At 40.0% G+C, this 144,179-nt stretch overlaps 1 protein-coding gene across 8 annotated transcripts; it reads right to left on the bottom strand.

The window, feature by feature from the left end:
• Nucleotides 1-5,327: 5,327 nt before the first annotated feature.
• Nucleotides 5,328-118,064, bottom strand: SLC36A4 (solute carrier family 36 member 4). Of its 8 annotated transcripts, XR_013926076.1 has the most exons (13): nucleotides 117,903-118,064; nucleotides 104,600-104,723; nucleotides 103,709-103,799; nucleotides 102,531-102,619; nucleotides 101,118-101,213; nucleotides 99,413-99,497; nucleotides 91,028-91,255; nucleotides 89,100-89,198; nucleotides 70,256-70,425; nucleotides 63,151-63,320; nucleotides 27,821-27,937; nucleotides 27,467-27,567; nucleotides 17,987-26,561 (listed from the first exon to the last, which is right to left on the bottom strand). XR_013926076.1 is itself a non-coding variant. In XM_080375611.1 (11 exons), exons 1-11 carry the CDS (start codon nucleotides 117,928-117,930, stop codon nucleotides 9,835-9,837), a joined length of 1,488 nt encoding a protein of 495 aa, XP_080231737.1. In that variant the 5' UTR covers nucleotides 117,931-118,064; the 3' UTR covers nucleotides 5,328-9,834. The 8 variants fall into 8 exon arrangements, 6 of the variants coding, with proteins under 6 accessions (XP_080231737.1, XP_080231738.1, XP_080231739.1 ...); XR_013926075.1 differs by lacking the exons at nucleotides 17,987-26,561; nucleotides 27,467-27,567; nucleotides 27,821-27,937 and adding exons at nucleotides 5,328-8,743; nucleotides 8,795-10,142; XM_080375611.1 differs by lacking the exons at nucleotides 17,987-26,561; nucleotides 27,467-27,567; nucleotides 27,821-27,937 and adding an exon at nucleotides 5,328-10,142.
• Nucleotides 118,065-144,179: the final 26,115 nt, after the last annotated feature.

The following is a 144,179-nucleotide window of genomic DNA, read 5'->3' on the forward strand; positions in this document are numbered from 1 at the left end:
CTAATGTATATGCAGGAAACCCCACATACTATGTACTCTTTCAAGGGTGGCTTGTTAGACCAACAGGGGGAAAGAGGCCAAGTTCTCACTTGACAGACTTACTCCGGGTGTGCAGCTGAGTCATATTTAGTCACTTTAGTGCTAATGAGCTTGCTGAGCCCTAGGCTGACACCCTCCAGAGCCTGCCCAGCTGTGGCAGCAAATGGATCCTCTCCCTTGTGTGCCAGGAGAATTGCTTCAATACTTTACATCAATGTGAACCCATTAACAGTAATGGTGTCATGGGCTTTGAAGAAGATGGTGTAGCAGGTAATCTTCTCAATGATTTTATTAGCCATGACAAAGTATGAAAAACAGAGCACTGGGCTTGGTTTCCCAGGACTATCAAGTTTCTCAGGCCTGGCAGCTGAAAACGATAAAAAGTGTTCTGTTCTGCAAAGCAATTGTATTAGATATGAAAACAGCAAAAAAAAAAACAACAAACCACAAACCAAAACAAAACAAAAAAAAAAAAAAAAACAAAACAAGAAAAAAACCCAAAAAACCCAAAACCCAATAAACTCTGAACTATCCAATGGCATTTTTATGTCAACATTTAGAGGAATGGATATGTGAAAAATATAATTTCTATGAATTTTGGAGCATTTACAATACCATTTTGGAAAGCTGCTGAAAACTAAAATACAGAACAATCAGCTCTCCCTAAGTATCTACACGTGAATACAGACGGGAGCGCTCCCAAAATAAAACTTTGTTTGAGTCCATATGTTAGAACAGAACTGAAAGGACTTCACCAGCTTCAGTAGTTTGAGGTCACTCATTAAAGTCAAGTAAATCCATCGGGCCAGGAGTCAAGGATTGTCCAGCATAAATTATCCACAGAAGTCATGAAAAGCACTTCACAAAATTCCACATCCACAAATTTAAAAAAATGATGGAGCTGTTGAAAAAACACTGAAGAAGCTATTATCTGAAGAAAATGTGTGCTGGGGGGGTGGGGGGGTGGGATATGTACCATCTACTGCAAAATCAGAGAAAGGCCAAAACTGAGCAGTATCAGGTAATGAGACTGATCCCCGGGAGGATCTAGTTTTCTCAGGGAATATGAGTGGGGCCTGTTAGGAGCTGCCAAAGCTGGTAGCAGAAAGGAGGTGAGGCTGCCACAGCTCCATGTCCCAGGTCCAGCCTGCAGGAGGCTGAGCACCAAAGATCAACGCAGAGAACGCAGTGCTGTCACACTCACAAACAGCACCAATGGCCTGATCCTGTTCCCCTCTCTGGCTGATCAGGATGAAAGGCTGTTAACGAAAAAAATATAAATACATACCTATATGTACACATATACATATATAGAGAGACAAAATATGGACCTCTCCAGTTTCTGGTTTTAGACATGCAGTCTCCAGCTGCTGACACCAAAGAAGACAGCTAGTACATGAAGTTTAGTGAGAAGATAGGAGACTGCAATGGTCAGGCACAGGGCATGGACCAACAGACACCTGTACTGATCATCCCCTGCTCACATGTGATTGACTAGACCCTTTTACCGCTACGTTCACAGAATCGTAGAATCAAAAAATTCCTCTGTTTTTCCCAAAACGCTTTGAAACCTTCCTTTTCCCACCTTTGGTTCCTACCCTAAATGTGTATAACATGTCCTGTACAATCCCAAAATACGCTTCCTACATGTCCCGCAGGGTGTCCCCTACCCCTGTAAGCTGTAACGCCCTCAATCTGTGGGGTGATCCTGGGAAAGCCTCTCCAACTGACCCATTTTGATGGTTTTCACACCTGGACCATGGGCTGATTGCTGTCCTGTGACAGCCCTGAGAGCAGCTGTCAAGAGCTCCGTTTCTCTGATGAGGTTATTGGGGCTCCCCTGCTCTTTTGTATTGTCTTATCCTGCAGGAATGAAAAAAAGGGTAAATTTGAAGTGGGGTTCATCCACCCATGGTCATGCCTCTGTGCTCCTTCATGTCTGTGGAGATGAGCCCACTGCCATACAAACTTGTAGATTCTCTTTCTGTAATTTGAGAGGCATCTCCTTTTGCACGCACTGAAACTTCTGCTGAACCCAAACTTAATGTCTATATGGTGCTTTCTACACCCCAGCTATTACCTGCATGGACTGAGTCTACGGAATTATAAATTTTATTTATTTTTTTTTATTTATTTAAAAAAATAAATTGTAAAAAAAAAAAAGTAGAAAAAAATGTCAATTCTTAATTGTTAATACAAATATTTTAGGAAAAACAAATTAAGAATAATAAAATGACCACTACCAGATGGTATTCACCCAGGTGTTCTAGGATAACTCAAATATGAAACCACTGAGCTACTAATAGTGATTATAAACTAATATTTAAACCAGTTTCGGTACATAAGCCCAGGATGTGGTCAGCTCATAGACCTATATTATACTAGTCAGTACCATACTGGAGCGTAGAGGGTAACTTGGCTAACTTTGGGCTTGATTCAGCTTCTCATGCCATGTAAGATGGTCCAGGGTAACCAAGACATCTGCAGGAGGCCTCTAGATTATAAACAACTGGGAATGCATGAGAGCATGAAGACATCCATGTGTGATTAGCAGATACGACAAAATATCTGAGTCCTTCTTGATCAGCAGTAGGAGACAGGGCAAGACAGAGTGGTAAACCATCAGTAGCATTTCAGAGTTACGTACTTCTATTCCCACAGCAAGCAGCATACTTTTGGGGCTATTCAGATCTAGATTAATTTAGGTTGCATAGCACAGACATGGATGCCCATATGTGACCTGAGCGTCTAAGCTCCTATACTGGTCACTGAAGCCTCGACAGCAAGTCAGTGCACTTGAGATGCATAAAAATGGGTCAAGTTCAAACCTCAAGACAGGCATTTAGTATCATTTGTAATGCCACAGTATTCCTGGGACATTTGCATGGAGGTGTCACATCTCACCTGTGAGAAGGGGAGAGTGACTCAGATGCACAAATCCCCTCAGGGTGGACTAAGGTGAGGTGACATTCAAGGTCCGTACATAAACATCAGCTTTAATGGAACAAACACACAGTAAATTACCCTTTCACAATTATATCCAACCAACCTATGCAACATTATGAGAAGCTGAGTTAGACCTTCTATTACCTAACAACTTTAAGAGAAAAAGAGGAGAGGGGAGTGAGGAGAAAGAGAGAGGGGGCTCACCAGTCCTGGATCCAGTGTTGGACCTGCCAGTTTGGTGTAGAGATCACCCCAGAGGCTTCCACGTGCCCCTATTTATTGGCCCCAGGCCCTGGACTTCTGGAACCTTCTCTTGTCCCTGTGTTCCAGGAGTGGTTGAGACATCAGTCAGTCAAGGGTAGGGGGGCCTGGTGTCACTTCCCTTGACTGCCTGTTGCTACCTCTGGAACCTTCTCTCGGTGCATTGCCGGGGCTCACAACACAGTCACTTGGGCCTCGTCCCTGACAGGTGGTGCACAGATACCTCCAAAGATACGACACGGGAAACCCGTGCTTTCCTGGAGCAACACCTGAAGACGACACAAGGTGCTGTTTAGCCAGATGCGTACGCCCATAGTGGCTGGGCCGCTCAGTTACTCTAAGCTCCATGACCTACATGTCCAAGGCTCGGTCTGGCCCAGCACAGGCACGCACCGCCCTTGGCATGCCCTGGTGTACCTTGTCTTGTCTCCTGCTGCTGCCAGGAAGGGCCCAGATCTCTTGTCATATATCTGCAAAACCACAGATGGATGTCTAGAGGCTCTCATGCATCTCAAACGGCACCAAAACCTACGTTTAACCAATTTACTGGAGCCCTAGGTTAATTTTAAAAGTTTGTACTGATATTTTCTAAGATCATGACTCACGTACCTAACCACAGCTGCCTACTGCTGTTTGAAGTGCCTAAGATATCCATAATTACAGAAGAGGTCAATATGGTGCAGGATCTACAGGAGGCCCAAGCCTTCCTTGGACAACAGCAGGTCAATGCTACACAAGATACTCCACAGTGACTAAAATGACAAGATACGCTTGTGTGTGGGCAACATATCCTATGCCTGAATATTCATATTGACACCCAAGTCCAGATCGACAAGAGTTCACTATTTTGTGTATATACATCAAGTTCATTGCAAGATCAGGGATTGAAACTGGAGAGGGGTAAAAACGATTAAATTATCTTACTCAATACTAATTGCTGCTTCATTCACTTGCCCAAACCCCTCACAGATGCCTTTCATATCTTGAAAACTAATTTCCTTCCCATACTACAATTTATAAGTATTCGTTTTCAGCCTAATAAACATGAGAATTTGAAAAAGGAAAATGACATTTGTGCATTCGTTTAGGAACTGAAAACTCAGGTTAAAATGACTTGGACTCAGAAGCAGGAGTGCTGCTGAAAATCCACTTGTAAAAGTACGTAGCCCTAAACAGATCCATGAGGGAATTTGACCATACTTGTGATTTTGCTCCTCCTTTAGGGAGATAAGGATTCAAATTCTTCTTGGCTCCCAGGAGACCGAAATGCATCTTTCCAGTCTAACAGCTACAGTCTCTCTGCTGGTGTTAGAGGACTTTCAGACCATTCTAAGTTTCTTACTTATAACACAGGTTTTTGGTGGGTCACTCTCAAGGACATTTGTATACTACTTCTGTCTAAATTGTATTTATACAGGCAACTCTGTAATGGGTCGAGTGTTTCTGGATGCCTCACTGAGCATACCTTCAAAGGGCCTTGTATTAAAATGGGGAATACAAGTACTTCTGTAAAATTAGATCTCCAAATGTGTATCCAATAACTGGTGAGAACATGAAAGATTATGCTGCCATTTTTGTTTCCAACTATTAATCAAATTTAGACAGAAACTCCAGAACTTTCATATCAGTTCCTCCATATCTAATTATCCAACACTCCATACTTAAAGGCCAAGTCCATACCAAGTATGTAAAAGCTTACCCAATTTTTAAAAGTCTGCCATTTTCTTTGCAGTTCTCCAGATGGGAACTGGAATTTCAGTGGAAACTCCTGGATCCTTTTGCACATTTAGAAATTAACTCATTTACTAAAGCACCTCTAAAAAGATGCAGTAAGCCTGACTTTAACTGTGTCATCATGAAAAACCTTGGGGTGGAGGTGGGATTTTTCGGGAGCGACTATGTGACTTTGAAACTAGATTTATTATCAATGACAAGTCAGTTCTTGAGCTTGTCTGACAGTCTCAATTCAATCGCTTGCCATTCCTTGGAAAACTTCAAAGACAAATTCTGCATTAAGACAGCTATTTCTTCTACTGATGTAGTAGTGGCGTGACAGGCAGGATAACAGTGAGTTAGCAGGGTAATATTATTGTAGTCTTTATTGATACAGATAACTTAAGTTACAGAACATTAGGCAAACCCACCCTCTTATTTGCCCAATATTTGAGGATGAAAAGTTACAGACAAGAAAATGATCCAGTTACTTATAGTGCAGCTAAAGATTAAATTACATTAAAACAGTTATCAATATTATATTGTAAAATATAAGTGTGTGTACTTATATATATATACAATAGCTTTCTGTCCCTTGTCAGGAACATAAGCCACTCACTCATATTTTTCAGTTGAATTTAGCTTATGCTAAAGTACATTTCCATCTTAAATATATATTAATGTAAACCATACCTATTAAATCTCTCAGTTTCACTTACATTGTGATTTATATTACGGTACTTCAAAAGCTGAATGAAGACTCTTATTCAGAAGAGGTTTCTGACAGAATTTCCTATCTTTTACATCTTTGGCAATGTTTCACAGGAACACTGTTACTATTCAGACTTAGTAGTTTTTTACTACATGATATTTTCATCTTATTCGAAGGAAGATACTCTGATTCCTGACTCTTTCTGTTTGAAAGAGCAGGCCACACAAATTCACTGCGTGGGTGTTAACATAACAAAAATCCTACCCTATAGAGGAAGATCAGCATTGTGCAAAATATACCAATAAACATTTTAAAGATTCAAAAGACACAGTGTTGTAAGACATGGCAACGCTGGCCCATTGCATAAACACATTACTTCATACCTGCTCAGTCAGTGGCAATACATCAGTCCGGAAAGCTGCTCCTTGACAGGCTGCTCCCTGGTCAGACACGGCAGTAAGATGTGTAAGGGTTTGTATTCGGGCCAGGTTATCCAGAGTTTGATGGCTAAGATTAGATTCCTCAAACCTGTTGAGCGTCTAAACGAGCTGCCTGACTTTCAAAAAGATATGCTGCCTTTACCTGGGTACCAAAACTCCCTGTTTAGATCCGAGGTACCCAGTTCAGCAAACCTTCATTCATAGTACTAGACCAGTATTCACTTGCACCAGCCAAAAATCACCACCAAACTCTGAACGGGTCAAGTCCTCCTGCACCCTGGCAGAAGCACCTTCCCAGAGCTGCTCTCTAGGACACAATGCAGAGTAGATGACATGAATGGACTTGACAGTTCTTCATTCTCCAAACATACATGGGTTAGAAAGATGCAAAACTAACAGGAAAAATAACTTGCATTTAAATCCTCCGGTCCTATTAAAAATGTTCCATGCAGAAGTATTTAATGTCAAGTAAAATATGCTGCACATAAATATATTCTATCAGTGTGTAGTGTATGGCTTAGGTAAACATTCATTATGAATCAGATGGAAACACTTAGATTCGATATCTTTTAAAAGAGCTTAAAGACTAAAAAACCTTTAGGATAAAAAGCTGGTTACCTTTTGCCTCTCTGCTAACCACCTAGGTTTGCTCCTCTGTGGCACTTTCAGAAGAAAGGTTAATTTTGTAGTATTGTAACTGCAGAGACTCAGCCCTTTAGAGTGCCTGCCAAGTATTTAACTTTGTCCATACTAAAAACAAAGTAAGAGCATTATGCAGAACTCTTGCTTGAACAAATACATGCAGTTTGAACTATATACTACAATGGAATGCCCTCATCAATATAGAGATGAAAGTGCTCAAATACAGTCATCGCATGGTATATGACTAGCGAAATATTCTGAAGATAAAATATAAGTACAGATATATCTAGCAGTATATGACTCTAGCACTGTAGTGCCAAATAGTAGATTACCAAATGTTAGATTTCTGAGGAATTTACTGAAGGCAAGCAATATGAATATATGTATGAATATAGTAGAGAGGTTTTAGCATACCCTAACTCCTGGGGGAATACTGTAATTAAAAATATTCCTTAGAAAAAGGAGTTTCTTGATAATAAGAATGAATATATAAATACAGTTCTATTACTGTACAAAATATAGAACGTTTTTAGAAAACAAAACCAAAAATATAGATTTAGCATTTGGAGTGAAAGTAATCTATGAAGCGTAAGCCAGAAGGTCAAATACAAACCCTAAAAATCAGGATTCTGGCTGGGGACTCAGCACGCAGTCTTGCTGAACAAAATTAATTTCTACCCAACTTATCAACTTGTTCTTTTTTTCTTCTAAAATAGACAAAAAGCAAAAATCCATCAAAGGCGTGTTAGATCCTATTTAAGGCAGGACAGAAGAATGCGAAAATAATTATTATATGTTCCAACAGAAATACAGATAGGCAGTCTACAGGCTTCTAGCAACAGGTTAAAAAGCTTACAGTATTTTGATACAAATACATTTATATTGATATAAATACATTTGTATACTTGAAATCAAGGATAAAGAAATGGTCTAAAAAATGGGTCAGGACAGCGGTTACCAAAAAGTACAAAAATAAACGGCTTGTCATTTGTGGTGTTGAATGGTTTTGCATCACAAATGTAATATTGCTCTGATAAACAACATCCTGTAACTTTTCATTCAAAATCCAAACAGGATATATGATTACTTTCTAAAAAAAATATCCTATTCTCACATGTATACCCTACGTCTCATATGAACTGTACCTACAAAGTACCAGTAGCTGAAAGCAAGTCCTGAGTCACTTCTTCAGACAACCTCCAGGCAGGTGGTGCGCTTGAGGAGGAAAGGGCTTCAAAACAGACATCCTCGGTGCTCCTCCCCAGCTCACAGTGCTGTGAAATCACAATTTCTTTCACAAATAACCCCCAGCTTCTATGTATGAATGTATGGGACAAGCTCCACTCTAGAAAGTAGTGTTGCATCCTTTCCTTCCTCCTACAGAAATTAACATCATGAATCTTTAAGCTGCTCTGGACAGTCAGACCTTTGTGGCTCTACTGAGCATCACAGTTGCCATTTCCCAGTAGCAGGGGTCTGGCCATGCTGAACAGCTCACGTATGGGAACATATAGTAACAGATCATATAAGATGGCAAGAACACTCCTAACTAGCTACCTTTTGGTCTAATAAAAGATGCAGCCTTTACCTCTAAACCTTACCTTACAGTCTTGCCCATTTGTCAGCTTAAATCTTAAGATGGTCAGCATGAAAAAATGCTTTTGTACTTACTGACATGGAGCCCACCACCAGCAGTGGTCTGCTGTAGTAACCAGGGAGGGCTTGGTCCTTCCAATTGCTTGAAGAACGCCCCTTGGAGCCAGTGTGAAAAGACTGAGTAAGTGTGTCCTGGTTTCAGCTGGGACAGAGTTAATTTTCTTGTTAGTAGCTGGTGCAGTGCTGTGTTTTGGATTTGGTGTGAGAGCAGCGTTGGTAGCACACTGATGGTTTTGGTTGTTGCTGGGTGATGTTTATACTCAGTCAAGGACTTTCCAGTTTCTCAGCCCTGCCAGCGAGAGGGCTGGAGGGGGGGCGGGGGGAGCACGGGAAACTGGGAGGGGACACAGCCAGGACAAGTGACCTGAACTAGCCAAAGGGTGACCTGAACTAGGAAAAGATACCATGGGGCATCATGCTCAGTATATAAATGGGGTGGGTGGGGTGGGTGGCTGTTGGCTGGGCATGGGTCAGCGGGTGGTGAGCAGCTGTATTGTGCGTCACTTGTTTTCTTTCCTCCCTTCCCTCTGGATTTCATTCCCCTGCCAGCCTCCCTCCTTTTCATTATAACTGTCATTGTTAATATTATTATTGTTCTTTTGGTTCCATTTTATTTCAATTGCTAAATTGTTCCTATCTCAACCCCTGAATTTTACATTCCTTTCCGATTCCCCTCCCCATCCCTCTGGGTGAGCGGGGAGTGACTGAGCAGCGGCGTGGTATTCAATGGCCAGCTGGGGTTAAATCACAACAGAGGGTCACAGGTTCTGCGCAGAGCACTCCGATCCCAGACACACTGACTCCCAGGAACCAGAGCCAGGCAACTGCAACTACCCAAACACTTCTCCATGGCAAACGTCTAGGTTCCCACAACAGAAATTAAAAACACAGCTGCCCTTTTTTAAAATGAAAGCATCTCTGTTCACTGGGGTGCAATTCCCCCTGTCAGAGACAGCCAAGAGAAGGCCTATGCATCGCCGAGCTCCCACTCCAACCCCTACAACGGAGTTGGAGGGAAAACAGCAGTGACTTCACAGACTTGCTGCCTGGTTATGATGAATGGACTGGCTTCCACCTCTTCTGAAGAGGAAAGCATCTTGACTTTTTTATCTTTGTAAGAATTCTTCTTTTTTTCTTGTAAATAACTTACAATCATATTTCCTTCCTATATTCATGTACATATTTTAAATCCTGACATCAACTCAGTTTTTCACTAGATAAGGCAGAGGTTGAGAGCACATGGGGTTATTAATTCAGGTAGCAATGGGAAGGAATGAAGGAAAGAACAAACAACAGAATGAGGAAGGGCTGCATGTTATCTTTCAAAAATTTATGTAAAATACACTGGAATATGTCCCACACATAGGTCTGCCATCCATCTAAGAATTCCTATCAAGGAACAAAATAGCTCACAGCACCCAGTTATTACTTTAAACCAGTCACCAAGTCTGTAGCATTTAAACCCACAGAGATGCTCTCTGTTGAATTAACTAGAACTGTGGATGCAGGATAAATTATTTCTTCAACCGTCACATACGTCCCTGTTAAAAATCCAACAACTCCAATGACAGCTATAAAAATGTCTTTAAATATCATCCATAAACTTAAGTTTTCCTTGTAGAAAGTGAGAATTTCAACCAGAGGCGGCAGAATCAGTGCCAGAGTGCTGCTGCTGACAGCTCCGACAAAAGAAATCACCAGGTCTAGGCGTGGGATCAAAATCGCTACAGCACCTAAAACACAAAAGTAACAGTGGCTTCAGATTTAATATCCTCATGAAAAACAAAACTGTAACACACGCATAATCTAGTGGCTCAGGCTTTTTAAAAAGTTCTATCATTCACTAGTTTTCCAGCTATAAGTGGCATCCTCTATACAGATCAATGCATGTATTTGTAAGATACACCTTCGTACTCATGTGAGATACTCAGTTTTGATTCTGAATTTTTACACAAGCTGGCAGAGCTTCAAGCTAAGGTGTTCTTGTACTTAGCAGGTAAAAAATTCTGGTGCACAAATTGTAGAGAAATGAGAAATATGAAACTGTATGGAGCCGTTTCAGTTTTTTAGTAGTTGTCGGGTTTTTAAGATGAAAGAATAAAGTTGAGGAAGAGCAGGGCAAGGGGCTGTTGCATGCTGCCTAGGAGACAGTGGACAAAAACGCATCCCTATTAATTATTATATATTACTAATAATCTAAAAGTGACATAAAATTATTCAAAATGAACCAAACTTGTTGGTCACTTGGCAGTCTCATAATCATTTAAATCACTTTTACCTACAAACTTGCCTCTTGAGAAATCTTGGTCTATACAATTGCATTCAGTTTCTAAATGCTACTATAAGAGTTGCCCACTTAACTAAATGAGAATTTAGCTCTTCCAAGAGATGAGTCTGAACACAAGACCCACTAAGCCTTTTAGCATGGTATGGCTGGTCTCACCACCTGGAACTGTACCATTCATAGAAACAGAATCCACCATGCTGGGCAACAACCACTTCTGGTTTTAACCCCTTCAGCCGGAAAGCCTAGGCAAGGGACCCTGCTATTAACTCAGATACACCAGCTGACATGTATGTTTTGAGTCCTTTATTAGAAACCAGCTTTCAAAGGTTAACTGAGCCCATGTCTCCATATGATTCACGGTACGTCATAGAATCACAGAGTGGTCAGGGTTGGAAGGGACCTCTGGAAGTCATCTTGTCCAACCCCTGCTAAAGCAGGGTCACCCAGAGCAGGCTGCACAGGATCACGCCCAGGCAAGTTCCGAATGTCTCCAGAGCAGGAGACCCCACAGCATCTCTGGGCAGCCTGTGCAGGGCTCTGTCACCCTCAAGGAAAAGAAGCTAGTCAGGTAGAACCTGTTGTGCGTGCCCATTACCTGTCGCTGGGCGCCACTGAAAAGAGCCTGGCCTCGTCCTCTTGACTCTCACCCTTAAGATACTTGTAGACATTGATGAGATCCCCTCTCAGCCGTCTCTTCTCCAGGCTGGAGAAGAGATCCCCTACCTTTTAGAGCCCTAACCCAAGGAAATGTCTTTTTTCCCTTCCATGAATATATCACCCTCTAGCTGTCAGACATTAGCGTAAACATCCGCAGCATCTGCCTGCTTGCCATTTTCTATCGGTTCTCATCAAGACAAGGAAGGAAGCAATCAGGAAGAACGCCATCCAAGCCATGAAAGCAGGCACCGTGAATGCCCAAACAATATGGGATGAGTGCTCAGACCAGAACGACTGGCTAGCATGCTTGATATTTGTACAGCAATGCACAGTCCATAAGTAATTGAAAAGTGCAGCTGAAGTATTTTGGCAATGACTGGTAAGACTCTCAGCTAATGAATATGTTGAACATGTTCTTCTGAAGTAAAAGGGAGGGCTGCACATTTATTATCTTGCCAGTTTAATAGATGTAGTGGGTGTATGCATTAAATATAGTTTTTTCAACTTCTGTAATAGACTCTTTCAATTCTACATATGTCGTGAATTTAGAAGGTACTCATTAATTTATACTTCATAGTTTTGTTTGAAACATCCTGCTTTAATACAAATAATGAGAATATTTTTCATATTTTTTTAATTGGACCCCCCCTGCAGTTCATAATTGCTTCAGGTTACAGAAAAGCAAAATGCTGAGTATTGGTTTGGATCTCATCAAATGTTTGCCTGGCTCATATAAATTTATATGAATCTGGATATTGCTGTGGGAGGAAGGTTGGAAACGTGTTTCAAGGTTTTAGTTAGAGTCTTATTTATCCTCTAATAAACAAGAGAAATACAACTCATGTTTATTACCTACCAAAACATGTCCTCAAGAGTTAAGAAAGAGTTACCCAGTCCCTAGAAGTAAACAAGGGGCATTGCTGCAGGTAAGGAGCCTGATTTTCCCTGTCCTGCATGGGTTTTAAAAATACAGTGTCAAGAAGGAATTCTGAACCTTTATCAACAGTCATGAAACCTTCTGGTTCATAAGCTCTGCGAATCTCAACTGAAGAAATAAGCTACACAATATTAATAGTGTAAAAAATTACTTTCCAGATAGGTAAAATCTAAAATCTGGTACTAAGTATTCAAACATAATTCTGACAAAAAAAACCCCAACAGGTCAGCAGTATTTAAACATGTACCTCAGAAGAAAGGAAGTAATAGGTATGTTACCAGATCAGTAGTATGGCCCAAGCAAATTGTCCTAACAGCAGATTTTATAAATATGCATGGTCAAAAAGACCAAGGGTTTCTTAAGTATGAGAAATATTGGCTATTACTAGGAAGTGGCAATTTCAAATAGTTGAAGAGCAACATAACTGTCTCAAGCAGTTTTCTTCAAAGGCAGTGACAGTGTTGAAGAGGTCCCTGTTCTGCAGGAAGTCAGCGTGTCTTTTTGTCCAGTCAAGATTTGTCCAGAGTCAGATTTGTCCACTCTTCCAGGACCAAATCAGATGACTGGAGCATTGATATATTAAAGATGGGTGTCCGACACACATACAACTTTCCAAAAGCATAAACCAAAATTGTATTTTAAAGAGGCAGATGCCTACAACAAGAAGAGAGTCCCTTCCAGGAAGAAAAAACGCCTCCAACAAGACATTTGCCAAAGAATCCTGTCTGTAGGCAAAACGGCACTTCAAAATGCCAGCCCGAATCCTCCTTCCTCTTCTCGTATCCCAGGCTATGCTCTCTGTCCATCCTTCCCTACTGCAGCAGCCAGTCAAACCGGCATCCTCTTCCGTTCTCCCTACTGCATTGTCTCCTGGATCCCCTCCCCTGCTGCAGCACCTCCCCGTTTTCCTCCAACTCACCTCTCCTTTTCCACAACACTCTCCTCCACATTGCCCGCTATTTTTTTTTCCTTTACCTGCTAAGAGAATAGAAAACCATTTCTCTGCTACAGACTACTCCAGACGGCTTAGCAGCTTTGGGTGCAAGGAGTTTATGCGTGCAGGCTGGGCAACTAGAAAGTCAATATAGCTATGTCTTCTCAAGTGGCCATTTGAGCAGGGGATCCGTGTTGTGTTTTCTGTGTAACTGTATTTCCATGCTCTGCACAAGAGTCATATCTTCCACCTTGACTTGCAGGCAGACAAAACAGTGCGGGCTATACTTCAGACATCAGCTGGACATTGCAGACTTACTTAAAAGAACCACAATAAATCATTTATCTCTTTCATAAAGGTAACATGTTACACCACAATTTAAAAAAAACCCACATTTTAAAAACGAATAACAAAATCTTAAAAAATTTAGTATTTCAATAAAAAGCTGTTCGTTTAAATAAGTAACAAAAAATAATGCCTTCTCTGAGAGGTCCACAGTGAAAACTAAACTGTGTATTGATACATAAGTACAAAGGACTATGAGACCTGTAGATATCTGTAGTAGATACTAATCTGAAAATAAACTAATGCAAATAATCACTTAAGAGCATTTGTGAATAATTTACAGAGCTTTGCACACAGGTAGAAAGGAATCTACATATTGATGGATGCAGTTTAAAAAAAAAGGATTTTGGATAAAGACCCTGATACTATGTAATTGTGAATTAGAAAATTATTTTTTCTGGCTAGAAAAGGCTAATTAACATAGGGTTTGAGTTGGTGTTTGTTTTAGCTATTAAGACATCAAAAGACTGTAAGATACATACAGAGGATAATTTAGTTAAAAATTATTTAGAGTCAGTCTTGACCAAAAATAGTTTTCTTAACCCTGTTTCTTAAAAAGCATGCTTTTAAATACCAGCTCAATCTCAAAACTAAAACTGAACAGAAAAAGGAACAAAGCAGAAGATAAACTGCAGTTATACTACGAAGTGACAAATTCTGCTTTCACACTGGAGAGAAAAAGGGATACAGCTTGCATGCAGGACAGCCATATACATCATATGGCTTGGTTTTATTCCCTTTGGAATGAAAATCTCTTTTTATCATCATCTTCCTGCAACATACTGAATGCAAAGACAGAAACTACTTCACATCATTTGCCCTCACGCTACAACTCACCGTTTATGAGTGCTTTGTCCTGTTAGTGGAAAAAAAAACTAGAAAGACCAGACTCATACAGGAGAAGATGGTTTAAATATCCTCACCCTTCACAGTGAGAGGTAATCCAGGACTCTGCCCCGACACGCAGCAGAGCCCTAATAACCAGTTAGGGAATGGGCAGATCCATCCCTTCCCAGAGCCCTCTGTTACCGGTTTCTCAAAAATGCGTAAGTAAATTCTGTTTTTACAGCAAGCACTTTGCATCAGAGATTTCAAAGCTATTTACAAAAGGGTTTGCATTTAGTCTTTTTATTCCTTATGCAGAAAGATGCATAAAGAATGACATCAGACAAAACAGCAATTTAATGGGGGCACCGAGTCCAGTTTTCTTAACAGATTACCTAAAATACCAACAGTCAAGGCTAAGGATTGGTTAATGCCACTGGTATGAGAGCCCCCTTCCACAACAGTGCTCCCCCCCTGCTCCACTAATACATCTCTCCCCAGTAGCTGTCTGTGTTTTACACAATCTCAAAATTCAGGTAGTGTAATTTGTTCAGGCTTCAGTTTCCAGGACCCGCACCCATTTTAAGCAGAATTCAGTGTCACAACAATCCCGTGCAGGAGGCGGCTGCATGAGCAGTTACAAATTTACAGGGACAAGGACGGAGTAGCAGTGACGGGGCTATAAGGCGATTCTTCCCCCCGCTCACCTCCTCAGGACTACTAAGCATGACTTGCTCACTCCTAGTCAAACGTCAAAGTGGTAGTTACTAAACTGCTTGGCCTCCTCTTCCTGTTCTTTCTGCCCCCCATCAGATCTTCAGAATTAATGCCTTTTTACTAAGCATGCTTCTTGGATGCTTAGTAAACGCACACAGCAAACCAGGCAGCGAGACGCTACGGAAACTCATCACGCTGCAGGTTGCCTGGAGCTGCAACACCAGGTGATCTTCATAACACCAGCAAGCACAGGTACGTGGCACAGCACATGCTGGATTATGTGCAAATGCGGGTCACCGTTTAATTAACTACAAACCGTGGGCTCACAAATGACATCAGGTTGGACTGTTACATTTGAAACATTGTATTTATCCATTTGTCTCTGCAGTAGACTTATTTGAGCTTTCCTACCAATACTTTTTCATAGAAATTTTTTTAAACATACTTCCACGAAGTAATGTAAATAACTGCTATATGGAGCTAGATTCAACAAATGAATGTAAAGCACACAGCAAAACTCATTAATATTGAGCTCCAAATGGATGATCCTAAACCATTACAGTACTGACACTGTTGACACCACCACTGGCTCTCCTTCAGACATGTGAATCTATGGACCCACCAGAAAGGAGTCTGCAATTAAACTTCTGTACTCTTTGTCTCAGTCTCTTAAAATAAATTGCAACTCTGACACAGCTGAAGGCCTCCCAAAAGCACAAGCAAAAACTGCTATTTGCTCACCCAAGGACAAGACTGGTTTTGCTACCGGGAGCAGAGGTGAAGTAAAATGTTGAGAGCAGCAGCTAAACCTTGAGGAGCCAGCCATGCTGCTTCTGATGCTGCTGGAAAGTCATCTGTCGCTCCACTTAGTGTAATCACTCTATACTCCCCAATCGTTCTCTTGGATGCACTATGTATATCAAACTATGTCACAGGAAGGTAGGCAAGTGAGCCATGGCTACTTTGTTGTCTCATAACAAAAACAAGACTCAAGCAATAACAAGTTAAAATAATTTTATATAAAAAGTTTGTCTTGCCCTCACCCTCGAAAATAAAAATAACTCATTATATACCTTTTATGTATATATCATATATTTACAGTGAACAAAAATGTCATTAAGATTACATTGAACATACTTAGCTTCAATCTGAAGCTACTGTACTTAGCTCCATAAACACTAAACATGTATGAGTATGTAGCTCCATAAATACTAAACATAAATACTAAACCTATAAAGGAGAAACATTGCCAAAGACACCTTTAAGAGTCCTATTTCATAATTAAATTTTGCATTTCTTTATTAAAGATGATTAAAGGAACAGCTGATTAAAATGACAATAAATATCTATGTTACTGGAAACCTTTTGTCAAAGTAGAATCCATCAGGATGCCATAAATCGTAACAATTATCTCAGATAAATTATCCTCTCTAATTATCATCTAAGGACTAAATATTTATTAAACAACAGACAGTTAGCTCACCCTCCTCCCCCCATGTTTTAAATAAATTACAGAACAAAGAGATTCTGTTCTGGATACCTTTAATAAAACTTCTGAGCTAAGAGGCTCTAACCTGTGTTTGGGTGGGGTTGTATGTGCTACAACTTCCATTAGCAAGAACACATTAATTCGCAAAATTTCAAAACAAGAAAATGTATCAGACCAGCTTGCCTCAGGAGGGAAGTCATGACAAAGCTCTAACCTAAAAAGAATCAGCACAGAGGATATGGAAGCAGGGATATGCTACAGAAGAGAAATTTAGAGATATCACATGGACGTATCTGGATGGTCTCAGGAAAGCTGAAATTCAGATGAAGCCAAGGGATGCCAAAGGCAGTAAGAAGAACTTTTAGAAGTTCTTGGTAATTGGTAATTAAAGGACATTGGTAATAAAAGGCTGAAGGACAGCGTGAGCCTGCTGCTGAATGGGGTGTAGGGCTTGGTGGCAGCACACACAGGTGAAGCTGAGGTACTCAGTGCTGCCTTTGCCTCAGTCAGCGTCCCAGCCCCTGCCATCAGTGAGAGATCAATAATTGCCATCAGTGGAGGAGGACTGAATCAGCAAATACTTGAGAAAACTCAAACCATAAAGGTATACAGAACATGACAGGCTGCATTCAAGAGTGTTGAAGAGAACGAGCCAGTGTCCTTCTAACACCGCTCTATGTTGTCTTTGAAAGGTCATGGAAACTGGGGGAGCTCCCTGGTGACTGGGGGAAAGGAAATGTCAAGAAAGGGCGAAAGAATAACCCAGGGTAATCCAGGCAAGCTAGCTTCAATTTGGTCCCTGGAAGAATCATGGAGCAAGTCATCTTGGAGCACTTTCCGGGCATGTGAAGGAGAAAAGGGTGTCTGGGAACAGAAAATGGATGTAGGCAGGATAAGTCATGCTTGACCATCCAGATTTTCTTCTCTGGTCAATGACTGGGTTTATGAATGAGGGGAAAGCAGTAAATACCATTTACCGCAACTTCAGAAGTCTTTGACACTGCCACAATACTCTTGCATCTGGATGGAGGGAAAGCAGATGAGTATAAAACTTACTGGACAAAAAGAACAGTGGTTAATGGCTTATAGTCTACCTGGAGGCTGGTAAAAATCCTATGGCTAGTAAGGAAAGTAAAAGTTTCCTGTCATTGATAAAAACATGAAATGATCACTTAAGATGACAGGAATGATGTTCTTTAAGCCTAGAAAATAAGAATGCCCTTACTACAATACAAATGTCTCACAAAAACATCCCTGTAGCACAAAGTCGTAGTGCTGAAAGTGGGCTGACAACACATTTAAGTCCAAATTAACTTAAATCATTGATATTTAATCATGATTCAAAGCTGGATTAAACTGATATTTTAACACTGATACTTCACAGGGTATTTTTTTTTTTACAATAGCTTAAAAATGTATCCATTGTTTCTTATTTAAATAATAGCAGTGCTAAGTATCTTACAAATCAAATACTTTAGTCCTCAGAGAACTTCTAGCCACTTTCAAAGGGGAAGTCATGCTCTAATTTCATACAATGTTAAAATCTTTTCATAATAAGCAAATGCTTGGATTTTCACGTAGTTTTTAAGTATCTGAGTTGGCCTGCTTATTTTGGGCTGCAAAACCACAGAGCTTTTTGGTATGATCAGTACCTATTGCATATGACACGTACTATATTATTACCAACATGCTAATAAATAACTTTAGAATTTACTGCAACATATCAAAAGTAAATTAAAAGATAATGCCCACAGGGAGATAACAACAATGCTGTGTTGGGATGACCAATGCATTTCCAAAATAATGCTTTGCAACAGCTGGTGTCACAGGCATGAGTTAGCTGCAGCCTGCTGTGTTGATTGATGATACCGTAAAAACAAGCTGCCAAGTGCCTTGGCTTCCCAGAGAGAATCACGTGCAGTAGCTAGTTGAGGTTCAGCTCCCTGTGTTGACAGGCTTAGGCAGATTAAATACTGAATTATGGTCTGCAGTCCAAATCCATAAAAAAAAAAAAAAAAAAAAGAAAAAGAAAAAGAAAAAAGTGGTCATCTGCAGATGTTTTTAATCTTAATTTGTTGACATTTCACCTTGCAAAGTGAAGTTGGGAGAGAGCAGCTTGTTTTGTCACATAGGAAAACTCAACTGCCGATTGCTTAGTGGCTTCCAGCTCAGCAGAGGGAATTTCAGGCACACATGTGTCTGAAGCACCGTCTTCTCTCAACGTCAAGCCAGCTGCACTTGCTGCAGGGCTGGGGCTTGCTGCACTGGACACTTTGCCAGATGTCTGGAAACACCCGCTGTGTGCTATGCATGCCCAGGAGAAGGGATCATCCTCCTTAGCACTCATTCTTCATTTTCTGTGACCCAAGTGATTCAATACCCAACATAAATATGTGACTGCATATCATAAACCTGTACTGCCACATACTGTCCTTTAGCCGTCATTTTCAAAGAGCTCACCATCATCTTTCCAGCTTGATGGGAGAGGGAAAACAATCACCTAGTGGTTACACCGGGATAGGTGGACTCAGGTTTGATGTTCTCCTCAAGGGATTGAAGTTTAAATCCAACTTCCAGTGCCCCAGACGCTGGGTTTGTAGGTGAAAACTATAAAATTACCTTTCAAATTTTTTTTCCTAAACATAATGCTGTTAATTATGTCACCCGAAGAAATCTGCCAAAAATTTTATTTTATTCTTGATTCAGAAGATTACTCAAGCTATGTCAGTTTTGGTTTAGGGGGGGGGGGGGGTTGTTTCTTTTTTAAAAGATCCCCGAATTGCTGATTTACTGAAGTTCTGTCAGAATTCTCAGAATTTCTGCAGGGTATTAAAACACAACTCCATTTCAACACTTCTGAAGAAAAGAACACACTTATAAACCTGTGTGTGTTGCCAACATACAAATGATATAGCTGTAAGTGTCATTATGGCTTCTAAGGAAGCAGTTTTCTGAAATGAACATGTTTTCTACTGTTCCTAAGTTCAGTAAACTGAAGTTATATTTCAAATTGACTTTTTACTTAAGGATGAAACAGTTTAATTTCCTGCCCTATAACAGTCAACATAAAACAGAAGGCAGCCTTCATGTCATGAAATTTTCTCTTAAAACCAGTACTTGTGAGGGCCAGTAATTTGACAGATCTGCACAGGCTGTAGTCACAGGCTGTAGCTTGGTCAGAAACAGCAGCACACCAAATAAGCACTTATCTGAGAAGGAAAGACAGCAAAGGAGCACAAAGCATCTTGATGGACTACAGGCTGAAAATTAACATTTTCACAGTCCATCAGGGGAAACCAGTGCAGCTAGTTTAAAGAAATGGTCAATGAAAGTTATTTTCAACACTCTGTTGAAAGTCGATTCAACATCAGAACAAGATGATCTCTCAAACAGCTTATAAATCCCCCACGGTTCTAATGTTTGGGATTGTAGGTCCTGTAATTTTGTATCTCCATAAGCAAAGGGAACGCACCATATCCTTAGAAATAAAGCTTTTAATCTGTGCACAGGAAACCTGTTTTCAGTATGCTTCACTTGCACTGGGTTGTTCAGTAGCTTTGGGCATATCACGATGGCAACAACAGTGAGTTCCTTTGTAAGGCCCTTCATCAGTGACAGATAAAAACAATATGAAAATAATAATAATAAACTTTAGCATAACTGCAGTACCTGTTAGAGCTTTAATACTTATGCTGGAACTCTGATACCAAAGAGCTCTACTCTGGCTTGTCCATGTACCTACACAATAAATGGTAAATAAGAAACTGAGCTTGTGTTACATCATCAGGCACCTTTTTTTTTTTTTGGCTAACCTCAAATGCTCTGCATTCTATTTTTGGGGTAGTTTTCTTCCTATACCAAACTCTACCATAATCTTTTGGTGATGCTTTTAAGTGGACAGTGAAATGATTATGTGTAAATAATACTTTATAAAGCAGCATGGACTCCCACAGGATAAAAGGCAATACTAAATATCAAACATAAGCTATTACTGCACTATAACGCTATTTTTTAACTAGCAGGCATTACCACCACCGCTGCCAACACCCTTGAAAGCAGCGGTAACCCAAAATAAAAATGGTGCCTGCTGGGAGCATTCCAAATAAAGATGCAAAAATCTGGTAAGTCAAGCGAGTATGCTTCCAGTTATAGCTCATCGGAGATGAGTGTGAAGCATGGCACTGATGTCTATCCTACAGCTCTGTAGATAATCATTATCTAATTGTCTGCAAGGGGGGAAAAAAAACCCATAAGTTTTTTTGCCCAACAGTTACTATTGAGTTAATATTTAAACTCAATGTCCCTATCATTCTCAAAAAAAAAAAAAAAAAGTGTTTAAAAGTAAGATTTCAGATAAAAGTCATTAAATAAACTTTAATTTATAGTAGGTATTATTATTTTACTTAGCGGTATAATTAAACAATTATCGATTAAGATAATAGGATTTTCTTTTTTATTGTATAAACTGTTCTGTTACCCTGAAGTTCAATATCAACATAAAAGGACATGTGAAAGGAGACACAGAACATAGGCATTGGCTTCAATTCACCTGTTTCAGCATGGGCTCATATTAGACATAGCTTTTAGAGAACATTCTCCCTTGAACTTCGGAAAAAATACCATGTTTCAGTACTGCAGGAAAAATGGCTTTATGAGAAAGCCTCATCCCTCTGAAGAACATAAGCCAATTCAGACAGTCCCTCAAAACCACCATGCTTCTTTTCAATTAGCACGAGCTATGTGATGGTGACACCCAGGGATAGCATCACTCATGGTGCGATCCTGGCCGTCTGGGACAAAGGCCCACTATGGAGCTGGTTTGCTGCTACACACATCCACAAGTACTATCACAGCAGCTAAGCTGAGCACCTAAAATCCCACTACTCACATGAATCTCTTTGGGACCCTAAATTTCATATCTCCATGTTTACGCCCCTTCCAGACCTTGAAACAAAGATCTATTTTGGTGGTGCTTAATATTTTCTTGTAAAGATGAGTCCAGCCCAATATCCACATCTCAGAGAAGTCAAGCTTGCCAGCTCCCATTGCTCAGGACAGTGTTAAGCATCAAGCTAGAAAAGAGTCTGGAAAATAAGTATCATCTACCCTCTTTTTAAACCTGTGCCCGAGAAAATACAAAGGGTATAAGATCAAAATGATTCCCTAGCCAAGTCCCCTGATGTCCTAGGCCATACGTTAGATGTTGACATTTTACTGACAGATGCAACACAAATGAAATTACACTACACACTTATTTATACAACATTGTACATACATGTACCTACACTTGAGTCACCTAAAACAGAGAGCCCCTTACAGACCTAAACACCGTCCCTGCTGGGAGCATACACTACCTCCACAGGTGAGCAACCTCTGTGGCCAAGTACCCTTGACACTAGAAGTTTGTGTTTTCTAATATGAATTTGTGCGATGCTAACCTCCAGACAAGAAACCTTTGCTGTCTGGCCTTGGTGATTAAAGCTCTATCCACTATCAGAAGTCACTTAACCATTTCTTTGGTAAAGACAATAAGCTGAGTTTTGTAATCCTCCTTCGATCAAGCCTACTTTCCATCATCTTTTTTTGTTGTAGACTGTTATTAATGTATGACACTCCTCTGCCTAAAAAACATCAGTACTATGTCCTTTCCTCAGTCACACCACCATACATTGAGTTCAGGATCAAATACTTATTTCCCTCGTTATCCTCCCTTTCTTCTTAGAATGCCATCTTCCCACAAATATATAAAACATTATTCAAAATGCTTGTGTGTTATGTGTTCATCATTATTGTTGTGTTGCTCTTTGTATTGTCTGTGCAGTCTACCAGCTTTAACTCTAATTTTCAGATGATGGGCAAAAACACCAACTAGTGTCACATTTAGTACTGATTCCACTAGACAGTTCTTTAAAAATAGCCTGAATTCTGTATCTGGCCTCAATGACAGCTTCTTTATGAGATATAATCACTACTTATTTAATCTGAAATGGTTACTTTACAATGATAAATTACCATAATTTTGTGTGATGATAACCTAAATTTAAATCTGTCTCTTTATAAATTATTTTAAATCTAGTAATCCCACAGAAATAAGTAATCACATTTAATTGGAAAGATCAAGTTTGCATAAAACTATTTTGATTGCCAGCAATCATATATTCATCTTTTTCTTCTAGCTAACAGACTTCCCAAATAATGTCCTTTTTGCATGACTGTTAACACTTGTCACTTCCTAACAGCAATAAAAGCAAATTTCATTGTCACATCATTGCTAAGATTTATTTTACTTCTGATAAGCCCCAAATTAGCTGTCTTAATTAGATCAACTAACAAAGACAACAAGAAATCTTGAGAGTATGTAATACCATCTCCATACTCTGATACAAATGCTTGCATTACCTAAAATTTATTGGAATGTTCTTGTGGAAATTACTATGTACATTGGCTGTCTGTGGTCTTTGCATTACTAAAGATAGTGTAAACTAACACAAAAAAGTGAATTACAGTATGTTTGAAATTCATCAAACCCCTAACTTTTTACTGTCAAAAACATTGCTGCATTGACTTCATTGTTACCTCTGGATCACACTGCATTTACAATATAATAAACAAATTTAGAGTGCTTTTGTTAAACAAAACTAACCTCGTGGGGTAAGTACAGGAAAGATCTTACACTGCTTTTTGTTCCCAAAACATTGATGTGGATGCTGGAGCACTGCTTTACTCTCAAATTGAGGGAGCAGTTTATTTCTTGCCAAGAGCTTTCTAGACACTGATTTAAGGATGTGATTATAACCATGGAGTTAGAATATTGATCTACCCATTGTCAGTACAAGAATTAATTTAGAAAACAAGTGAATTATTAAGAACATAAAATTCCCAGAAGTTTTTTCAATTAGAAGAGATGATAGTGCTGTTTATAGATCAGATGGGGAAGAATTTACTCTCATTAGTTTTCCTCTAAAGAAGTCAGGAAAGAAACAAGAAAAAGGAATTATGAAAACTCACAGAAGAATGGTAATATCAAACTATACATAGAATGGACTAAGAGGATTTTCCAACGTAAGACAAAGAAAAAGGATGAAAAAATATAGTAGATGTGAATCTAACTAAAAGGGGCTTATGGCAAGGTAAATCAGTATCGACTGTTGCTTTTGCGGATAAACAAAAAAAAATATGGTTGGATTAATTTTGAATATAAACAGCATGTCACAGAAATTCATTATTTTATAGGTTAGGCATAGCTGAACACCGCAGAGCACTGTGTAGGAGTGTTAAATGTGGTCAGAAAACACAGTAGGTCAAAATTTTGTTCTCAGCCCCAGTAGCGAATATCTGTACCTCAGTGGTAATGCTCTGTATTTGTGTAAATACAAAATTTAGCGTGTACCCCATGGACTAATTTACCCAGTATGTTTATTGGGTAATTATAACTAATTATTAAAGTGTTATGTATTTTTGAAAGTATTTTTGAAATTTGCATGTTATATAATGTAGATTATTATATAAAAAACCCCTAACTTCTGTTACTGCAAAAAGGTATAGCAAGAAATATGTACTTAATTGCAGTGAATATGGACAGATTAGGCACAAATTCAAGACTGGATTGCTTTTACAGACTTCATCTCAGTGAGGTGTATGAGATGCTCTCCCAAAGACCTTGAAGGATCTGTTACAAATGAAATTAAGAACCGTTTTTGTACTAAGGATGCTCAGATTTTTATCCCTCTCTTTTGTTATCACAAAGTATCTTACCCACTTCCAAGGTAAGTGATTCTTTTTGGATTAAGAAAGCCCTTCAATGAGGAGAAAGAGTGAATGACAAGGTCCTATCCAGCCTTTCTGCTTATGTCATGAATTGATCAAGTATATCCACATGAGCAGAGCATACAGCCATTCGTTCATAAGCATCTTCCCCTTTCACAGTGAGTTGCAGTGTTTCAATAAAGCAGGGAAAGGAAAATCCCATAAAAAGAAAATAAAACAGTAATGTGAAAATGCAACACTGCAAGGATGTAATTCATTTAAATATGCTATACATTCTTACTTGATTTTGCTCTGACGTTTTAAGGCTATGTACTGCTGTTATGACAAGTGATCTTTAAAGTCCCAAGTCATAATGAAGTCATGAAGGACTTAATTCTCATACTGTTCCATCTGTGTCTCAAAATTTCAAGTCAACTTTGCTGCCCGTTACACACAGTAAGTGTAGAGGAAACAAAATAAATATGTAAAAATTGCTAATTTTTAATGACAGCGGTTCAGAAGACACAAGAAGCTGCTATCACCCAGCCATTGCTCTCCAATGCTTTATAAAACAAGACAGACATCTGAAAAACAGTTGTGAGGATCAACTTATCAAGCCACCAATCTTGAATAACACTAAGACATCATTAATATTTTAGCTTTTGTGCTTATTTGAAGCACTAAGCAAAGAAAATGCCTGGAGTGATTCATTCCAGCTATGAAATATTTTTTTTAAGAAACAATTTAAAGCAAAGAAATGTTTCACTTCTCTTGAAAAGAAAAAGAAGCACTAGGATGCCTGTATACAAACTAGCAGAAAAGTTGTACTTCAATGGCCCTGAGTATTTTCTTTATTGCTAATTGTTTTCAATATACAGTGAAAAAGCTCTCAAATATTTTTCAAGAAATGCTTTCCCTACCTTTACCCACTGCAATCTTCAAAAGGCTTACTTGCAACCTATCTATCATTCCTAGGGTCTTGACAGAAAAACTGCACATTTGACTCTCTGCAAAACGATCTATCAGTGCATGAGGAAAAAAAATTTCCACCATCTATATAAATTAGGAAATTATTTTTTAAATAAAAACCTTTTCTAATTAGAAGTCTGCATTCAGGACCTCCTGCTAGTTGCAACCCCACCTTAGCAGCAGATGTCCTGCTGGGGCTCATTTCAAGAGACTTCCAATTGATTTCTGAATTTTTTTCTCTCCATATCCATTAAATATGGTATTTCACTATTCAAACTTTAAATCCTCTCTCATGTTAACCTAGCAATACAGACGGGAAAGAACAGTTTTCACTCATTTTTTACATAAGCTCACACAACACTGCTGTCCCTCGGAGGTGCTGACTGGACTTTCCCCGCCTTCTCCAGGAAAACGGTCTGCTCCCACCAAGCAGCGCTGCTGGAGGAATGCAACCGCTGACTCCCTGGCACTCTCAAACGTGGACCAAATCTTACCTAAGTATCCCTTGTCGGTTCAGTGATACTCAGAGTGCTGCACGCACGTAATGCACAGAAGGTGTGTGTCAGTTCTTGCGGTGGGCTGACCCTGGCTTGTTGTCTAGCAGCTATTTTCCCTGCTCTTCTCAAGCCCTTCTCCCCGCGGCATTGCCCCTGGAGCCGGCTGGCATTGGCTCTGGCAGCCATGGGGGGAGCTGCCCCCCAGCCCACCAGTACTGACACCCGGCCACGCAGACCCGGTGCAACTCTCCAGTGACCCTTCTGCATGGACAGCATCCATAGCAGGGAATCCACTGGACCACAGTTTGCCTCTACTTGAGTCACAGTTGAGTATCTTGCCAGTCTACTTACAGGTAGGAAAAATAATCACCACTAGAAAATTAAAACTACATGTCAACAACTTGTAAATACAAAATGTATCCAGATCTTCTTCCTTCTTGTTCAGGAGTGAAATCTTTCATGTGCTGCATGTAGCTAAGACATTAAAACGTGTGTCCATCAGTGCTTGAAACATTTTCCCAATCAGTTAGCTGTACCAGTTCAGACCATTTCCTTCGAGCTTATTGTAAGGACAGCGTAAAGAGAAATGAAATTCCATAGACCATAGCTGGCTAGTGATTCTCTTCTCATCTTGTTTCCTTCTTTGAGTTAGAAAGCAATCCTCCAAAGGACAAATGGTTTCTGTATGTAAGTTGCAAAGACTGGTAACAGCATCTCGTAGCGTTTTGCTCCACATTTTACATACATTCCTGAAGCGAAACAAACACTCTCAATGTTTTTTGACAATACTTTTCAAATTTCTTTCCTCACAGAATTACTTTGCTCCCCAGCCATATTTGTTCCCTTGCTTTGTGGCTTGCTTGATAGTTCTTATTTATAGCATATATCTGAAAACAACCCAGAATTGTATCTAAATTGCTATCAAAAGTATATTAAGTAACAGCATAAGTCTCCCTATTAAGTACTCGATAGACTTCATTGTCAGTTACTCAGAGGAATTTATTTGAGCAAATACTGCTCAGCTGGTGTTCCTGAACATTTCTGTACTTACTTTTTCCCAAAGCTGAACTACTCTTTAACTAAAATGTTTAACTTTACTGAGCTACCTCCTCAACAGGAGAGGACAATGTTCAGCATCTTCCAACTTACTAATTAGCTTTCATATCTCTATTGGCTACATAAATATTCTGCTTGCGAAGAGGAAAATTAATTAAGGGATTCATTGGCTATGCCATCCTTCTTTAAAGCCAGAGCCACAGGGAAGACCACTTGACCGAACACTCATGTCACTCTGGGCTGACTGAATGACACTGAAAATACAGATACAACTTTGCAAGAAAGGGAAAACAGTTTGTGACAAATCCCAATGAAACGAGGGAGAAGTAAGTATGAAAGTTAGGCTTCCCTTTCCTTAACCCATATTCATAAGGGGATACCACAAGAAATACAGATCCATTCAGCAGCACAAGTCTGACATGATAAAGATGTATGAGATACAAGAATTTTGCCTAGGGCTGCTGTATCTAAAATTCCTGGGACTTTACTGAGTAAATTCTTCAGACTTCATTATTTCCTATGCAGAGAAATGTAAATAAATAGAAACACCAGAAATTTATGCTTTCTTTAACGAGACAGCTTAAAAAAGTAGACTTACTTATTTAGCGCTCTAAAACAGAGAACTCATCTCCGTGGGCCTCATTTGTTCTTTTGCTGCAAACTGGCTTCCATGAAGAGACAGGCACATTCTGTGAACATCTATTTTCAGTCATAAAAGTAAGGGTTTTTTTTAAGAATTTCTAACATGTAAGCTGTAACCTACCACTGAAAGGACAACAAAACAGTGATACGCTGAAAATCAGTAACAATGCAAAGCAAAACAAAACCTAAAGGAGAGCTTCAGCCATGATAAAAGCCAGCAATTCAGCTGGCTGCTCATACAGCAAGACAAAGAGATTTTACTAAAAGATTACTGTTGTAATTTTCTAGTTTAATTTTCTTCAAATATTACCCCTTAAAAATCTTCTTCAAAGCTTCTCCATCAGAAGACTGAAGACTTTTGTTTTATCTTTAACTCCCATACCAAAACCAGTTCCGCACAACTTCCTCCTGAGCTGTGTTAACTCCGCTAAATACCAAAAAAAAAAAAAAAGAAAAAAAAAAGAAAAAAAGGCTCAGAATGGCTTAAACCTCTGCTACAATGTTTAAGATGTTTTCTTTAATTAATGACAACTTAACATTGTACAATTACTTATAATTTTGGTAGATTAAAAAAACCACAACACCCCAGTATCACAAACCAACAGATTCTGTATGATTTTCCCCACCTGTACAATTACTTATAATTTTGGTAGATTAAAAAAACCACAACACCCCAGTATCACAAACCAACAGATTCTGTATGATTTTCCCCACCTGGTCTTTAGAAAACTCTGAAGTTTCTAGAACAGTGCATCTACTCAATGCTAAGACCCACTATACTTTTAACTAGAACAGAAGCCTCAGATCCCCAGTGCTGGTGCTAGTTACAGAATGTTACATGGTGCCCAAGAGCAGCGACTGCGAGAAGTACCTATAGGTGACATGGTATAGGAGAGCAGTGACTCTGCAAAGTACCTATAGGTGAAGTGCTGCAGGAGAGTAGTGACCCTACAAAGTACCTATAGGTGACACAGTGCAGGGGAGCAGCATGCCTGGGAAGTACCTACAGGTGACATGGTGCAGGAGAGCAGCAACTGTGAGAAGTACCTGCAAGTTAAACTGAGCAAGTAACTCAGGAGCAAGCACTAGTAATACTATGGTGAAAGGGCTACTACACTCACTGGAGATGTACATGTAAAGTCAGGACAGAAAAAGTTGTGTTATTTATGTGCACAACACAACTGAGACTAGGAAAGGGGGAACTGGGCACAGAAGAGTTCTGTAAACTAATTACAACTGATACAAATAAAACCGACTGCAAGAAGTAAAGGCCAGACATATCTAGAAAACACTTTATAATACAGTATTTCCCTCTTGTCTTCAGTTTAAGACTGCATGTTAGTCTAACAAATGTAGTAAAGCATAACACTGACTACTTCTGGTGTAATGTCTAGAGTCAGGAATGCAAAGAAGTCATTTATATCAAGAGATAAAAATAAGAACTTGAGGTTTTAAGAAAAAAGTCTACTAAGAATGAACAAAATCAGATAAAACAGAAATAAAACGTCATGGTTTTTAAGCCATTAGCTTTTGACTTTCCTGAATTATAAGTGTTCATACTTGCAGCCAGATATTCCTTAAAATAAAGTTAACTGTGGTAAAAGCAGTATTTTTAATTAGACTAGCTGACGTAATTGGAGAAAATAGGAAAGTTTGGAAGATTGGACTTGGTTATCATTTGTCACTCGACAGAGGGATTCTAATTTGGAACCTGAGCTACATAACTGACAACAGTAACTGTGAACAACCTTTACAGAACTTAGTCCCAGAAGCTTCCGTTTATTTTTCTACATAAACAAAAGTAATACAGTTTGAGACACCCCCGTATTATATATGCCAGTTCAGGCCAACAGATCATGCTAGAAGTTCTATTACTACAGGGCCATATTTATGCTTTTTTCCTGGCCCAAGCGAGGAGTTCAGCAGTTCTTTCCCTAAAGGACAATATGCCAGTCATCCTTCAGAAGAGTTTTTCCTGTTCTTCATCACCAAGATGAAGAGTGGCTTTCATGCACAAAGCATTTCAGAAGGGATGAGAGGAGGTTCTTACTCAAGCGCTTAAAAAAATCAGTAGATGGTCTGCAGAAACCCTGCAGTCCACCAGATCTGTTGACAAGCTGCGACCTAATGGCCCAGGCTTTAATAAAAGGACTAACGGGGCACACAACTACTCGAAAGCTATGAGGTTTTTTTAATAAAAAGTGCTGCGGTCCCATGCAGGAATCTCAACAGAAATCCCCATTAGCTGCTTATTCACATTGATTTGGCATCTTATTCTCAGTTGTCACGCTGCAAATAAAATTACAACTTTCCAACAGGAAATGTAGAGAAAACACCCATTTTTAGATACAAAATCATCAGTGCCTTACAGTTTCAATAAGACAGAAAAGTTGCACTAGGCTTCTGACATAGCAGCCTAATTTCCAAAGGGAGGTACACCCACTCAAGTTAAGAGGTGGTCAACAGTGTCTTTGTTGGCTGATGTAAGAAACTGAAATTACGACAAATCTCTGCCTGCAATTTAAAAATGTATGAAGCAACACACAACTAAGGAATGGAACACAACTCACTGTCAAAGACATTTTGGCAAAAGAGAGACTTAATTACTTATGGGCTGCATTATTCCATCTACAATCCTTTGTCTCTATGATGTCAAAAGGAAGTAAATAAATTCCAGATTTTCTTGTAATCTTATTACTGATTTTACTAAATAAAATAAAACAACTTTTGTTCTAACTTTCCTTCTGAAGGAAGTTAATAAATTACATTTTAAAAACGTCTTTGACAAATCAGCTTAAATTTTCAAAGAAAATGTAAGGAAATGTGATAAAAAGGCATGGTTTAATTTCCTCCCTAGAAATACGCCAACAAAAGAAGCAGAGAGGAGAAACCACCTGAGGAGGGGTTGCAGAAGCAGCAAGATGGTGCACACAGCCTGTCAAGTGCTGTATCATGCAGTTCTACCGCAGTTTAAATGGCTTTCTGCTCACATTTTCTCAATGTTGGTAAAGAAACATATTTCACTTTTTGATCTGAGCAGACACCGCTTTTGCTACTGGCAAACTTGTTGCTCTCACTTCAAGGGACTGAATGTCAAACAGTTACAAAGCTGCACCAGCGTGAGTAGTTGAAAACAACAGTGCACCGACTGATTCAGATCCTTGCAATAGTAATGCTTTTCTGGAAGCCCTGAATTAGCTGCAGTGAAAGAAATGGAGATGGAAAGAAGTGAAACAAAAGAGAAAGTAATGATTCTCAACAAAAGAAATTATTAGAGTGATGATGAATGCAATAAGGTAAGACACTGTGATGATTTAATATATGGACACCTATAGTATCACTATGGCAGGAGCTCACTGTTCTAAATGCCATATAAAACCATGATCAATTGTATTTCATACAGCTGTTTCCTTACAGAACAATCTCTCATGCCTTCAGGTGCACAAGAATGTCACTTTTGACATCAGCACAATTTTCTTGTAAATAGATATCAACAAACATGGAAAGGCTGCAAGGAGGAGTTAATTTTCTTTTTAATCCTACCATAGAATAAAACTGATGCAGTATCATGCTATTTTTTACAAGCTGCTTTATACTTATTGCATGTAAGTCCCTGCCCTGTAGAATCTATAATCGAACGAAAAGCTAAATATAAGACGCAGTAGTTGCACATCAGGACAAAAATAGCTGCCTACTTTAATGCTAAGCATCTTCATGTTTTGTTAGACTTGTATTATAGTGTCAGAGATAAAAAGGTAGTCTACTCTAGATAAAAAAGTAGTCTACTCTACCTTATTGTTCAACTGCCCACAAAATACTACACTAAAAATGAAAATTGTCAGAAATTACATTGAAAAGCATCCAAAACAACTTCATTTCTCCATTCGAGAAAACAAAAATAAATTTAAAGAAAATCCTTTCCTGTATAATACTATAGCTTAATATGGTATAAAATAGAAACTTCTGAAATTTAGTGGTGTTGCTGGAGGCTCATACTTTTAGAAAATACCTACTTCAGTTAAGTACAGAGGAGCAGCCTGAAGCGCCTGACAAGCTGTAATCAGTATCGTAGCACTGCTTAGTTATGCCTTAACTATGCACTGTGTGACGTAGCAGCTGCAGAATGGTGACAATCAAACACTATCCAAATAAGCACACTTTTTACATCAGAAGTGTTGGCACAGGAACACTTTGTAAAAATAGTTTTATTTTTTTTGTATTTAGAAAACCTCTTTGTAAAAACACAGTACAGTAGAACTTGCAAGTTCTGGCCATTATTCAAGATTCTACCATGCTAAAGACAGGAAAAAAACCCACACGTGCTACCAATGTAAAGGCCAAGAAGTTTGATTTTCTGCTTCACAGTTGCCACTGACGGATACTGAACTAACTGCAGAAAGACTAACTGAAATCAATGCAACATAATTTCATCCCCCAGATTTGCTGTGGCCGAATTTTCAAACACGGGTCCTCAAAAATATTCAATATGAAATCTTCCCAGTATTCTATCTCTGCACCATGGCATCTAAATACACTGCCTGCTTTCCTCACAGCCTGATCACCTGCAGCAGCGTAAGACAAAACCACTGAAATCAATCTTAATGGCACATTGCACTAAAATATCGGCTGTGTATATGTGAACATCAGAGTGTTTCCAGACAGTCAAAGCTAAATACCACTTTGGCACCTCATCAGATCATAAATTGCTTCTTACCGATGAGCAGAAATTTAAAATTATTTACATATATTAGCCAAGAATAATTCAAGACAAGTGTCTTAATGGCAGCATTTAACCTAAGTATCAGACACAGAGCAGCGTGACTTGAAGAACAAAAATAAATCCTCAGGGATTTGCAATATCCTAGGATAGCAACAGGAAAACACCTGAAAAAAACACCTGTCTCATAAGCATCTAAACTTTCTCAAATCTAAGTGCTTTAATACTTGAAATTTTTAGACCTGGAATACTTTCGGAGATCAATTTTTAAGTTATATTTTCCCAGTTCTACAGGGTTGAATCTTTGGCTGCCAAGAAGTGAAAGAACTTCAGCATCTTGTTCAGCATTAATGAAGTCGACACTTGAATGCCAAAGTAGAGATGGTGAAAATTGGAATAACAGAGTTTATTAAGATGCAGATCAGAAGGAAAAGCAGGCATGGGAATGATTTAAAAACTGATCAGATTAGTCTGTGCTAGGAGAACAGAAAATGTAGAAATACAGTTAGATTTTGTGGAGGATGTTTCAAAAATTCAATAGCTAAAAGCCAGACTGAGTTGGAAAGGAAGTGAAAAATAAAGCTTGACAGACTATTTATTTTGGCTCATAAGCCTTTGCTTGAAAAGAATACAGTATCTTACTCAGATATCTGTGACTTTGATTTGGGCTAAGGTATCCATCCTGTTCAACGAAAGATATTTCAATAAATGCTAAATACGGTCTTAGGAGACAAAAGTCCTCCCTACATTAGCTGTACCAGGGACAGACAAAGACACTCTAAACTGTAGGAGCTCAAAATAAAGCAAGGACTATATTCTGCATCCTTATTATACAGATGTATTTTTAAGGCCCTGGTCTTGACAAGCATAATATAGAAGAGTTAGTGCTGTTGTTTTCACTGCCCTAGTGGCCTATTTACGAGTAGGAGTTCTTACTTTAGATTTCTAATATAAATGCTTTTCCCAAATCTTTAGCAACCTGAAGAGTATGTAGGCATAAATAATGTGTATGACATTATACAAACGTATATATTTCTATATTGGTTTAGTCTGGGATGGAGTTAATGATCTTCTCAGGAGCTATTGCGGGGCTGGGTTTTGGCTTTGATGGGGCTTTCCAGTTCCTCAGGCTTCGCCAGCAAAAAGGCTGGAGGGGCGCAAGGAACTGGGAGGGGACACAGCCAGGACAGCTGACGCGAACGAGCCAAAGAGGCATTCCATAGCACGGGGATCATGCCTGGTATATATACCTGGGGGTGGCCAGGGCAGGTGGATCATCGCCCAGGGACTGGCTGGGCATCGGTCAGCGGGCGGTGAGCAGTTGTCTTCTGCACCATGTGCTCCTTCCTTCTGTTCCCTCTGGATTTTATTCCTTCCCTTCCCCTGTTCATTGTAACTGTTATTGCCATCACTGTTATTATCGGTCTTCCATTTTTATTCTGTAACAATTATTAAATTGTTCTTATTTCAACCCTTAAGTTTTACATTCCTTTCCAACTCTCCTCCCCATCCCTCGGGGTGAGGGGGGTGTGAGCCAGCAGCTGTGTGGTGCTTAATTACCGGCTGGGGTTAAACCACAACACAGATACAAAATGTTGTATGCTCTTTAGATAATAGGAAGGGTTAAGACTGTACAGACAACCTTGATTTTATGGTTTCTTGATGTCAAAGCTTCGTAGCAAGGCCAAGGAATTGTACAAGGTATCACAACTGGAGACTGACTTGAACACAAAAGTGCATGCTGCTTATTGAATATGCTTGACTTTTAAAAAATAATGGCAACTTTTCCAGATAGAAATCCATTCAATTTTTCATCACTCATGCCATCATGGACATATGAAAAACATATAATCTATGAATGTTTGGTATCACCCACACAAATGTATTTAATCAACAGAAAAAAGGCTGCACAACACCAGTAACAAGAAAAAAAAAATCCTAAGTTTTATTGTGGTAAATGTTGATTTTCTAGTTGTTTGATTTGATTAAAACATAAGAACCCCATATTTAACACATTTTTCTTTTCCTCTCTTCTCTGTTTCAACAAAAAACTAAAATCACATACCCCATCTTCAACTTAAGTAAGCACCTACACTGACAGACCCCATCATCACACTCAGGTGTTTTCTGCTCACACTACCTTTAAATAACTTCCTCATCAGCCTCATAAAGTTTAACAGTACTTATTTCATGGGCACAATTTAAATGCAGAATTTCCATGTAGTTTGTTTTAACTGGAATAGTAAAGCCATTCAATTAAAGCAGCACAGATAAACAGCAGGGAGAAACTCAACCTCACTTACAGCCTTTAAAAAAAACATGCCACAAACTTGTGCTTCACTTGCTCTAAGTCACCACTTCAAATGTTTCAACCAATATTTGTGAGCGCTTTTTCTAAACCGGATTAGGGAAGCAATCTATTTATCACCTTCTACTGCAATTATCTGGCAACCTGTCAATGCAACACAATTCATTAAAGCTACATATTACACAAACCATCAAGTGCTCCACAAGGCTAGGTGTATCACTGAAGCTCCTCCAGTTTCTCCAGCTGAGGTCAGAGTAGTAGCCAAGGTTTCTGATTCTACAACAGCCTTAAGCTTTCCCTTAGGCGTGATAATTCTGCAACCGACTCACGGAAATCCTGACAGTTGATCAAACAAAATTAAGACCTGAAGCCTAGAAGGAATGGCCAATTGTGCCTCAAAACAGCCCTTCAGATTGAAAAATGTTATCCATGATGCATGATGATTCTCTGCTTTCCTCCAGGAAGAGTCAAGAGTTACTGCTAACGACGGACAGGGACTGCCCCTTCAAGCAGCCAGTTTCTTTCTTTTCTTCTATTTTTCTTAATCTAGCTATCACAAATGGCAGCCAAGGCATTACACAGTGTTTTAAGGTCAATCAAGTAAATACCATGGTTGTATTCCATTTCTAAAAGCCACAGGTACACTGTCTTTAAGCACATTTAAAAACTATAACCGCTAAATCCTACTCCCCAACACACTTTGTCCCACAGGATTTCCAAGTGATCAGCACCAGAAATGCACAAAAATCCTTCACCAGGCCCACCAGGTATTTCCAATAGGTTTTGCCTTCCATGAGTACCTTGAGAAGCCAGTGCTAAGGGCAATCAGGGATTCTCTGCTGTTCCAGGTATGAGAGGAATGAAGTTTCCACAATGTTTTCCAATGTAAATGGAAGCCTCCTGAAGAACTTGATTTAAACCAATGCAGTGATAATTAATACGGAAATGATACACATCTGTTCCCTTAGGATGTCACAATTCTTTTGTTGTTTGGTTATTTGTGGGGGTTTTGTCCTCAATAGTAATGTCCTGGATGTGAAGTATACTGAATCTATTTCTGTTTTTCATTTTTTTCTTCTACAAAAACCACCCAAGAAGTGTCTCTGCGTTCAAAAACATTTATATTAGCAAGGACTAGTGTAGATATGCATCACCTGTTTCTTTCATCCCTTTATTTGCTCCTTTTGTCTACCAACTCACAAAACTTCACAGAATCAGTTTTCTTTGCTCCTCTGAAGATGGAGAAGGTACGAAAATTATTTTGGTTTTATTATTTGGTTTCATATGTGGATATTTCTTTTTGTGCAGAAAAGAACTGGACATCATTTCTTCAATGTCACAGGTGTCCTCCTTTATCAGCTGAAGTAGATATGCTTAAGAATCATTATTAATTATCAGTAAGAAAATCCTGAGGAAGATTTTCAGCTTCATTCATTGGTTTAAGAAGCCTGAATTTAAAAAATGCAGCAATGATGCCACGGCTGTAATGTACATAATACATGTCTTGCTGCATAATCATTTCTAACTTGAGCGCAATGAAACATCTCACAAATACTCTTTAATAAGAACTTGTGCATGGTATAGGTGATACCAATGAAGATTTCATGACATTAAAAATCACACTACTATGAAATTTTACAATGCCATGTAAAGAACAAGGTTTTGAAGCGAACAGTTTTAGAAAAATGCTGAAAAATCTCTCCCCAGATATAGAAAAATGCTGAAAAAAATCTCTCCCCAGATAACTGCGCTCCCCTTGATAATCCATTCTGCTCCTGACACTCACAATACAGCTCGGTTCCAGCATTGTTAAACATCTTGCTTCTCTACTTCCCCTTCTTCTACACGTTCTTACAAATTGAACAATGTGGTGTAAATCATCACTGCACTAGATATTTGTGCCAAGTTTTGTTCTAACTTTTAAACAATGTGCTGTAAGCTATTTTACTTCCTTGGCTGCAACAAATTGTTTCCTTTACAGAGAGTTCATATATCACACTTTTTTTTTTTTTTTTCCTCTAGACATATTCACAGTATATGATCACAGGTATTTTCATTATACCATTGCTCTATTTAAACCAAATGTTAATTTCAGATATGCATGAATGTGGATGCAAAATGAGTGGCTTAGTACAGCATGACATTTTAGGACAAGTTTGTGGTAACCGAGTAATCAACATCATTATATGTTTCAAGTGTTACTGTTTTCTGAAGGCAGTCAAACCTGCAAGCCCAATAGCATTTTACAAATACTTATCTACTGTAAGAGCAATGTTTACCTAACTAATGTTTGCAAGGCGCCCTACAGACACGATGCCTGCATGTGAAACACCCACATCAATTGTACACATTGGAAATGCCTTTGGAAAATAATTTCATCACATTATTGCAGAAATAATTACAGAGAACTCTGTGACCTGTGACTGAGGCATTCCAACATATACCACTTTAGCAAGACAATTCTCCTGCATTTTTCTCAGGACCACTTTAAAAAAAAACAACAGTAACTGTTAGAAGAATTAAAATGGGAACATTCACTTCACTAAAAAAAAAAGAAAATAGCAGAATTGACTCTCCATGCAATGAAAAGTGGAGCACATTAAGATCTAGTCACATAATATATAAAAACAAGCATAAAATGAAAGGAAAAAAAAAAAGTTTTCACATGCCTGATAGTACATTCCTGTACAGAGTTTTAATTGGGCTGAATTTGGAAGATTGAATCACCATCAAGAAGCACCTATACACACTATCTGCCTCATCATCAGATATTTCAACAACATGAGATATGCTTATATAGAGAAAAAAATCTTGGTAATGTTTTAGATGTATTTTTAAAATGAAATGATTGTGTATTTTTTCTGCCTGCAGTCATGTAGTTCACTAATTATTACCTGTTTCTCAAACTTTTTGCTACACCCGCTACTTTGCCTGAGTACCTATGACCTACCACAGCCCTCAAAGCAGAAGCCAGCCCCTCTAGGATTTGAAGTTGCATTCATAACCTCCCATGGGAATTTGACAGCACTGACACTCCTGATTTTAGCATGAGAGGTAGGTGTCTAGCATCAAGCCAAATGAGTGTGGTCTTGTGATTTAAACTAGCTAGGGTAGATCTGTGTGACTCAGGGAAAAAAAAAAAAAAACAACCAAACATAAGATAAAACATTATGCAGTTCTACCACAGACCAAAACAGCCCATTTTGAAAAGTTTTGAAGTCTGCAATTTTGAGTCTTTCCTGAATGGTAACAGGCAACTCCTGAGGAGGCTACAAATTTTTTTGGTAGTAAAGAGATTCCCAGTTCATTCCTGCAACACCATTCCCATTGCCTACATAAACAAGAACTAACAAGTACAGCTGTAGGAACAATTTTTGCCTATCTAGGTCTCAAGACAACAGGAACCAGCAGTTAGAGAAGAAAAATGCTATGGGAAAGGGGAAAGCCCTATACTCTTCAACAGGCTGGGAGAAAGAGCAGCCTAGAGCAGGGCAGGACAACGGAGTTTCAGGTCCTGCTTGATGGCACAGGAAGGTACAGACAGCCACTCTTCACTGCTAGGAACTACTCAGAAACTACAAGTATTTGTAAAACATGACAGACATGATTCCAACAGCTACAACCAATGTACAAGAGCTATGTCCTTTTATCACCTCTGCTGTTCAGTGTATGTATTGATTTTAAAAACATTTTCAAATGACTACAAAGCTGAAGGATTACATCTGTCTTCTTGGCTAGGGGGAGATGTTCCAAATTTGCTGGATAATCTCACAGTAATAACAAAACAAAACTAAAAAGAATAAGGAAAGACATTTCCTCCTTCCTCTCTGACAGATATCAGGAACTAAACTATGAAATCCCTATTCGAACATCTGCTGGATGTCAGAAATGCCAACCACCAAACAACTACCACTTTTCTTCAGTTAAATTTGTTGGGTGGCTCAGCACTTCAGACACATCAGGGAAATTTCTGGATTTAGACTGTATTACTTGTAGGCTTTCATTCCTTAAAATATTGTCCACCTTATAAACCTAGAGAATAAATACAGAAATATAAAGAATTTAGACGCATTCTACCGTGTTGAATACTTAGTATTTGGCTGGCCATAAATATAAAAAAAAAAATTATGTTTAGATGATAAGTTCTCTGTTATAATGAAAAAGGAGTTTTAGGAACTGGCTACATGTCAGGTACCAGACCTCCCTAATCAAGGTGTAATTTTCTAAGGGGTTATATGTTTATTTATATATCTATTGTTCCACTGGGTTGTGGTTCACAGTCTTATACAGGAAATATTACTCCTTTTTCAACTAAAACTCATACGGGTGCTCATAAGTGTAAATGTGAGTTTTACCCTTCTGATCCTATCTTCTTAAACATTCTCTATTTTAAATGCCTCAGAGCGTTAGGCTGAGTTTTCAAAGTGCTGAAGTAGCTTGGAGAACAAGCAGATCTGAAATCTGAAGAAAAAATGCTTTTAAAATACTTAAATGCATTTTAAAATGGTATTTTTAGATCCAAAGGACATACATTTGCATAGTTTACAAACATACTGCTATGTGTTTGACAAAGGGCCACAAAGATGAGTAAGGGATTGGAGCATTTTTCATGAGAGGAGAGGCTCAGAGAGCAGGGACTGTTCAGCCTGGAGATGTCTCAGGAGGATCTTGCCAATACGTACACACAGCTGATGGGAGGAAGTAAAGAATATTGAGTCAGCGTCTTCACAGTGGTGCTGCCCTGCAACAGGACACGAGGCAGTAGGCACAAACTGAAATAAAATGATTTCTTTTTGGAGAGGAGAAAACATCTTCCCTGTGAGGGTCAAACACTAGAACTGGTCATCCAGAGGGGCTGCACAGTCTCCATCCTTGGAGGTATTCAAAATCTGCCTGGACACAGCCTGGAGCAGCCTGTTCTTGCTGGCCCTGCTCTGAGCAGAGGACCAGGGCTGGCAGTTTCCATGGGTGCCTTCCTACCTCCAATGCTGTGCGATTCTGTATTTGTTTTCATGTTGTAGAAGAATGATTTTGTCATTTAATTGTATAATGGAACCACTTATATACAAGTGCTATACATCTCAGTTTTTTTCCAGCTTTTTCCTTTTCCCCCCTTGTTGGAAATAGGGCCTGGAAAGGGGCATAAAATAACATAGACATACACGAACACTTAGAAGATCAGTATTTTCAAAAGCAAAGTAAAGTGTTGGCTTAGAATAAAAATAACTTGACCATATGAAGTATATAGAGTTGCGCAGACAGATTAGAAGAGCACAAGTAATTTAAATGGTAACAGTGAACCCAAAGTAAGAGAGAAGAAAGGTTAACTTTATAAAGCATGAACTGAAAAGCACAGGAAGTACTTGCATTAACTCAGTAATATAAGCATTTACCTTTTTCAGTGTAGCATGATAGCTAACGAAGGTTTAACAGGCTGCATATTTCTCTACTCTGATTTTTGTATACTTCTAAAACAAACTGAGTGAAAGGAATATAACATACAGACTTTAAAAACTTACATGGTTGTAATGTACGTACCAGCTTTATTAACAACATAAAAATCCATGGTTTATACTAACCTAGACACCCTGTGTCTAATAATCTCAATACAAAAATTCTTTGTAAATGATCTAAGTGTGTCCCTTTGTTTCTACAGTCTGAACCGTTCAACTAGCAACAGGAAAAGGGGGGATCTACCGCACAGCAAGCAAAACCAGAGTACATGTAATGAGTCCTGTGTGCTAAATGGCACTGATTATCTAGAATTCCAAAGTACATAATAATTAGGATATCTCTTGAGAGTGCTTGGACAAATAAGTAGGTTGCAGGAACCTCAGATGGTAACAAAGGAACATCTACTTTTTTGCAGTATGTATCTGCACCACCAGCTCAGTGGCCATCCCCTACAAAGCAGACAAGGCACAATGAAGACAGTGTAAGTACCATGTTTTACATCTCCTCTACACAAAAAAAAACTCAACCCAACACCAAAAAAAAAGCCCATAAACCACCTCTAACAAAAACCCCAACAAACTAGCTTTGCTACTTTACAAGTGAAAGATGCTATTGATGTAGAACAGGGAAAACAGAAATAACTGTTTTTCCACATAAAAAAAAACTGAATGAGATTTAACATTCATGAAGCCTCAAAACCAACATCTGGTTTCCAACAGTAGAATGTAATGTTCAGTTCTTCCATGAATATGTCATATCCCAACTGAATATTGTAGTATGAGAACATGGGAGAACATTTTACAAGTCAGGAAATGATGAAGTGAAGGTTTCTCATCTAAGCAAAGATTCTGTTGCTACAGAAAGATGGTACAGAATTGTGTTGTGGATAAACAGAAATATTCAGCCTTTAAAATCTCTGATACATTTAAAGCAACCTTTTTCCAACAGTTTTGCATGCAATTGGTTAGCATCCATAACTATATTTTACAATACAATTTAATTAAACATGTAAGCCATTAAATACAATTTTGCTACAACCAGAAAAACTCCACAGGCTTTGTGCACACCTAACAGCACAGGGTGACTGGACTTGTCTGGACCTATATTAGCCTGAGCTGACTTTAGCTTGTTTTAACTGTGAGAGCAATTCTCCAGCCATCAAGCAGTCAACTTTTTTTTTTTTTGCCTAACTTGTTCCAGCTTAGATCTGTAACTGCAAGGTATGTTAACAATCTAGCAACTCGTGTACCTACTGAGTAACCCTACATTGTGTATAGCAACTTCACATTGTATATAACTTTTCTGTAATAATTCATTTGGACTATGAGCATTAATATCATTATAACGACTAATAACAAATGCATTGTATTTTAATTATATTCTTAAAATATTAGACAATTAATAAATCCTTGCACCTGTGTACAATGTGTTCTTAGTCCAAAGCAAAATTTTGAGTGTAAAAAAGAATGAAATTTAGGAATAATTTCTAATGGAGACTTGAGGCAACTGTATGTATCATCACGTGCTCTGCTATTGTATCACAATAAAGAAGATATTACTGATTACAGAACTTCAGTCTTAATACAATATATGTTGGTTTCACAAAGCTAAAATAGCAAGTTTCAGAATAAACTTCAGATAATTTAATTCAGATCAACAGCATTTTGCCATTGGTACTAGTCTGATTCCACACCTGTACTTACAGTAGCTGTTACATATTTTTCTTTCTAACATACCACCTCAGACACACTAAGACTTTTGTCCCTTCATAACAATTAATATCTTTCTCCTCTCTAAAATAAGGATTCATCTTTTTCCATTCCTCCCGTGGGAACTGCTACAGCTCCCAGATTTATTCACCCACCTTATGCCTCAGGATCTATAAAAACCACACATGAAGACTCAGTTCCAAACCCTTTGTTCAGTTCACAGGCTTGGGATTGCACCAATAACTAGGAAGATTATTTTCGCTAAACTACTAAGTAAAACTTTCATTTATGCTATTTTACTATCTACTGATAAGCATCCACATTTACGGAACAGAAAAATCTTATAACTACATTATAGTTTTCATCTTTCTCATACATGAAGTTCACTGGAAAGAAATGGAAACTGAAAGATAGCTGCAACTCAATCCGTAAGACATGACTGCTATTCCATTATATAGCATTTCAGTATAAACACAGGGTAAGCAAACAAGACTTAATTCAGATGCTGCAGCAACTCTGCCACTGCCAGCAGCGTGCAATGAGCCCGGTTTTGAATGATTTTGCTGTCTTCACCTCTGTATTGTGAAGGCATCATCTTTAAGAGAACTCTGTATTTGATACTGAAATAGACTTTTTTGTCAAATAATTGATCTTTTTATCATTTTTAAACCATACTTTCATGTGTCCTCTCTTGTAGTAGAAGCAAGCCACTTACAGACAAACTTTAGGAGAGAATGAAGCCCAGCACTAAAAAGCCAGGGATGCACACAGTACTGTTGAGGACCATAAACGAGTCAAGACTTGTGCCCTGGTCCTAGTGCATTTTCTTTTAACTGTAAGTATATGGAGTGGTTTTAGTCCAACACTGCTATACCACTTGACATTTCTAAACAGAAGCTGAAAACCACTATACGTACATATCCTATGATCAACCTGGAATGGCTCTGATAGCATAAGGCCTGAAAGAAATGTGCAAAATCGTAGAAAGCTGGGAGAAAAAAAAAAAAAAAAAAAAAAAAAAAAAAAAAAAAAAAAGGTTCCTTATACGAATCTCTGCATTACACACTTCGGAAAGGAATTCTAGTACACAAAATCTAATCATATTCCCAACACGAGCAGTTGAAAAATCAGTTCAAATGCCTATTACAAGGAAAACGATTGCTTAGTTTTGAATCCTCTGCTGTTTCTTCAAAGGGTAAGAAGCTCCTGCCTGTACCTGTAAATCTAGTTATTTTAAAAGAGCAACTGCTCATCACAGAGGTTTAACCATCATTTACACTACTGCAGAATGTTTTCAACTCAAGGAAAGCTCAGACCCTGAAGCCTACACTTTTAAATGAGGCAACCAATTGCAAAATGTAAAGTCCAAATTTGTTTGTCCCCAAAAGCATAAGCACAATATTGAAGTAGACTTATGCAATTTGTCTCAATTTCTACATAAACATAGCAAAAAATGCAACTAAATTTTGGAATGTAGAAGCAAAAAAAAAAAAAATATTTTTTGCTCAGAACAACCAAGATTTGAACTTGTAAATAAAGAAGCTTAATACATCTAAGATAATCAGTTCATGCATTGAACAGATTAGCATATACAACACTAACAGTTACATTGAACTGCTTTGGTCTCTCCCTGTGTGAACAGCAGTAGATTACAAGGGAAAAGAGTTCCTTGGGACCAGAAAGAAATATTCCCAGCACCATCAACACTTCCCCACTCCTGGAGGCAACAAGTCTCTAGGAAAGAATGAAGGTACCATCTTTTTCCTGCCATTCAACCATCTGCCCCCACTTCTCTGTGCATAACCTTTCATCATAAAACATTCCTTCCCTACCTGAGCTCCAGAAATTCCCAAAGCCCCAACAGCCTGTTTTAATCTTTACCATCATCTCTCTTCTCACTGAGTCAGAGGTCAGGCAAATAAATCACCTGCTTTGTAGCAGTGCTGCAGTCAATACCAGTACCCACTATTAGAAAGCAAAAAAATCACCAGCATTTTTCCAAAATCTTGCTCTTTTGCATTATAGCTTCCTCCATTACAGCTCTACACTGACTAAAACGGTTGTGATCAAGACCAAAGTGTAATCATCTGAGAAGGCTATGGAATTATAAAATTAAGGGAACTACAATTATATACTCAATTACCCAGTTTCATTATTTAAAAAAAGCTATTATGTCATAAGAAACGCAGTTCTACATTATAACCTGTAGTAAACCACTTCACTGTATGTTCTATATCAATTCAAGGTCAAACTAATTTACATTTTAAGTAATTCATTGTTTTTTCACTGTAAACAAGTCCCAAGATTCTGGTGCAACCTTAGAGTTCAAGAAATAACTAACCACATAATGAAATCATCAACCTCAAAAAGTTCACATTAGTCTACAAACAAGAGATTATCACTCCAATCAAAACAATTCCTTTGCTCCAAAATTTAAATAGTACCCTCTGTGCAAAAATACCCCAATATAAAAGTAAATCAACACAGAAGGACTTCTACCAAAATGGAGAAAAGCAAAAAGAGTTAAGTTTAGCTTTATGAACTTACAGCTACTAAATATGAAAGAATTACTTAGATACAGAAGTTGAAAATTATGTTTGTTTCTATAAATTCCCATGTTCTCAAAACATGTACTTATTACCAATGATTCAGTCCCAATATTTCTGCAAGTAAAACACCTATAAATATTAAAACAGTCTCCTTCAAAATTACTTTTTCCCACACTTTTTTATTTTAACACTATATACGGTGGAATTTTTTTAGAAAGCATTGTAGTTTTATATATTAGGAAACTGTAATTAGGTAACCACTTATGTGAAACTCCAAATTTTCCATGGTTTCATGCACACGCAAGAAATGAAAAAGGATTTTAAACTGTTGTGTGGTGCAGGAATTTCAAACAAATTAACCTTCTGACCACAAAAAGAAAGGCAAAAGAAAAAATAGAAATTGGTAATAAGAGACCTTGAAAGGACATACAAGCACAGTCTCTTCCAAACCCTCTCAATACATGCTAGTAGCCAGATGAAATATTTAATAGCCTGGGCAACACTGGAGATCACAGCACAAGTGAGTTGCAAGGAGAGGACAACAACAGTATAACAGCTTTTTTTAAAAGAGCAGGTGTTTTCATGCAGAAAAGAACAGTAACAGTAGATCTTCCCTACCTTTTCGTTTTCTGTAGTCCAGTGAATTGCATCAAACACAGATAATACTTTCCTAATATTAAATATCTTCGTGCAGGAGTTACTCTTTCGCACTCAAAGAAGAGTTAAGTGATTCTTGAAGGAATTATTGACACCTCATGTACATTATCCAACTCTTGAAAATATGCACTGTCCTTCTTTGGTTATACCGTCAGCCACGAGCTTCTGTAAAGTCTCTTCAGGGTCCTCTAATTTCAGAGTTATTTGAAGTTTATACACAACAAGCACAGTATCAGGATTTTCAATGATTCCTGGTTCAACCAAGGAATCACCACCACCGAGGGACACATTTTTCTCATGAGCCTGTCTGCCTAGGAGGAGAGACTCCTGGTATCAGACTGTGTTATTGGCAGATTTTTTAAAGTAAATTTTACAATTTCACTGTAACCTCATAGACCACCTTTGCAGAAACTCTGTCACTAGGCACTGGCATGCAGCTGAACTGTGCTCTGTGAAGACTTAAGCAGCAGAACATATACTTCTTAACCCATTTTCCTCAAAGTACTTCTGGCACCATCATCACTGCAGCCAGGAATTTCTCAATAAACAGACTCTGCTAATGGTATACAGACAAATTCTGGCCTTCAATGACCAATTCTCAGGTAGTCACTTAATCATTTGTTTTCTTGCCTGATTTTGTTTGTTTTCTATTGAGATCAAAAGTCTTTACTGACAGGGATACATGTTTTTCTCTGTGCATAAAACATCTAGTCCGTTCACACATCAATTACCGTTTATAATGGCACATGCTTTGTCCTTCATCACACTTTACAGATTAACATACACACCAACTCTGGCCACATCTTTCAAAGGGTACAACCCCCCAGTTATTAATAAACAATATTAACTTATTTGTGCTAGTATTTTACTCTGCTTAAATTTTTTTCTTTAACTTACAATAGCTATCTTTTCCAGTACCCACTGTCCAATATCCATTAATGTTGCACCATTTCTAAGGACAATGAATTTATGAAAGGAGAGAGAGATATCACAAAGTGCTTTTTGTTGAAGAACGGAAAAAGCTATTTGTATTCCTTTAGATAACAATAATGAAACTAAAATTACATGTTAGGTATTTTCATGACTCCAAATATGTGTCAGATGTCTTTGCTCCCTATTATCTAACTGTTTCCCCTCTTTTACACACACACACACACACACATATATATATATATATCAATACATGCACCATCTAAACTCTTCAGTATCAGATAAAAATATTATTGGTATCTCAGCAAGCAGTTTGGTTGACGTTTATTAATAAAAATACTACAGATTTTAAGTGGATCAAGGAAAAGTGGTCTGAAGGTAGGAGAAAGACACTTAGTGGAAGAGAAACACAGAAACTGCCTTGGTATTTTAGTGCATGAAATGCTGCTATGCAAGCATACCACCAATTAGGGGGAAAGGTTAATATATTAGCCATTACGTATGATTTTGATACCAGCTGTTATTGCAGAATTATAGTCTTAGTCTATACACTAAAGACTATAGCCTATAGCGTAAGAAATGCTCATCTACACTCTACTGCTGTGTGACAGAATCCATGAACCTGGCTTTATACATGAGTGGTTAGTCTGCTCCATAAATTTTCTCTCCCTCATGTTTTGTAGCCTGAATGAGAAAGAGACACATATATCTGAATATATGCAACAAAACAACTACTACATACTGTATTTTCCGATTGTTTTCACTGTGATATCATTAGAGAAAATTGTTTTGATTCTCAGCTCGTAGGATAACTACAGTTGTACATAACCCCCAGGCAGCTTCACAGAAAAGCTAACCCCCTTCAAAATGTCCTGTTTTGGAATAGCAAATAGTAATTATATCCTAAATAGAAACTCCTTCTCCAGTTCTCTCTGAAGCATAAAAAGAGATTCAGCTAACACAACACACAGAAAATCAGCCTTATATGAATTATGCTGAATACAGATCAGTTTTTCTAGAATCTTCTCATTTGCAAAGTGTAGCTATTCCAAGTGACAGAGCTGAAGTAGTATGTTATAAAAAATTTAGCCATAATTTCTCTGCTCCCTTTTATTTCAGAAAGTAAATGAAAATAATATATTATCTTCTGATCCTTCTGCTAATCACCAAAGAAACTGTAACAGTAACGTGAAAAAATAGTTCTGTGCAAAAATAAGTAATACAGTAGCTATCAGATTCTTTTTTTTTTCTTTTCCTTTTTTTTTTTTCTCCCAAGGAATGGCTTTGAAATATATACTTACCAGCATGTATTAATAAGACACTGAATCTCCAGGAGCTAAATCTGGGCTGAAGTCAGAGAATACTTGCTTTTCTAGATATACTCTCTCTTACCCCAGTACTTTCTTGTCAAAATAGAGACCAGAACTGCACTGACACTTAAAGCCACGGGAAGCCAAGTTTTATATGGCAGCAAAGTTATATCCTGTGTCTCCTTCTCTGACAATTTCATTGGCCTTTTTGCTGCCAGTGGACACTGAGCTAATGGCTTCAGAAACATCTTGACAATGACTGCAAGATCCCTTCCCAAGTTTTAGTGGGTTCTTCTAAGCCCAGCACTATTGTAAACACAATTCAGATTACTTCCCCCTTTATGTGTTACCTAACAATTTATCTAAAATGAATTTCATCTGCCAGCCATTTGCAAACTTCTCAGCTTTGCAAGCTCCTTCAACAGTTCTTTACCACTGGTGTGGTATTCTACTGCCCACGAAGTCTCCATCCCCACTAGACCTTTTTTTAAATATGCCAAAATTATATTGACAGGCTGTCAGTCCTATGGTACAAAGGCTGTTTATAGTATTAGTTCACACACAGTTTTGCATCTTAGTACTAAGTTCCTTCAGGGCTCTTGGGTAAATAAAGTTAACAGAGGAAAACAAGAATATTAAAGAAACTAGTTCACCTCTTACCATGGAAAAAATCTATACAAATATAAAAAAATAGGATTGAATTATTCTCACCTAAATCCAGATGCCTACAGACAAGCTACTTGTGTAGACTCCGTTATATTAGGTAAAGACCACGTTAACATTGTAAATTAAATTTTAGGTACAAGTCACCTAACCAAATATGAAATTCTTCAACCCCTTACACTCCACCGACCACATGGTTTAAAACTTACTTCACGGTAGAGGGAGCCAACACAACTAATTTTGATGTAAATTGGGGGTCATGAGAACCGAACTAGAGCATTGTACACCATCCTCCTGTTGTGAGTTTAAGGTTGTTTTTATTTCCTATGAGCACAAGTGTTGCACACATGCATCAGATATGTGAGTGAGACAGTATGTGAGAACTTACCCACCAAACAAAACACAACAAAAGGACTAAAAGTTGCCAATGGGAGAACAAATATCTGAATACCTAGTACAATCCATACAGTATAGTGTGTACATATATATACACATACATATGCTGGTTAAGCTATCACAAAGCGTGACTTTTATTCTGTGTATTTATTTTGTTATATATATTTTAAAAAAACCATAGGATATAACTATTAAAAATAGGTCTAGTAACTCTCAGCTAAGATGCACTCCTACTAAAAGGAGTGCCAACAGATTGTAGAGATGGAAGAGTAACCAAAAAGGTAATGACTAGCTCTGCAGATTTAGCTAGCGCTCCTCATCTGCCACACTCACAAAAGCATTACGAAGGCAAAAAGATGCAGAGAGACCCCACTCTTCTCTGTTCTCAGAAATGGCAGCCTCCAGTAAGTGGCCTACACGCAGTATTTCTGTTATTGAGGCACAAGCTAGATCTGTTCAGATACCACGATTCAGAACACGGTATAATCAATCACATAAATAAGACCTACCCAGAGAAAAAACGTCCCTATCTCCCCCCTTTCCCACGCTCCTTCCCCCCAGCAGGGATAAGCCTGCTTCAGAAGCCAAATTTACCATGCTTTGATCTTTGGATAAAACAAGTTATTTAACCCTATGAAACATTTTCCCTTGTTAAGATGTTTTTGTTCAACTGTAAGTTTCTCATTGGTTTACTTGATATTGAAATTAATCTGTTTCATGAAAATATTTGCATAGGAGGCAGTATTAGGACTGTCTGTTGTTGAGTCTAATAACATGGTGCAGCGCGCTTACAGCCGCTTTCAACAGGCCTCCTGAAAACAATGCATAGCCGTTCCTTGCAGGAACGGCCGTACAGGCTGAGTTTTCCATATATGCCTGAGTAACCCAAAATGAAATGTGCTGTCTCAGTGTTTTCCTCAAAGGAGATTCTGCTAGTGTTGCCACTCAACTTTCTCCTGGAAATTGCCTCCCACAATTTCTCTTCCACATGTCCCTACTGCCCTCCCAACAGCATTATACTTTACCAGCAGGCAGAGTTGAGCATTCAGGCTAAACATCTAATGCTGAACAGAATACACAACATTAAACTCTACCCATCTTTCCAGCTGTGGAAATGCCTGGTTCTCATACTTAGGGTTTATGAAAGATTTGTATTAATTCAATCATTATTCAGACCACCAGCCTCCTTTCAGAAGTGGTTGAAAAGGTTGAGTTTAGGCTAACTTTGAGCACAAGGTTAGACTAGATGACTTTCAAGGGTCTCTTCCAATCTTAAATCCTTCTATTATTTCATGATTTTAAAAGCTACTTTTGGGGGGTACATTGATAGCACAATTGTATATGCCTAATTCCTTCAGAAACCTGACTTCGAACCAAATAGTCTCCAGTAGCAGAAATTATGTTTTAAACTAATCAGTCAATGTTTGTAGCTAAATATCTTATTTGATTAGACACAGATTCCTTGAATACTTTTAATTAATTTTTATTAAACTGTTTCACAGAGTGAAGGCAATAAAGCCAAAATATAAGTAACACATTAGAGCTGGGGCAAGTGATTCTACAAGAAGAAATCACTTAGCAGTTTTTCTGTCCTGGATTCTTCTTTACAATACAAAACAACCTTGGCATTTGGTACATCCTTCTACTTTTCCCTTATTTTTATAAGCTACTAATGTGCCTGAACGTAATACCTGTACGTTAAGTAGAACAAAACTGGGAAAGAGTCTCTTAATTATCTTGGCATATCACTTACATTTACAAGCTTACAAAATTTTCAGTTTAAGAAAAAAAGAACAAAAGAACAAACAGAAATGTTACTTTTAAAAGAAAATATTGAATATATATTGAAAATACTGAAATATTGACTAACACTGCAAAAGGTGTTTAGCCTCTCAAAACTGAAACAAAAGTATTTGTGGATCTAGATATAAAAATTCTCTTTTACGTTATACAAATGTAACATTACTGCAAGTAACTGCTTGTCAAGTGGTCTGATAATGCATGTGCACCCTGTGCCACTGAAAGGACAGTAAACAGCTGGAATAATTTAAGGCAAAAAATAGGCACAGCACAGTAATTCAACTCTCATTTCAAACAGGTATTGGATTATATTTAGTAGTAACATTTATTTGATATGGAACTTTTCACTGGTAAGGAATTATTTTTCTGTATGTTTCCTTAGAAACAATACATCCATACTGATTCTAATGGAAGAGATTCTTGAAATTCAGCTCCCTCGTGTATGTATACTTTCCTTGTCCTTGAAAGACTTAATTATCTGGCCAGAGTCTGTTGAGCTAGAATAGACCAGAGGAAACCAAGACAGAACTACTGCACAGATCATAACAAATTTTCAGCCATTTCAGAGCTGAATAAATGTGTGCACTCCTCTTTACTATGCTTAGACAAATCACTTCATTGTTTCCACAGGAAATAAAGGAAATTTATTTTTTCTTTTATTTAGGAAATTTATTCAAAGGAAATAAAACAGAGTATAAAAATACCAACAACCAATTAAAAGAACTGTGATGCACACACTGTTCAAGATAATGATTCAAGATTGTCTTACTCAACAATCGCATCGGTGGTCGTGGTAGTCATGGAGAATTGATTCCGAATACCAAAGGTCTCACAATGCCCAAGAGCTATAGCCAAAATGGTAATTTGTACAATTCCCTGACCTGCTTCAAACCCTACAATTACATAACATGCATTATAATGTATCTTAGCACTTGCGAGAAGACAAGAGGATACCTCTGTCCTGAAAGCCAACAATTTTTTTGATTCAAACTGCAGAAATCCGTTTGCCATCTTTCACTGATTCTCTTTAGGAACCACGCGCTGTAAAAACAACTACACAGCCATGCTACTCATGCTAACTGAAGTAATTTAATTTCTTTAAATTCATTCATAAATTCATAAATAAAAAAAGATTCATTACTTTTATAGAACTGGTCTGAAATCTGGTAAAGCTACTTGGTAATCTGGACAATTACCAAGATGAAAATAGGAGACTACCTAAGGGAATTTTAAAACTTACTTGCTCTAAGAGAACACAGAAATAAAAAGAAGCAATATGTACTTTTCTAGCCTCATATCCCAAACTGCTGTTCTTCTCTTTTTTTTTTACATTCTATGGGACATGGTAACAGAACTCTTCCCCTATGGTTAGCAATGCCATTATCTGCAATTACAGAACATACTGTATACCAACATAAGCATGACAGACACCTTATGAGATTCAGCTGGAGGACAAAGCTTCTGAAGATTACAACAACAACAAAAATCAAAAGAACAATTTTAGTCTTACTGCAACTCCTTATTGGCAGCAGTAGAGAACAACCATAAAGCCCCATCCATCAAGGAAGGTGAGTAAATGTACACAGACTTTTTCCTCAGCCAGTCAGGACTGGGGTGAACAGAAGTCATCACATCAATTCTGCTGTAATCTGAAAATTTGTCTACATATTTATTTGCTAGAAAAGTGTCTTTGATAATAAACAGCAATTTTTAGCACAGCATAGACATACTTCTGATGTCCTTTTCATTTAAGCCCTCTTCCTAGAGTATGTCTGAAACATTGCCCCAAAAATTAGCCAAAACAGTACGCAAATTAAGGCAGCCCAACCTTAATGCAGAAGCAAAGCATCCCGTATGTCTTCTGTACTCAGGTATCTTGGCAAAACTGCCCTCTGAGAACACGGAGTCTCAGTAGGTAGGGCGTTAAGCTGAAACAATGTGGAATATACAGAACTTCAAAAGTAGCCTATTGCAATTTTCAAGCTTATAATTAAAAAGGGACAGCCTGATATTGTATGATTATCAGTTACATATGCTTTGTTTTACCCCAAAAAAATTGTTGCTAATAAGGTACTAGTTTATCAGACAGTAACTTTTTTAAAGATTTTTTTTTACTGAAGAACTACAGTCTAGATAACCTTACCAGAAAAGCCCATGTGAAATAAAAACACAATTTGACTTTGAAGAACAAGACACAGAAATTTTATTTTTCTGTGTTACAGAACAGATTTATCAATAAGCAATTAGTGTAAGTCAAAACACAATATATTCCATCACTTGCTGAACTGAAAAATACACAAACAGTTAAACACAGAACATGGGGGTTTGTGCTGATTAGTGATTCCAGTCTGCTCTTCTCTGATGAATGCCAGAGCCAGCATGAGAAATATGGGATTACATACCACAGTAAGATAAAGAAAAACAGAGATAAGAGAAGATACACTACATTTGTAAGCAGTAAGCTGTTCATTCAACTTGGGTATCATCAAATTGTAAAGATATTCCTTTTCCTCCCTCCATATCCTAAACTCTAGAACACAGCTCTTCTGGTTGTACCAGGACAAAGTTCTGGGGGTCACAGTGCAAGTCAGATCAAAGAAAAGTTTCAGGTTAAAAAAAAAAAAAAAAAAAAAAAGAAAAGGAAAAGGAAAAAAGAGAGATTAAAAAAAAGAGAGATAAATAAAAAAAATAGAGAAAGGAAGACGTTTACAGGATGCAACAGGAAAGAACAAACTACTGAATCCTTGAACATGATGTTGAAAACAAAGATTAAAAACTGAATGGGGTATCACTTGTGCTACAGCTCCCTTAGACTTTCTCTAACTGTAAATTAGTGTTGCTCCTTATCAATACTTCTACACTGCAATTTTATCAAGTGAAAAAAGTACAGACGAATATTCATACTATTCAGCTCAGATAAACCAAGTAAGCACAGCAAGGCATCCTACTACTTTTGGTATTCCCATTAACACAGTATACCTTTTCAACTCTGTGATGGTGTGTTTCAAAAGGGAGGAAGACCTATGCCATTTAACAATGCCAAGCAACATTATCTATTTCCTCTTAACTGGGTACTAGGAAAAACGGACGGTTTTCCAACTGCCTCCTCCTTTACTTCCCCTTTAGGAATCTTTGGATCTTACAGAAATTCCAAGTCTATGAACCACTGCATAGATGTAAAATGCATAAGGAGTACATGCAAAAATAACCGCTCCACTCAATAAGCATGACACAAAATCATGGATTTGTGTATGGCATTTAAAAAAAGCACCCCATAAATGACCTTCTCTAAGCTAGTTCATGCATAGAAATATAATGCGCCAAAATAACAGAGAGCTACGAAGTCATGAACATATTACAAAGTTCACTTTCCATGAGTTAGATGATACATATATTTTTTTGTTATTTGGACAAAGAATTTTCATATTGACATTTCATTATATTTGTACACATACAGATTGAAAATACAAAGTGGAACAAAAAATAAAAGCAGGCTTCATTAGTTTTACAATTATTGTTATAAAGGAAAGGCGGGATTGAATTACAGGCAACCGAGCATCATTCAGCATCACTTCTCACTCTGCCTGAGAATGTTTCATCATACCAAATACTAGATATATTTCTGACCTATACTCCTTCAAATAGCCCTCAGAAGGCAACAAGCACTCCTTTGGCCCAGTTCAACTCATCCAGAAGAAAATATGTAAAACAGGTCAGACAAATTGTGCCCTTACCAGCACCTGTTTCTCTCTCTTGCTTACAAGGAGTCTAGCTAGGATGACCACTGCGGGTGTAGAGGTCCAGACAAAGACTTCTGCATGCTAAACTAGATGACTCATTCTTAAGCCACATAGCACTTTGCAACTTATGCAATGTGTCACCTAAAGTCTTCAGAGCACAGAGTGCCATGTAGGTTTACAATGTGAATGGTATCATGAATCTTCAACTTCCACTTCACAATAAGTGAATAAATTTTGTAAAGGAGCCTGTAAAAGGAACCATAAATTTAACAAAAACAACACAAACAAAAAAAAGGCTCTACTTTAATCCAATTTTCAATTAAAATACCATAATGCTTTTCAACAAGAATTGCTGCAGAGTTGTAAAATATATATTTAATGCAAACACTAAACTGTGGCAAATAATAAGGTCTGTACACTAGGAAATAATTACTGCCCTGGAATAGGACTATTTCAGAGTATATAAAGGCATTATTACACTATCTATTCTTAAGCTCCTTTTTTTTTTTTAAATAATAAAACAAATGCCTCAAAAAGAAAAAGCAAGCAAATTTTATGACAAAAACATTGCTGTTATTTTAAATTATTTTAAAATTCTTTTATTCCAAATCTTAAAAAAAATTCTAATTTTTGCCTCAATCATAAAGCCCGTACTTTTCTTCCTTTCCCATAAACACAAAAAAGTTTTGGAAAACAGCTGCACTTCAAAATCTGAATTTATTCACAGAATCTTAATTAACAACTCAATAGAAGTCCAGCCTTAAACAGCAGTAATTAAAAAAAAAAAAAAAAAAAAGCAAGACATGTTTTGACTTTTTAGGAATTTAGTTTACAACCTTAACTTTCCGTACAAGGTTTAAAAAATATAATCATTTGCAAGTAATATCTTGTTTGGGTCCATATCAGAGTCACTGTTAAAGAAGATCTGACATCAGCTGAAGCAATGGACCAAAAGGAAGAACTAAACCAGATGGCTTCATAAGGCTTTGATAAATATTAACATTAGACAATTCTGCTGGACCTTATGCTTATTTCTGGAGCAGTGCTAGTTTTAGAAAGAAAATCCCTAAACCATTGTGTCATACAACTTATACTCACAAGTTAACATCTCTAGAACAACCAGGAATAAGAAACACTACCAGCACCATTCAAATAATCCACAACATCTAACCATTAATCGTAATCCATAGACCTTCAGTATCCATCTGTTAAAATCTGATTTTAAAAGTTTAACATTTGTACTTTAAGAATGTGTTATTACACATATATAAAATGACGCCTACACCAACAGCAACTCTTAAGGTGCGCCATAATTCACAACGGCCCAGCAAAAGAAAGAAACCATAATCAGTATATAACCGATATTAAGAGATCCATTCTTCTTGCAAAGATACTAAAAAAGGTTGGAAGAAGCTGGATTTCCTATTTCTTATGCCTAAACATACACAAAACACCCAACAGTGCTTGTTCTCATCTCTCAACTGAAAACCACAGCACAGTATCTTCTACTAGGAAACAAGAATTATGGCCATCAGTCACTCAGATTAAAAAAAAAAAAAAAACAACAAACAAAAAAAACCAAAAAAACAAACCCACACTAAAAAAAATTAATTCATTGAATATTTCACTTTATTCCTCTGATAATTCATGAACAATTATTTTGTGTTCAAGCCCACATTGAGGGGCCTGTTAACAGTCCACACAAATATTCTAAATCCCATTTGGAATTTTTTTTTTTTAAATCACCAAGGTAGCTACTCAATTTATCTGTCATTAACATTACCCTTCAAAATGAACAAGCTCTTTTAACAAAAATTCTGTGTCTAATGACTGATACACAAATTACTTTTATATAAATGATTATCCCTTAATCCTAAAAGCATGTGTTATAATCTACACAGATCTTAAAATTCCTTCATGTTACCTCTGCTGCTGCTACTCTAAGCAAGTATTTTATTGGCACAACATTATTAAACAGTGTAAGATATCTGGTAAACATCATGTTATCTTGTGTCTAATTGTTCAGCATCAAGAACTGTTCTTTCCTAACCCGTTACAGTTAAAGTGGGGAAATATTAAGACAAGCATCACTGATAAATTCAACTAAATAATGCATTTATTCTCTTGGTAAAATTACACACTCAGATCAGGCTAATTTATTTTTTTAATGGAAAGCAGCTCACTAACAGCTCAGTTCATGCTCAGCTGGATCAGCCATTCAATTAAGCTTGTTTCATTTCAGGCTAACAATCAAAACAGCTGACAACTCAACCAGTATCTGCACAGCCACAGTCAAACACAGTATTGCTTAATTTTCATTTTAACAGAAGCCCCATGGCTGCAGAAATATAGCCCAAAATTAAGCTATTTTTTAAAAATAAATAAATAAAATATATATTTCTTGTGTGGATGGAAGATGCTATTAACTTCCAACTCCAGTTTTCTCCATTATATTTGCTGATGCTCTTCAGCAGCTTTTACCAATTCACAGAAAAAAATTTGTTCACTACTATCTTGAAACTAATAAATTAAACACAACTTATTCTTTAAAAACTAAAGTACTGCTTAAATTGTTCTTTTCTATTTTATTACTTCATGGATTTGCTGCCACCATTCAGATGAAAACTATTTTCTCAACTTTTTTTTTTTTTTTTTTAATTCTTCCAACACCTCAACCAAGTACAACTTAATTGTAATGCCCTTCTGGCAGAGGGCATGAGTAAGCCTTTGTTAGACAGCAGGCCAGAAATTTACATTCTTGTCCCACGTTAAATTTTTTAACTACAATTTTGCCTGAGAGGCATCAACAGAAATTAATACATTCAACACTATTAGCATTAATATTGACTAATGCTTGGCAGTTGGAGCTGATGATCTCCAGATCTCTCAGTCTCCATGTGCTCAGCATATTTTGAAGTTATTACATAGAATTAACTGTTTAGGCTCAATAAAACCTCTCCAAACTCTCCCCTTCCAGAATCACCGTGGTCTCAGTGCCAGGTAAACAGGGAAGAGTAAAAAAAAATCCAACCTCTCATAGTGTAATGGCAGGTTATTTCAGGCAATGCACTAAACAGGACTCAAATGAGTAGAAGGTTTTTTTCTTGTCCTCCCAGACAAATGGGTGTCTTAAAAGATAGAACTTACACTGTGATCTATGTAAAAATATTAACAAAGGTTTTAAAAATTCACCCAGGATGGTCCAGTTCCTTCAGAAGCAAAAAATCTCACACTAAAATAGTTAATCCCGACATGCAGTAGTTACAACCCCATCATGTAACGGGCTCAGCTAAGGGCAACCATGGGCACAGTGCCCAAACTTTATCCAAGCAGATGCAGCAAGCACTGATACAAACTGGTTTTGTAACATATTAAAGTTAGGGTAAATACTTTCAACATTAAAAAAAAACCAACACCTTGACAAATATTTCCAAGCACTGCAGTTATCTGACAATCAAATGCCACAAACACAAAGTTAAATCTGTCAGAAAAATAAACTTCATATAAAAAAAAACCCACTTCAAAAAAAATGCATACGCAACAGTAACAGAACCTACTGAAACTGTAAGGATGTGGCTGTCCTATCTGGGCACAATCAGAGAGATTTCCTGTCCTCTTACATATTACAACAAGCTGAACCGACCCACCAAAGATGGCAAGTTATCAGGCAGAGGCTGCAACACCAGCAGCTGCTGTTGATCTGGAGATCTTTACACTCACATATAGAGGTCTGTAGTGATGAACTTCAAGCACGACCTTCATGTGTTCTCAGTGCTTTCAACATCCTATGGTGGCTCTCATCCTATTCCTTCTGTTTGTATGTGTTGTTAATTTCCAACTTTGCCCACCACAGTGATGCTAGTGTAGCTTTCAATTATATTTCTGCCTAGCTAGCTACAAGACTAGCTCCCACCTGCTTTCAACAATTACCAAACTCTGTCTCCAGCTCTAGTCTGAACTTCCAACACAAGCCTAGCTCATCTCTCCAGTCACTGCACACAGTGTTCATCTGAGTTTGTGAAACAGCTTAGTGTTGTGATTTCTGAAGTACAGTGTGATCTTCCAACACGCTACACCAAACACTGTGAAATCCAACCAAAGATGAAGAGATGAATGTCTCTTACAAATGAAGTGTTCAATATCAAATAAAGTGGAAACTCCCACTCTCCCTCTTTTTTCTTAAAATTCAAAAGTGTCTGACTTGCATTTTTACCTATGCAATGCTAAGATGCTATTTTAACACCAACCTAAAATGGAAGAAGGGAGAAAAGTATTAGGAAATAAGCTCTGTTGAGTCATTTGCACTCACTGTCTCCTGGTTCAAAAAGTACAAACAAGGAGTTATAACCAAAGGAAGAACAAGCTTTTGCAAGTCTAGCACTCTCCCAGCAGAAATACTACTTGGTATTTGACTTTACCTTGAATAATAGCATGTCAAGAGTCCTGAAAGGACAGAAGTACAAGGATGATTAGGGAAAACATGGGCCCACTGCTGAATGAGGTGGGTGCCCTGGTGACAAAGGACACTGAGAAGGCAGTTACTAAATGACTTGTTTGCTTCAGGCTTCACTGCCAAGGACAGCCCTCAGGTTTTCCAGACACTGAAGGCAAAAGGGGAAGTCTGGAGAAGGAAAGATATTTCCTTGGTCAAGGAGGATCATGCTAGAGATCACTTAAGCAAACCTGACACCCACAAATCCAAGGGCCCTGATAGGATGTGCCCCCGAGTGCTGAGGGATCTGGTAGATGTTATTGCCAAGCCACTCTCCATCATCTTTGGAAGGTCATGGAGGACAGGAGAGGTGCCTGAGGACTGGAGGAAAGACAATGTCACTTCAGTCTTCAAAAAGGGTGAGGAGGAGCCAGGAAACTACAGGCCGGTCAGCCTCACCCCCATCCCTGGAAAGGTGATGGAACACTCATCCTGGAGGTCATCTCAAAGCATGTGGAGGAAAAGAAGGTCATCTGGAGCAGTCAGCATGGTTTCACCAATGGGAAATCATGCCTGACCAACTTGATTGTCTTCTACGATGGGATGACCGGCCGGGCAGGTGAGGGGAGGGCGGTGGATGTGTCCACCTTGACCTCCGCCCGGCTTTTGGCACCGTCTCCCACCGCACCCCGGGCAGGCTGGGGCCGTGGGTCAGGGGAGCAGTGGGGGGCTGAGAGCTGCCCGGACGGCAGAGCTCAGGGGGCTGGGGTCGGTGCTGCGGGGTCGAGCTGGGGGCCGGGAGCTCGCCGTGTGCCCAGGGCTCAGCGCTGGGTCCGGTCCTTGTTCCACTTATTCATCAGTGACCTGGATGAGGGGACAGTGTCCCCTCGGCACGTGTGCTGGTGACACCCCACCGGGAGGGGCGGCTGGTGCCCCAGGGGCTGCGCTGCCATCCAGCGAGGCCTGGGCAGGCCGGAGAGCTGGCGGAGAGGGACCCAGTGACCTTCAGCAAAGGCCAGAGCAGGGTCCTGCCCCTGGGGAGGGACAGCCCCAGGCACCAGCAGGGGCTGGGGGTGACCTGCTGGGGGGCAGCTCTGCGGGGAAGGGCCCGGCAGTGCTGGTGGGCAGCAAGGTGCCCGTGGGCCAGCGGTGTGCCCTGTGGCCAAGGGGCCAGTGGGACCCTGGGGGGCACCAGGAGGAGCGTGGTGGCCAGCAGGTCGAGGGAGGGGGTCCTCCATCTGCTCTGCCCTGGTGGGGCCGCACCTGGAGTGCTGGGTCCAGTGCTGGGCTCCCCAGCTCCACAGAGACTGGGAGCTACTGGGGAGGGGCCAGCGGAGGCTACAGAGATGATGGGGGGACTGGAGCATCTCCCTGGTGAGGGAAGGCTGGGAGAGCTGGGGCTGTTCAGCCTGGAGAAGAGATGGCTGAGGGGGGATCTCATCAATGTCTGCAAATACCTTAAGGGCGAGTGTCATGAGGACAGGGCCAGGCTCTTTTCAGTGGTGCCCAGCGACAGGACAAGGGGCAATGGGCACAAACCGAAACATAGGAAGTTCCATTTGAATACAAGGAAGAACTTCTTTCCCTTGAGGATGAAAGAGCCCTGGCACAGGCTGCCCAGAGACATTATAGAGTCTCCCCTGGAGACATGAAAAACCTGCCTGGATGTGATCCTGTGCAGCCTGCTCTGGGTGACCCTGCTTTAGCAGGGGTTGCACAAGATGACTTCCAGAGGTCCCTTCCAACCCCGACTGTTCTGTGATTCCATGAAAAAGTTTCTAAGAACAGATGTGAAATTTTAGATAGCTACTGCGAGCCTTGTTCTTGTATCTATTTGTAACTTCCTTTCCAATATGGTAAGAAACAAGCTTTTCAACCGCTTTAACTACCAATTCTGTCTTGAAAAAATAGTCCATGTGATTTCACTGCTCCTTGTGAATGGCCCAGTGAGCCAAGACTCACTCCCAGAGTGACAACCATCCAGCCAAGCCATGCACTTCCCAACAGCTGGGTATTCTTCTCCCCTGCCCCAAGCTTGAAGGCTTGGACTGGTGACATTAGGCATGAAGTATATTTTCCATAGTATGTTTCAGATAATATCTCTTTTGTGAAACAGTAGCAAAGGATGTAAACACTTAAATCTAAAAATACATAATATACTTGATCACCCTCCTGCAATGCAAAGTCCCCAAAAGTGAGAAAGTAAATAATGAAAAAACCTAAGGAACGCATACAGGTTTTTTGGATGCATGTTACATCTCCAGTCATTTGTCAAATCCTTACTTAAAGCAAACCTTACCAGATAAAAACAAACCAACAAACAAACCACTCCAGGGTATGCTTTTTACCAGCAAAGTTTCTGATATATTGGAACGATAAAACAATGACCTGATTTTTGAGTAATGCAAAAGGCCCCAAAATCAGTAATAACTGATTTTTCAAATCTTCTCTTTAAAAGCTAATGCATTATTAGCAGCACAGCTGAAGGTTCTCCTTCCAGAGAATTATTTTCAAGCAAGAGGAGTCCCTTTAATCAGTTTATGACCTCTGAATGGTCCAGACATTACAACATACTCTGTCACTTATATCAACACCATTTCATTTTTAAAACTCTATTTAAAAGGGTTTGGAATTTTTCTATTCAAGAAACATTTTTGAATCATTTTAGGAACCATGTTCTGCACTTTGTAAAAGGGAAGCATTATTTAAATCAATTCTGTTTATAACCACTGTTTCAATGAAAAATGACAAACAACATGAGTGTAAGCCTGGGAGCTTACACACACAGTTGTTGGTGAAAAAGTTTTATAGATGCTGCATGCATACAATTTGTAGGAACCACTGACAACTAGGGTAAATACAACATATCACACAACAGCCTGGCAAATATCAAACATTTAAGAGTAAACTTTTAATTTCACTTTTCTGTATCTTGCAGCAAACAATTTAATACTCGCAAATATCCCAGTAACACCTCTAACACTTCAGCAGATCCATTCTAGAGATCTGCATGACAAATAAAGTTTCAATGGCAAAAACCAGGTCCAATTTTACTATACACAATTTCAAAAAAGAAATAAAGCTATAGCATTGACTTTATACTGAATCATTTAAAAGTATTTATTATGCCTTCAGAAAAGAAAGACCATTAGCTGCTGTTTTATAATTTTTTTTTAAAACAGGAAAAAAATCACAATGTGCAATTGCATGAAAACAGAATACACGTCAACGTACCTCTGAAAGACAGCCACCACAATCTGTGCTAGATTAGATTTTTTCTGTCCCAATTCACCCAAATGTAGTTAATTATACCAAATAGATTATACTAGACTACATTCTACTATAAACAGAGTAATTTATAATTTTCCCAAGTCAAACAGGGAAATGTACTTTTAAACCTACCCACCACAGGCTATTCTCATCAGACACAGCTCTGAAAACACCTTTCACCTACAAATTCTCGAAACCTTCAGCTGTAACAACAGTTTGGATCTACAAGAATTTTAGCTTTTCAATTCTATTGTGGTATCATTACCGGGGCAGGTTACAAGGGGCACATAAAAAGAATGAGTGGAAGTTGAGGGCCTTATGACACCAAGATCTGGTTAAGACTGGAGAGTTTGCTGGGGTCCTGGAGAGACACTAAAAAGCATTTTGATCTAGCTGTGTCTCAGGTATTACAAGAGCTATTCATCTATCCTCAATCTTAAAATCTTAACAGATTTGCTATGTACCATAAACATCTGAAGTAGAACATGGGCTATACGATGCCTCAAGAGATTTGCACTTCATTATTCAGGAAAGCTTTTTCATTTAATTTCACATAGCAGATATATTTTCAGAGCAGCAAGTTATCAGATCACTGGCACTTCCCTTTGCTTACTGCAGTAATTAACCTGCACCAACAATAAATCGTTTCTTAACAGGTTTGACCTTAAGGTCTCACTGGATTTTCAAATTTTCTTTGACAACAAACAATTATTAGCTGCTGTCCGGCACATTAGTCACTGGTCAGCATTCACTAAAACAGAGCCAACAAAAAATAAACTCTTCTCTTTCATCAATACTTCCCCCCTAAAAAACAAGATGGTTTTTTTTTTCACTTGATTGGTGGTTTTGATTCTTTTTAAGGTAAACAGCTCATTTCAGTAGAAATGGTGGAGTCAAGAAGCCAGCTTTGTACTAGAAACAATTTTTTATAACATCTTTGAGGAAAGTCTCCTATGTTATCCAGAACTTTAGATAGGAGCTGTGAAGTCAAACCTAAACCACCTCCTGAGTTTATCTTCAGGAGCTTCAATTCCTAGGTGAGACCATGCTCACTGCTCTATAAGCACTGCTGATTCCCACTAGTATCTATGATATCAACTAGCTGTGAGAAAAGCAAGGACACGGTAGGAGGCATGGGAAGAGTAAGGGACAAGTGAGAAAAACAGCAGGAGTAACAGGCAGTGAGGGCAGAGACACAAAATTAATCTGGAGCATTATCACCTAAAGTAAGTGGCCCTCCAAGAACTCTATGACCAGGCATCCATGTTTGCCAGTGGTATTTTATGGATACAGAACAGCACACCTTAGGCTTAATCCTCAGACCAACACAACAGAAAAACTATTTCTCCATGAGCACCATGTACTGCAGATCACATAGAGAAAAGTGACATGAAAGAGCAATGTGTATCCATTACTTGAAAATTTTCTTAGAATAAAAGTTTTTAAGTTGGAAGCTTTAGAGTATTATTGGCAAAAGATATGGCTGTCAAAGAATTGGTCACACCTACTAAAAAAAAGTGTGATTAGAACACAAATACAACATTAGATTTACTTGTTCATAGAAGTCAAAACATACTGAATCATTGAAACAAAATTTCAGGTTTACTAGCACTGGCAAACTAAGTAACAAAACATGTACTTAAATAAGCAGGATGCAAAAATGTGTAATAGCCAGGGTTTTTATGAATATTCTGCACATACTTACAGGTTGAGCAGACTAATAGTGCTCTCACCACAAGGTCACTGAGTAACTTCCACTTCTGCTCCACTTTGGAGGTGACAGCTGGAATAAGAATCTCTGCAGGGACGTAGTACTGAATTGAATAGGTCACAAAAATCCCAAAGGAGTACAGAATTTTTACAAGCTGGTACAACCTGTTGAAAACATTCACACACATTCCTGTAAGTTGCAAACTCTTCATAAAAAAATTAGCTTGCTAATAGCACTAAAGCTATATATACATGAAATATATATTTTCCCCCAGCAAACAAAAAGAAAACATTACCTGCTTGCAAGTTATAACTGCCTATGAAATTGCAGAAGATAAGCTGACTATCAAAATATGGACAAAAAACCCCAACCAACCCAAACCACTCCAACATCATGCAGTCGTCAATGAATAAACTTTAAAAAGAGCAAGTTCATCAGACAGCAATCATAAATGAATAAACTTTTAAAAGAACAAGTTAAACAGACAGCAATTGTTTGGGAAAAGAAAACTCCAAATTCACATCAAATATAATCTGTACATTGATAAACCTGTCACAGTGGCAGTAAACACCGGATGTTTTAAAGACCAATGTCAATAGCCTCCAGATTTCTGCATATTCACAGTGTTCCTAAAAAGACTTTTTCACACTGGGAAACGGGCATCTCAGGAAATACTGTTTACTATAATTGCAAGGAGTACCTTCTAAGGCTAGAAAATATCTATAACCAAATATGCTTGCTGTCCACACCCCTCTCTTCAAAACCACTAGGTACAGAACACCATTAAATTACTGTCCCATGTCAGAGTATTTCGTAGGGATCATAGCAACACAAAGGAGCACCAAGTTCTACAGCTCCCAAATGTGCCAATCTTATACCAGCAGTGGATTGGTGGGATATGTTACTAAGAAAAAGAAACTGGAAAAGGAATGTATGCATGTGTAGAAAAGAGTTCATTCAGATGCAGGGATGTCCTTCCTAACACACAGGACTAGAGCTGCTCTAACTAGACAAACATTTTATGGATCAAGAGAATTTTTTAGAACATTGTGTATTTTGTTGAAAATTTACTCTGGGATGGTTTTAAATTCTGTGCCAGACAAAGACAAGCTGCTGTGTCTTGCACCACTCCATGAATTTAGTTACACAAAAAGCAAAATTATCTCTACACAGACTGGTAAAAGGCACAAGCTGCATTTTAAGAAGAGGGAAGTATTTCTATTCTCATTATTAATCTCTTTCCATTCTAGTGTTCTTGCACCCTGCATGTCACCAAAAATAGATAAAAATTTTCCCAAAATGCAACACAGTGGACAGTTTCTCTATAATATAAAACTCGGCTACATTTAACATCTTTCTGCCTAAATTGGTTCAAAATACCCTTTATTATTCCAAAAATATTAACTGACATCAGATCATCCAGCTTGAGTCTTTGTGCATTTTTTTTTCAGATCTGTGCAGAATGAGAAAACTTTATCATAAGAGTAAAGGAAAAGATTATTAGTATCTATCAGAAAAAAAAGTATCATACCAAATGAGAAAGAACAAAAAAATAATCAAAGAAAAATGTTCACATCTACCCTCATATAAACTGTACCTCAGGAAGAAATATAATAAAAGTAGCTCAGGTGAGGCTCAAGTATATAATACAGAAAATACTTTAAAAATTAAAAAAAAGTCTGAATGGGTTGGCAACCTAACTTCAATATAATTTTGCATGGACTTATGCATTTTGCTTCCTTATATATGTTGGAAAATAACCCATATATTGGCACTATCTTGCCATATTCTAGGTAACAAATACTATTTCTTCTCCCAAGATACTTTTTTTCAATATCATGCTCATGCTCTTATCTCACTTAACACAGTGAAATATGTTGTATATGGTTGTAGTGTTATTGTTTTTTCCTTCATGATCCGTTTAGAAGGTTTTCCTACACCTTTTTGTAAGCAAAACATCTGCAGGTCTACTACAAGAGAAGGTCTCAGAGAAATTAGTTTGAAAAATTTTGTTAAGTTCTCAAGAAACTAGAGTAAATCTTCCAAAAAAAATGTTAAGTGCGCTTACCATTGTTACTTCTGGCTGAATAAACAAGTGACAAAGAATTATCCATGCCGCTAACAGTTAAATTGAGATGCATTTTTAATCCATGCTGCATAAACTACAAGCATTTGTCATAGGTCTGCTTACAGTCAACTGACAGAAGTTATGAGTCTCTTGGTATGATTTTCTAAGAACGCAACTAAAACCAGCATCAAACCTTTTGGGTAAGGATTCAGTTCACTTGCCATGGGGTGTTGTGTGTTCAGAAATGAGAGAGGAAGTATCTCTCATAAACAACCCAAGATAACAGAAGACAACGCCAAGCGGACCAAAGCCTCAAATACCCTTTTCTGCTTCAGTTCTTCAGAAAGAGGTTCAACTCCAACCAGAAAGCAAAAGCAACTTGCAACAGTAAGAAAAGAAAAAAACAGCAGCAAAAGTAAGATAAGAACAAACTGGACCTTTGTCTCTCTATCTCTGAGAGCCTAGAGGGGTCACTCAAAGAATTCTCCCTTTGAGTATCACAGCCTGTATCTGTATTAGCAAATAAAATCCAGCCAGTGCTGCTTTTAGCCCCTTGTCCTGTGGCCAAATGGCACAGCATGGCAAAATTTGTATCCATACAGCTCAGCTCTTTCCCACCACAACAAGATGCCTCAATCATCCTTTCTTCAACATTTTGAAGGAAGTGTTGAACACACAGTCAGTAACGGGTTTGGTACACTTGAGTGGTTTTGAACAGAGGAATACAGCTGATGAACTTGATGAGTGTTATGTGCTTCTCATTCCACAACTGCAAGCCAGTTCATCAAGCTTTCCATTTTTTATGATACTGAAAGACTGCTAACAAACAAATCAGCTCTTTTATTAGCTGGACAAATATACAGAAGGAATTAGAAGCATATATATGGGGAAAAAAGAAAAATACACTTTAAGTAAAAATACATTTTGACTAACTGGTCCTAAATTAATTGCATCAAAGGTTTGACCATCACTATACATAACTCAATAAAGCTCCAAAGGCATATTCAAAACGGACAGAAAAACTATTACATCACCATACATGGTGACATAATGGTGTAGCTAGTTTAGAAGCCACTGCTTTTGTAACACACTCTGATTTTTGAGTAGCTTTTAGAAATGGAGAGCAAAAGAGTCACTTTTCTATCTATCTATCTGCATCACTGTCCTTATTCTGGAAGCTTAGATGGATTTTAGCTGGTTAACAAAAACTGACCAGCTACCCACAATTTGCCTGTAATCCTCAGGCTTCAGATCACCCCAAACCTTTACAAAAACAATTTTTAAAAAATATTCAAAAGCAGGATTCAAAGCTTTAAATACACAGTGGTTCAAAATAAGCATCTCCATTACAGTAACTATTTTTCAAGGTCTATAAGGATTCAAATTTTTCACGTTAAGAAACAATTGCTTATATTATCAAACTGATTTTAATAGTAATTTAATACTGTATTTCAATCAGACAAGGATGGCTCCCTAGGCTACCTTTTTAAAAAATTCTAAATCATTTATATGTGCTAAAAGAAGAAAAAAAAAATCTGCCTCTCTTTCAGTTCTACATTTTAGATGATGTTGTGTCTCTTTCAAAGGAAAAAAATTGGAAACTAGTATAACAAAATATGCATATCAATACAGCTAGGCCAAATAGGGCATTAATTATGCTAAGCTTCCACCTGAACTAGTACCATGTAACATCATCTTGAATTTTAATATGCTACAATATTAGTACAGTAGTTAATGTTTGGGATTCACAGTAAGGGAATTGTTGCACAGACTGTCACATCTTAAAAAAGAATAAATGGTGGAAAGAGCCTTCAGCCTCAAGAAAATAAGACCCCAACCAAAGACAAAGAAGAAATATTTTATGCTGAGGGTGTTGAGACATTGGCACAGGGTTGCCCAGAGAAACTGTGGATGCCCCATCACAAGAAGCCTTCAAGATCAAGTTGGATGGGGCTCTGAGCAACCTGGACTAGTGAAAGATGTCCTTGCCCACTGCAGGGTGGGTTGGAACAGATGATCTTCGAAGGACCTCTCCAACCCAAACCATTCTATGATTCTATGAGACCCCAACCAAGGACACTACTAAGTGTCCCATAATCTATATTTCCCATAATCTATATTTGCAGATGCTGCAGGACTTTGTTTAAATTGATGGTCACATGACAACAATTATGCACTTTTTTTACTATAAATATGTACTGATTTAGGCAAACAGTGCTCCTCCTTGGCTTCAGTCAGGAAGTACCTCACAGTCATGAATAAATCGGGTAAACAACACACTGTGCCTCTGTGTCCTCTCCTCAGTCAGCAACAAACTGAGCAAAAACATCCATCCCCTAGGTACCCTGTATACTTCTGAGGATACAAAAAACAATTACTAAGATATTCCAAACAGCTAAACATAACTGCATATAAAGAAAGAAAAAAATATGTAATGCCATAAAACAGAATTTCTTTGATTCCAGAAAAAAGATGTTGTAACAGATCAGCAAAATCAAGCTGAAAACTACTCTCTTTTCATTAAGTCCATTTTCAACACATTCTAATTAATATATTACGCTGAGTGACAATTTGTACTTCAAAACACTATCTAAACTAGAACTGCAACAAGTCTCTTCTCCAAAACCTCCAATCTAGCAGAATGTTTTTAGGAATATGAGCAATTGTCTATCTAAATTAAACTTAAGGACTTAACTGTTCTAGGGCCTGCGTCTGCCTTCTGGTCAATTCATCTACAAGAACATCAAACACAACTCAGAAAGCAGCAGAATTTTAGGTTTGGTGGGTTTTTTTTATCAGGAAAGGCTTATTCTTAAGACAGGAATTGTCCAGCTGGAATTAAACACATAAGCCAAGTTTCACTGCTTAGCTACGCTCCAGGCTCTTTCACATGACCGCTTCCTTAAAAAACTCATCTGCTCCTTGCGTTTCTCTAGTTCAATCTGACCACTTAACGGCTTTTTATGTGAGGACCAAATAACAAGATATTGTCATATGGTTCACTGGAAATTTGTTTTGCTAGCACAGTTAATTGCACACATTTGCTCATCAGTGCTATATCAGGTAGACCTACAGTACTGCACAGCAACAACATTGTACAACACAACCACTGACCTGCTTCTCCTAATTTTTTTTGGTGCTCTGGGGTACTAGCCACGGTAAGACAAAAACAGATGACTTACCTCTACATATGTGCCCTGAGTAGCTCTGAGGTTATTAAACTTATAATGCTGATTCCACAACTTACAGAGCACCAGTTTCCACCTCTTTTATTATCTCTTTCTTTGCATTAGGCCTGTAAAGCCATCAGGATAAATATCATCTTATCACCACATCTGCACTGTAGCCAATAGCTATTTGAAAACCCTCATTTGAATAGCCCTGTTAGACAGCAGGCCTGTAGAATAAAGCAGAATATTACAGCAGAATGAAATTCATTCTGTTGCTTGCACGAGCACAAGAAAAAGCATCTGAGTAGCGGCCTTCTCTTATTTCACATTCCTCTCACGCCTTTTTTAAGATCGCTTCTCTAAAGGCACAAATAAACCCAGAGCCACCATTTAAAACAAACCTTTCACTAATCATATCAACAATGAGCACTACCATGTAATGCTACAAATAGACGTATCTTCCCTTTCAGATGCATCATACAGACATAACGGATGTAGTAAATGTTTGAAGACTTCTGGGTGTTATTAATGTGTGTGTATGTACAATGAAAGGATATAAATAACGTATCATGAGCAATATGCCCCCAAAAACAGAAAAACAGGGAAACACAACACCAAAACCACCACCACCAAAAAAACCCCCACGAAAACACACAAAATAGGCAAAAAATTGATGCCCAAATTTCAGTTTTTAGGATAGCAATACAAAAACAAAACATGCAAACAAGCAACAACAGATACATGAAAATTCTAGCAACCAAAAAAGAACCACTCATCCTTCAAGACACATTTTATTATACTTGCATGAATTTATCATTGGGATCAGTCAGGCAATTAAACAAAACTCCTTTTTAATAATATGAAAAACGCATAGCTCACACTGACTCCAAGGAATGAAAATGAAGAGTGAAAAAGTATCACTTGAAGATTAAGAACATTCTCCAAATGTGTTCTACTTTTGTTTCAAAGAATAACAAAAGGAATCAGAATTCAGCTTAGCAAAGCAATTTGTTTCACATAATTTGAGATTTCACTACTTCAATATGGTACCACAAGAGACATCAAATAAGTAGATGTGAGCGTATAAGCTGCAAGGCATCACTTGATCAGACTGAAAACATGAAAATACTTCTCAGCTTTTACACTTCTGCACTGTTGATATACCTAGTTTTAGGCCCATCAGACACAAAGGTACTGAACAAATTGAAGTTAAATTAATAGTTACAGTATATATCCATCCATAGACAGATACAGAACTAACAATGCACCAGTTGAAATAGCCTTCAGTGTTTCTTCAGCATGTGATATGTGGAGCTCCCATAGCATTAAAAAGAAAAGCTAAATCAAAATTATAATATCCCTGAGACACTGGCAAGCACAAGTTTCATTTTTCTGATAGGAAGCCATTATTATACATTATCCATGGACTTGCATCCGAACCACAAATCTATTCAGCTTTGATGTCTTCTATTCTAGTTGTTTACCTGCTAAACTCAGTGATTCCACTAAAAAAGGCCACTATATCCAATATAAAACTAGCTGGTTTCAGAACTGCAATATGCAATATGGAAACCACATATTACTTCCTTCAACACACCTGGCACTACCTCCTGCCAGAGCTGAAATATTTTACTATAAAGATCATCGATCCGTTTCCATATGCAATTCCATTCAATATGCAAGAAATTGCTGGCCAGGATCATAGCCATACTAGAGAAGCCACAGAGACAGTATATACAGATTTTTTTTTTAACAGTTTGAGCACCTATCAGTTATAAGTATGACAGCACTGAGGCAAGGAACAACCCTTGCAATATTTTTGCCTTCTAGATTACTGGTTTTAAGTCACCTGTGCACTTACCATATATCTTGTGGCAGGTTTAAAGTTATGCTGCCTTTGATTTCATCTCCAAAGCGCAGATACCCTAGAGTAGCGAGTGAGATATACAAGGTCATGACTATTCCCATACCAATGTTCAGTGCCATTGGGAAGCGTGTTGTGTCTTTCATTCTGTTTTCCAATGGGAGTACCTGGAAATAGAGGGAAAAATCAATTACATTTTACGTCCTCACAGTAAAACAACTTTTCTCCCCCCCTTCAAAGCCAATTTCCAAAACTTAGGTGATTTTATTAATAAATAAAAGTACTCTACAATGCTTTACAGCCTGAAAGATCACAGTGGTTTATGCACCCAATAGAAAAGTTCAATTACTGAAAAGTACCTATATTGTTTGCAAAACAGCATTAGTGTGGAAAGACAAAGCAGTATTTATAGGTTAGAAAAAGTGACAATAGAATACGTGTGGGCATATACCCATACATATGAGTAAGGTTACTTTTTTTTTTTTTTAACAGGATCATTCAGAAGCCAAGGGTTATTGTTTTTATTAGGTATGTCTGCACTGTCAGTCTGCATCACTGACAAACCTACCACGCACATGGTTGACACAAAAGCTCACGCTTAGCAGACAGCCTCAGCTCTCCTGGCAGGGAACCTTGAGTCCATGACTACCAGGATACAGACCCAGGCTCTTTTTCATTTTTCTGGCAGACAGGGCCAGGCACACTGAGCACTGCTTTTGCTGAACATAGTGTATGTGCTTTGAGCCCAAACTATAGCCTTGCTGGGCTTGCCATCACTTCAAAGTGAAGACACATTACAACTACTACTGCATGCAGTCCGTGGGAAAGATTGCCTTTTACATGAACTGTATAGCATATAGAAGAATATGCTTAGTAAGTTCCAAGTTAACTTTTTAGCCACGAAGACAAAATTTCCAGGCAAGGCAGGAAAACCAAGTAACAAGCTCACAATCTGCTCTTCCCACTTTGAATAGCATCAGCATAACGGATCCTTTCACATCTTCATTAAAACACAAACTGAAGGTATGTGGACGCTCCTAGACAAGCATATTTTCCCTGTCTCTTTCAGGAGAACTGTACACTCACCTCAGATACTCAATATGGGATATAGCTGAAGATTAAGACACCTAATGTTTTATGTCTACATCTAAGTAAAACATCTAAGCTTCTGTAATGAAGACAGGTAATGATAATATAGTCAATATAGTCAATGGAATAAAGACCACAGTTCAGTTTATCTTTCAGTAGACGTGCAGGTTATATTTGATTAACAGTACAGAACTAATTTAACAAGCTTGTCGTCTCTGGTTAACACTTCTGCCAAATCCAATACAGACAAAACAGTTTCAGTGCAAGAGGGTTGCCCTGTAAAAGTTACTGTCCATTACATTACAGAAAATTGCTTTTTAAATGACTGAGTATTTACTGTTTTCAGTTTAACCAATGTAAGTTATGACAAAAGCAGCTTTCATCCACTAATTAACAAATGGATATATTTGAATTTCTGTCATATTATTTTCTATAGGGCAATTACTCCTTTCCTTCTGGTCACTCAGTGGTATTCACTTCCTGACCTGTTGTTGAGCATCACCACTGCTAATCCATCCCACACAGTTCTATTTCTCCTACCCTAGAAATCCTGAAGAAGTCATTTTCTACTTGCTAACACAGAGATCTCTAAAAAGAAGCACATTTGGAGGCATTTCAAAATTTTCATTCATTTTCAATTAAAATGTTAAACATCTTAAATGAGGATGATCTTTATGTAATTCAGAGCCTCCATTGCTGATGTTTTTCCTCCCAAAAGCAAACTGACCTTGCACCGTAACTTAATCTGGTGGAGAATGCAAAACCTAAACAAAGAAGAGTTTCAAAACTTAAATCAATTTTTAATTGATAGTGTTAGGCAGCAGGAAAAATACAAAAGGAGACATGTGGCTAGAAGTATTACTTTACTGCCACACACAAAAAAATTGTTCATTCCTCTAAATGAATGAAGCTTCTGTGTCCACATAGTGCCTAGCAAGTCATCTTTTTGTATTTCGCATCAAAAACTTCCAGGCAGAACAGACAGCATTTCAATTTATTTTGCCCTCAGTTGGAACTAGATTGGTTTAATATGCCTCCTTACTAAGAGCTTTGAAGGATGAAAATTACAGGCAATTTTTCCCGTCATCCAAGTTTTCCCATTCTTGACTTCCTAAAGACAGACAGTATTTGAGCCTCAGCCAGTAATAAAAATTATCAGTGTTAATTCTCTGGTGATTATAAACAGAATACATTTTCTTCATAAGTTCTGCCATGTTCTACAGCTTCGGGAAATCCTAACAAACATAAGTTGTTACAGTAAGATCTTACTCCAAGCTACATTATCTCTGCAGAGCTTTAGTGGCAATTGCTTGCCCAGCTTACAGATATCAAGTGTCTCAAGTTCACTGGCCCGGAGATTTGATTTCCGAAGTCTCCAGCATTCATTCCTTACATTCCTGGCAGAAGGAGAGCAGTGAACACAGACACACATGCCAGTCATGAAAAAAATCTGATGTTTTTCCACATAACTCCTGTCACAAAAGGGATGCTGGGGACTGCCTGCCTCTGAAATTGCAAAAGCAACCTGTAGGGGACTACTAACGGGGGGGGGGGGGGGGGGAATTAAAATCCTGTGGTTTCACAGTCAGAAGGAGCTCAACTCAAAGACTATGGGACTGTTTGCTATGTTGGAGTGGGTCCAGAGGAGGGCCACAAAGATGATGAGAGGGCTGGAGCATCTCTCCTGTGAGGAAAGGCTAATCTGAGGGTGTTCAGCCTGGAGAAGAGAAGGCTCCAGGGAGACATTATTGTGACTTAAAGGAGGCTTATAAGAAAGACAGGGACAGTCTTTTTAGGAGGGCCTGCTGCGATAGGACAAGGGGTGACGGTTTTACCCTCTTTTAGTTTAGATTCAGACCAAATACAAAGAAGAATTTTTTTTTACTATGAGGGTAGTGAAACACTGGCACAGGTTGCCCAGAGACATTATTGATGCTCCATGCCTGGAAACATTCATGGTCAGGTTGGACAGGGCTCTGAGCAACCTGATCTAGTTGATGTCCCTGCTCATTGCAGGGGGCTTGGACTAGAGAACCTTTAAAGGTCCCTTCCAACCAAAACTAATCTATGATTCTACGCCTTCTTTCACAAAAAAAGCCCTGCAGGCTATTCATAAAAATGCAGAAGAGAAAGAAACCTCCTACTTTTGGCTAAACCTCCAACTGAAATAGAAAAACATTACAAATGTACAACAAACACCGGCTTATGGACATTCTAAAGAGAAGGTAAGTTTATATGACTGCATCAGATTTTAATCAATAACTATTACTAGTAATGACATTTTATATATACACAAATGCAGAATGGCTTCCACTCCCTGTACAGAGAGCAGAGCAGGAGGAAGGAGCACGCAGCACGCAGCAGCATCCAGGAGGTAAGCAAGAAGCAGTTGGGAGCTGAAAGACAGCACAGGAGTTTTCCTGCTGAGCAGCAAATGCCGCGAGGCAGTGAAGGGACTTGGGTCCAGCCTCCCAGGGACTTGACCCCAGGCAGCTCCAGTAACCAGGACCAAGGCAGCTGGCGCAGTCATGGCTGTGGGAGGGGGTGCACAAGAAGCCTGGAGACATTGCTCAAGACCATGTGCCACTGCTGGATCTGCATAACACAGGTGGTGACTTGCTGCACAGCAAGGTCCCTTGCACCAGCTTGAGTGGCCACCCCTGACATGTCGGGATTGAACCAAGACAAACTCCTGAGGGAAGACACCATCCAGATCTAAGACTATAGGGACTATGAAGTGCTCCTTCCTCACAGGCAAGGCTCAGGGCAATGGCTGCCTCATCTGCCCAAAGCATTCTCTGAACCCCCAAGCCAGCATGGATTTATCAAGGATAAACCACACTTAGCCAATCTCACGGCCCTTTGAAATTAAAAGATGGGCTCTATGGATAAAGGGAAAGCAGTGGATGTCATTTACTTCAGCTGAGCCAGGCTACCCATGCAGGATCCCACAGCATCCTTTTTAACAAAATTAGAGACACAGGAACTGGATGGCAGGATTACAAATTGGGTGAAAACAGTCTGGGCTAGAAGGCTCCAAGGGTACAAAGTTCATCAGGAGACCGGTTACTTATGTTGCTCCTGCAGGGTTGATAGTAGGGGTGATGCTGATTAATATCCTTATTAATGATGCGGATCATGGGACAGAACATATCCTTGGCATGTTGGTAGATGACATTAAGTTGGGAATAACAGTTGATAAAAAGGAAAGTAGAGCCTCAGTTCGGAGGGACTTCAACAAGCTGGAGGACTGGGCAGACAGAAACCTCACGAAGCTCAAAGACAAAAGCAAAGTCCTCAACACTGGACAGAGAAATGCCATGCAGAAGTAGAAGTTGAGGACTGTCATGCTAGGGAGCATTTCTGCAGAAAGGGACCCGGGCATCCTGATAGACAAGAAGTCAAACATGAGTCACCAGCCCACCTTCAAGCAGACTGTGCATGCACATGGGCTACACCAGCAAGAGAAGAGGCAGCAGGTCAAATATTCTTCCTCTCTGTGGCACTTAAACTGCACCTGGATACCATGTCCAGTTTTCACAAGACAGACATTGACATAGGGGGAAGTCCAGCTGAGGGAGGTCAAGGTGGCTAGCAGGCTGGAGCACATGAGAAGCTGAGAGCAGAGTTTATTCATCCTGAAGAGAAGGCGACAGCAGGGAACCTCCTTGAAGCCCTCAGCTAACCAAAGGGATAGAGCACTTGCATAGAAGACAGAGCGAGTTTCTAAGAGGTGCACTATAAAAAAATGAGAAGCAACAGTGATTAGCTGCAGCAAGGGGAATTTTCAGTTGTACCTAAGGAAAAATTGTTTTAGAAAGAACAGCAAATTACTGGGACAGACTACCAAAAGATATTGTAGAGCCTCCATTCTCAGATACTTTCATAACTCAGCTGGACAGAGTCCCAAGGAAACTCATCCAGCTGAAGGTAGAGCATTTTTTGAGAAAGTTTGCACTTGACTACCTCCAGAGGTCTTTTCCAACTTAATTTTTCTGTGGTTCTAATGATGCACATTGTTACCTTCAGCAAGATGCTATGATTTCCCGTAGGTCATATGTGAAAAAACTGAAAATGTTATTATTATGAGAAATTCAACCTAGACATCAATACGTGAATTGAAGTAATGTGAAATCAATAGAATAAAGAGCAAGTACCATTTACAATTCCTCACAGGCAACCTACAAATATTGTTCTATTTATTAACAGCTGTTATGATTTTATTACTATTTTTAGGCTTTTTATATTTCAATAAACTTATTTGTACAAGCAGACAAGACTGTCATAGAGTTGTCTATCAAACTTAGCTCATAAAGGAAAACAAAGGACCAGCGACACACATTGTGTTCAACGTGCTTACATCCAGAGGAAGTATTCAAATATAGATTTCCTTTAAACTTCTACCTGTACTGCAATTTTTCAGTCTTTTGCATTTAAACCCAGTCAGTCTGAAGACCCACGTTTCTCCAAGAAAAAAAAAAAAAAAAAGACTTAAAGAAAATAAAATAGCTATTTAAAAACATTATAGGACAATTCCCTTAAGCATACTAACTCTTGCTTTTTAACCATCCATTAAATTAAGCATTGTGGTTTGAACCTGGCTGGATGCCATGTGTCCACCAAAGCTGCTCTGTCACCCTCCTCCTCAACTGTATAGGGGAGAGAAAATACAAAAAGCTTTTCGGTCAAGATAAGGGCAGGCAGATCACTTAGCAATTATCAGCATAGGCAAAACAGACTCCACTGAAGGAAATTAGTTTAATTTATTACCATTCAAAATAGAGTAAGGTAACGAGAACTAAAACAAAAACTTAAGAACACCCATCTCCCACCCCTCCCTTCTTCTCAAGCCCAACTTCAATTCCAATTTCCCTCCCTCCTCCCTCCCTGATCGTCACGGAGGACCGGGAACGGGGCTGCGGTGAGCGCATCACCCGCTGTCTCTGCTGCTCCTTCCCCCCCGCACCCTGCCCCTGCCCCGGTGCGGGGCCCTCCCACGGGAGACAGCCCTGCACGGGCTTCTGCAGCGCGGGGCCTTCCCGGGGCTGCGGCTCCTCACGGCCTGTGCCGGCGGGGCCCCCCGCGGGGCGCAGCCCCTCAGGCCCGGCCGGCTCCAGCCCCCCCGGGGGCACCGGCCCTGCCCGCAGCCCGGCCCCGGCCCGGGCTCCTCCCCGCGGGGCCACGGGCCCTGCCCGGAGCCGGCTCCGGCGCGGCCCCCGCGGGTCACAGCCCCCTGCGGGCACCCCCTGCCCCGGGCTGCGGGGGGGAGCTGCTCCCCCGCGGGCTCCGTGGGCTGAGGGGCACAGCCTGCCCCGCCGGGGGCTGCCCTGCCCTGCCCTGCCCTGCCCTTCCCCGCGGGCTGCCGGGGAGCCTCTGCTGCGGCGCCCGGAGCCCCCCCGGCCTCCTCCGGCCCGGCCCGGCCCGGCCCTGCCCCGGGGGGCTGCGGGGCTGCCGCTCGCCCCTCCCGGCCCCCCTCGCTGCCGCCGCTGTTCCCCCCCGCGGGGGTTTTTCCCCTTCTCAGCCCCTTCTCCCCGCGGCGCTGCCCCCGCGGCTGCGGGGCTCGGCCTCGGCCAGCGGCGGGCCCGGCCTGGAGCCGGGGGGCAGCGGCTCTGCCGGCCGGGGGGAGCTGCCCGCAGCCCCCCGCAGCAGCCGGCCCCTGGCACCCCGGCCCCCCCAAACACCAAAACCTGGCCATACAAACCCAGTACAATCAAGTTTACTCATTAACCTCAATAATATCGCTTCATGCTCAGTAATGATTAGGTCAAAATGAAACATACTACATCTAAACGTGTCCCCGCATCAACAATCTCCTTTTAACATTGCAACCTTCATTTATACTGAATTTAAGGAAAAGATATGGAAAAAGAAATGTAGGATAATAATACCACTAGCTAAAGACCAGATCTTCAAATCTGAAACTGCTAATTTCTCCCTGCTTATCCCTGAGGTGGTATCAGGACTAGATTTGCCTCCAGCCTGCCCAGATGAGAAGCCTTTCCTACATTCCTTGGTCCAGGTGAGCCTGTCCCCTTTTCCAGCCTCAGCAGTGAGCCTTCCCAGGGTCAGGCACCCTACACAGCACTGTTGCTGTCACTGCAGGAGATGCTTCCCTTGGCAGAACTGAGCCAGGTTTTACATAGTACCCCTGTATCAATTATTCCAGACAAGCTGAAAAGCTCTGTACTTCACAGGTCTAACATGAAGCCAAGTAAAAACCAATTACACATATATTGCCCAAACTCCCTACTCCCTAAACTGTTAAACTGCATCAGGATCCCAAAGATCCATGAAGTGTTCATAAGGAGACAGAGGCTGATGGCAGTCAGTGCTTGTTCTGACACTATGTCACTGTTGGGTAGCAGCTGCCGGCTAGATTTTCACTCTACCTTTCTTCCCAGTCCCTGTACAGTCCCTGTTGCAATAACTTCAGAAAACCTAACATTTAAACTGCATGTGAAAGAGACATGGTTCCTTTCCCAAATCCTTTTTTTGGGGGGGTTTATTGCTTCCTTTTTGGAACACTGAAGCTGAACATGCTTTCTTGTACCTTTTCTGGAGCCAGAAGTTAATTCCACTCTTCAATTCTTTTCAATTATTTCCTTAAACAGCTAACACCCCACCTAGATGATTGAACAGCTTTGAAAGAAAAAAAAAAAAAACAACAAAAAATAAACCAACCACCACCACACCACACCTCTGATTCTCTCTGTCCTGCATAGTAACACCTTTTCTCAAAAGAGATGTCATGTCAATTCACACTAGCTCACACTAAGGCTTCAACGTTACTATATGCTTATTCAAACAGCCACTTTGCTGTAACACACAGTATCGTTCATCTAGTCCAATACCTCCCACACTCTTCAGACCTATAACCTATCACCACATATACAACCACTGCACAACCTAGTGATGTTGTCTGACCTAGTTGATGATGTCAGACATCTGACAGATGTCCCTACGGTCAGGGAAAACTTTGGGGAATTGCCTTCTCTCCCAGGCAAGATCACCAGGGGCAGAACACTGGAGGTGAGAGAACCATGAGATGAGTTAAGTTTCAGAGTTGCAAAGATATTTTTTTAAAAAAAGAAAAAACGACTTTTTTTTAAAGGGTCTTTTTCCTGCTTCTGATTTTCTGCTGTTTCCTTCATGCTCTTTTTCCCCCAGTTCACACTAGTCCCCTATCTTAGCCCTCAACACCTATGAAATCAGATATTTTAGTTGAAACTGATCCTTTTCATAATTTCTCATTTTCCACCATTTTTCTCCCTCCTCCACCTTTTCCTCTGTCACCTGCTCACAAAATTCTTCCTGTTGTTTTTGAGACAGTGGCACACGTTGCTACTATTAGCTTCCATGAAACTTACTACTTGATTCCTTTAGTAACTATCAAGCTTTGATTTCTTAATTTACTAAATAAGTATAATCCATCTTCCTCTCACCCTCCACCAAATAAACTCAAAAGTACCTGTAATTTACTGGAAAAGCAGCATAACTGAATCTCTGAAATAACCTGGTTCATCTACCATCATCCATTATACAGAGTACCTTCTCTTTCATTTCAAGCTGCATGAAGTAGGTATAAACATCCCCCAGGAATACCATTGCCTCCTCATTCCTGGCCTTGAAATTACTGCTCCACTCAGTCTTCCTTCAACTAAGCTGCAGGGGACTCTAATTCCCATCAAAAATCTCTACTGCATATTTTATATGACTGGACAAAAAAAAAAAAAAAAAACCAAAAACCAAACACAAGAGAATTCAGCCTGAAGATAATCAAATAAACTGTGATTTAAGTGTCATGGCCACTAAAAACTAATCCTGTAATGGATAACTTACTAGCAGACATGCTTAATGTTTAAATGCATACGGTCATCTTTCCTTTTTCCAAGAAATACTGCTAAAATGGTAAGAATAAAGCAATTCTCCATCCCTTAAACTTTTAAAATAAGTATTTCATGTAGGTGAGACAGCTAAACAGATGTTTTGATTAGATTAAGGTACAGACAACTCAAGAATTTTGGAAAATTAAAGCCAATAGAAATATTTACTAAAAAAAAATAGCTATAATCATGTCCTACTGTAACAAAATAAAGCTCTTTTCATTTAAAACAAAAAAGCTGAGGAAGCTGGTATCAAAGGTATTCAAGGTATGTAAACATAAATTCTACTACCTAACCCCCTAAGACAGAAGGCTGAATCCTCAGTAAATCAATGCAGCCCAGGCCTGGCCCACTCCTTGTCTGCAGGAGGTACCAGCGTATTTATTTGTTCACTGAAAGGTGAAACTACAACCCTGCAGAACACCGGGGAATGTCTGCAGAAAAAATATGGTTTCTCCAAGTCAAATTAGGATCATGACATATGTCATTATTACATTGCTATGTTTTGCTTCTCTGTCCTTGCACCTCTCCTCTTCCATTGTACAGAAAAGGTATTATTTTTAATTAAATTTCTGAGCAACAAGCTTTCTCAGTCCATGTCTTTTAGATGCATTTTTAAAGCTCACTCTCTTGAGGAAGATGCAGAACCTCACTGTTTTGCAACAAGTACAATAAACAAACTAACGTTCCTTAACAGATCCCTTATGACTGCAAATGAAAGTGTGTCTACTATTACCCAAGGAAAGATGCAAGCCAAATGGTGACTGTACATCCATTTTTGTAATGAAAGGTTTATACAAATAAATCCAGAAGACAGGTTCTCATTACAGAACACTGCCTTCTGAAATGTAATGAGCAATCCTAATTCACTCCAAAATCCCATCTTCTCGGGTTCCAGCAAAGCAGCTTCCTACTTGTTTCACCAGGAAAAATAATTACTCATACCCACAAAACATCAATCCATTGCCCAATTCTGATGGCCTCGATTTAACAACGCTTGAAGGAATTATATATATTCTACTTGGCTTGCCATCTGAATCTGACATTTTCTCCAGAAGTTATTTTTTCCTTTTAACTTTTTTAAGCTTGTTGTCCAACACAGAAAGCATTTTGCAAATCACATCTTACATTTTAATACGACCATCATCAAAACAAATAATCATCCTATTCCAAACAAAATCAATCTATCCAAAATAGGGAGGGAAGACACTGACTGATACTTGCTCTTCTTAGATGAGCAGAAAGTTTCATACACTTCCATTTGACATGAGAGCATGGCACCTTGACAGCTAAGCCACGCATCGCTGCTCCTGTGAAGTGCTAAAACAGCTTCAGTACAAGACAAGTTGAAGGATACACAACAAAGACAAGTTGAAGAATACAAAACATAGCACTTCCTACTATGATCTTCTTTCAAACACCTTTGCCATTACAATTTTTCCTTTTCACCTCTCCCACTTCCCACAGGATTTGTTTTCTGCTGCTCTTGACAGATCAATATCATAATTTTAAACCGCAATGTTTATTAGGGAGCCACTACTGATGCTTGCAAAGTGTTCAACAGCAAATGATTAGGGCTCTTTCAAATCAGGAGAACATGTATTCATAAAAATTTTTTGGGTTAGGAACACTATTCTTTAGTGAACATTCAAGGACATTACTGAGTGTAAAAGTCCTTTGACAAAAATCACAGGTCTATTAATATTTAGTACTTTGAGCCGATCAATAAAATCACTTTCTTTTTTAAACTGTCTCCATCATGCTTGATTGAATAAATGAAAATTATTCTATGAATTACAGTAGATTTAATCTACAAAGCAACTATGTTGGCCAAATATTTAAGAAGGAAACTAGAACTTAGATTTTAATTATTGTCACATATACACACACACTACAATGCTACCTTCAGCAATGAAAAGGCTTCCAGAGAGTGGGAAAAATCCTAGGGTAGATGGTGAAATTAAGATGCTGACAATTAAATGACAGATATTAAAGTCTAAAACTAAGGATACAAGCATTTATTCCAGTTAGCTGCTCTCTCCAGAAAAAAGTACTAACATTTTTGCATCTTCATAGCTATATTCAAAAGGTTTGTCATATAATGAGGACTTGTATTTAAGTATTACTTAGACAATTTCACACACTGCAGATAAGCACTCAGAACATAGCAGAAAGGAGGAAATCTTACCTGAGACCAATGCAAGTTAAAATAGAAGCAGCTTAGAAAGATTACAGAATAATGGGCTGGGGGGAATGAAAAAAATCTGACACCAGAAAAGCAAAGTAAATTACATAAAAATATTTCTACCTGAAATTATTTAACTATGCTGCTGAATTATACGTATAATTAGCATAAGCAGCATGCATCTCACTCTGGCTCTACTGCATGTATACTTAAGACAGACAAGTTTTCCATCTAAACCAGGGTCACGTCTAAACAGAAGAATTAGCTTTTGTGCCTCACTGAAGCCATGTATACCAGGCCCCAAAACACATCTCCCACGAGCTGGCAAAGCAGAACACGACAGCTTGGCATGCTGTCACTCTTGCTCTTTCCCCATTTCTCCAAAGTCACCGAATCACGTGATGATTAAGAAACATTTCAGGTGACCAAACAGTAAACTTAAACGCCATTATTTTCCTATTTGTGTAAATGCATGTGTATCTTAGGTTTTCTAAGGAAAAAGAAACATTTGAATGTTGCAAGCATCAAGTACGGGATGCGGCCTGAAAGAAACTTGTACTCAGAGTCTTCTGTTTGGAAGATTCACAGTCAATACAGGATGTATTAAAGTTTGAATATGCACAAACAAATGGTTCTTCAGGGTCAAAGGAACTTCCTCCATACTCAGGAAGTCCAGCATATTGGTAAGGAATATTTAACTTGACAAAGAGGTAATATCGAGTTGCCTGAGATTTTATCAACATTCAGCTGAATATGGCAGATTATGAACTTTTTGCAGTTTTGGATACAACTTCTTTTTTTATCTGCTATATCTAACAACATTCTCTATTTCACCTGCCCATAACCTTTTTCCTCCTCTCTCACATCAATCATCTTCAGAAGACATCCAAACCAAGTGATTATGTATAGTAGTTGTAGCCAACACAGTAGATTTTGCTGACACAACATTTACCACGTACATTCAGGAGCAGGTCATCTCCACAGTGATCGACTCTAGTCACCTACGCTTGTTTGTCCAAATGCAAAAACATCCTCTGAGAACTCCTACCTTTCCTATTTTGAGGAGACAAGCCTTTGTACCACCTCAAAGAACACCAAAGGAAATTGATACACTCCAGTCTAGAAATGGCCAAGTAGATTTAGATGATGTCATGCTACCTGTTAAATGTCTGCTTCTGACAAATCCAGTCTGGTCTTAAAAGACAACAGAAGAGTGTCATTTGGTTTCATTATTATTTCTTTTTAAAGGACAATACTAATCTGGCAAAAGAATTTTTGACAGTGAGAGGCTTTTATCTCAAAGCCACAGGCCTAACAAGCTCATCCACATCACTTTCAAAATCCAAATAACAACATTTTAAAATTGTAATCCACTTAGTTTTCTCTTTTTTTAAATCTCCTGGAATTGGTTAGCTGCTGCCTAATGAGATTCCAGAGACTGTCTTTTGCTATACAAATACCACCCTGCCTTCTACTGTGAAGCTGTGATATTCAAGTTTAAAAGCAGTTTGAACAGACATCTTCAAGTAATAGGCTAAATTATCAGAAGCCTAATTTTCCAAACCTGAAATTAATGTTGGAAAGTAACATTTTCTCTTTGCTAGGCTAATCAGTCTGCAGCAGTCAACAGGGGAAACAAAAAACAAAGCCACAAACCACACTTAATTGTAGAAACCATACTTAACTTAGTTTATTATATAGAACAGAGAAGAAAATTTATCTTTCTTTTTTAAATGTTATGGATCTATTTCATCCTTTTCTTGTTTAAATGTTACGAATCTATTTCATCTTCCTTCCCCCTGAAGCTCATGTTAAAACATCACTTCCACATTTGGATTTGGTTTTTATACTTCAAACAAGAAAGCCAACCAGACTTTCACTGCAAAATATTCATTAAGTGTAACTGTGTAACATTATGCAAAGCTATTACCTGCACATAGTAATGCTACAGGGATACGCAAGCCTGAAGGCTTTGCTTTTACACTCCTCTGAAAAGTACGCTTAAGAGGTTTAACAACATTTTGGGAACACTCAGGAGCACAGTCTGAAGTTACTTTTTAATTCAGTAACAAAAATCTCATATTTACTATAAAAACGACCTACTCACCTTTGGAATATGCAAGAGGCTCTCAAACACGGTTCTTACAAAACAATGTTATATGTTCTGTGAAAGACACATTCACCCCATTATACCACCTGCAGCTCCTGTATTCCAGAAATAGTGTCGGTACTCTCTTCTCTTCTGTGGCCTGAACACCAGCAGCCTTGTGATTCACCAGGCAGCATCAACTGGCACAGGGAATCCACAGCCAAAGTACAGAGGGAAAAGAAGCAGCTGCAGATTCTCTCACTCCCAGCAGAGCCCTCTACTCAAAAAGGTCCACTGAGGGCTGAATATACATTTTCTCCATCTCCTAATTAACATGTTATTCCTTTCTGAACCAACACCTTCACTTAAATATTAAAACAAAACCAAGTATCTTAAATGGTCTGTTGTATCCACTTAGGAGTACTGCATTTCAGTTGCTACTACCATTCTACAAACTGTACTGATGCCACTAGTCAATACAATTTTCACAAGGTCACCCTGATAATCTTAAAATCTTACAAGTGTTGAAATCCCAAACCAACTCTCACCACTATGAATTACAACCACCAGACTGACAGTACTGAGCTCCCAGTTGCTGTTTGCTAACTCAGCATTAAGGGATCGCTGGGTACCCCGATGCCAACTCCTCCTGTTAGCACACAGCAGCGATTACCACCTGGCCGCCAAGACGTTCACAATTTGCAGCAGGTACCTTATACCAATCAGCAATGACCCCACCTTTACAGACAACTCAAACATGGAGCAAAGGAATGAACAGCACAAGCAACACAGTGCAGCACTTTCTCATCCTGTTACAATTATCACTCCGTTTAGCATGCATTAACATTAATCACCCTTTTGACAGCGCTAACTTTACCTTTGCTGTAGCAGTTGTAGCAACAAATGAACAGCTGGCCTGGACTTTAGTCAAGTGACAAAACTGGTCAAATCTGCCCTCAAATAGGAGTTTAAATTGACCTTGAAGGCAGACATGAACAGCTCAATTCATCATATTAATATCATCAATTCAACATATTAATTATTTTTATTTTAATTAAAATATCTCAAAATGGTTTTATAGCACTGGCTGATGAAATGTTTAACTAGCTCTTAGCATTACGCAAGTACTAGTTTCTAGGCACTACCCTGGTTTATTTGAGATTCTGTATTTCAATTATAAATAGGCTGTCCTTCCTCCTTTGTTACAGATGCAAGTCAGTAAAATTAAGCTTTTTAAAGTCTGTTTATCTAGGGATCGACCAAAGTCAAAGCAACAATACTCCAAATTATTTCCATACTGCTGATTTTCTTATTACACAAGGACAGCTAATGAGTCCTAAACTAACAACAGGTTTTAACCAAAGCCCATATTAATACACTCACCGTCTAAAAGAGAAATACAGTCTCAAGATGAAGAATAAAATTCTACCAGGAATCTGCTGAATCACTGCACCTCCCTGAATCACATTCCCCATAGTGAACAGGATTTTATACTCCTCTGTTTACTTAGTCTCACTAATTTTAATAGAATTACTGAAGAACTACAGTCATACTTTAAGTGATGACAAGTGCTGAACTAGAAAAGAAAAAAAAAAATCAATATATAAAAAGTTTTTTAGAATAGTGGGATGAAAAAATAAATCAGTGCTAGAGTATTTCCCCTGCAGCCTACTGTTCAGTTCAAAGAAACCAGACAAACATGTTTCCGTGCTAAGCGTGGCATTTATGAACTGGCAATTACTATTTGTCTACATTAGCCACTCCCCTGATAATAAAAACAAAATCAGTTAAGTATCTCTGAAAATAAATCCTCCTGACTGCTATGGCTAAGCTGTACTGTTTTATAGGGAGCCTTATAAACCATTCATTCCTATACTTGAATTGTTGATCATTTAATATTCCTAGCAGGAAAGACCATATTACACAGAACAATAGTGGTGGAAAAACCACACCAAGGGCATTTTTCCACTTTTGTCAGGTTCTGCTTAAGATGATTTAACCAGACCAAAAATCTCAGAATTTCATTTGCTGTCCTTCTTTGTAACATTCATTAACCTGGCCGTTCTCAGATGAGAATTACCATAACATATACTTGGAATCAAGGAAAAGGAAAAATGAAGTGTCATAACTGTTTATGGCCAACTTATTGCATAAAATGAATCAATCATAATCACCTTCTCTAATAAAATTAAGACCTTAAGGCATCTGTTTATAATGTTCAGATAGATTCACAGTAATAAATCTTATTTGCAATATATTCCAGAATAAAATCTAAAATCAAGTCTCTAACAAGACCAAGATTATGTAAATCCATTTTGAGTGCCTTCATCAGAGAGAGCAGACTACGGAGCCAATCTGATTAAATGTGGGTTTTTTTTTTTTCCTTACCAGAACAGTTCAGCCACATGGATATAGGAACATGGTACCAAGGCGCCACCTCAGCTATACAACAGCAACTGACTATGCGAGTATTCTTGATCCATTGCAATGTGAATTAAAACACAGCAGCTTACATCTCAGTGAGGGAATTTTAAACTCACTTGTCTCACTTCACATTTGCAAGAGGTCACAAACACACATAGAGATATATCACAGTCCAATTACGATGGTAACTTACTGAGCTGTAACATCTAGTTATCAATTAAATCAATCACCAAGAATTGTATGAAATCTTAACTATGTAAAGTGGAAATGTCTCACTTTGCTTCACTCATCTTTTTTACTTCATGCTTCAAAAATTTTGTTTAGTCCTGATTATTCAAACCCATAAAATTATTTTTTCTTCAAATCTTCTCTATGGCGCATGCAACAACAGCATAAGAATGCACTGCAAATATTCTGCATATTCAAAATACCCCTGAGAAGCAGAGACATACTAATATCATTCTGCATATAACAAAGAAATATTAAGCTCTACATTTTCACTTTCAGATTAATTTTAATTTTTAAAGGTAGCCACATCATTTTAATGGTCTTGTGTAATGTACACACACACAAAGTATATGAAACCATAATGAACAAACATTTAATTAGTTTATAAACACCAGGAACAAAAGTAAAAAAACTGAAACACTTCATTTACTTTGAAAAGTAAATTACGATCAAGTAAGAAATTGAGACAGCCTATACAGAAATGCATGCAATAACTGAATAATGCTAGGACCTGATAATATTAAGCGGTATTTTTATGGTTTAAAGGTACAAGTCAAATGAAACCTACGTTACATGCTCCTGAAAAAAAAAAAAGGGAAAAAGTCTGGTTGTTACTAATGCATCTTTTAAGAATTCCAGGAATTCAATCAAGCAAATGCTCTAGGCAGTTCTTTAAAGGTTTACTTTAGAAGTCAATGTTGCTACTGCTGATATAAATTTAAGGAGCTGTCTAACGTGGGATCTAACATGCCAGAAAATAGTTACCATATACCAATTCCCTACCTATAATTCAATAAACTACCACTACCAAATGTTAAGCCTTCCACACTTCCCTGAAGCTCACAGGACTCTCATTTGGGATCTCCTGGCTACAAATACACACCTGCGGGCTATGCAGCACAGGAGCAAATCTAATATGACTGAGATACCTATCAGATCTCCCGTAAATGACTCGCGTTTACCCACACACAGTTAAGTACAGTCTTATCCACACAGGCTATACAACTTAAGAGCAACAAGCTTAGCATAGTCCAATCTGTCTTATTGACTGTGGAGTTTTTGCCCAAGACTTGTAGCCATCAAACAATCCCAGACAAGTGACAGAAGGAAAGATGTCCAGATACACACAGATATATGGTAGCTAAATCTCTGCATCAGTCATCTCAGTTTGAGAAGCAGTCCAGAACAGTTTGAATGAAGACTCACAGTCACTAGATCCACGTATCCCATGTGTGAAAACACACTTTTGTAACACAATAGGAGTTAAAAGGTTCTCCTGTTCAGCTCTTCTAGCAGTTATAATGCAGCAGCAAGGTGAAATATTCTGGTTCAAGTCAGAGCTGACAAAAGAGATTTGAAAACTCTTCTGTAATGTCAATGACAGACAGTCATTTCAGGTTTAATTGCATGCTGCTTTGCTGTTGTTTTCATTTGGGTTTTTTCGGTGGTAGAAGAGTGAGTTGGTGGTTTGTTGTTTTAGTTTTAAGTATACAGTAACACTTGCTGAAGCATGTAAATATATTAGTAACAAATAAAGTGTCTACAGTAATTTCTTCACAATTTAAAGACATTATGACCTCCCACTCCCAGAAGCCTCTTCAGCTGCTTTTTAAAATATGCCATGTGAAACAAAAGTGCTAACTTGCAAACTTTGCTAGCATGAGATGCGATCAGAAAGCCCTTAGAAACAGCAGTGAGCAAGATGTTACAAAAGATCCACTTTTAAAAACTAAATTTTCAGAATGATAGATCTATTTAATTGACACCTTTCAGGAAACAATGAGGAACTGAGGTTCACTGTCAGAAGGCCATGAATCAAAAAAAATATTCTGAAACTTCTATCCTTTTACTTAGCATCGACATCTCTATCAAGTCAGATCTATAGACAAGTTTGCAGCAAGAAGAATAACACATTTCTAATAAATTACTTTGTGCTCAGTGATCCCAAATGAAAAGGAGGATTCTGAATACGTTTCTATTTTTACACACTCATCACCTAAAACTGAGGTGCTGAATTTTTATTATAGTATCATCATATTATTAGCTGAGTATTATTTTATTATATACCATATTATGATGAGAGTTACTATTACACTAGTGTCTCAATCTATTTGGAAAGAAAGGCATTCTTGTAATTCGGGAAGCTACTAAGTGTCCAAGTAGCAATCAGTATTCACCAAATTCCCCTTTGATGGGGCTGTTGCTTCTCAATTTTTGCCTTATTTGACAAGGTAAATTAACCCTTTTCATACCAATATGGGAGATTAGTGCTTCAACAAAATCAACAAAATAACAACAGGAGTAAAACTGTGTTGTGGTTTAACCCCAGCCGCCAACCAAGCACCACTCAGCTGCTTTCTCACTCCCCCCCAACCCAGAGGGATGGGGAGGAGGATTGGAAAGGAATGTAAAACTCAAGGGTTGAGATAAGAACAATTTAATCGGTAAAGCAAAGCAAGGAATTCATTCCCCACTTCCCTGGGCAGGCAGGTGTCCGGCCATCCCCAGGGCAGCCGGGCTCTGTCACACGTAACGGTTACTCGGGAAGACAAATGCCGTAATGCCAAATGTCCCCCCCTTCCTTCTTCTTCCCCCAGTTTATATACTCAGCATTACGCCATATGGTATGGAATTCCTCTTTGGCTAGTTCAGGTCACCTGTCCTGGCTGTGTCCCCTCCCAATGTCCCATGCCCCCCCAGCCCTCTGGCTGGCAGGGCCCAAGGAACTGAAAAGTCATTGATTTAGTATAAACATCACCCAGCAACAACTAAAACCACCAGTGTCCTGTCAACATTGTTCTCACATCAGAGCCAAAACACAGCACTGCACTAACTACTAAGAAGAAAATTAACTCTATTCCAGCTGAAACCAGGACAAACTGCCTGTAACCCATCGTCTAGCACAGATTCAGGTATTTTGAAGAGTCAATAAAAAGCACTTACCACAGAGATTCCTTCAAAAGCAAATATTGCAGTCCCAAAAAACAGTGGGTATTTCTTCCAGTCAGCCACAGGAGGCAGTTTTCGAGGATCTGCTATACCCTGAAGAACACACAGCAAAACAGTGCTATGTAAAACACATGAGCTGTTCCTACAGTTTTGATTGATGCATTATGCTACAGGAAAGAAAACTCAATACATATGGTGTATACATTGCTATTTACAATCCCTGGTTTCCCTCCCAAATTTGGTACATATTTATAGCCACCTTCCCACTCACCCACAGATCTTTGCACATATATTTATTCTAGGTTCACATTACTGACACTAGAAATTTACATATTTAAAGTATCACACTGGTGTGTATGAATGAGCGTCAGCTAAAACTAAAGGGGAAGCTCACATCTTAAGCTTAATCGTCTGCAAACTTCTCAGAGTACTGCATTTTCTAATCTGCTTTCATACTGCACAGATTTTCTTCATAATCATAAGGGACAGTAAAAGAAAACCTTTTTAACAGAAGCTGAGTTCCTGCAGAACAATTAATTATTGTCTCCTCCAATCTCTTCTATGTAATTTCTTCTGCCTCCTTGCCCAGCCAATACCTCTCGCTGGCTTTTCTGCCTTCCTCCCCATCTGCTTCCTACTTGTCTCATAACACGTGAAAGCTTTCTCAAATAACAGCGGCACTCACCACTTACCTACATTGTGTGCGCAAGTGATTGTCATCACTTTTCAAAAATCCTAAGAAAGAAAAATTTAGAGGTTTCTACATGTGATTTTTTTTTTTCAGCCATGTGCTAGCCTTGGCTGGCGTAGACTTGATTTTCTTCATAGTAGCTAGCATGAGGCTATGTTTTGGATTCGTGCTGAAAATGTGTTGATAATTTAGGGATGTTTTAGCTGTTGCTGATCAGGGCTGACACAGAGCCAAGGCCCCTTCAGTTTCTCACACCACCTCACTAGCATGTAGGCTGGGGGGGCACAAGGAGCTGGGAGGGAACAGCCGGGACAGCTGACCCCAACCTACCAAAGGGATATCCCATACCGTATGGAATCATGTTCAGCATATTAAATGGGAGGAAAAAGAAGGGAACAGTGGGGACATTTGGAGTGATGGTGTTTCACCATTACGCATGACGGAGCCCGGCTGCCCTGGGGATGGCCGAACCCCTGCCTGCCCGTGGGAAGTGGTGAATGAATTCCTTGGTTTGCTTTGCTTGCGTGCATGGCTTTTGTTTTACTTAATAAATAGTCTTTTTTTTAAACCACAAGTTTTCTCATTTTTACTTTTCAATTCTCTCCCCATCCATCTTGATGCAGGAGGAGTGAGTGAGCAGCTGCATGTGGCTCAGTTGCTGGCTGGGGTTAAACCACGACAAGCCATCAGTTTAATGTGTTTCATTATGAAATGCCTCCAAATATGAAAAACAGCAGCAACCCAGAAAACACAGCAACTATTCAACTTCTCAGGAGATGAAGTTTGCAATAAGTATTCTCTAAAGGGAAAGTCTTCAATTTTTCCTGACTCTACTGGAGAAACATTAGAAATAAACTTTGCTGTTGGAATTGTTCTTCTGTTGCAACAAAAAGATTGACCACAGATTAAAACCTTGCACATTCTGTGTGCAACCCATAAAAATTCATGTATTCTTCCACTCAAGAACCCCAAGTCATTACATTACATATTTTTATTATCTTAAGTGCAGCAATATTATCCTTTCTTTCAAAAGTACTTTAAAAGGCTATGTTTAAAATACGTCTCAAGTATTAAGGCATCTCCTTAAATTAAGATGCTTCAATTAAATACAAGATAATTTTGCCTTTCAGAAACTGTCAGTCAGTATGCGTCTATCAGAGACCAACTGCCATATGCAACAAATATAACTTGCCACACTGAAAAAAGAGATAATAAACTTTTTTATACTCACTCTAACGATGTACTGGTAAATGATCACCAGGCTGATAGCCGTGGACAGATTGGCAAGCAATGAAAGCACAGACAGGTTCTTAAGGTCACGAATAAAGACCAGTAGGATTATGAATGGCAGGAAACACAGCATGTATATTCGTAAGTCAGTACTCCTTTTCTCAGAAGAACTGCTGGTGGCACTGACATTTATGGGAGTGTTCTTGTTTTCCAAGAATCCTTCATGGACCTATAGAAGAAAAAAAAAAAAAAAAAGTGTTACACAGTGGTAGCACTGAGTATATGGTCACATCACTATTTTTCTATAGGGAAATTTGTCCTTCTGCTTTACCTGCTAAGTGTCATTTGTCCTTCTGCTTTACCTGCTAAGTGTCATTTGTCCTTCTGCTTTACCTGCTAAGTGTCAGGTGTTCCGAGATCCCTGTAACTCTCAGTGCAGAGGACAAGACTAGGCACTTTTAGCAAGTGTTTCATCCTTCAGACATGTGATAAAATCAGGACCTGAAAGCATCTTTATCACACCACTGACTAAAGAGGAAAGCCACATGAGCAGTTTAGATCAGATTTCTTTCAGAAAGGGCGAGTTTGGTAAAATGAACCAAATGAAGGCAAGCAAGATGGATCTAGGCCTAAATCTTAAGAGTCTGATTTTTTCTAAGGCAGAGTAAAGGGGTGACCAACTGCTATTGTACCCGAGTTCAGTGCCCTATAACCTGTGCCTTTGCCATGCACATCATAGCAGCATACATACAAAATAATGTTAGAATATGAACTTGCCTGTCTTTCTTCTAATACAAATTATTTCATTTTTCGCTCTTTTACTAAGCAATGTTATCTCAATTTAAAAACCGCTAGCTCGGAGTTGAAAGTCCTGTATCCATAAAATTGACATAAATTAATGCTTATAGATAAACAGTAGTATACAACATGAAAGAGTATTAGGGTTTTTGTATATAACATTACAACAGTTGCCTATGGTGCAGTTCAGAAGACTGAGTTTGGCACTATTCACAAGCTCTCATTGCTTCTTTCGGAAAAACGTTAATGTGGCCATAACTGCCAACATTCGTTTGTGGAAATGCATTCTGTGCTATGTGCACACCACCATCAAAACATCAAGAGCTGGCAATTACCATGCTTGCTACAAAACAACAACAGTTCAAATCCATTTTTTTTAAATCTTATCATGCCTTTTCCCTAGGAGTGTATCCTTTCCTTTTCCCTTCCATTGCATTTGCCATCTTACAAATCAGCACATGACTGTGCTTAACCTGTTCATGCTGCAGAAAGCCTTGGGCTTGACAGCTGTGAAAAGATACCTAGGCAGGGGGGAGGAGGGGCAGTTCCTTATAGCACAAAGACTTAAACACAATTGGGAAATCAGTATATAAAAAAACAACTGAAGACAACACTCTGATTCCTAAGTACTGTCAGACTACCAACTACTTAGCCACAGTCAATACAGAAATTAACTCAGAGGAAGGCTGTATAACCCTATAATCCCAGGAAGTGTGGAAGTATACATACAAGTGTAGCAATTCTTATATGTTATTATCCTTATCACACAGTTCACAGGCACAATCCCAAGACTGATTAATATACGGACAATTCCTTCTATGTGGTTTGTTCTTTAAACTGTCAGTTATCATCTGTGCAAGTGAAATAGTAAGATTATAGATCCTGCCTCAGAAATCCAAACATGTTAAGCTGTGAAAATAAAAGGGGCAAGTATTACCATTACAGCGTAAGTTTTTATGTAGCCATGGCAGTCCTAAGCAAGCACTACAATTGCCAGTACATAATGGCATCTATTTTATTTAATAGGTCACAGTACAACAGGGCTTTTTGGTTTTGTTGTGTGGGTTTTTTTACTTTGAGGAAGAGGACGAAGTGGAGAAAAGAGGACAGGCTGGAGATATGGTAGGCAATCAAGGGACACTGGCACTATGTCATGAGGCAGAGGGAGTCAGCTGATAATCTAAAACCAAGTGTATGTAAACTAAGTCATTCAAATTGGCCAGTACGCCAAAACTCAGAAGTCTAGGAGAAAAAAATAATTGCACAATTCACTTCATTTCCATTGTTTCAACCAATCCACAAATTCAACAAAACAGAATTAAATTAAGATTCTTTTCTCTAACAAAAAGCACTAAACAAATTTTATCATTATAACAAAGACAAAAGATACAATTCTGCAACCACATTTTGCAGAAATCTCACTTTAAATGAAAGCAGAGACCACCACTCATTTCAAACACCAACAGTTTCCACCTTGCAAGAATCTTGTCACTTACAAGACATTTAATGTCTGTTATTTTCATTTTGATAACATTTTTAGAAAGCTACAAAGAGCTAAATACATTTAGAACTGAATTCTAGTGAATTCACACAGCTGCAATAACTCCACTTTACCAAGCAGTATGTCAACCACTTAACCAAATTACTTCCCTAATGCCACATGAAGTACAGCTCTCTGTAGAAGTTTCCTACTTTCCCACCATGCTTCAAATAGAAACACAGAACAAACCCTTTAACAAGTCTCTTGTGTTTACTTACTTGCATCATTTGCAGATAGCCAGAGCTGCTCTGCACACAAGGACTTGTAAGATAGTTTTCTAAGCACTATAATGTGCTTTGAGCATGTAAGTCCCACTGAAAACATCAGCTACAAAATGTGAAGCCCATGACTTATAAAATTTATATTTTAATTTATTAAAGAAAAGAAACTTTTCAAAGTTTCAGTTCAACCGTTGACTGTCAAGGTGTTTTAATTATGTCCATTACACACAGGTTTTTGCATTACTAAAATCCTTTGGGGATTAATTTTATGTACACATACATGTACATGTAAAGCACGTAACTGTCATTATGGACACAGTTATACCGACATAAAGTGCAGGAGGTCAGTTTATCCCCGTTTGTGGATATATACACCTTTAAATCAACTTCATATCAATAAAGCAGCTTTAATAGCATCAATCAAGGTAGTACCACTTATGGGTTTAGGCAAGGCCACAGGCAATATCCATACTGCAGAGGTGGGTTTTGAGACATGACAGAATAATGATTCTGTACATTGATTCAGAAGACACACACCAGACCACATCCAGCAAAGGTTTATCTTGTGGGAGAGCTAAACAAACAGGCAAGGGTGACTGATGAGTGGAAGAAAGCTGAGTCAGAAAGTAAAATGCAAAAATTATAAAAAGTAATGATTACTGTTCTCCTTCTTAGAGTGGAACAAATGGCTGTGGGAGATGTGACAGTAAGAAGCAGCAGAGGAAACCTCTAATGAAGATGAGATCATACTGATTTGTTCAAGTGCAGGCTAACATTACGGTCACTTTGAAAGTGTTTTACTAGATTTTTTAAAAAAAAATTCATCAGATAACACTTAAAATTCTTCTAACAAGTAACAAAATACAAAGCAGCAGGAGTACATTTTGTTGCGGGGTTGGGGTTTTTTTAGACTCTTTCTCAAATGCTGTTTAGCTCAGTGCAAGTTTACTGCTGATTATGTTAGGGTGGACTATGACTCACTATCTGTCTAACCTAGTCTCCTCGATGTTAGAATTAATATAGTCTCAGATTCCTATTCCAGACAACAAATACTTTCAGTCTCCTGTTGCTAGTGCATTACTGCACATGGCAGTCATGCTGGGCCACAAACGGCAGACATTATTATCTAACTGTCTTTTTCCAGAACAAAGCAACATAATCTGAAATATCAATGGAATATCAGCCAACTTAGAAGAATCTTTTCACTTATCCATCCAATGGATCTGTTACTGAAAAAGGCTTACATACATATTCTTTTATGTATGTCACAGAACTCAGTGAACATTGTTCAACTTCCAACCTGAACACACATTATCTGCATTTTGTTCTGTGCTTATCATGACTGCACCTGGGAGTTCCACAAATAATTCCATAAAACACACGTGGAAGTATCATTGTGGTTTTAGAAAGGAAGTACAGAACCACTGAGGTCCCTAGACATAGCGACTACAAAGGCTAATGATGTGCCCAGTCACAAGGTGACTTAATCAGAAGTTACTTCAGTTATTCAAACATTAACTTACATTATGGTGTAATGTCTGTTTTCTTTCCAGGAGTGCTTCACCTAATGTCTCATAGCCCAAGCACAGCATCTACCAACTTCAGATGTATCCAGGAAGATCAAACACTTGTGCAAACCTGGTTATCAGATTCCTTATGTCGGGCAACTCGGGAAACAACTAATGCACAGCTAGTGACAGCAGAAAATTCAGTTCAACTGATGAACATGATACTTAGAAGAATGATCTCAGAAGCAAGAAATGTTTCCTTAGTCTCTTCAACCAAGACCCCTGTTTCCTTGCCTGTACTCCAAAACCCGCTCTTCCTGTTATACAGTCTATGGACTTCTCAACATCTAGCAGGATCAAAACCTAAGTTTTAGGAGGGTTTTTTTACCTTTTTATAAAAACTGGGGGGAAAAAAAAATATCTAAATTCTAGTATGGAGCATCCCACTGATGGGTCATCTTCTAAGTGCTAAAGATCTAATAAAGTGCTCCCAGAAAGTCAAAAAATGAAAACATGTTCATGCTGTATCAGCAAACAATGAGAAAAGAACACTTCTCCAGAGAACTCAAATATTCATGAGCAAGCTGATAAATGCCAAGGCTCTACTTAAGGTCTTCTGTTGCTTAATCAGGCAAAGCAAAGTAACTATGGCACAAAAAAGAACCATGCTCCTTCGAGCACAGATTCTTTTTCCTATGCCAGTGTGTTCCTGCCCCAGTATTGCCGCAGCCAACCCCCAAGCTCTTTGTTCCAGTTTCATCATTCTTCTCAGACTCTAGACAACATCACCCATAAGCCCCTTACTGCATCCTGTCAGAGTTAACCAGAACTCTCCACCAACTTAAAGCTTCTTTGGTGCCTCAGGAAAATATTCCTTAGGAAAAGCTTCATCTGAAAGTAATGCAGGCAACATTGTTTTAATCCCACAGACACTAATGAGAAAAGATTTAACACCAGCAGTTATACTGCATCAAAACATTTCACAGAACTCGAAAGATGAAGTAAATATTTAGACTCACATGTACCACCGTGTGTCTAGCTAAATATTCACCTCCAAGTAATCTGGACTGATGAATATTCCATTCATGTGCCAGAAGCATTTTAAAATGCTCTGTCACATCTTAGTTCTCTGAAACGGTAAATAAAGTGAAGGAGGAGACTGTGAAATTTGGGCTGATGCTAGTTTTAACTAATATCAAAGCAAAGATCCCAGTGGAAGTTCCCGTTAGTTCCAGCGGGCTTAATTTGCACACACCAACATGCAAACATGATCAGAAGAGTAGGGAGCATAACACAGAGGTATTGGTCAAGGAGTGGTATTAGTAACATTTGTAGTATGTTCTTCTTTGATCTTAGCTCCCCACGCACCCCCCCGTTCCCCCTGGTCACCTTCCCCATCCTTCCACCACCCCAAATCAAGTTCAAGCAGCACCGACCTGTGTGCTTTGGTGCCCTCTAGGGACACATTTCTGCAACAGAAAGCTGCCAGGAAGAAACCACAGACTTCTTCCCCGCCCCCCCCCCCCCCCCCCCCCCCCCCCCCCGCCAGAAGAGAGGGCACAGGGCAAGCTAAACCAAATACACTTGGAAGTGGAACTTCCGAATTGCTGATGACTAATTTATCCATAGGGTACATGTCACGGGTCTCTGGAGCTACTGCTTTTTCAGTCGTGGCTTTCCTGTAAGATCTTTCAACTTTTCTTCAAGATAGCAGAAACGGCTTTCCTGAAAAGGTTTTAGTTGGTTTCTTGGTTTGGGGTTGGGTTTTTTTCCTCCCAATCTCTACAAAAGCCAAAGTCAGTAAGTGTTCAGTCTCATCTTTTGCTTAAAGTCCAAACACATATATAACAACTGGCAGATTAGACACTTATTTGAGAGGAAAGGCTTTAACTTGAATTTACATTACAAACGATGCGAGAAAAATCCCCACTTCAGCAGCACACGGACATCAGATGTAAAATCGGATTTTTAGGTATTGAGATAGATTGTGACAGTAGGACTGTAGTTTTGAGGTTGTCTTTTTTTTTTTTTTTTGTCCCCCCCTCTCTCCCAAGATACAAATTACAGAGTACCCAGCTTCCAAATACACAAATCTGCCTCATCTTGACAGGGTTCTTCACCTATATAGAACTTATCTACAAGAGGAGGAAAAAACCATACTATCTTCTATGTACTAACTCCCCAAAGGGACACTCTTCTTCCTAATTAAAGCAAGCTATGCCAAGACACCTTTATTCTACCTCTTGCGTAGAATAAGAGTCCATAGGGATGATTAATACTCAGTAACCTGCCATACCTTATTCCTCACCCACTTCACTAATTACAGCAGCACACATACTTAGACACAGACCCAGATTCTTCCCCATTAGTTTTATGGAAGTGACTAAACATAAGCTTATGATCAGAAAACACAGCAGAGGACTTTGGTAGAGTCCTGGCATCTTAACAAGCCCATGGAGGAGAGCGCACCACAAGTTCAAAGTGCCTGTGGCTCCTGTTTGAGCACCCAAAGTGTGCTGGCTGACCTCCCTTGGACCAACTGCTCAGACACACAAACTGCTGACTGCGGTTGCTGAGCACGCAAAGAGGAAGGACCAACAGACATCAGGCACCCATCAACAGAAAAATCTCCACCACTGAGAAAAAGAAGAGCTAGAACGACTGGAGGATGAGAGACAAAAAGCATGAACGAAAGCAGGAGCAGCTGTCATGAAAGTGACAGGCATGGTTTTGTTTGCTTTTGTCAGCGACCAGTGGTTGCAGGGGAGAAAAGGAGTAGGTGGGTTTCATTGAAATGTTTGGGAGTTGCGTGGGAGGTGCATAGGCATTTGTGGGTGTGGGGATCCATTTGAAATTTTTAATTGACTTTTTCACAAATATGGCATAATGAAATATTTGCTTTTTAGACATCCTTAAACTTGCACAGTATTTTTCTAATAATTAATACCCAATCTATTTAAAAATCTACAACATACAGAAATGTGTTTCCATATGTTCAACACTACATATTACATGCATAATAGTAGTTACAGTAAAGCACATGAAATGCTACACAAGCCATGCTATTTAATATTTTCATTAATAACACAGAAGATGTAGTAAGCAGGGTTTAAACATCTATTCCAGATGGAAAGTGAAAGAATATTGAAGAAAAGGATTAAAAGTCAACCTTGAGAACTGTTAAAAATTAATCCAGTAAGAAAAAAATAAAGGATTTTATAAGCAAGCAGAAACCATCCGTACAGAAAGAAAGAACCAGCAGAATTGCCTAGAACGCAGCTCTGCAGTAAAGGATCAAGAGACCAAAGTGGATCACAAATCAATCATGGATTAGCAATGACATGGTCCTGCAAAATGACCATTATACTGAAGTGTCATGTCTGAAATATGATCTGTAAGACCTGTGAAATAACCTTTCAGCTCTATTGGTCACAAGTAAAACTTCAACTACAGTAGCATAACCAATTTCAGGGATAAAACTTGGGGAAAAAAAAAAAAAAGAGAGAAATGTGACCAACTACAGAGTGTCCACAGAAAAGCAAGATGAATTATTAGATTCTGTCATGTCCCCCCTTGATCTAATAAAGGGGAGACATGGTAACAATATTCAAAATATAAAAGGCATCCACAAATAGAAAAGAATAAATTACTTTAGCTAGAACATGAAATAAAGGACTTAAAATGCTGATAAATTTTAAGCTTCTACGAAAAAAGAGCTGTCTAACAGATAAGGAAGCATTGGAACTAGCTACTAGGAGGCTGCATAAATGTCAATGTTAGGCATTTTTAAGAAAAAAAAATGAGGACTGGTTTAGATACAATGGATTATGTGGCAGATAAGACCATTCTAGAAAATGGAAGGGACAAATAGAACTAAAGAAATATTTCAGTGACATGAAAAGGATAAAATATGCCTAGGAGGTCAGGGGGAGGGGGAAAGGAAGCCATCACAAGGCCTAGTAAAAAAAAAAAAACACAAACCAAAAAACCCACACCACAAACAATCAGGGACAACTGTCTCCTAGTCCAGTTTCAGCCTTATTTTCTATCATTTCCACAATCAATTGTTTAATTCAACACAGAAATCAGAGTGCAATGAAGCCACAAATACTTGCACAAGATCTGAATTTACTTCACCTTGCACACTACTCCTTTTTACCAAAAGCTCTTTTACGGAAACTGTGGTAGAACCCATTCTGTACACCTGTCAACTTCACATTTTACAAGTGGTTCTAGTGGACTTTATCAGGATAGGAAATAAAAAATGAGGAAAAATTAATCTAAACCCATAACTGTTTCCATACAGTAACATTACTCACTTGTTTCACATTTTCTGCCAAGAACACAACATAAACAATACAAAGTCCCAGCTGTGTTATCACCAGGAAAAAGTCAACAACATACCTGAGGAATAAAACACAAATATACATTATACTTAGGATCAAAACAATTAACCCATTTCTACCTAATATGCAATTATTGCTCCTTGTCTTAGTATGCTAGACTTAAATGCCACGTTAGTCTTACAAGTGCTGCAATGCAGGTTCCTCTTATGGCAAAACAGGGTGGGGTTTATGTGTTCATTTTTTAAGGTAACATTAAGCAGGCATCAAAGATCCTCAAAAAAAATAAAATAGATGTACTCACATATTTTAAAGTGGCATAAAATGAAATTCAAAGACTTAACAATGTGGTACAAATATAAACAACTGACATACATATTCAATGCACATATAAAATCTGCTGGCATCCGTCAGCCCCCAAGACAGCAGTTTTCCACCAGGACCAGAGATCAAATGTCTCTCATAGTCAAAGTTATGTAAGTTTTAGCAATTCAAGATAGTAAGATGTGAAAACGTTTGTTAAGTGAGCCTATATCAGTGTATCCAGATACACATTCAGAAGCTGTGTCTCACTGAAAAAACACTCTAACCTATGGTTCAGATTGTTTTTGAAAAATCTTACAAAGAGTATCTTCAGGCCACTGTTGTGTAACGAAACTCTTTGCTAGAGTCAGGCATACAGCAGAGATCTGCTTCAGAGAACAGATTTGCTGCAGCACAGTGTCTCTGGAAATCAAATTACCACTTGTGGCTTGTAACACTTTGGTGCATTACAGAATTATCGTTTTATTTCATTACAAACTACTTTTCCCTCTAACTCAGCCCTACTCCATTCCTATGAAGTCATCACAAAAGATCTCAAAAGACTAGCTCACCTTTTCCTTATTTCAAACAAAGTAATTGCCAAAACACATGATGCAAGCAAGATGCTGCATCTTTGAAAATAACAGGACCAAAAAATATTCTTCCTCAAGTGTGGAAAACAACCACTTTAACATTGAACAACACGTCTCAGTTTCTGAGTTTCACTACTGTGCAGTCATACAATAAACTCCATAAACAGCTATACAGCAACAAATGCAAAGAAAAAATAGCGGTCTTTTTTAAAAAAGGAATTAAGAATTTAAGAGAGACAGCAAGTTATTAATGTCCACATATCCTTATTGTGAAGTATAGTAAATATTTCTCCATTATTTGTATGCTATATTTAACCAGGAATCAAATAATTTCTTTGCTTCCTCTCAGAATGAACATATTGAAGTAATTAACATCTGCAGCGTCAATCTATTTGAAGAGTGAACTGTGATGCAGAGAAATGTGCTTATGGCAAAACAGAATGAAAACTTAAATTACTGCACTACATTCAGCAATACAAAAAGCATTTCTGGTTTTAGCACATCTCTTCCCACATTACTGAACAGAATTCTTTCCTTCACAGCTCTCGTAGACCTGAAAATTGAAATGCCTAACAGAGAGAGACATTCCGCAATCCTCCCATGTCACTGCTACTAGCTGGCTGCAGGAAATAACAAATAACACTGCATCAGAGTATTTCAGGCATGGAGAACGCATTCATCATGTAGGTAGCATCTTAGTGAAAAGGAAATCTCCTAACCATTCCAGGTGTAGCCATTATTTTTTAATAACAAATTTATTAAATTAAATTCTAATGCAAATTTACCGTCCCCAAGAAGCTCGTTTCTGAAGAGCAGTCACGGGCCCCACCTCCATGGCGTAACTAACTGTATCGCTATACCCCAGCGAGGATTTTTTCATCCTGAAATTGAAGAGTGAAGAAAGAATGGAGTTACCAGAAACTATGAGAGCCTAGATCCCCGCATTGAAAACGCTGGTGGCTTCCCAGGATTATAGTAAGTAATCATCTCTGGCACCATTGTGCAGCTGCTGAATTTTAGAGGTATGGTTTGGGCTTCTTTCCCCAGGAAGGGCTATTCAGCACTCTGCAAGCATGTCAACCACGATGTGGCTTCCCCCTAGTTCAACAGTACTAAATCAGTTTCTTACAAAACAAGTTTCTTGGTCACAAGTTTCTAATCCAAGATCAGGTTCTTATAATATCTTAAGTAATCTCAAATCTACAAGTCACAAAGAACTTCAACAGGATTCAACAGATCTTCCTGGACAAGCAGTCAATCAAAATTGTTTCAGTGATGTTAATTTTATGTACGTCTTAAAAGGCCATTCAAGACTACAAAGGAAAAAGCAAAGACTTCAGGAATGACAGGATGCCTTCACAGTACAATATCACATTAAACTGATAGACAGTTTTTCCAGCTACAGGGACATGAACTGTTTTGTGTTTCTACTCAGTTCAAAAACTTCATTGCACTTTTTAAATACAAGACATTCCCACTGCTTCTCTTTACCACCTGACAGGAAGATAAAAGTGTTCAATAAAAGTCACTATTAATCAAAATACTCTATCAGTCAAATTGAGTAACTGCTTCCCCCTGGTATTGTACATCTCACTTGGAGGAGTATCTAGCGTTCATCTGCTCACTACCATCACTTTAACACATTCCTTCAGCACTACAATTTTGAAGAATCAAGTTGTCACAATCCAAAGAGACCGAGCTCACATATAATCATGAAAGTATCACAGCATTTCTCAGTTTATCTTTTACTCTTATAAAGAATTCAAAACCTGGGTATTTATAAATTGGACACTTTTCAAAACAATGAGGATTCAAAAGCAATGAAGAAAGCTATTAAGATAAAGACGGACTAACAGACTGAAGCTAAGCAATTAAAACTGCAATGAGAAAGACTTGGTTAGCTGTCAGCAGAGACAGGGACCAGGATACTGGGCAACACAAGTTAAAACAACTTCATTTTGTGTATAAGAGGAGAACAAATAATTTTTCAATGTATTAAAACAGTATTGCACAAAGCATAGCTATCATTTATAGTTGCACAATAAAAATTTGAGTGTTGTTTCTTTCAAGTACAAGATTCTGAACTGAAGAGAAGAAACTGCTACAGCATCAAGACATTCATTAAGCCAAAAATCAAAATAGAAAAACAAAAAAATAATACTCAAACTCAGCAACAGAATGAATAGCTCCACATTTACCTCTGACATAGACAGTGGCTGCAACGTACCAAGATGTGCATACAATGAACAGATACAACTCCTATGAACACAAGGCTGATTGGTCCAATCTGGTATAGAGAAAAAAAAAAAAAAAAGAAAAAGAAAAAGGACACAGGAGATAAACAGAATTTTTCATGAAAATATCCTGAGGGAAAATCTGTACATGCAAAAATTTCACACTGCAACAAATAAATCAATAATTTTAAAATTTACGCATCTGGATTCCTTTCCCCTCAGAGGATTTGCTTCTGAGTTTTATGGCGTTGGCGTTCCCTACTTTTAGTTCACTACTTGACAGAAGGTTACTCCAGGGCGATCAAGCCATATATACCAAATCGGCATAAACAACTTCACTCCTCTAACAGCTTAAGATATTTGTCAAAAAAAATTGTCAAGAGAGAAGACTGCACATACTGCACAATTCAAAACAGTGGTTTGAACCATTTTAAAGTGGCAACAACAATGAAAGTTTCTTTCCCTTACATTAATAAGACTTGATCTGCAGTATATAAAAAAAAAACAACCAAACCCAAAACACAGCACTGATAACTTCTACTATAGAAGTTCTAGATAATTTTCAAATTAAATTTGTTTCAGGGTAGAACTCTGACCAAAAGTTTTCACAGAAGGTACTTGCTTTTGTAAGGTGAAAAATTCACCTGATTAAATTTACCTTGCCTTAGGAAATGCATTGTTTGCTGCCTGGTATAAACAAGCTGTGCTACACCCTGTTTCTGCAGAAACACAAGACTGATTTAGCAAGCTGATGCTGCATCCTAGGACAAACAACCTGGCTCTAGAGAAGTCTGGGCAAAGATAAGACAACCCCATAATAACAATTCCCAGGAGACATCATAGGAGTCAGAGTGAATAAAAATCTTTTTTTGCTGACAAAGTTTTTGGGTTTGCCAGACTAAAACACTTTGGCTAAGGAAAAATATAACACATGCTAAAAAGTCTTCAGGCTGAAGCAGTAACAAAAAAAAAATAATCTCCATCTTCAGTACTAACTAAAGAGAAAAGAAGGGAACATGACTGTTGAAGTTGGTAGTGACAAACAAAAAAAGTATCAAGACTTTATTTTTTCAGGCCAGGCACATATCTGTAGATCTTTCTAGATAATTTTTCTAATCTATGAAAAATAACTGAATTCTTACCACAATGCCAGCATTTTTTAATGCAAGAGGAAGACCAAGAAGCCCAGTTCCAATGTTTCCCTTGAGGAGGTGCGTAAGTGTTTGTATAAACCTGAGGATTAAAAAAAAAAAAAAAAAAAAGTCACATTAGAAGTGGGGGGGGGGCAGCAGTCAAAAAAAAAAAAGGGGCAAAAAGAAAGCCACACCCTCTGTCATTTCCTGATAAAAGGGATAAATTGTGAGCTTCAACTACTTTGAAGTGGTCCAGCTACTTTAAAGAATGTCCAGCACATTCAAATGATGTTCTTATCTTTACATGCAAGCTCATTCAAATACTACATACAAGTTATATCTTCAGTTCCTTCCTCCAGCTTGTAAAAGGTTATTTTCTGTGCAATTTTCTTGTCCTCTTGCCTCAGAGTCAAAATCACCAAATTTCATCAATGCTATTTTAGAAACAGTAACATTCAAAACAATTACCAGAAAACACGTCTGACAGCCAGAGCTTTATCAAAAAAAACAAAAACACCAAAAAAAAAAAAACACCAAAACCAAACCTTTGCAAGGTCTTCTAACTAAACTTTAACAGATCACTCCCAAAGGCATGTGAAGTTGATTTTATTTTTTCATAAAGAAATCAGAACCTTTTTTGAACAGTGCTGGGATTTTGAGTGACCCAATCACTTCACAAATGAGCACCGTGGAATATTTTATGACCAGTACGTTGTTAGCTTCCAAAGAACAGACAACCTACTCAATGTGGGCTGTTTTTTGCCAGAACCATGTGAAGTCCTGATGTATAACCACAAAATTGTACTGCAGGTGCAAGAAAACCCCCTAAGAGTTCTACTCATGAGAAACAAGTCAGAGGCAACAAATTTTAACAAGCTAATACTTAAGAGTAATACATACGTAATGCCTTCTTCATTAACAAGCTGGTAATGCTTCTCAACTGGCAGGAAATTGTTTTCATGCTCTTCATCTGAGATGCCATCTGAATTTTGTTCATCAATTAAAGGCTTCATTACTTCCATGTCTGTACAACAGAGTTAGCACCACATTAGCATTAGAAACATACTTTAGAAGTTTATGAAGTAGAAACACGATGAAAACTTCCCATGCCATGAGGTTTACATGTGCTCCTAACTATAAATCTGACTCAGGCAGATAGATAACACACAGCACAAGTTCCCACAGGAAAGTCTCTCTATAAATAAAGTGGCACACCATCTCATTATCCATATCATTATTATTATTATTATGGGAAAACACTACACTTTTTCATTAAGAAAAACAACTCTTTATCATCAAAATGATGATGGTTTAGATCATTTTGCAAGTTAATACAACAAAGCACAACAGAAAAGTCATCCATTGTTCCAAAAAGATGAGATTCATCTTACTCACCATTAGCTACTGCAAAACTAAGCATTTAGTCTACTCTAATCAGGGCTGAGCAAGGGCACTCCCCAGAGTCATCCATCCCAAAATGGACAGGTAAGAGAGGTACCACAGAAGACGTCCCCAGTCAGCGGGGACAGTGGGAGAACCAACATAAAGAAATTAGGCTGCATGCTTTGAAAGCTGCAATTTCATGAACGTTTTAAAGTAGCATGAACTGCCACCACAGCCAACAAATGCAATTCCACTGCCCTGCTAAATAACAGCGCCAAGCAACAGCAAGCAGCCAGCAGTGAATAAAAGTGCCTTTCAGGCAAAATGAACAGCTTATGCCAGTTTAATGTTGGTCGAATTATAACCATTTTTTAAAATTATTACAGTTAAGCAAAACAAATTCTGCCAAGAGAAAAAAGATTATTCACCTTTCACTTGCCTACCACAGTATCCATTCAATAAATATACTGGATAAGTGTCAACTGTCATCAATTTCACCAAAAAAAGAAATCCCTACAAATCTAACATTTTCTATTTAAAAAAAAATAAAGTATTACTGAGTATTTCTAAGCAAGCAAGAGCACACCTTACGGAATTAAGGCATTATTTAGGGAACTCTGAAAACACTGAAGAATACCACAAAAGATATTGGGTGCATTAAAGCATGCTTCACAGTTCAGCAAGCAAAAATATTTTATAGTTTGAATGACCATTAAATAACTTAACCGGACTAACCTTATATATTTTGTAAGGAAAATAGAGATGCTAACTGAATAGCTGTGAAATCTGTAACGCCAGAGAAACTGGAAATACATTTAACAGAAGGTACGGTCAACTGACATCTGTAAAGTCCATAGATATGAACCTGCCAAATACGGGTTTTATTTGGGGGAGTTATTATGGTCAATCTGATCAAAATTTGTACTTCCTGTGAAAAGATACACACACAGAACCAGACAGGAAATACCGAAGACGGAAAAACCAGCCAGCGTACCGGGGCTGCGTGCCCGGGTGTCGGTGCCGCGGGCAGCTCCCCCCGGCCGGCAGAGCCGCTGCCCCCCGGCTCCAGGCCGGGCCCGCCGCTGGCCGAGGCCGAGCCCCGCAGCCGCGGGGGCAGCGCCGCGGGGAGAAGGGGAAAAATCCCCGCGGGGGGGAACAGCGGCGGCAGCGAGGGGGGCCGGGAGGGGCGAGCGGCAGCCCCGCAGCCCCCCGGGGCAGGGCCGGGCAGATTTCAGCTGACCCCAGCCCCGTTCCTCAGCGCAGCGGTGGGAGCAGAGGTGCCGGCAGTGAGACTGAGCCTGGGAAGAAGGGAGGGGTGGGGGGAAGGTGCTTTTTAGATTTGGGGTTATTTCTCATTATCTTGCTCTGTTTAATTGGCAATAAGTTAATTTATTTCCCCCAAGTCGTGTCTGTTTTACCCATGACAGTAACTGGTGAGCAATCACTCTGTCCTTATCTTCACCCAAGAGCTTTCCTTGTATCCCCCTCCCCACCCAGCCGAGGGGACAGAACAGCTTCGGGGGGCACCTGGCCGCCAGCCAGAGTCAACCCACCACAGCCATTGAACAACTCATGAAGGTTCTTATGAAACCCTGAAGCTGTCTGACCCATCAGCAGGGCACTGTAGACAATCCCAAGCAAGAGGAGTTTCCACAGAAGAACTGCAGATAATATATACTATAAAGCAGAAGGCAGCTTATCCAGGTTACTGAAATTAAAAGCATATAGCTCAAACTCTCCAGAAAACAGCAAAGGGTCATCTGAATTTGCTGTCAATGAAGTTGAAAGCCAGTAATGAAAGCACTTGTCAGAAGCAAGAATGCCCAGCGGAGAGCAAAATCAGAGGTCAGAGACTCAGTCATAAAGTACACTGTAAAGCATGTTCATACTCAGTGATATTCTAATTATACAAGTCAAGACTGAGTCATCTGTCACTGCATGACATATAGTCCATGAATTGATCAAAAGTAGGGTCAGCAAAGAAGTTCCCTCCCGCTACACCCACGGCACTGTGCTGACTAGTTCTCGAGGATGCTACAACCCCCCTCTCCCAGCTCTGAGCCACTGCTGAGATCATTCCACGCTCACCAAGACCTGCATACCCTAGTACTGGAGTAAAAGTCTGTCCTCAGAGGGGGCAGAGGAAGCCAAGTGCTGATGCTGGAAGTTTTACCCAGTGGGCAAATGATAAGGCTCATTTTCATTTTTTCAAAATATTGAGTCTAATGATCTGAAGTGTTGTCACTAGGAACAAGCCAAACTACAAGTGTGCAAAGTCTGTGATCACATGAGATTCAACAACATATGAAATAAACCATCATTAAATTACTTTTCCAGTTTTGTAGGATGCTGTTTGTAATGCTAAACAATAATGACAACATGCAGCAATAAGGTTCCTATTTAGCAGCGTGACGGGATTGACACAACTCTTAGGACAAACAGCACTGGTGACCGTCCACAACAGACGTCAAGAGAGAAAAGTGAATTTCTCTTCCTCCATTCCAGCCTGCTACCGACTCGTTCGGTATACACATACTTCCACACTGTTTACCAGGCAACTACATCATACTCAAGACTCTTGAATTTTATAGAAATCCCATTTTACTTTCCATCCAGCTTCCCATCCCAACCCTTCTTCTGATCGCAAAGGTAGTCCTCTAGGAATGGATTAGACATACTCAAGCATTTCCCTCATTTCTGAAGTAATAGGAATCTTTCTAAAACAAGCTATTCTTTCCCTCCTAAATTCTTCTGCCCACACCGAAAGCCATCTAGACATGTAGGGGTTATTGTTATCGCTATCCAAGCTCTCATAATTACTTAACTTGTCATGTCTAGAACTGCTAAGCAACTATGGAAACAAAAACTAAGAAAACAGCCTCTGCCCTGAAGAGTTTACAATCTAATCCTCCTCAGTTCACCTACTGTGTTAAGTTTTTTTTAAGTTGGGTTTTTTTTAAAACATTTGTCATTTCTAACTTTTCCTGTGAAGTAGTTTTGTAGCTTACTGAAGGACTGCTTCAAAGCAAGCTGTCCTTAAGTAAGATTGCTTTTGAGTGGTTTTATGGGTTTTGTTTATTCTGTAATCTATGTAAATACCAGTCCTGATTGCTTCAGCAAACTCCAAACACACATGTGAAACACCGTACCAAAGAAGCCCAAAGCAAAATACACATACTTACAATAACTGGTAGGTTTCATTCACATCTTCAAACCAACAAACAAAAATTTAAAGCACCATAGAACAAGATTTCAGTATCAAAACCTTCAACAGAGAGAAGTTTTAGAGATATTCAGAGAACTTTCAAAGAAGTTCACGTACAAGTCTATTTTCCCTAGTTATTGGTATTCCATCAGACACTGTCAAAGAACTTCGTCACCAAAGAACAGCACAATCAGACTGGCAAAACACACTGAATTTTTCTGGGTTCTACTCTGGCAGGAAAATAAACTAGTAGCTATTTAGAAACTAATGCATAGCATCTATGTAAATTCTAGGTTACATCATTAAAAAAAATTCTTCTCTGTGTAAATTAGAGATAAACAAAATCTAGTATCTAGTTCTTATTTTTGTTCTATTTATTTTGTAACAGTAGAGTGGAAAACATTTACTATACTCTTACTACACTCTTGACCAAGATGACCAGAACATGCATAAATTCATCCTCATGGAGTGTACTTTAATCTGGAACTTGTCTTCCTTACTTTCAGGATCTTCAGTTTCATCACCCATTGTCACCACAGCCAAGGCTGCCATCCACCATCTTCCATACTCGTGAGCAGCAGAACCAGGAACACATTTTCCCTAGCTGACTCATTGAGCACTTGCATGAAAGAAATCATCCTACAAGCACTCCAAAAAAATCCTCAATTCCTTAGGCCTAACATATGGCCTCCCTGGGAGGAATTAGGTGGTAAAAGTCCCCCATGACAACTAGGACCCGTGCACAGAAGGCTTCTTCCAGTTGTTTCATCCACCTCTTCCTCCTGACTTGGTGGTCTGTAGCAGACACTCACCATGCCATTCCCCTGGTTAGCTTTACCTCTGATCTTGAGCCATAAGCTCATTTGTCCCACACAACAGCTGACTGATTATGACAAAAAGCAAAGCATTTCTGGATGTAAGAATTAATGGAATAGAATGAAGATACATGCAGGTCAGGCAATGCATACTGTCCCATTTTCCTTAAATTCACTGTTACTTGTCATGGAAGACCATGATAACCAGGATGACAGATAACCCAAGAAATGGAGGAGATGCTGTCTTTCCAGACTGAACCATCACTGAGAGAGAAGCCAGCCTCTTCACCTATGAGACTGAATGTCTGACCGTCACCCCTTTTCTTCATCTCTTCCTCATTTGACTCACATCCCGATCTTCGTTCAGGACTGAGACGACGGCGTTAGTGAAAGCATAAGCATTCTCAAAGAGGCAGGAAGAAAGCTCACACTAGATTTACACCAGCAATCCACTCCAAAAAGCCAGCCTCTCCTCCAACTGATGAGCCTGTTCCTGCCTCTCCAGCCTTCATACCATACACACCGTCTTGAATATTTCACCACTTCCAAGACATTAATTCTTGTGGGGGAAAAAAATCCTTTGCCATCTGAAATACCAGTAACCACTGTGCTTTTCAGGGACACCTCCTGGAGAAACAGCAGGACACTTGGGTAGTAGACTACTACTCTGCTTGCTACTGGTAATAGTAAATTTGAGTTTTAAGGAGATACCTACATGAGCATGATGCAGCTTTTAGGAAGTATATTTCACAAAGAATTTTCACCACACAATTTACTCCTAACATTGCACCCAACCGTGTGACCCACTATACTGACCGAAAAGAAAGATAACCAGCTTTGCCACCAGAAGGGGTTCTACGCAAAGGTTTCTTTCAGTCCATACCTGTAGTCAATATAAACCTTAAAAGGTTTATGGCCTTTAAAGATCACCTAGTTCCAAGCCCTTCCACCAGCCCAGGTCGCTCCCAGCCCCGTCCAGCCTGGCCTTGAGCCCTGCCAGGGATGGGGCACCCACAGCTTCTCTGGCAATCTGTGCCAGTGTCTCACCACTCTCATAATAAATTTCCTCCTTATATCTGACCTAAGTCTACCCTCTTTCAGTTTAAAGTCATTCCCACTTCTCCTCTCACTACAGGCCCTGGCAAAAAGTCTCTCTCCATCCTTCTTAGAAGCCCCCTTGAAGTACTGAAAGGCCACAATGAGACCTCCCACGAGCCTTCTCTTCTCCAGGCTGCACAACCCCAACTCGCCCAGCCTGGCTTTATAGGAGAGGTGCTCCAGTCTCTGGCCATTTTCAGGGCCCACCTCTGGACTTGTGTTGGGGGCCCCAGCGCTGGATGCAGTACTCCAGGTGGGTACTATCTCATGAAATCTGAACAGAGGAAATTCACAATATGGTGCAATTTTATGCCACTTCCTAAGCTAACAACAGTATCGTAATAGTCCTTTTTTAAAATTCACAGGAGGAGAGACTTTGCATTTCCAATCATATACTGCTGGAACACAGTGAGTAAAAGTAACCCTCCATAAGAAAAACTATTGCGATGCATGAGTTGCATACGCTAACCTTTACTGGGCTTGGATTTTTGTGATGGAATATTTTGTCCTCATGCTGTTTCTTGAGCTTTCACTTAAATGATTTCCCATATAAATGATCTTCAAGCACACACAACTTTTACAACAAGTTCCTCTTTTTCATCTTTTCACTCTCTGCTAGATCCACTAAATTATCTCCAAATCGAAATCACACATAAATACTTACGGTTCGATCGCTTTCACCCTTGTGCATTTACCTCCATGACATTACATTCCTTCTCAGTCTCATAACTATTCATTTTTTCTGCATAAAGTACAAATGTCTATAAAATCTTCTTTGTAACTTCTCCTTACGCCTTTTGGTTCTTGTACTTGAACTTTTGTCCAGCCAGTCTGCCATCTCACGATTCATTGACGAGATTCAGGAAGACCCATAAAACTGCCAAAAATCAGAGTGGAGCTCTCTGAACTACAGCACAGCACACAACCTCACAACTGAGAAAAACAACTGTCAGCAGGTGCACTCGGCGTATTTTCTTATTCCAACTTCAGACCGCTTCAAGCATAGTTGTGCTCCTTCTTCACCACAAGGTGTTCCACACTACACCATCATCTTAACCAGAAAGGAAGGCAACAGGGATTTTAATATATCCCCACTTTTTTATCCAAGTGGCTTAAGCTAAGTACCTGACCATCCTTCCAGGGAAAAAATGCTGTGTAAATACGTTTATCATGGTGGTTTGAATATTTATTTCCAAGTCCTAGGGAGGTATTAGTTATTTGTTTCCCCACACCATTCTGCTATTTTATTAGTGTCACTTATGCAATAGAACATCTCAGTTTCATACTCAATTGCCTTCCCAGCTGAAAGCCATGAGCTATCACTGATAAGGACAGAAAGGCAATGTATCACAAAAACTATTCACTCTGAAGACCACATTAAAGTTTTATTTACAAAGTGGCTCAATGTACAAGGCAACACATTTCATAGAAAACTTCGAGTCCCAATACCATGGAACCTCCTATTTGGAAGGAGTAGCTGCTATTCTGTAGTCACTATATGCAAGAATTGAACATTTTCTGCACCCATTACCACCTTCTACAACACGCTACAGTTACCTACATTCTGCTGTCATTACACATCATGCTAACCTGTCCATCATCATTGGTCTACAGGTTGAAATGAACGGAAGACTTGAATGTCAGTAAGGGTTACTAGGATAGCAGGATCTTGGGATTTTTTAAACTATGCTTCTTTCAAACACAGCTAAGTGGAAGAAGCCAGACAACATTCACATGTCAAGCCAATTAAGTGTCAAAACATGTTTTTAGAGGGAATTTCCTTATGTGAGGAACGTAGTACCAGCTGTTCCAGAGAGAAGGGAGGACTTCACCTTACTTAAACATTGAAAATGGGTCTACTTGGCCACAGAGAAAGAAAGTGCCACTAAAAAACTTTTTAAACCTGAATTCAATTAAAATAAACATTTGAATATGTTTATTTTTACAGATACAATCTTTGCCAACCTTCACTGCAAAGTATTTGCATTGTGTAACTGATTTTACTGCTATTAGTTTACCACACTGCTGTACTTCTAAAATGCTGATCAAACTGATAATCCGCAAAAAGAAAAAAAAAAGTTAATTTAATATATCTCAAAAATACAGCCAGGCCTTCCAAAGCTCCAAGATCACTGCCATCCACTTTTCACTGAGGTGGTAGCTGATCACAACAGCACCAAAATTGCACACAACTGGAGCACAGTAGGAGGCTAGTTAATTATGTTCTATGACTGGCCTTTTCTACCAGATGAGAGGCATTTATTTTAACCGTTATGATGTAGACAATTATTTGTCTGAGTGTATGCCTGGAAAAAAAAGAAATTATTTAATAAAAAAACAAGATTCAAAGCAACAAATTTTAATTTAATGTAGACAGCAATAAAGAAAAGCATTACTATTGTTAAATATCTTACCCCATACAACACAAATTAATGTTTTATGTCATTTATGTATATAGGTCATAGTAAGTCTTGAGAAGTTCTGTGTACCGCTACAGACTAAATCTCTTGCCTCTAAAATATATTTGCAGGTCAGCAGAAAAACCAGTAGAAATCCAAGACTACTTCTGAAGAAACTGAATACAGAGTGAAAGAACATTATTTTAGACCAAGCACCCAGTGGAACTCTATGCCTGTAAAACTCCACAGAACAATAACCCTTTCAAATCTACATCGAATTATGTACATTTTTTGTCTTGTGGGACCAGTACATAACCATGATAACAGTACCTTTTAACGTCTTCAACCATCCTTTAGCGTACCAGTCCTGGGCAACAGGAGTAGATTAGATTGACTGTTCACCCATGTTCTTAGAAATAGCTTAAATTCGATCTCAGAATATCCACTTCCTATCTGTACACCCAGGCTGGCAGTTTGCTGGTCCTATTCTAACATAATAGCTCATGTGAAAATAAATTCCATAAAAGGGTTTTAAAACACAGGTAATAGCAATCAGCACCAACTCATATTGCGATAACTACGCTTACTACAGGTTCCCCTGAAATACTGTATTACATCAAATACTCAGCAATGCTGTAAGGTCTCTATTCTAGCAACATAAATGCCCCTGAATTGCCTCTATTCCCCATCATTCCTCCCTTATCCCATGACTGGTGTATAGCTTTGGCCTAAAACGTGAATCCATTAACAGTAATGGTACTAAGACACAGCACGAGGTTTGGATCATGCGACTTTCTAAGCATGGGTTTTCATTTGATAATCCATCTCCACTGTTGGAATACTGTGGCTACGTCCCCACTGCACAGTCCATGCTCACAGTGACATGTTTTTATGTCACCTGAGTTTAATGGGTCCAAACTTGTGGTCTAGAGCACACCAGGCAAGAAAGCTTGAGCTTTCCCTGCCCCACAAAGCAGAAGAGTAGCTACTTAGACCAAGCCTGAAATTAACTCTTCTGGAAATCACACCACAATCACTGCCAGAATATCAGCACAGAATACACACATTCACTTTGATTCCTTCCTAGGGAGGTTCAGTATGTGCAGTTTAAACGTGATCTCACACTCCAGCTACAAGAACAGCATATGCATGCCATACCTGCGTCAGAGGTGAAGTTGGCTTCCTGCTGTCTCACAAAGGATACAGTGCAGAGCACACCTCAGCCTACCTTAGGTCCATGCTCCACCAAGCTGTCCAGACCATGTCCAAACACCATACGCTATTAATGATCCACTCCAGTCCTCAGTCACAGGACTCACTGAAAATTCTGCTTCATCTTTATTCAGCACAACTAAGACTTTGGAAATTCACTTCTCCACACCCTTTTGTTTGTACTTAGCCAAAGTACCAGCCAATTTTCAGCACCGTCTTTCCCTCAGCTACTACGAATTCCTTTTCTCCTCGTACCACAAAAATCTTTTCTGACCAAATGCTGTCTTTAACAGTTCTTTAAATATCTGTCATTGTTTCCACTTTCTTCTGTGGACACCCACGTAAGCAGGATGCCAGAAAGCTCCGCAAGTACTACCACTATCAAGCAAGGCAACATGAAATGCATTTCAGCTTTTCCCAGAATCACCACAGCAATGTTAAACTGATTCCTCAACCTACTGGAGAGAGACATTCATTACGCATCACACTATAAGCATGCATAAATGTCAGCATTGTATCCTCAAAAACACCTGATCAATTCCAATCACTAGTCAATCACTAGTTACATAATGAGATTAAATCTGCAGCGTTTCAATTGTTATCACCACTATTTCCACTATTTTTGTATCTTCAAGTGTCATTTTCTATCTCAGAAATACCCAGCATCTTGCCAACATTTAGGGACATAATGCCAAAGAAACCTTTGAGCTGTTAGTAAATGTCCTTAATTCTAGAGCTTTTATAGCATATTCAAGTAGTCCTTAGGTTCAAAAGCTCTGCAAAGAAATGCATTTTCACTGAGAACTTTAGTTAATTTTTCTATACTGCTCGAGCAATTAACATTTCTGAAATTAACTGAACCTCTTAACACCACAAGGGATAAAACTAATCTCCATCATTTTCATTTCATGGGAGAAACAGCGACAAAAGGGTGAAGCAGTTTGCTAGGGCTGCATAGCAAGTTAAAGGCTAAGGAGATATTAAAAACAAAGCCAAATACCATCTTCCATTGTTCCTTCAGAAAAGGTCACCCCCCAACCTCCTATCTAAAACCCCTTTTCCAAATCAAATTTAGCAATATGATACTTTTTTTTTTCCTTGAGGGTTTTGAAGTCAGTAGCACCAAACAGAGAGAACTGGATTTGACATATAAGCATGAAAAGATTTGGAGGACAAGATATAACTTATAATTGTTTACACCAGCTGTTTTTACTCATTTATGGGAAAAGGAACATACAGGTCTTGTTGGACCACCACCTCACATGTATATTAAACACTTGACAAAAAGCAGTAGGCAAAGGGGGTCTTGTAGATACTTCACTGCTCAGTCAGCTTCTGGCTGCGTTAGCATGTTATTGTGCAGAAACGCAGCACAAGATTTGCAGTCCTGTGAAATTTTTTTATTTTAAAAGTGTGACACAGTGTCTCTGCAATAGGGGTATAGATTCAATTTAATAAGCAGCTGTTTTGCCTGCTGTATAAAAGAAAAAAATCAGAACCACATAACCTTTACATTAGCCTAAAATGTGGGTTTATGCTAGTATTTTCTCACAGGCTATAGAATGCTATATTCATGATCTAGAGGGCATACCCAGAACCTCTGTCACCTAACCAAGCCTGTGGCTGCTCTTAAGGGACAAGATTAGTGATTGAGTCTCTGAACAGCAGACACAGTCAAGGAGACATCACTACAGCATAACACAGAAAACACATCAGTATCAGGTGGCAACCACAACTGTGACAACATGAAAGGCTTGGTATTCCCAGAAATGGCATTCAATTTACAGATAGTCAGTTTTATCATCTTAACACTTTTCAATTCAGTGTTCTGAACCAGGACTCTCAGGAAAAATTTAGTTACAAAGAAAACACTGCCACTAATTATTTTCAGAATTTACAACTGGTTCAGTACGCAGTTCACCCCAGAACGCTGTTACTCCCTCAACCACAGAAAGAAATATCTGTTTCTCCACTCCCCAAACTTCAGCCTACAAATAAACCTTCCCAGCATGTCTCCAGAAGGCATCAAACTGGAAAGTACACCATCATCCACGAATCACATGTGAATTTGGCAGGATCTGCCACGTTACTCAGTCACATGCCTCCACAACCACCAAAGAAAATATAATCAACACAGTATGACTATGTATAATAGTGCTAGGAGCACACAGGTCCAGATTTATAAACTTCTGTACATTTTTCAAGTTCAAGGGGGATGTAACAGATAATCCCATTCAACCATACACAAGTGAGCTCCCTTTTTATTTTCTACTACCACAATTCCTACTGAATAAAAGAGACACAAGAACAAACAAAAAACCACTCCTTTTTTGCTACTAAATGTATTTTTCAGAATGAAAATTAAAAAGCAAAACTCATCTGGTTTAAAAATGTCTATTAAATACATTTTCCAGAATAGTAAAAGTTTGCATTAGCTTTTGTTGTTTTTCAAGAGCTTCAAAGCTATGCTTGGTGCAGTTATTTGAATCATTCTGCTTTTTTCATGGGAAAATATAACTTCATGTCATTTATTTCCTCTCCATTACAGACTGTAACTTAATAAAGTAGATTTATTCTGCTTTATGGTGGAATTTATTAATCTTGAGAACACTTATTTCTAAGCCAAACTGAATCATGCCACTCAGGAAGCAGGAAAAACTGTTTGCTTTTGCATTGTAACTGTCAAATCCAGAAGGTTAATAAACCAAGACACTTGAGTTATTAAACCAAAGCGTACACAGGTCTCCATAGTTTATTACACACTTTCAAAGAAGCACTTTTACCCCAACCCACAACAGATCATTTGTTTGGAAAGATGTTAGTCTTAAATAATCCACTATCCTGTCTAGACCAAGCCACACATTCCTACAGGATTAACACACTTTCAAGCGACAACACATAGGTAAGACAAGTTTTATTAAGTACTCAGATTTTTTTTACACGGTTTGGCTCTGTTGAAATCTTACCAGGTGCTGGCTGATCTGTATTTTTAAACGGTTACTCCCATAAAAAATTCTGGTTATAAGGGTTCTGAGAACCTTAGGGAAAAAAAAAAAAAAGAAGATAATTTTTATTTCTACCACCACTTTTTCTCAGGAGGTGGCAATCTCCCATTGCAAGATGGATCTGCCCCGGGAAAATAAAATCGGAAGCACGACTCCTGCTTGCCATCATTAACACTGGACAGGCCAAATTCTTCAAATTACAGTGGAACACTGCTTTGAGATAAGATTTTCAGCCTGCCCAGTCCAGCCCAGAATAAGCTACGCTTTATGACGACACCTGCTACGAGTCATCCATCTACAGACAGACAAATTAAGAGGTGAACGTGTATATGCCCTCCCACAGTCAGATTTAAAGGTCCGAAGACTAATCTGCAATTAACACTGCTAATGCATACACACACACACTGGGGGGGGGGGGGGGGGGGGGGGGGGGGGGGCACAAACCACGAAGAAGCAACAGAAAAAAACCGCCTCTGCTTTCCACCATAGATAAAAGCATCACCAAACGATGCAAAGAGAAAGTATTTCCACAAAGTTCTATGCGGGCCCCTGAGTTCCCACTGAACCCGAGAGCCCGCCAGGTGCGGCTGAGGCCCTCAGGGGCCTGCCCGGCCGCCCGGCGCGGCGGGGGTCTGCCAGGCGGGGCTGGACCTGCCCACCCCCCGCTGCCCGCAGCCCCCGGCCGCGTTCCCCTCCCCCAGGAGGCCGCGGCAGGAGGAAAGGCCCCGCGGTCCCTCCGCGCCGCCTGGCCCCAAGTGCGGCCAGGCCGGCTTCGAGGCGCCAGGCCCTCATCACCCGCCCCGGCGCCGTGCGCTCCGGATGCCCCGGCCGCCGCCGCCTGACGCGGAGGGCCGTTACAAGTGGGCTCACCCCTCCCCCAGGTGGGATGGTTTATCCCTCCCGCCTCGATGCGCTGAGGGCTGCAGCGCATCCCCCCGTGGGCCGGACCATTCCGCTCCGAGGGGAGGGGGGGGGAGTTGGCCGGCCGCTCTTCACGCCCACCCCCCCTCCTCTCTACCCCGCGGCGAGCCGCTACGCCGCTGCCCCTCGGCTGCTCCCGCCGCCGGGCCGCACGGCACGCCTCACCCAGCTCCTCCTTGCCGACGCCGTCCATCTCCCCGCCGGCTCTCCGCTCGCCCTTCCGCCACTGTGGAGCCGGCCGGTAACGGCGCGGCGCATGCGCCCTGCCCAACGGGCCGCGCCTCGACGGAGCGAACCATAGATACCAGGCGGAAAGACAAGACCTGCGCGCGGCAGGGTGGGTCCTCCAGGCTGGGTGTGTTATGGCGGGCTCTGTGATGCATCCCGGTTTACGGCCCGTGCTTTCCTTCGTTCGCTGGCACAGGAACCCCCTTAAGCATCCGCACTGTACAATGCCTGAGCCGCCTCATGGGCGCGGACACGGCCCGCCCCTGCGTGCGGCAGGTGCCGCAGGTCTGCCTCACGACATGGCGGCGCCCCCCGGCCGCCTCAGGCCTCGCTGTCCGCAGAGCTGCCCGCTGCCTCCTGGGCACCCGGGCCTGGCCGTGCCGCCGTGGCCCTGCGCGGCTCCCGCGCCACGGCGTGCAGGAGCTCCAGCCCCCACCGCCAGCAGCAGGCCTGGGGCAGAGCCGGCAGCTGGTCCCTCACCGTGTGCAACAAGCTCCCACAGTAACAAAGCGCTGAGTAATTATTGTTTGCCTTCCAGCGCTAGAAAATTAACTTGTATCCTTTTTATTTTCCCTTCAGAGCCTTTCAGGAGCAGCTGCTGTTAGACCACCTTACGGGTCCTGCCTTATGGGAATTAGTGTTGCTCCTTGGGTGTGCTGCAGCCCCAGGTCTGATGGCTCGTAAAGGATGTTAGCCACCCTCGGCAAGGCTGGGGGGCCTGGCTTTGGACAGGGCATTGGAAGCACAGGGCAGTTAATAATAACACTTAATTATTAAATAACACTTAGTTATTAATAATAATTAATAAGCAAAAAGTGAAAAGAAGGGTGGGAGTCAAGAGTTCAGCAGTGCTTGACACAGCTCGGCTTGTCAGTGATTTGCAGCTCGGCCTCCTGGAAGCCAGTCAGCTTCAAGGAGTTCAAATGTTTTTCCCCATTTGAAACAACTATTCAAAACGCCATGTGAGAATCAACGGTAATGATGGATCAACCTTTGAAGTGTCATCGGTAACTAATCGTTTCATTACAGATTACTGCCTGAAACTGATGTCCACTTTCTGTGGATTCCACAGTAACACTGCATCTTCTCTGTGCGCTCTTGTAGGTGAGAATATTTCTTAACAGCTTCACCAACAAGCAAAATAAACATGAGGGAAATGCACATAGTGAAACAACGTGAAGCAGCATGGATTTAGAAGTCCTCTGCTTAGAAGTAAATGTTCTTATCCATGTTAAAAGAAAACACTATTTTCTGTATTTCCTTAGATTTTTAATCTTTGGAAATCAAATATATCAAGGCACTAAAATAGATTTCTGCTGTACTCTGTAATGAAAACCATAATCAGAGCTCCAGGCCACTCTAAAGTGATGCTCAGAATCCTTATACTCTAAACCTTTCCTCTGAAATTAAGTATTTTAGACTTGTACAATAAAAGCTCCTATAATTCCTGAACTTAGAATTTTCACTGTTTGAACATCCTAATATAGGGTTGTTGGAGGGGGGAAAGAAGGGAAAGAATGTTGTCCTATCTTAAAGTAAGACATAATGCTCCAGAGGATTTTCCACTGAAGTTACACTGTTGGATTTTCAACTGAAGTTGTACTGTTACAGTCTAAAAGAATCAACCTTCAACAGAACTTTCTCCTGGCAAGCTTAGTCTACTGTGAATTTTGAACACTTAGAGACTTATCTTCTACTAACCTGTCATGCACCCTTTAACCCATCTTTCAGGCTAGTCGCTCCCAGGATAGCCTATCTATTTTGTCATCAAAACTTTCAAGGTTCTGCCTGTATCTGTGGCTGATTTGACTTAAGTAATAAAGTTTCCATCTGTTGGATTCCTAAAAGAGAACTTTTTTGTTTGTTAGTTTGCAATGGGAATGTATGATAAAATAATTTGACTTTTTTCTGCACAGGAGAAATGCAAGAATCTTCTGAAGCCTCAGAAGATTCAGTCATCTTCAGACATGCTTCATTAATTCATTTATCTACAGTGAATAAGTTCCAATGGGGAAAGCATTCATTTTCAATTGTCAAATATATGTTTATTTCAGGTTACGGTACTTCTCCAAACTTACATTTAAAAAATGAGCCGTGTGCGTGAGCTATTGGTTTCCTTAAATTTATTTTGGAAAAGGGTTCTCAGTAGGCAATCTGTGACTGCAGGTTATTGATTTAAGAAACCAACTCACTAATTACAATGTTTGTTTCAAGCCTTTGCACAGTGTATGTGTATTTTCTTTATATTAATGGATATTCTGTATTCTCCATTGTTTCTAACAATGCCAGAGTTTGTTCAGAAAAACATATCAGGTCATTAATATATATTCAAAACATATTAAGTTAGGAGTCTTCGTTCCTTCTACCTTATCATTGCACCTCAGGATTTGTCTCACAGTAAATCCCACATAAATGTTGAAGACATTAAGGTTGTAATACATCTTTATTTCACATCCTACCCAATGGAAGAATATTTGTTTCTACTACTTGCCACTATTTGCGTCAAAGTTCCTTCTTCCAGAAGGAGGTTTGTTATGTGTTCAGAGAGATTTTTTTAATGTCCTCCAAAACTTGATATCAAGTATCTCAGTAACTAGTGGTGATCAACGAATATTAAAAAAACTTAGGTGATACTATAATGTGATGGATAGTCATGAGTTTGTAATATGCATTTGGTTCCTGTTTGGTAAAGATTTGCTTTAATGCAAACATCTGGTTAAATTCTAGTCATCCATCCATCGATGCAAAATTACTTCATGATGTGAATGCTGCAGTCACCAAATGCTTATGTACCCTAGGCTTCATATTCAAAATAGCACATACAGCTTGCCTGTTGGAAATCATGGCTTTAACTCATGTTATTTTTGTTGGTTCAGAGCAAGGCCAGATGGAGCGCAATACCTGTGGATAACTGGCTAGCTGAAAAAGGTCACATAGACATAGTCCAGCCAGCTGGACAAAAATGCACATCGCTCTCAGCTTATCTGAAGTAAAGCAAAAATACACTAGTTCTTGTTACACAGTAACAGGAAGATTGCGGTGGGAAAAGAATGTTGCAGGTGGGAACAGAAAACTACAGAAGAGAAACTAGGGGCGGGCTTGGTATTTAGGCAACTAACCAATAATGAGCTTAACTTTTGTAATATGTATAAGCTAATTATAACAAGGCATAAAAGGTGACTGTAAGGCACAATAAACGAAGTCTGCTGATCACTCATATTGAGTGACTGTGTCTTCCCTCCATCACGACAAATACCCAGCTTCTTACATTTTTAAGTTTTTTTGTTAGAAGCTAGCCCTAAAATCTTTAAGGGCCATTTTCAGGAAATTTTTTTGACTGCTTAAATGCTTCTTATTGGGATAGCTACTCTGCTGTCTAAACCCAAGTTTAATCTCTGGCTAAATTTCCACACTTATTTAGGGAAAGAAAAATACAAAACCAAAGTAAATATACATGAATACTGTTTTGATATACAATCCCTTCACACAGATGTCAGCTAGCTTTAGTTTTGGGACTGCTCAAGTCTTGAGGGACTTTTGTTGCACTTCTTCATGGAATCTTTTTTTGCAATTCTTTATATTTGGCTTCCAGACCATCCAGTGGCAGAGTCCTGTACTTTAATTACACATTGTGCAAAAATACTGTTCCTTTTGAGCCTGCTACCTGGTATTCATTTGGTAACCCCTAGTTTTGTAATGTAAAAATAATTGCTGCATTTACCTTCTCCAAGTCATTCTTGGGTTCACAGATCACTGTCATACTCTCTCTCTTATCTCTTCTCCAGGTTGAAGTGTCCTAGTCTATTTAATCTCTCCTCATAAAGAAGCCATTCCATGCTTTTCATAATTTCTCTCCCCTTCCTCTGTGTTTTCTAGATCTATGTTCATTTGCATATGAGGACACCAGAACTGCAGACATGCAAGGACACTTAAAACCCTTCTGCCTACATCTGACTGGTTTTTACTTCTGCTTTTTATAAGTTTGTATTTTAACTTGTAATCACGTACTAAGTTGGAAGGTGATTACTTTGCACGATGTTTTGATGAGCCATTGATAGGCCTCAGTTATGTTGCCATCTGTCTGTCTATAGACTATAATCCTGTCTGACTGGCAAATGATAGGCATCCCTCCAAGATTTATATTACTGGTTTATATCCAAGAGCACATTTTGAAACCACCTTGAATATGAATACAGCATCCACATTTCATTAGATCCTGGATAGCATATTGTTCATCTCAGTATCAAAAAGCAATAGCTCCTTTCATTTCATCACTGACATGAAAACGTGTATATGACTCTACCTCTTTCCAATTCCTTGGTCACAAGCATGACCTTCCTTTTGCACAAATTCCTTATGATCAGTGTTCTGGTCTGTAATGGCCCATTTCCAAGGATGGCTATCTTTGCTTTTTCTTGGTATAACTATCAAGCACTGAACATCCTAAACTGTTGTTAAAAAGTCAGCATCTTAATGGTCAGCTGTTGCGATGGAGGGAAGACACGGTCACTCAATATGAGTGATCAGCAGACTTCGTTTATTGTGCCTTACAGTCACCTTTTATGCCTTGTAATAATTAGCTCATACATATTACAAAAGTTAAGCTCATTATTGGTTAGTTGCCTAAATACCAAGCCCGCCCCTAGTTTCTCTTCTGTAGTTTTCTGTTCCCACCTGCAACATTCTTTTCCCACCGCAATCTTCCTGTTACTGTGTAACAAGAACAGCCAAAGACAGTGTATTTTGCTTTACTTCAGATAAGCTGCGAGCGATGTGCATTTTTGTCCAGCCGGCTGGACTATGTCTATGAGACCTTTTTCAGCTAGCCAGTTATCCACAGTCAGCATCTTAAAAAAAAAACGCAGTTGATAGGCTAGGAGATTTTTAAGTTTTAGAAGGACTTAGTTTGATGTGTATTGAATTAGGGACTGTTTTTTAACATCTTGCTAGGAAGTTTCATGCTATGTATGGAACAGCCTGCCTTTCTTTGCCATGACAAGCCTTTTGGAAGGAGATCCAGAAGTTGATTTTCCATTGGATTTCTTAGAATCACAGAATCATGGAATGGTTGAGGTTGGAAGAGACCTCTGGAGGTCATCTGGTCCAACCCCCCTGCTCAAGCATGGCCATGTGGACCTGTCCAGACAGCTTTTGAGTATCTCCACAACTTCTCTGGACAACCTGTGCCAGGTGCTCGGTCATCTTCACAGGAGAAAAGTGTTTCCTGATGTTCAGAGGGAACCTCCTGTGTTGCAGGCCGTGCCCATCACCTCTGGTGCTGATACTGAACACCGCTGAAAAGAGCCTGGCTCCATCCTCTTTGCACCCTCCGTTCAGGTATTTATAGACATTGATGAACCGCCCACTGTAGGAGAAGATCAGGTCCAAGAACATCTAAGGAACCTGAAGGTGGACAAGTCCATGGGACCTGATGAAGTGCATCTGCAGGCCCTGAGGTAACTGGTGGATGAAGTGGATAAGCCACTCCATCATATTTGATAAGTCATGGCAGTCCAGTGAAGTTCCCACTGACTGGAAAAGGGGAAACATAACCCCCATTTTTAAAAAGGGGAGTCTCACCTCTGTGCCTGGCAAGATCATGGAGCAGATCCTCCTGGAAACCATGCTAAGGCACAGGGAAAATAAGGAGGTTGTTGGTGACAGTCAGCATGGCTTCACTAAGGGAAAATCATGACCAACAAATCTGGTGGCCTTCTACGACAGGGTTACATTGTTGGTGGATAAGGGAAGAGTGACTGGCACAATCTACCTGGACTTGTGCAAAGCATCTGACACTGTCCACAACAACATCCTTGTCTCTGAGTTTGAGAGACAAGGATGTGACAGCTGGATCACTCAGTGGGTAAGGAATTGGCTGGATGGTCACACTCAAAAAGTTGCAGTCAATGGCTCAATGTCCAAGTGGAGACCAGTGATCAGTGGCGTTCCTCAGGGGTCAGTACTTGGACTTCTGCTGTTCGACATCTTTGTCTGTGACATGGACATTGGGATTGAGTGCACCCTCAGCAAGTTTGCCAACAACACCAAGCTGTGTGATGTGGTCGACACGCTGGAGGTGGGGGTTGCCATCCAGAGGGACCTTGACAGCCTAGAGAGGTGGCCCATGCAAACCTCATGAAGTTCAACAAGGCCAAGTGCAAGGTCCTGCACATGGGCCAGGGCAATCCCAAGCACAAATACAGGCTGGGCAGAAAGTGGATTGAGAGCAGCCCTGAGGAGAAAGACTTGAGTGTGGGGGTGAGCAAGAAGCTAAACACAGCTGGGCTGCATTGAAAGTAGCACAGCCAGCAGGTCGAAGGAGGCGATTCTCCCTCTCTACTCCACTCTTGTAAGACCCTTACCTGGAGTACTGCATCCAACTCTGAGGCCCCCACCATAAGAAAGACGTGGGCCTGTTGGAGCAGGTCCAGAGCAGGGCCATGAAGATGATTGGAGGGCCACAAAAAGAGGGCAAAAGCACCTCTCCTATAAAGCCAGGCTGAAAGAGTTGGGGTTGTTCAGTCGAGAAGAGAAGACTGGGGACACCTTAGAGCAGCCTGCCGGTACCTAAAGGAGGCCTACAGGAAAGGTGGGGAGGGACTTTTTACAAGGACATGTAGTGATAGGACAAGGCAGAATGGCTTTAAACTGAAAGAGGGTAGATTTATATTAGATATGAGGAAGGAATTCTTCACTGTGAGGGTGGTGAGGCACTGGCACAGGTTGCCCAGAGCAGCTGTGGGTGCCCCATCCCTGGCAGTGTTCAAGGCCAGGCTGGATGGGGCTGGGAGCAGCCTAGTCTGGTGGAAGGTGTCGCTGCCCATGGCAGGGGGTTTGGAACGAGATGATCTTTAAGGTTCCTTCCAACCCAAACCAGTCTATGATTCTATGAGATCCCCCCGAGCCTTCTCCAGGCTGAATATTCCCAGCTTTTTCAGCCTTTTCTCCTAGGAGAGGTGCTCCAGTCCCTTAATTATCCTTGTGGCCCTTCGTTGAACTCTCTCCAGTATGTCCATGTCTCTCTGTACTGAGGAGCCCAGCCCTGAACACAGTACTCAAGTGTGGCCACACCATTGCTGAGCAGAGGGGAAGGAGTGGTCACCTCACTTGACACGGTGCCAATACTTTGCCTAATGCAGCCCAGGATACCATTGGCCTTCTTTACAGCAAGGGCCTGTTGCTGGCTCACATTCTGCTTGGTGTCCACCAGGACCCCCAGGTCCTTTTTTGCCAAGCTGCTGTCCAGCTGGGTGGCTGCCGGCATATACTTTTGCCGAGGGTTGTTCATGAGGTGTGTGGCTGAGGATGGCAGTCATGTTGTCAATGTAACTCATTAAGAACAGAGATCATAAAAGGACCATTGTGTTCAACAGCTACGCTTCGAACTCCAAAACTGCTATTCACAAGTTTGATTTCTACATCTGTGATGAACACAGAAACATTAGATGGTCTCCAGTAGAATCTGTAAAACGTAGCTGTTGAGTAACGAAATGTTAAAAGCCAGGTGTGTCTGGACGCTCTCTAAGCTTTGATGAAGAATAAATACGATGACAGCAGATGCTGCAGCTGTCAAAAGTGCTGTTGTTGGTTCATACTTCAAACAGAAATTATTAGCACTGTTCAAATCAGAAACATTTGAGAAAGCCACCAGGATTTTTACCAGCATGAATCACTATCATGCGGGGAAAGCAAAATATTTTTCCTGTTAATGAAAATAAAAGATCTCTATTTGCATATGGATCTATATATACTGGGACTTACCAATCAAGCGTTGCCAGCATCAAGGTTCACTTTTGTTGTTTAATTTGGTGAGCTGCCAGCATCAACTTTCTTTCAGTACAGGTCAAAGTTGAAGTACATTTTGCTTTCAGTGAGTAGGTCACTTGGGAAAACATCGCAAATGTTCAGATACTTGTGAATCTTTGTCAGTTCTTATATCATTTATCTTAAATATTTAAATAAAAACAGGTGCAGTGCATGACAAACTTACCAAGTTGCACTAAAGGAGACCAAATTGTCATTTTGGGCAGTGTTTCAGATTTACAACACTTTTCCATATTATCCTGTTAACTTCAACAGTGCTACAATCTGCAGAACAGTGCTTGATTTATGAAGGTGTCCTAGAAATACACCTCCACTTGCTCTAAGCATCTGCATGGACCTACCTTTATGCTTGTGAAATCAGCTGGATGTCTATAAAGCTCTGCACATGACCAGAGACACTTCAGGTCTTGACATCTGTCTCCAATTTAAGGTCGGCTGTGTCTTGTACTAGAGTATTCAGTAATAAAAGAGGACCAGGCAGGTCTTACTTTGTGGCCCTGTTCTGGACCTCTAACCAGATTTCTCAAAGACTATGTCCTGGCGCTGTCAGGGGACAGTCCTCTTCAAGTCAGCTCCCCAAAAGCACTGCGGACAGGAACGCACAAAGTCTGGCTCCCTCCATTTCCACAGTCCCCCAGCACTATTCCAGCAGGCTTTGCATCTTCAAACAGCCCACATGGTCTCATGCAATGTTTCCAGGGTATTTAGTATACGCTCAAGAATGCAAAATATGTGACAGAAGAAGAGCAAATAATTGTGGTGGTGTAAGACAAATCCCTCCTGTTTTAAAAGGGGACTCCATTATTCATAGTTTTCACAGCTAGATATAATACATCAGCCCAAGTCTCTTTTTATGCCCATGGCTGTACTATAACAAAAAGACGTGGCCCACCAGCAGAGCCCTAAGGTGGCTGTCAGCCACCCTCCCACTCTTGTGAATCGTCAGCTTTGGGAACTAGTATAGCCCGTGGCATAAAGCATCACTCTAGTTTGTGAAAAACCTTAGAACTACACCTCAGAACAACTGAAAATCCACATCGCAAACTCCTTTCATGCATCTTGGGGGATTGTCCCTCCACCAACTGCAAGGCTTTCACAGCTCTTGCGTTCCTGTGAAGCAGTCTTCAAAGAGGAGCGTGAAGGGGAGAAGGATTATCTGCCTTATTGAGCCTCCTGAAGTAAAAGCAGTGATACGACACAGTAAAACCATAACCAGTTAATGACTAAATACCGAAAATATTTTTTAATGCTGTAGGAAATGTTAGTTATAGGAAATAAAAATTAGCTGCATCGATCATTTCCATTTAATTCTGAGGAAGAACCAAATCCAATCAAACAAGAAAAAAATAGCATCTCCTAGAAAGAGCCACAAAGTACTAGCTGTTATGAAATCCATGATCATCAGACAACTGAGCACTGGAGTAAGTACATCTGTAGGATTTTCCCAGGATCAGTTTATTATTCTGAAATTTGCAAGTGCTCTATACACACAAGTACCTGCAGTGGTACTGATTTGTTCGGTGAACATGGTAATCCAGCTCTCTTTCATCTGCTCTTAGCTTTATTTAATGTTCTGTGAAAACTAAGAAGTGTACCATTTGGCATTTATCTTAGAAATTCAGGTCAGCCACTCATATTCAGGAAGCATTTAGAAGCTGTCCTTCCATCCACAGAAGCCTTCCTATTAAAGAGGGTAAAAATCAATCACATGCACTGTCTTTATAGCCAGACCCAATATAAGTAAATAACTGATGGCCTATTTCTGCCTGCCTAATGTATTCACACTGCAAGCGAGCAACCGTCCATCTGTGCTACAGCTGTTGTGCACGGGGATAGCCACCATTCCTGCCCCGCGCGTGCGGACCCCTGCCCGTTGGATCCGCGTAAACGGGGATTCAGGTTCTGCTCATTTTTCACGCTGCTCTGCTTTAACATGTTGGAGATAGTGCTGAGCCCACTGGGGTGGCTTGACTTGGATGTCCGACAGGTGCCCACCACAGCCGTCCTGCCACTGCCCTCCTCAGCTAGGCCAGGGGGAGGGAACGTAACAAAAGGCTGTGGGTCCAGATAAGGGCGGGGAGGCATCGCTCACCAGTCACTGGCATGGAGCGACTCGACTTGGGGAAATTAATTTATTGCTAATTAAACAGAGCAGGATAATGAAATATAAGACCAAATCTAAAAAGCATCTTCCCCCCACCCCTCCCTTCTTCCCAGGGGAACGGGGCTGCGGTGAGCGCATCACCCGCTGTCTCTGCTGCTCCTTCCCCCTCGCACCCTGCCCCTGCCCCGGTGCGGGGCCCTCCCACGGGAGACAGCCCTGCACGGGTTTCTCCAACGATTCTCCATGACCTGCCCCAGCGTGGGGCCCTTCCACAGGGTGCAGTCCTCAGACACGGGCTGCTCCAGGCTAGGGGGCAGAATTAACTATCCCAGGCAAAACCAGCACGGCATGCCAGCTATGTAAGAAATGGTGTCCAGAACGTGATGAATGAAAGTGGATGTACTGGGTTTGCGTGGCAAGGCTGTGGAAGCGGGGGTGGGGGGCTGCAGGGACGGTTTGTATGAGGAGTGTCAGAAGCTCCCCCCGGCCGGCAGAGCCGCTGCCCCCCGGCTCCAGGCCGGGCCCGCCGCTGGCCGAGGCCGAGCCCCGCAGCCGCGGGGGCAGCGCCGCGGGGAGAAGGGGCTGAGAAGGGGAAAAACCCCCGCGGGGGGGAACAGCGGCGGCAGCCAGGGGGGCCGGGAGGGGCGAGCGGCAGCCCCGCAGCCCCCCGGGGCAGGGCCGGGCCGGGCCGGGCCGGGCCGGAGGAGGCCGGGGGGGCTCCGGGCGCCGCAGCAGAGGCTCCCCGGCAGCCCGCGGGGAAGGGCAGGGCAGGGCAGGGCAGGGCAGCCCCCGGCGGGGCAGGCTGTGCCCCTCAGCCCACGGAGCCCGCGGGGGAGCAGCTCCCCCCCGCAGCCCGGGGCAGGGGGTGCCCGCAGGGGGCTGTGACCCGCGGGGGCCGCGCCGGAGCCGGCTCCGGGCAGGGCCCGTGGCCCCGCGGGGAGGAGCCCGGGCCGGGGCCGGGCTGCGGGCAGGGCCGGTGCCCCCGGGGGGGCTGGAGCCGGCTGGGCCTGAGGGGCTGCGCCCCGCGGGGGGCCGGGCTGCGGGCAGGGTCAGTAGCCCCTCGGGCAGCCCCGGTTGCAGCGGCCCGTGCCTGACAGAGGGGTGGTGTTACAGGGTCTCAGTGGGCGTATGGCGAACACCCAAGTTTAACACACCACAGTGGAGGAGGGGCGAGGGGTAGGGAAGAACTGTAGAAATTCACAAGCTTTTCATTTTCTACACAGGCCATTTGATTTGTGAAATGTCAGTGTCATAAACGAGCAGCCATTATTTCAGCTCTTTGTGTAAACACGATGAAATGGTGTTTTCCATTCACAGGGAAGTATTGCTACACTGTAATTAGAAACAAAACTTACTACATCCTGACATTTTTCTCCCTAATCTAATTCTTTGTGGACTGCAATGTTTGCTTTTGAATTGTCAATTGCATAAAACTCTGTATCCCAAACCCCATAAATAAAGCATCCAGCAGAACAAAAGGATGCACTAACAACTGTTGTCTTTTTCTGGAGTACTTATCTTGAATGGCATTTACTTTATAAATACTTTATAAAGACATCTCTTCTACACAGAAGTTCATCCTGTTCTTTATTTCACAAAGAAGTTTTCAGAATAATGAGCATATCCATCTTTTACAAGTGCTGGATATTTAGAATGAGGTAAACAATAATAATAATTCATATTCATTTAATGCTGAATATTATACTTAGCCCTGGACTTCTGAGAATCGAACGGAAAGTGATTCATGCATTACTGGTACCCATTTACAGTTACAGTCCTGTATGCAGCATAAAAATAAATGACACTATTATCTTCAGATCTTTTTTCTTTTTACTAACCCTTTTCTTCATTCCTATCCCTTCTTTTCTCAGCTTAAGGTCTGAAATAAACTTCTTGTCAGCAGTGAAATAACGAAACATTTAACAGTTATGCAAAGGTGAGACTAGAAAGAGGGACTGAGGCAAGAAAGAGCTGCAGCTTGGTGGAAGCCACTGCTGCTTCCAATAAGGTCTCTATCAGTTTGCATTAAAGGATTACATACAGTCTGGAAATAAATATATATATATATATCTATTTGGAAATCCACAAATTTACATCACCAATTCATGTGCTAATTAAGGAAAAATTTGGTGGAGAATGCTATAGATTAGCAAGGGGCAATCATGACTTTAAAATTTGAAGGGTGATAGCCTGGTGCACGTGTTCCAGTCCTGGTTTGTGGGTGGACTACATGCCCCGTTATGTAGCCATTTGGACTGTATCTATACCAGTAAGTACAACCACTGTTCTGTGATTATCTCTATTAAATTTTAACAGAAACATGGCTCTGAGCTGAGCTTGCACTTCCTTAAGCACAGTTTGATCGTGGACCATTGCCAAGGAGGAGATTGGATGTGTCTGTCGCATTTTGGAAGACGATGGACTTTAGCTATAAGGGCTGTATTCTATTAGTTCTGTGGTTTTTCTTACCTCGTGCTCAGAAAAAAAAGACCCTGCCCTGTTTTGGTTACTAGTATGGATTTTGTTTGCTGGTATAGATACATTGAAGAGCGGGTCAGCAAGCATGTGGTTCCTGAAGGAGCAAAGAAGTTGCAGAATCTCCTTTGTCTGTAGCTGCAGGAAGAGCAGAGCATGGGCAAGGTGGAGAGAGGAAGGACATTCTTGTTGTACAGGACGCCTCTTTCCTATGTAAAAAAAAAGTTGTGGATCATACCAGGAATTACAGGTTAACCATCTCTGGTGTAGCCAATGAACACAGAAATAGAGGTAAGAATCTCCCGAGTCCCAATTCTCCCTGCCACTCCCAGTAAAAGTGTCCGTAATGTCTTTTTTTCAGTCATAGCTTGCTCCATAGCACCAGACTCTGTGAAAACCACTAGTGAAAACTGGATGTAGTTATTTTTACCTTGGCCTGTTCAGACAAAATGAGAGGTATGGAAATAAAAATACTAGCTGCTGCCAGTTACCAGTTGCTGGCTCTGGCAGCACAGCAGTGGGAGGCTTTGAGGGAAGTATGGATGTGACTTCTGCTCAGTTCACCCAGGCTGGGTCAACTTCCCCTATGTACACCACAGCCCTATGATCAGTAGCAGTTCAATAGCATTTCACAAATAGTGTTGGGCTGAACAGGGTAACATTTACACGAGACTTTTTCTCTTAAGGGATAATCCAGGCCAAGGAAGCATCCCAAGGCTGTGTGAAGAAAGGCTATAACTTCTTGGGGAACAGAGTGGAGAAAAGCAAAGGAGCCAGGTCCATTTGTGTATTTGTGTTCTAGGTATGCAGCAGTTTGTCACACCTTAGCCAGAAGTGAGATTTCGCTAGTGAAAGGCAATTAATATAGGAGAGGCAGAAGCAGAGGAGGAGACTAAACATTGCTGGGCTAAGAAATGATGCTGTACAAATCCTTCCTGGACAAATCCTCCCTTCACTGTATAATAAAGCTAGTTTAAGAATCTAGAGGGAAAGAGGAGAGGCTATCTTTATGCCTACTCAGAGTACCTGGGCTTTAAATGCTATGTAGTCCTCCATTAAGATTTTAAAACTCTGTACAGAGGACACAGAAGGCTTTTCAGGGTGGGTTAATGCTCCTGTGTTAGCAGCACAGTGTATGACAACACAGCTCATGTAACAAAAGTGGCTGCCTCACCCTCCCTCGATATCACAAGTAACGCAGAGGACAGCAGCTCCTTTGGGACATCTCCATATAACATTAATCGGGCTCTAACCCCTGCGGCATTATTAGAGGTTGGAGCTCCAGGGTCAGACCAGGCAATTACTGCTTTGGGGGTTGCAGCCACACCTGTCTGAATTTGGGCTGCAGCAGGTAATGAACAGTGGGGTTGCAGTGGTTAGCCCAGGGATGCTAACCCTTACTGGTAACGAAAGACTGCACCTGGGCAATCGTTAAAATATCTGGAGCGGAGATGGCACTAGACTGTACCAGGGAACTGAACTTGGGAAGCCCAGGTTTGTATCTGGTCTGCCAGAATGTACTCCTGCTTCTCCAAAGTACAGTCCACCTTTGCCATGTGTCATATTTAAAGCATAATTTCAGTAACAGTTATCCAAGATGTTTTAATTACCGATCTTTTCAGTGTGCCTAGATTAAGTACCTTCTTAGACATGAAAAAGTGCTTCAAAAAGGCTTGTTTCTTTGATAAATAATCAGTTTTATGGTAGTTTTGGTAGACCAAATGGGTACAGAAGTTAAAGGCCTTGGTAAGGCTTAGTCCAAGGCTAAAGGATATGAAGGTCTGAGTCAAGATTTGAGATCTGAGCTTGATTCATCTCATGGTAAACATTATTAAAACTTCATAAAGGAAAAATAGTGAAAATATTGATGAAGTTTTAATTCTAACAGTATGATTTAATGACTTTCTCTTTTTTGTAAAAGAGAGGGGGTTTATGGAAACTTTCCACATTTGACTGTCATTTAGATAGTCCTTTGTAGGGAGCAGACAAAAGACAGTTTCACAGAGATGGTCTCAAGTTGTTAACGTTGCTGTCCTTTTTTCCTGAGGACAAAGCAAGACAAATCTTCAAAGGGAGAAAGAAGCAGCAAGGATGGAAAATACAGTGTGAGGGAGCAGCAGGAGCAGCTGTGGGGCAAGGGTGGGAGAAGGCAGGTGAAGCAGAAGCCATGGGTGACAGCAAGGGACAGGGCAGTGCCCCCCCTAGCCCCGACACAGCACCATCCCACAGCATCTGGCCAGAAGAGCAGAGCAGGGCCAGCAGGTCAGCAAAGCAAGTCAGCAGGTCAGGATGGGCAAAAACCAAGTGCAAGGGGGACCCAACGAGGCCACACCAAAGCTGTCCTTGAGCACAGGCAGCCGGACTCCAACAAGAACCTTGATGTTTTGGTATTCTTAATTGTACCTTTTTCATCAAATAATATATATGTTAATATGATTCAATTAGCTGCTCTGCACCCAGGCACATTAGTGCCTAGAGTTACTGTGCCCAGAATTACTGGACACGGCTTCTTGGCTGAAGGGAGGAAAAAAAAAAAGATAGGAAAAGGTAAGATACATATAAAAGATAGAAAAAAGGGAAGGGGGGGGGGGGGGGGGGTTGTACAAAAGGCAAAAGAAACTCCAGGTCAAATACCCAGAATTACTAAAGCTGGCAAAGGTAGGGATCAGGGCTCCTTCTGGTCCCCCTGTCTGTCTGTGACATTACCATACATGTGACAGCACACTCTTATTGCAACGCACTTTGAAGTTCCACCAGGGTATTATAGAAGCCATTCACCAGAGATGCCAAATTATACTTCTTTCTATCTGTGTCACTATATTAAAAACTTGAGCAAAAGGTTTCAAGTTAAACCACGTTTTCCTTATTTTATTCACCTTGTTATTCCTAGTTTCTTACACAACCAGCTGTCATGGTTTAACCCCAACCAGCAACCAAGCACTACACAGATGCTTGCTCATTCCCCCCCACCCAGATGAACGGGGAAAAGGATTGGAAAGGAATATAAAACTCCAGGGCTGAGATAAAAACAATTTAATCAGTAAAGCAAAAGCCACACACAAGCAAAACAAGGAATTCACTCACCACTTCCCATGGACAGGTGCTCAGCCATCCCCAGGACAGCAGGGCTCCACCACATATAACAATTACTCAGGACCACAACACCAAACATAACCACCCTCCTTCTCCTTCCCCCAGTTTATATACTCAGCATGACATCATATTGTAGAGGAATGCAGCTGGGTTAATTATCATTGATAATATCCAGCTGTGGGCTGACTTCAGGGGCGGTGGGCTGGCCGATGTAGATAACGTGCAGCTGTGGCTGGTTCTGTTAAGGGGTTGAGAGCCAACGAAGGGAGAGCAGCCCATGAAGAGAGAGCATGTGTGTGCCCTAGTTGAGAAGAGACTAGGAGAAGGCAGCAGAGGGACTGGGTTGGAGAGTATGCTGGTATGTGATGATAAAAGACCTTGTTGCAACTTGACAGTTTGGAGAGTGTTGCGACATTTGGTGCCCCATGTGAGGCCCTTCAGATTATGAGACAGTGCAATGAGCGGTGACAGCAGTGATGGCTGTGCTGGGGCATGTTCAAAGTTTTGAACGGTGATGGCGATGCCTAGCATAGCGGGGATAGCCCGCGATCCAGATCACGTTGAGGTAGGTGGGAAGAGCCTGGGGATCTGGATCAGACACCAGTAAAGGTGAGCCGTTGGGATCAAAGAGAAGGAAGCCTGACTACCATGGAGTTAAGAGACTGAGGGTAATGGGTGACAGTGGCGGAGTACATGGCCAGACGTGGCAACAGCCTGCAGCGGCGATGGGTCTGGCCAGACAGCGGTGATGGATGTGCCAGGGGAAGGCACGGGAGCAGCACAGTGCCACGAGCAGCTCCTGCTGTTGTTACTGCTGCTCGGCCTGGTGGTATTCTTGCCAGTGTTTATGTGCTCGTTGAAGGTGTCTCCACTCGTGGAAGAAATGAGTGACCACAAGGATGTTGAGAAGCTTGTTGGAACATGGACTAATGTATTGGTGCTGTATTCTAGATCTGCTGCTGTTGAAAGCGCATTCAGGTTACTGTCCAGTGTGACCCAAGAGGTGAAAGGACAAGGTACTATAAGTTCATCAGAACCCCACTCTGAAGAAAACAATATCCTAGATGTCAAGAAAGCAGATGAGAAGAAAGGTGATCAGCCCCCAGGAACTGAAAAGCCCAAGATAAAATAGAAGAAGGGATATGTGTATGAGTTCAGGGACAAATTGTCTGGACTGTATGAGAACTTTACTTGTGAAAAAGTTGTGATGACTGCTAAATACATAAGGCATGAAATGTTAAGAAGAAAAAAAGAGTTCGGGGACAAATTGTCTAGACTGTATGAAAAGTTTATTTGTAAAAAGGTTATGATGATTGTTAAATACCTAAGGTATGAAATGTTAAAAAGGAAAAGAAAAAAAAAAAAGGGGGGGGGGAATCATAGAGGAATGCAGCTGGGTTAATTATCATTGATAATATACAGCTGTGGGCTGGCCTCAGGGGCGGTGGGTTGGCTGATGTGGATAAGGTGCAGCTGTGGCTGGTTCTGTTAAGGGGTTGGGTCGCCACTGAAGAGAGAGTATGTGTGCGTGCACGTGCCCTGGATGAGGAGAGACTAGAAGGCGGCAGCAGAGGGACTGGCATGGAGAGTATGTTGGTATGTGATGGTAAAAGACCTTGTTGCAGACAGCTAGTTTGGAGAGTGCTGTGACATGGTATGGAATATCCCTTTGGCTAGTTTGGGTCAGCTGTCCTGGCTGTGTCCCCTCCCAATGTCCCATGCCCCCCCAGCCCTCCCGCTGGCAGGGCCCAAGGAACTGAAAAGTCCTTGATTTAGTATAAACATCACCCAGCAACAACTAAAACCACCAGTGTCCTGTCAACCTTGTTCTCACATCAGAGCCAAAACACAGCACTGCACCAGCTACTAAGAAGAAAATTAACTCTGTCCCAGCTGAAACCAGGACACCAGCTTAGTCCACTCATTACTCAACCCACTGCGTCTTCCTGTTCAAAATTATTGACTTTATTTTTTTACTTTGGACAATTTTTACAAATAGTTTTAGGCAACAGGCTGGATCAAATGCTCAAAGACATTTCTATATTGTATGGTATTATGATAGCACAGTCTATAGTATTAATCTTCACTGGAGAAGAAAGGAAGTTCCATTATATGCTGCTTAAATAGGAAAAAAGAACAGAAGCTGAAGAACAGAAATACAGAGGAAGAAAGCAGCTTGCCTAAAGCTAAGCAGAAAATCTGTGATATTGTAAGGACTTGAATTCCACCCCCTTAACACACAGGCTAATACCACTCCTGCCCTACAAAAGCCTTTGGCAGCTGTATTTTTAATAGACCTCATGTAGATGAGATATTGTGAAAGATGTTCCTTTCCATCAGCGCTGCAGATGAAAGTGGAGAATTTCCTACGGCAAAGCCATTTAGAGGCAGAGAATTAACAGTTATTTTTAAAATATCCCACTCCCTCAACAATTCATCACCACAACTACCAATTCATAAAAAAATTTTCCAGTTCAGTGAATAACCTGCTTGTGTACACTTACAGAAGTGGTCCCAGATGTATCAGTGTGCAGCTCCAGCGTGGTGTGTCACAGCTGGTGGTGGCAGCTGATGGGAACTCCCTAAGTGAACCCCCCCCAACTGATGCCCCCAGTTCCTAACCAGCTCTTGCCTTCCATCTAGTGGCTACATCTACGCACCAAATATTTTATTCTGATTCTTTTTAAATTAATGTACTGAACAAGTTAAGTACCCTGTCTCCAGTAGAATGATGTAAGGCAACAGCCTTATTCTCAGAATTTCTAAATTACTTTGCCATGTATCAGTAAACCCAGTTGCTCAAATACTGTCGGTTCCTTCAAAAGTCTCCACAGGAACTTCAGAGTTAGGAGACTAAAAAAATAAATCTGAATGTGGAGTTCTTCTATTCCTTCCATGATTTTGAGCCCTGCAATGAAGGCGTGTTAAAAAATGTTTCACTGCCACTGTTAAAACTTTATAGTTTACTTTTCATCACAAAGTGCAAGGTTAAAATCTTGTGTGGAAAACTGCAAAACCTAAGAGATTGAAAGTACAACAGTAAAATCCCAAAAGTGAGCCCAGACTCTTGACTTTACATCCTGCAACAACCACAAAACCATAGAACAGCCCAGGCTGGAAGGGACTTCCAAAGATCATCTGGTCCAATCTTTCACGGGAAGGGGAGCCGGTGAGATTAGCTAGCACCCTGTCCGGTCACATCCTGAAAACCTCCAGTGAACAAGCAATTCCTTCTCTCCAGCTACCAGCTGAGCTTCCCCTGTTTTGCACAAGCCATCTCTGGAGGAGGCAGGGTCTGTAGCTACAGCATCTGACCAAAGAACCGCACTGGCTGAAGTCAGACTTGAGTGTGGATCACACTGCCAGAGCTGCGGGAAGGATGCCAAATGGCCCAGCCCAGCTCCTCGCTGCTCCCAAAAAGCAGCTGTGTGTTCACAGGGAAGGCTGCAGCTAGAAATGACAGCCAGCATCTAGGAGAAAGTGCTGTATGTGGGAAAGGGAGGGCAAAGCAGAGACGCTGCTAGGGGATAACAGGATCTGGGGAGGTGCCTGGGGTACCAGGGAGGTTGTTCTGGCTACCTTGGTTCAGCTGGGTTCTCATCCATTTGGGATAACTACCCACCGAACATAACTTTTATTGGACATCTATAAATATTAATCACTCACCCTGATGAGGAGTGGAGCAGGCAGAATACAAAGCAGGGAGTTATCCCATGTGAGAATATGCTGACGCTGACATGTATAGCTAATCAATAGGCATTTCTAGATATTAAATAGGAAGTATCTCCTTTGGGGTTTATTCCAATATAGGGCCTATCTATTTCTAAATTATATTCAGCATCTAAGCATGGCTCAAAATTGATATAATCTGAGATAGTTTGTATTACCAGCATGTACTCCTATGAGCAGTAACAGTAAATGAAACAATGTCAGGCCACAGTCTTAGACACAAGCAAATGATTGTTTATACTGTTTAATTGTTAGGATATAGCCTGGGGTATTTTAATGCTCAAAGTTTCCTAAACAACTCCCAGGCATAATTTAAAACTTGGCACAGGCCATGCACTGTTCTCAATTAAACGGTTGCTCTATTTTGGAGGGAAAGAGTTTGAAAGTTTGCCCCAGTGCCAGGGAAGGCATTTAGCGTGATACTACAGGCATTACCTTTGGCTACATCCATGCTGCTGGGAAATAAAAGAGGCAGACTGGAAGTTTCAATAATGTCCCCCTACATACATAAGCTCTAGAGTTTGGTGAGCTTGTGTAAACAGCTTCTTTTCATCATCAGTTGCAGAAATCGGGTTCTTTTTTATGAGGCAAGCAGCTTGCAGAGTCCAAAACTGCTACCAGGTTTGGAGCAGTTGTGTGTAAAAACCCTCCTCTCTCCTGAGAATGCAAGGAAATTAAAAAAATTAAATATAGATTTAATTTCTTATTTGTCTTGCTAGTCTTTAAATAAAGGACAAGAATTCCCTGGCATTGTGTATTCTTCAGTAAGGAATAGTGTTCTCAGTAGTATAGGGAATCATTGCCCTTATAAAGCCCACAGTTTAGTTCAATTTAATTAATTTAGTTCCAAAAAGATGTAAGTAATGAATGTGTCCAATATTTTTAACCAGTCCTGGTTAGGTTGTATACCTAATAAAGACCATGCATAAAGAAAATCATGCTTTTTGCCTAGAGAATTACAGGAGTGACTAATGTATCGTATGTGTGTAAAGTATTAATATTGGATGATTATAAGTGAATGCACAAAAAGTTGGAAATGTAGAGTCCTCTAACTACTTGCCCTTTAGTGCACCAAGTATCTTGATTTAAAAGGTACTATCTGAAGTACAATCAGCCTGAAAAGAAAGTACTGGAAATTATATGCTAAAATTTCTAAAACTTCCTAAGTTACCTTGTTAAATTTAATTTCAAAACCAGCCTTTTTTTTTTTTTCATTTTGCAAATCTTACTTGATCTACTTCTGTTTTGAAAGTTAAATGGCAGCTTTGCAAATGGACAAAACTGACTCTTAGTTTCTTTTACAACCCTATTCTCTTTCACATCTAACAATCTAAAGGAGCTTCGCCATAAGCAGTCCAATCCAAAGTCTGCCAAAATTAATGGAAACTTTTGTACAGCTTCATCAAGTTTAGTTTCAGGCCTTAAATAGTGACAGATCCAAAAGACTGATGTACTAATATGAACATATCACTTCATTATTGAAGTATGTTATACTTACTTGAGCCCAACAATTTTTACAAATAGCTTTATAAGTAAATATATGCAGAACTAATATTTTGAGCCAGTTAATTTAGCAATAATTTTCTTGCATTGCAACTAATGAGATCCCATTGGAATAAATATTATCATAGCCGATCCAAGGCAGAAGTGTAATCAAGCAAGTTTGGGAAAATAACATACTATCGTCATAAATGCCAACCAGATTTGTTTAATAAATGACACTCCGGGCAGAGTCCCCAAACAAAACATCCTTAAAGCCCCAAAATCGTTGAATTCAATTGCACTAATGAACAATGTATGTGCAAATCTCTAACCCCTGTAGTAGCAGAAGGCCAGAGCTAGGTCTCAGGAGATGTTGTTTAGGAAAACATTTTAAAGCATGTTAAGAATCACCATGGGTTGCTTTCTGTTTTCCACTGAAATCAGCAGTTCTTCTAGAAACTGAGCTCCTTGAGACACCGTGCGGCAGCGGTGGCCATGGTGTAACTGGTGCTGTGACTGAGAGAAGAGATTGAAGCATTACTGGCAGCAAAGTGCCAGCTGTCTCTTTATCTCTGCTAGTAGTTTTGTGTTGAGATTGATTGGAAAACAAAAAAGATCCTTGCAGATTTCAGCAATGATGGTCTTTAGTGTGATGTCTACACAAAGACAGCGTAGACCTATCAAGTTCATTTCCATATGTCAAGCCCATTGAGTTTATATCCAAACGATACAACTTGTTTTGTGTTGAAGCCCGTCTAAATGGTACGTGATTTTCAAGTGATGATAATGGTTTTGTGTTAATGTGTACTGTAGTGTAAATACAGATAAGCAGCACTGTTTCCCCTGAGAAGGAGGAAATATATCACTATCTTATACTTTATTAACTTTTCTAACTGCCTCTAAGCAATTAGCTCCAAATACTTTTAAACTCCGTTTATCTCTGTAAAGGTATTCCTTTGTCTTTGTCTTGGTTGCATATTTGCTTAATTCACATTACACTCTTGGGAATCAGTGGCAAGTGGACACAGGAGACCATATTTTGGCATTAATAGTGAGATGCTCATGGGCCCATTGAGGGGATTTGGGGAAGTAGATACATTTTCATGTTTTTAGGTTCCACTTTGCATAAGTAAGAAGAAAAAAGAAAAAACCCCACACCGTTAGATGTTAAAGCTACAGACTGAGAAGAAAGCAGAAATGTGGAAACATCTAAAAGCTGAGACTTGGTGGCATTTCAAGTAATCCAGAGTTTGGGTAATATAGTGAAATATATTCCTTATGGAAGCATGGTTTTCAGAACTGATTTTTATGTAAACTCAGCATCATTAACTGCTGTTTCTGCTCAGAACCTGAGCATCAGCTATTTTTTATATTCATATTTTCATATACATGAAACCAGAACTCTGTTCCTGAGCGCTGGCCCGACATCTTCACAGCCTGAGGTTAAACTCTGGAAATCAAGTTTAAGTGAGCTCAAGATTTCTACATAGACACCAAGTGTGTTATAAGCACAAGCCTGTGTAAGCAAGCCCTTGAGAAAGAAAAGCCATAAAACACCATTCTGATGTCTGATGTCTGCTGCAGAATACTGAATACTCTGTAGAGCTGAACCAGGTGCCTTTCGTGTTCAGAATTTATCCATGAAAGATAGGACTTTGTCGCAAAACAGCTCTCATCTGCGCTGCTTGCAACGCTGTTGTGGCAAACACAGGGTTGATAATCAGTGTGTGAAGAATTATGTACATGCCCTTCTGGTGCCTCTTTTATGCTTAAAAAAGCCTACTTCAGATGTACACGTTCTGCAAAGAACATCTACGTATAGGAACTGTACAGCTCTATGTCTCGAGCTGCTCCATCTCAAACTTAGGACAGTCAGACCAGCACGTATGGGTAGGCAAGTAACAGCACTAATTAGATGTATCCCTTCTAAATATTCTCTCCCATCATACAGAAAGATCCCTTTGCAACATCCATGCATATCCATCCAGGTCATTTTAAGCATTCCTGAAAAAACCCAAAACTTTCAGGCCTTGCCTTATCTTGGAAATAGTTTCCATTCAGCAGTGAGTTGTCAGGAATAGATATAAATACACCAGTATTTATAGCCAGTGTTGGGCTTGTCAGACTTGGTTGGTTTACCATTTAATAATCAATAAAAGTGTCTTTATCTATTCCAGTGCATTGCTGGCCACAAAATCTGGGGGCACTTCTTAGCAGGAAAACAAAAGCCTAAATGTTCCTAGACAGAGAGCACATGCCTAAATATTGTTTAGATGCAGCAGGACAGGATAGTAACAGTACATGTTTTAATAGAAGCCAATAGTGCTTCCAAAGCACATGTTTGGGTACCGTTCTGGAAGAACATTACTTGGAGGTTCCGATGGCATTTGCGTGAGTGACGTTTGGTTAAATAGACGCGTTTGCATTTATTTAAAGACAGAGATTTCTTTTGTGGTTACTAATTGCTTGTACTAATGCTCAATCATGGCTAGTCCAGTTTCTTCAGTGATATCCTAATGGGTGAAATCCCTACAGGATGAAGCCATAACCAAACAAGAAAAGAGGACTGTTTGGTCTTAGCTGCTACGGCTGCTTGGTAATGTTCTGCTCCTTGAGGAGTTCATGGCTAAGGAATAGTGCTAATGAAATGCTGTAATGGCTCCCATTATAGGAGTTAAACTGTACAAATTAGAGCAAAATGGCAAATGTCCTGTGGAGGAAAACAGCTGCTAACAGTATTGCTCTGTGGTACCATTGGGTGACAGCGGTAGCGGGATTGCTAAGGGCCCTGTTCTGCTATCAGCTGGCCAGTGCGATTGCAGGGGTATCAGGAGCATCAGGGGAAGTTGATCCCAAAGCACTAATGTAATGCAGGTGGTGAACCCTAGCAAAACTGTTCCTGAGTCAATAAAAGATGTTCCTTTTTTTTCCCTGATTCTTTTTTGTTTTTACAGACTAGAGGAGAGGGGACTCAGCATGACATCTGGGCTACCTGCAGTCATGGCACGGACTTAACGATTTAATGCCATTTGCAAACTCATTGAGCTTGGTTGTAAACTAGTGAGATTTCTTCCCCTGCCAACTCCTCCTGGGGTGTCGTCCTGCTTTGCTAAGTGGGAAGAGTCAAAGAAATTGAAAATCTCCATCTGAGACTGTATTTCTTTGATTAGCGTTTTACTGAATGCAGAGTACAGGAGGTAAATCAGCGTTGTCACTCCTGAAACACAAAACTCAAGGAACAGCAGGCCAGTGGGTAACACTCAGCAACAGCCTCCCAGCAATTCACAGGCGCTTGGAAGGCTGAGTCCTGCAACACTCTTGAGATATTTTGATAGTGGTTTTTTTTACAGATAAAGAATGTCAGACCTTGGCAGGTCGTGTGGCTTGCTCCAGTTCCTACAGTAGTGTTTCCTTAAACTGTTGGGAAAGGAGAGGGAAAAAAATTGAGTTCTGATGGTTGGACAACACTTTTTAGGGTAATGTATTCTCTTCTTATTAAAAAAAATGCTTTATAAAACCAGCTACCAAGAAAATCTTATTCCATGTGAGATGGCTTGGAAGCATTGCACAACAATTTAAGGATCTTCAGCTAAAGGAGTCTAAAAGGATCCTCAGCTTTTCTGAGGATCTGATCCCTAAAATCAAATAAATCAATGAAAGGAATTGACTACTTAAATCAATGAAATCAACAGAAATAGATAAAGCAACATTATCCACAGAAATATAACAACACCCCTTCAATTTCACGGTCAAGTGTGCTGAAAAAAAAAAAAAAAGCCTGCTTTTTCATGAAGAAAACCTGTTTTTTTAAACGACAGAAAAAGATTACAGAATTGACCTTTAATTCAAAATATATCCTCCACAAACATGAAGATTGTGCATTTAGCATGCAGTGTGGCAAGAATTTTTCCTGACTCTGATTTCCAGAGATGTTTTATTCTGTGTTACTACCAGTAACTGCACATTTTTTTCTCAGATACAGTAATGTTTGGATGCCTATGCATGCCTTTCACATGCATAGGTGCGCTGGGCAAGAATTTATGCAGACTATTCCCTGTCTTCAAATTCTGCCTGCAAAGTGCTTCTGAGTGGCTTGTATTTGGAATACTAAAACTATCAATCTAGTATTTATGGCTAGCAAGAAGTGCAAATTCATCTCATCACTGCGCATTAATGTAGTACCTGTCGCCCATCTGATCTTCAAACAGAGGTTTAGTTTATCCTAACTTTGCTCCTTTTGCATTGTCACTGGAACAGATCGGTTTTTAAATAAATAAAAAAATATTAATTTTTAAATTTTAAAAAAATGGTTAAAGAGTAGTTTTCAATAGAAAGTATCGGCTCCTCAAATATACCTCTAAACATTTACGCTCCCTCGTCAGTCTGCTCAGCTCTTCTGGAGTCACGTCAACTCCTTACGGTCACCTTCATTTCCCAGCCAGTGCTCTGGCCAGCCTAGCCCCGAGGGGAGTGCTGGCTGACCCCCAAGCCGAGGGACAGGGACGCCAGGAAGGCCGTGAGGATGAATGGGGCTTGCTGCAGGAAGCATAGCACTCCCAGTGGCAGACTTCTTTCCACTGGGTGCTTTCCCAGTGTGCACACCCTTCCACTGGGAGAAGGTGTTCAGTCATGTAATTGCTAGGGTCAGTAGTTCTGTGATTTCAGTTAATTTACAGTTTTCACATCCTCAAATACAAAGTCAGCTTCACTAAAAATAGTTGTCCTCAATTGACTGGGAAAAGCAACTGAGGGATGGAGCTTTGAGCAATCTGATCTAGTGAAAGGTGTCCCTGCTCATGGCAGGGGAGGTGGAACTACATGATCTTTAAAGGTCCCTTCCAACCCAAACCATTCTATGATCCTATGATTTAAGTCATGTTATACCTTCTATTTCAAAACAATATTTTCCTTAAGTTATCTTTAAAATTTGAGTTTGCAGACAGTATGTCCTGTGAGAGATTTTGTACGGTACGCAAGATGTATGTATATGTGTGTTTGCAAATGTGTGTGTACCTGGTTCCACCTTGATCTCTCCAATCTAAGGCCATCACAGGTGTTTCATGTATCTCTCCACTGTGATGGAAGAAGTAGCTCCCATGCTGTCTTTCTTACATGTCTCCCCACTTGTCCCAGAAGGGAGCCTCTTCTGCCTTTCCAACCTGGTATGAAGAAAAGAACATCTTCAGGAACTGTAAGCATGGTAAATCTGGAGAAATATTTCCCTGGTGGGTCTATCACACACTTCCTAGAGATGGAAGATAAACCATCCAGTTCTACTCTCAACAGTGGGAACCATCATTCTGAATTAAATGGGTCAAATATATCCTGTGTTTATGACAGATTATGTTATTTAACGCTCAGTGAACTGGTCTTCCACCAACAGAAGGTCTGCAGTAGATAGGTCATGATAACCTGGGCTCTTGTCGCCGTACTGTGACTTAGCCTGGAGTTGAAGGGGGCACAGGGAACAAGTCAGAGAGTAGTGACAACAGAGGGGTCAGGCAGTG

Source organism: Falco punctatus, assembly GCF_963210335.1.
Source record: "Falco punctatus genome assembly, chromosome: 2".
In the NCBI taxonomy this organism is placed as follows: domain Eukaryota; kingdom Metazoa; phylum Chordata; class Aves; order Falconiformes; family Falconidae; genus Falco; species Falco punctatus.

Coding starts and splice junctions, on each gene's coding strand:
- SLC36A4 (XM_080375611.1), bottom strand. CDS start 117,930: ATGGACGGCGTCGGCAAGGAGGAGCTGG. Junction 104,724..117,902: donor CGTCGGCAAGGAGGAGCTGG/GTGAGGCGTGCC, acceptor TCTGTTGTACAG/ACATGGAAGTAATGAAGCCT. Junction 101,214..102,530: donor AGCCACTGTCTATGTCAGAG/GTAAATGTGGAG, acceptor CTTCAATTTCAG/GATGAAAAAATCCTCGCTGG.